Below are 139,481 nucleotides of genomic sequence, written 5' to 3'. Positions count from 1 at the left end.
AAGGTATTTTACGGCATAAAAATAGTCCCCACCCTAATCAAAATTAGGGCAAATAGGCTCAATTGTTTGTGCTGGTTTGTGCTGTTATAATTTTTGTCCTGCTTTCATATTTTAGATATTAAATAATATTGTATAGGTCACATTCACTCAAAATAGGCTCAATCGTATGTGCTTCATTTGGATCAGTAAAAGTTTTGTTTTTGCAACTGTCTTTTTTACGGATAATGACTGAGCTACAGCTCCGGGAAAATGTAACCCTTCTGTTCCTCACTCAAATCCTTCCTTTTCAACTTTTTTTGGTGCAGTCGTCCCTTAATTTTTTCCGGAGCGGTATAGCAGAGCTATAGGGCTGGTGGAAAGTGAAAAGCCATGAACTATCCAGTAGGAATGTAGACTACCAAAAACTATAGCAGCACAAACAAAATTTATGCGACACAAACGGAGCACAAACGATTGAGCCTATTTTGAGGCAGTTTGGAGCGGGTTTGGGGGCTGGTGACCTAAAATGAAATGTCTATATAAAACGCTATATAAAACGTTGCATCAGCACAAAGGAAATTGTTAAATGCACAAAGGGAGCACAAACAATTGAGCCTATTTCGATGGAATTTTGAGCATGTTGGGGGGCTGGTGACACCATACCCTATAATTAAATATCTAACATTTAAAACACAGAAGCAGCCCAAATGAAAGTTGTAATGGCAAAAAGTGTTGCTATCATTTTTTATATATGAAATAATATATTATAGGTACAATTCACTCAAAATAGTCTCATAAAGGTTACAGATAGTTACAGAGCATAATGAGAAAGTGAGCAACTGCTTGTGATCCAAAGCATACCACCTCTTCTGTCAAGCATGGTGCAGGAAGTGTTATGGCACCTCTTCTGTGAAGAATGGTGGAGGAAGTGTTATGGCACCTCTTCTGTGAAGCATGGTGGAGGAAGTGTTAAGGCACCTCTTCTGTGAAGCATGGTGGAAGAAGTGTTATGGCACCTCTTCTGTGAAGCATGGTGGAAGAAGTGTTAAGGCACCTCTTACAGACTCTACTGCATGTTGTATTTTTGTACTCTGTGTATAACTGTATGTTGTCCTGCACGTTTGCACTTTGTCTTGGCCAGGTTGCAGATGCAAATGAGAATCTGTTCTCAATCGGCTTACCTGGGTAAATAAAGGTATTCACATTGTTCAAATTCATGAATTGTCACTGTGTCCCGAGTCACAAAAGCTGCTTTGCAAGCGGATAAAACTCCAAAATACTTTAAAGAGGAAGATGCAAAAAGTAATGAAAAAAGGGTGCATCTACACCATTAAATTGTAACATGACCACCTGACTAATATTGTGTAGGTCCCCCTTTTCCCGTCAAAACAGCCCTGACCCATCAAGGCATGGACTCCACTAGACCTCTGAAGGTGTGCTGTGGTATCTGGCACCAAGACGTTAGCAGCAGATCCATTTTTTAGCAATTTGAGCTACCGTAGCTTGTCTTTTGGTTTGGACCACACAGGCCAGCCTTCGCTCCCCACGTGCATCAATGTGTCTTGGCTGCCCATGACCTCTTTTCCTTTTCTGCACCACTTTTGATAGATACTGACCACTGCAGACCGGGAAAACTGCAGTTTTGGAGATGCTCTGACCCAGTTGTCTAGCCATCACAATTTGGCTCTTCATCACAATTTTGGATCCTTATGTTTGCCCATTTTCCTTGCTTCTAACAAATCAACTTTAAAGACAGAAGGTTCACTTGCTGCCTAATATATCCCACCCACTGACAGGTGCCATGATAATGAGATTATCAGTGTTATTCACTTCACCTGTCAGTGGTCATAATGTTATGGCTGATCGGTTTATATGAATGCAATGGCTTTTAGTTACTTTGGCACATATATTTTTGGTGATATCTGTTATTTCAATGTCTATTTTGTAATGGTAAACCATGTTACCATCTTAACCGTTTGAATGTTTTTAACCAGGTATGGCTGGGACTTCCTCCAGGAGACGTATCTTTACCACCTGACACGGAGGGACATACGTCACAACTTCTCCCCCTACTTTTACATGCTGTACTTGACAGCAGAAAGCCCCTGGAGCCTGTACCTTGGCCTTGCTGCCTTCCTGCCCCAGGCTTTGCTACTGCTCCTGGTCTCTCTGGCCTTCCACAGAGACCTTGCCCTCTGCTGGTTCCTCCACACATCCATCTTTGTTTCCTTCAACAAAGTCTGCACCTCACAGGTGAATGTCAAGGTTTAAGATGCCCTGATTAGGAAGATGTCATAATTCCATCAGGAAGTGTTTGAAGAAATGTGCCGATTGATTGGACTGTTGGTTTAGCAAACTAGCATAGCTGGTCTGTTTAGAATCCTAACATTTTTGTAAAATAGAGCTCTTGTATTAACTGTGAACCTCATCAATCTGTACCACGTTTTTTATGTTTTGCTAGGTCCATGTTTATCCATAACATTAAATCCAAAAATGTAGATATTGTTACATAGATGGTAAAAAAAGATAAATATTACCCCCCACCAAATCTGTGTCCTGGAAATTGTGTTTAATAGCATGTAGGGAAGCTACATTGTTAATAGTATTTTTTTTTTCAGTACTTCTTTTGGTATCTTTGCTTCCTGTTGTCTTGCCTCGTCTGACCATGTCACCAAAAAAAGGATTAGGACTGCTGGCTCTCTGGTTCGCTGGACAGGTAGGTATTACTTTTTTATATATCCATCTTAATTTGAACAGGAAAGTTATGTAGAAATATTAACAGCCTATATGTACTACACATTTGTAGGTATGACAAAAGTCCAGTAGGAAAAAAATATAGAAATATAGCCAATATCATTTACCAAGCAAACAACATGTAATTCCAATAATGTTAATTAGAATTTAACTAAGAAAAGTTAGATTGTTGTTATCCTGATTGTAAAATCTGAAGTTTTTCATAGTGTTTTTACTCATTTACCAAGTGGCCAAATAATGGTGAAAATTGGTCATAGTGTTTGAACAGCTGTAAATAGACACATTCATGTTTTATAGAAAATATTTCCTATGTATTCAGGAAATGGTTTTGCTGTCTCCTATGTTTCAGGGTATATGGTTGGCCCCAGCATACTACCTGGAGTTTGAGGGCTACAACACATTTCTTCTTATTTGGCTGGCTGGACTGCTATTCCTGATTATTAACTCATGTATTATGGTGCAAATAATTAGCCATTACAAACCATTGCACATTTTCTATATTTAAATGTTGTATGTAAAGCTGTAATGTTGAAACTGGCAGATCTTATTTTGATATTCCAACAAAGATATTACGTGAAACACTAACATTGTACATTGGCTTTTGGATGTTTCAATTAGATTTAACTGGTTTGGTTTTTGCAAAATTAATCTATTCCTATTTTAGCACTTCCCCATCTTTTCCACTTTCTTTTTGCTGTCAATAAAGCATAATATGGTGAAAATACATGGTTGGTCAGGATGTCAGTGACAGATGTAACCTGACACATTTGGCATGAGATTGAATCTTATAGTAGTGAAATATGTCACAAAAGGACAAACATGTTATGTGAAGTTGAACAATTGTGAAGCACGGTGTATTATTTTAATGGTCTCCATCCCCGAACAAGACCACATTTGATTTCATAAGAGTTTATTAGAAAAATTCCCAATGTGCATTGCAATTGTGTCTTGCAGTAAAGCCATTTAGCAGATGCTCGTGTCCCAAACAAGGTTTGTATGATTACATGACCGAACATTTTCATTTTGCGCATAAATGAATACAGTACAATGTGCATATTTATGTCCTTTAGTCCTGTTCTCTTAGTAGGTTGACATTATTGTAAGTACCATCTCTATTCTCCAATCAAATGAGTAGCGATGGGGTGAGAAAACGTATCCTTGCTGCTCCCCAGTGCTGACAGTAAAGTACATAATGTGTTATTTTCCAGGGCCCTGAAATAATAAGGCTTAGGGAATAGAGATCTCTGGGAAAATAATACTGAGGATACCACAATCCCCTGGGGGTTCAGTGTGTTTTTACTGTTTGTAGTTTGCGCAATGAACATGTAGTCACACTACTGGTAGTTAGTCAGTTGGAAATTGTAAAGAATAGAGCTGACTTCCACTGAACAATGTCACAGGTATGCCTTTATGCAAATCTTACTATTGTCAGTTCATCATCCCCTCTCTGATAATACAAGTACTTGTTGAATTTACATCTTGTGTTTGTGGGTTTCATAATCATTAGCAATATTATTTCAGCACAACCCCATCTTTTTCACTTTCTTTCTGCTGTCAAAGAAGCATAATATGGTGAAAGTACACTGCTCCAAAAAATTAAGGGAACAATCAAATCACACATCGGGTCTCGATGAACGAAATATAAAGATCAAAATCATTACTGTACATTGTGTAATTTGCTGAAAACAATGAGGTAACAACGGTCAATGGAAACCAAAATCACCAACCGATTGAGGTCTGGATTCAAACTCACACCGAAAATCTAAGTGAACAGTTGAAATCACAGGCAGTTCCAACTCCTGGACAGACTGTGGTGCGACTCAGCGGAGTCGGATGCACCGACACACAACGTCCCAGAGGATCTCAATTGGATTCAGCTCTGGAGAACATGAGGGCCAGTCAATGGCGTCAATGCCTTTGTCATCCAGGAACTGCCCACACACTCTGGCCACATGAGTCCGGGCATTGTCCTGCACCAGGAGGAATCCAGGGCCAACTGCAGCAGCATAAGGTCTGACGGTGGGTCTGAGAATTTCATCCCAGTAGCTAACAGCAGTCAGGGTACCGTTGGCTAACACCTGGAGGCAAGGGTCTAGGAGCAGGAGGGGACGGAAGACATGTCCCCCCCTTAGGTGCAAGTTGGGAATTTGTAGTCCTCTCAGTGGATCCTTGTCTTTTTGCTTGTTTTCTTGTTTTCTTTCTTTTTGTTTCACTGACACAGTCCCCTCTCTGTTTTTCAGGTGGCTTTTGGCTGAAGTACACTGCCTCCCACTCTACCGACACACTAGACAACACAGACTGAACATGCCTTCTAGTTCCTCCATCTTAATATCAAGTGGACTCAATGTTTCTCTGTCCTTGTCATTTTTGGATTTACATTTTTAAAGAGCGTGTGCAAGAAGGATCCTGAATAATTGTGCCTGATATTTCACTATTTTTGTTTTTATTTTTGGCAATATGTAGCAGGAATTCTAAAGTCTTTCAAGTGCATTGAAACAGTCCTGAAACAAAACTAGAGTCAAATGTTATTGCAACAGTGACACTCACCCAATATAATCATGTGCTTAACTGCTGGTCCTCCATCCAGTATTTTGAAATGTTGTGCTGCAATGCAGAGTTGGGACACTAGTTGTGACTCTTTGGAGCATCAGTGGTTTGAGTGAATATGCTATACTATCATTGATAATGGTGTTCTCTAAATAAAAATGTCCTTTAGACATTTCTAGAGGACTGTATGCCAAGGCATATGTTTTATAGCCTTTGTTTATTTATCCTGATGTGCAGCAGTGAAATCTGACTATTGGCATATGTCTGTAAATTGAAAATATACATCTGCACATACAAGCTACAAATTTACAGTATGTTTAATGAGGGTTATAAAAAAAAAATGAGTATTATAAATACTAGTGGAGGTGTCTCTTTGGAATGTTTTGGGTATCAGGATTGGTAGCTAGTTCTGAATCAGTGATAGAGCTCTACATTATGTTTATGAATACAGACATTTCATGAATTGACACTTTTTCTCCACAAACATTTGCATAAATGGAGGTTCCTTACCCAGTGAAGTACTCTAAATATATTCTGCTTGATTTCATGGAAAGAGAAATGTCTTGCATTTCCGTAGTTCTTAGGTAAAGACAGTCCAAGAGTCAACACAGGGATAAAGACAGTCCAAGAGTCAACACAGGGATAAAGACAGTCCAAGAGTCAACACAGGGATAAATACAGTCCAAGAGTCAACACATGGATAAAGACAGTCCAAGAGTCAACACAGGGATAAAGACAGTCCAAGAGTCAACACAGGGATAAAGACAGTCCAAGAGTCAACACAGGGATAAAGACAGTCCAAGAGTCAACACAGGGATAAAGACAGTCCAAGAGTCAACACAGGGATAAAGACAGTCCAAGAGTCAACACAGGGATAAAGACAGTCCAAGAGTCAACACAGGGATAAAGACAGTCCAAGAGTCAACACAGGGATAAAGACAGTCCAAGAGTCAACACAGGGATAAAGACAGTCCAAGAGTCAACACAGGGATAAAGACAGTCCAAGAGTCAACACAGGGATAAAGACAGTCCAAGAGTCAACACAGGGATAAAGACAGTCCAAGAGTCAACACAGGGATAAAGACAGTCCAAGAGTCAACACAGGGATAAAGACAGTCCAAGAGTCAACACAGGGATAAAGACAGTCCAAGAGTCAACACAGGGATAAAGACAGTCCAAGACTCAACACAGGGATAAAGACAGTCCAAGAGTCAACACATGCCATGTGCACTGATGCATTCCCGTACCATCTTGGATGCTGGCTTTTAAACGGAGCACTGGTATAAACCTGGATGCTCCCTCTCCTCTTTAGTCTGGAGGACGCGGCGTCCTTGATTCACAAAGATAATTTCAATTTAGTGTATTTACAGACCACAGGACAGTTTTTCACTTTGCCTCAGCCCATCATAAATAAGCTTGGGCTCAGAAAAGTTGGCTGTGTTTCTGGATCTTGTTTATATATGGTTTCTTCTTTTCATGGTAGAGTTTTAACTTGCATTTGTCAATGCAGAAATGTACTGATTTCCCAGACAATCATTTTCAAAAGTGTTCCTGAACCCACGCAGTGATGTCCACTACAGAATCGTGTCTGTTTTTAATGTAGTACTGCCTGAGGACCCAAAGATTACGGCCATCCAATACTAGTTTTCGGGCCTTTTCCTTGCGTACCGAGATTTCTCTGAATCTTTTAATGCTATTATGTACCATGGATGATTAGATCCCCAAACTCTCTGCAATTTTATATTGAGAAACATTATTCTTTAATTGTTGCATTATTACACAGTGTTCCAACTTTTAACCTGATTCAAACATTTTAACCTGATTCATTTTAACCTGAACTTTTAACCTGATTCAGGTATCAAAATGTATTTCAAAATTAATTAATTAATTCATTCATTCATTCATCTTCTTCCGCTTCATCCGGGGCCGGATCGCGGGGGCAGCAGTCTAAGCAGAGATGCCCAGACTTCCCTCTCCCCAGACACTTCCTCCAGCTCTTCCGGGGGGACACCGAGGCGTTCCTAGGCCTGCCGGGAGACATAGTCCCTCCAGCGTTTCCTAAGTCTTCCCCGGGGTCTCCTCCCGGTGGGACGGGACCGGAACCCAGGAAGGCGTTCCGGAGGCATCCGAAACAGATGCCCAAGCCACCTCAGCTGAACCCTCTCGATGTGGAGGAGCAGCGGCTCTACTCTGAGCTCCTCCCGGGTGACCGAGCTTCTCACCCTATCTCTAAGGGATCGCCCAGCCACCCTGCGGAGAAAGCTCATTTCGGCCGCCTGTATTATGAACAGAACCGGTGACAAAGGGCAGCCCTGCCGGAGTCCAACATGCACTGGGAACAAGTCTGACTTACTGCCGGCAATGCGGATCAAGCTCCTGCCTCGGTCGTACAGGGACCTGACAGCCCTTAGCAAAGGGGACCCCATATTCCCGAAGCACTCTCCATAGGATGCCGTGAGGGACACAGTCAAATGCCTTCTCCAAATCCACAAAACACATGTGGATTGGTTGGGCAAACTCCCATGAACCCTCCAACACCCTGTAGAGGGTATAGAGCTGGTCCAGTGTTCCACGGCTCGGACGAAAACCACACTGTTCCTCCTGAATCCGAGGTTCTACTATCGGCTGTATTCTCCTCTCCAGAACCCTGGCATAGACTTTCCCGGGGAGGCTGAGAAGTGTGATCCCCCTATAGTTGGAACACACCCTCTGGTCCCCCTTCTTAAAAAGAGGGACCACCACCCCAGTCTGCCATCCGAAAGGCACTGTCCCCGACCGCCACGCGATGTTGCACAGGCGTGTCAACCAAGACAGCCCCACAACATCCAGAGACTTGAGGTACTCAGGGCGGATCTCATCCACCCCCGGTGTCTTGCCACCGAGGAGTTTCTTGACCACCTCAGTGACTTCAGCCCGGGTGATGGACGAGTCCACCTCTGAGCCCTCATCCTCTGCTTCCTCAATGGAAGACGTGACGGCGGGATTGAGGAGATCCTCAAAGTACTCCTTCCACCGCCCGAGGACATCCCCAGTTGAGGTCAACAGCTGCCCACCTCTACTTTAAACAGCGTTGGTAGGGCACTGTTTCCCTCTCCTGAGGCACCGGACGGTTTGCCAGAATCTCTTCAAGGCCAGCCGATAGTCCTTCTCCATGGCCTCACCGAACTCCTCCCAGGCCCGAGTTTTTGCCTCCACAACCACCCGGGCTGCAGTCCGCTTGGCCTGTCGGTACCCGTCAGCCGACTCAGGAGTCCCACAAGCCAACCAGGCCTGATAGGACTCCTTCTTCAGCTTGACGCCATCCCTTACTTCCGGTGTGTATTTCAAAATGTATAAATTTATTACATTTTTGTCCAAATGTATTTCACAAACAAACATGGTCTCATTACAATATGAATTTTGTGTGGAAAATACATTTCCAAATCAATTTTTCACAATGATATGTATTTACTGGATAAGACTGGTCACCCCTCTGACCCTGGTTCCTTTCTAGGTTTATTCCAAAATGTCAGCCTTTAGGGTTTTTTTCCTAGCCAATGAATGTCTACACTGTTGTTGTTTGTTTGCTTCTTGGGGTTTAAGGCTGGGTGTTTTGTAAAAGCACTTTGTGACAACTGCTCATGTAAAACAGGCTTTAAAAATAATTGATTGAAATTTGAAGATATCATCCACATTGAATTAAACTTTTAATTAAAAGCACTATGTGACAACTGCTGATGTAAAAGGGCTTTATTAATACATTTGATTGATTGATTTACCTTTTGGTCCTGTCATGTTCGAGTGACCTTTCTCATAGGCTTGTGTATGTTCTAGTAATGTAAGCAATCATTTCCCATCTAGTTCTCTAACAGGATTCATTTTTTTTACATAGAATGGTGGATCATTTGATAACAGACAGAAATGCTACCATTAAGGCTTATTTTATTATTAATTGATTAATTTTCAGTAGACATTCTTGCTATTTAATGATATTTAATGATAATAATGTACAGAACTATAGAAACGTTTATTTCACCTTGAGGTGTACATGCTTAGTATACTGCATAAAACAATGTTCACAGTCCAAAATGACATTGATGTAAGGCTTGTTATATTTGATATCACTTCACAGCAGGCCTGAATATACAACCACACTTTCAAAATGTTAATTACTGACATATTGATAACATCACTTTTAGCTGTTTAAATACATTTTAGCAATACATTTACAAAATGCGTTTCATTACAGTCAGCTAGATATTCTTATGTACTGGAGCGACCTTGGTAAAACCAGCTAGCTCATCCTTGTTTGGAGTAGTGTGTAGGGCGCACGACAGAATAGCGGAAAGTTGCGGGTAAGTAATAGCCATGTATTTATAGTAATGCGTTTTTTTCGAAATATATTTACGGAATCCAATTGCAACACTTTGACATACATTTATCAAATTTTTTGAAAAAATATACTTAAAATACATATATTTTTCGTATGGGTAGCTTATTAATATCCAACACACTGAATTGGCAAACTATAAGATCACAGTTTGACTGGCTGTGCTAGCTAACGCAAACATGGCATTTGTCATTGCAACAAAACAGTACTACACGTTAAACAACACTATACTTGCTTTCTGCTGCTATTTAAAAAAATAAAAAATAAACGTATTTATGGATGCAGAATCGTAAAGATCACAAGGTTAATATTGCAGCGCCAACAATCTTAGGTTAACAGACGCATTTTAGAAGGATGACAATGTCGGGAGCGAGGACAAGTGCACGAAATATCACACGCTCCCGCTGACAGAAAGAAATATTCGATAACAGCGCATGTGCACTTTCGACAGGCTGAATTCGCATGGTCACTGAATTCTTTGTAACACCGAGAAGGTCGTGACTCATGTCTGGGTTGTCTTCTGTAGGTGGTTTGTTAAATCAGGTTCTGTAGACCACTAGCTGCCCAGTGGAAACATCGGTCTGAAGATAGTACTACTTTAATTAAACAAACCATTCATTGGTGAGTCAATGTAAACAAACCAACCTTTTTCTAATTTGGGAAGCGTAATTAATAATGTTATCATTTCCTTATCAATGGGACTGTTAAAGTTGATAACGCCACGATTACCAACTTTTTTATTGGTTATTTATTTACTAAGCATACGAGCTTGATTTACTTTGTTGCTGTAGCCCTGTGAAGTTGCCATATTTGTCAGTGGATGAGAATGTGGAAACGATAGTTGATAGGGCCGGGCAGGGCGTGACTCATTTCTGTGATGTCTGTAGGTGGTTTGTTATAAGAGGTTCTGTAGACCACTATCTGCCAAGTAGAGACATCGGTCTGAAGATAGTACTACTTGAATTGGACAAACCATTCATTGGTGAGTTGCTGTAAACAATGTAACCTTTTTCTAACTCGGGAAACGTAATTTATAATGTTACCATTTCCTAATGAATGAGACTGTTAAAGTTGATAACGCCACGATTACCTACTTTTTAATTGGTTATTTATTTACTAAACATACAACTTTTTTGCTGTACCTGGACAACACAAAAAATTTAGCAAATCACTTTGCAGGATATTTATTACAATTTAATATGAATGGTAGCTAGATAATTTTTAGCTCAATGTTCTAGCTAAATTATATATTCTTAATCTATTTTATTCGACTTAACATAGCAATTGAGTTGCTCAATGGTTTTCATGCTAAATCAGTAGAATAAATGTTTTATGTTTGATACTAAACGTATAAACCTTTCTTCCAAAGCTCCTGCCTGCATCTCCTACCATTTAAAATGTCACCTGTGTCTGTGGCCAACACCAACTTCTCCCTGGATCTGTTCAAGAAGATCACAGAGAAAAACAAAACAGGAAATGTCTTCTACTCCCCCCTCAGCATCTCCTCTGCTCTGGCCATGGTGTCTCTGGGGGCCAGGGGTAACACCGCGACTCAGATGTCAGAGGTGAGTGTGATTCATTTTCGTGGCTCTCATGGGAACAGCTGACTGTCAAACATAATCATCTTGTCTAAATAGCGGTGACATTGTCATGTTCACTATGCACATACAACATAGTACAGGAATGAATAGATGCAGATATATTACCCTTGTCTATTTCTAAAAGATAGTTCACTGCCTCAAATAGCAAACCGTCTTTCCTTTTTATTATCACAGACGTATAAAATATATTTGATAACAGTTTGGGATGGACAGATCAGTGTTAACAAAGTTTGAATAATGTATTGTTCACTGTCTGTTATAGTACCCTGTCAGTATGAGGGAGTGTTGAGTGATGACACCAAATGTAACACACCTGCTCCCCATTCACACCTGAGATCTTGTAACACTAACGAGTCACATGACACCGGGAGGGAAAATGGCTACTTTCACTTAGGGGTGTACTCACTTTTGTTGCCAGCGGCTTAGACATGAATGGCTGTGTGTTGTGTTATTTTGAGGGGACAGCAAATTCACACTGTTATACAAGCTGTACACTCACTACTTTACATTGTAGCAAAGTGTCATTTCTTCAGTGTTGTCACATGAAAAGATATACTCCAATATTTACAAAAATGTGAGGCGTGTACTCACTTTTATGAGATAAATATGTACAAAAGAACAGGCTAAGTCAATTTGGACGAAATCCATTTTACTGTTGATCAGAAATTATATTATAATAACAACTGGAATGGATTTTTTTTTCTAATGTATAGCCTAATATATAGCCTTCCATGCAAGATCACCAATGTAAAGGGTGTAACAAAAATGCCTTCCCTTTGTGCGTTCTTCACTGAACAAACATGGCAGAGCTGGTCACATTTGTCAAGGAGTCAACGCCCATGATTTACTGCCATACATTGTTTTGAAGGAGTACTTCTATAGCTACAGGACTCTCCACACACACGTACACACACACAATTCCAATCACTCCTAATATCTTAGGGTATGCCATTCAGAAATGCTAACCAGTTGTCATACTGACATCCACTAAGTCCTCTGCTTTGTCAAAGCAGACAGATCCAAAGAGGCTAACCCAGGACGGCTCCGGAAAGTACACAACAGTATGCAAAACTTTTGATTTTGTTCCCATTTATCATGAGCTGAACTCAAAGATCTAAGACTTTCTCTATGTACACAAAAGGCCTATTTCTCTCTAATATTGTTCACAAATCTGTCTAAATCTGTGTTAGTGAGCACTTCTCCGTTGCCGAGGTAATCCATCCACCTCACAGGTGTGGCATATCAAGATGCTGATTAGACAGCATGATTATTGCACAGGTGTGCCTTAGACTGGCCACAATAAAAGGGCACTCTAAAATGTGCAGTTCTACTGTATTGGGTCCAAAAACAAGTCAGTATCTGGTGTGACCACCATTTGCCTCACGCAGTGCAACACATCTCCTTTGCATAGAGTTGATGAGGTTGTTGATTTATGCCTGTGGAATGTTGGTCCACTCCTCTTCAATGGCTGTGCAAAGTTGCTGGATATTGGAAGGACCTGGAACATGCTGTCGTATACACTGATCCAGAGCATCCCAAACATGCTCAATGGGTGACATGTCCGGTGAGTGTGCTGGCCATGCAATTACTGGGAAGTTTTCAGCTGAGGTGATGGTCGTGGATGAATGGCACAACAATGGGCCTCAGGATCTTTTCACGGTATCTCTTCGCATTCAAATTGCCATCAATAAAATGCACCTGTGTTTGTTGTCCATAACACACGCCTACCCATACCATAACCCCACCACCATGGGCCACTCGATCTACAACGTTGACATCAGCAAACTGCTCACCCACACGACGCCATACACACTGTCTGCCATCTGCCCTGTACAGTGAAAGCATTTGCCTACTCAAGTTGGTTACAACAACGAACTGCAGTCAGATCGAGACCCCGATGATGACGACGAGCATGCATATGAGCTTCCCTGTTACGGTTTCAGACAATTTGTGCAGAAATTCTTTGTTTATGCAAACCGATTGTTGCAGCAGCTGTCCCGGTGGCTGGTCTCAGATGATCTTGGAGGTGAAGATACTGGATGTGGAGGTCCTGGGCTGGTAGTGTTACGTGGTCTGTGGTTGTGAGGCCGGTTGGATGTACTGCCAAATTCTCTGAAACGCTTTTGGAGGCATTGCGTTTGTAATTTTGTTCAGTGTACAAAAGCACCAGCTTCCACATGTTTTCAAGGTACTAGTATAAGTATATAGTAAGAAAGGGGTTTTGATAATGGGTTCAAAAGGTGTTTTCTTCCAGATAACATTAGATGTTGGTGAGGAAGGAAAGTGGGGTGCATTCAATGTTTTGCAATAAAAAAATATATTTTTAAGAAACGAATAGAAAACGAATAGAAACAAACAACTAAATGGGGATGGATATATTAAAATATGACCAAGAGGAACATTTTGTTGTTGCAAAACGTTTTTCCATTTTTAATAACCAGATATTTTGCTCTGATGGGGAATGACTACTTTAAGTGGTGTTGAGTGGGTCTAAGGTTTCTTCCTTTTGTGGTTTCTTTGTATTAGAAGATATAAGCCGAATATCAATTTTTACATGTACAGTAAACTATCATATAAATGATGTACCTCTCACATTTGGGTAGTAGAAAAACTAACATGTCTTCTCTCTCTGGTTTCTCCTTTGAGGAACATAAACGTAATGTTCTTAATTTCAACCACCAACTTTCAGCAATTTCATGTTTGAATGTATATGGAGATGTACTTGTCTTTCTTAGAACATGTTTTTTATATGAGAATGTGGGGAATAGAGCCTACAAGCTAAAACAAAAATACTTGGAAAACAAAGGCTTTTTTTTTTGGCTCTTGCTTTGCATGTCTTGAATGCCAGAGGAAGATGTTACAACAACCCATCTGGTTTTGTCTGTAGACCCTGCACCTCCACAAAGCCAAGGATGATGTCCATGTTTGCTTCAGCAAACTTATGGGTGAACTGAACAAGAAAGGAGCCCCCTACAAACTGAGTCTAGCAAATCGTCTTTACGGAGAGCAGTCTTACAAGTTTGTTGAGGTAAATCGCTCGCATTTACACAGTGGGCGGAGGATGAGGACATCTGAGATTACATCGTTTTGCTCATCATGATTCTGATTCTGAATCAGTTTATTATGGTAAAAATACTGAATGCTGCATTTTCTGAATATAAACATTTTAGGATACTCTTTGGAACAGGGCCTAATGCAAAAGTCAAAAAATAAATGCATAATCACCATCCTAGAATGTTCATTGATTTTCTATTGGTTGTGTCATTATACTGTACATTTGTAGAATTAGACAATATAATATTAGGTTATTGGGAATATTATAGCTAAGATTTTGACTCTTAACAAAAGTGTTCTGGTTAATGTGACAGACTTTCCTCCATGACACCAAAAAACACTACAATGCAGAGTTGGAGGCTGTAGACTTCAAGTCCAATGCAGAGACTGCTAGACAGAACATCAACACCTGGGTGGAGAAGCAGACAGCAGGTGACTGACTAGATGCTGGAAAACTCTAATGTGCACAATAACATTAACTAAATGTATAAAAACCCAGTGTGTTCAGAATATTCTTTACTGACAAACATTCTGAAATTAAGTATAAAATTCAAAGGGACTAAATGAAGAATGATCTATTTTGTTTGCGTACATTTTAAATCCATCATGTATCAATGATTAATTTACTTTTTTATGTTGCTAAGTCTTGTTACAATGTTACCATAAATTCCCTCATTTGTGATCATTATATTTGTAGACAAAATCAAGGATCTGTTGCCAAAAGGGATTGTTGATGATTTGACAAGACTGGTCTTGGTTAACGCCATCTACTTCAAGGGCAACTGGGAGAAGAAGTTCAAGGAAACCAGCACCAAAGATGTCCAGTTCAGACTTAACAAGGTTGGTTTCTCAACAAGGTTGGTTTCTCAACAAGCTTGACTAGCAGAAACTAGTTCTGACATAGTCTGTGAAGTAGCTTTTCCTGAATGTGCTTAGTTGGCATCTAGTCAATATGCAACATCTAGTCAATATGCAACTCTTCTGCAAAAAGCGGACTTTTTCTTTAATGAAATGCTTCATTTCCTATTCTTAATAGTGCACTTTATTTTCTTTACAATTGGGGTGCAGAATGAGAGTAAGCCAGTAAAAATGATGCACCAGAAGGCCAGGTTCCCCCTGACCTTCATCCCAGAGGCCAACTGTCAGATTCTGGAGTTGCCTTATGTAGGGAATCAACTGAGCATGCTCATCATGCTTCCTAATGACATTGAGGACCGCACCACTGGACTGGAGAAGGTAGGACTCCCTGTTATCAGCAGGATGGGTTTGTTTTTACTGTATATTTTAATAAATATACCAGAGACAGAGGTTTATACCACTGGGCCAACCTAAGCCACGTGTTGCTGTTTTCATTATAGGCTTAGATCTCTCATTACATTGGACCCTTTGCAACAAGCTCCCAGGTTAACAGAGTCAAACAGCCTTTAAGCTGTATTGCTTCATGTTCAGCATTCCAGGTTATACTAAATATCGGTGACTTGTCTTGATCCACACAGCTGGAGAAGGAGCTGACCTATGACAACTTTGTGAATTGGACCAAGCCAGACAGGATGCACTTGGAGGAGGTTGAGGTGGGCCTGCCCAAATTCAAGCTAGAAGAGAGCCTGGACCTGAAGGAGACGCTGGCCAGCATGGGCATGATAGATGCCTTCGATGACTCCAGGAGCGACTTCTCAGGCATGTCACCAAACAACGACCTGGTTCTGTCCAAGGTGGTGCACAAGGCCTTTGTGGAGGTCAATGAGGAGGGCACAGAGGCAGCAGCTGCTACGGCCGTTATCGTGGCGAATTGCTGTTACCTGGTAACGCCCACGTTCATTGCCGACCACCCCTTCCTCTTCTTCATCCGCCACAACCCCACCCAGAGCATTCTGTTCTCCGGCCGCTACTTCTCCCCTTAGACATTTAGCTACATGCCATGTGGAGGGAGGAGAGGGTGTTGAAATAATGTATTGCAGCAGCAGTAACTATATCTGATGTTAGACCATTTCCTATCCTTGTCTAGCTGTAACAAATTACCCACGTTGTCGGTTATGCCCCTACCCGTTGTTTTGCCATTTTGTGTTAACATTCATCACAACCAAACATAAATCCCTTTGCTGTGGACTACTTTTATGTATGAAAGGTTTTGCCACACCTTCTTTAATCAGAACCGTCTACCGATTTTACATCTTATATGTTTCTCCTGCAATCTACTGGGACAGGAAAAAAAAGTACTTACTATAAAACGTAGTTCATGGGGAGGGCCAGTACTTATCTGTAATTGATAAATATATGCATTCAACATGTAACCACAATTTTGTATTAGTGGTGTATTTTGGTTTGAGAAATGAGGGTATGTAATGCATTTTGCCTTATGCTTTTCTCCTCTTTACCTACAACACACTGAAGTGCAATTAGGAATAATACTGTCTTGCAATGTTGGCGGTTTAGTTAACTATATACAGTGAATAAAGAATATTTGTTTGCATATACATACATATATATATGTGTATGTATGTATGTATGTATATGCAAACAAATGTGTCTCATATGTACATAGTATCATCTGAATTGCAGTGTGGTTTATTTATAACAATTATCAAATAGTTGGTCTGTGTGCTTCACAACAACGCCACCCAGCGTGTTAGTGGAACAATGCACCCCTGACTAGAGCGGAAGTTGGAGTCTTGTTATGTATATTGATTGGTTGGGAAGATTTCGCTTCATTTTCAATTATTTTGAAAACACTTCCTTGTTTACAAATTCTGGAGCTGGACCTGCTTTTATTGCTCGGCATATTGCGTAAAGGGTAATATAATGAATGAAATGGACGGATTATCTAGTGAATGAATCTATCGTTAATTTGCTTGTTAGTAGCTACACGCTAACAAGATGACGGGGACAAATATTTGTTTTTCTTATGTGGTTTATCTTAATCCTTCTCCTTACTTTGCTAACATTAAGCAAGCTAACTATACTTGAATTATACTAAAGTGTGACAGCTAGCTTGCCTGTATCATGGAAAGGGTTGTGTCCCTTCTTATGAAGAAACATGTACTTTTCACAGTTTCGTTTTTTGTACGACTGGTTTTGGTCGGTTTTGGTGTCTATCAGGACAGAACTACGGTAGTAAAATACACTGATATTGACTATCACGTGTTTACAGACGCAGCGAGGTTCATCACGCAGGTATGTTACGTTGATTTACTTTATCAGATAATTTTGATAAGAGATTTGAACGTTAGGCCTTACTGGTGTTAGTTTTATCCCTACTTTTGAATGGACTCACGTCTTGTAATGGCCACTAGTTAGGAATCAATGGGATAACGTTGCGTTACTCATGCTCACATCTTAATTTAAACAGAATTTGTCTGGAACCATTAGAATTTGCGTCCTATTCCGGGTGTTGATACTTCCTGCAAAGCTACACTTTACCAAACAGTGCTTATAACATAACCTGTGTATTTCTCTATTCATGTAATTTCAGGGCCAGTCTCCATATAACAGATCAACCTACCGCTACACACCTCTGCTAGCATGGATCCTGACCCCTAACATCTATCTGAACCACGTCTTCGGAAAGCTTTTGTTCATTACGTGTGACGTGCTCTCTGGCCATGTGATCTACCATATTCTTCGCCAGCGGGGGCTGAGCTGCGAGGCGGCCTGCCGTGTCTGCTCCCTCTGGCTCCTCAACCCTTTACCAGCCGGGGTGTCCAGTCGAGGCAACGCCGAGTCGGTCCTGGCCGTCCTTGTGCTGGCCACTCTGCTCTGTCTGGAGCTTAATCGTCTTGTTACAGCGGCCGTGTTGTACGGCTTGGCCGTCCATATGAAGATCTACCCGGTGACCTACGTCCTGCCTATTGCCCTGTCCCTACAGAGACTGGCAGGTGGGGAGGACAGCAGAGTCAGACTGGTGTGGTGGAGAAGAGCCTTTGGGTTTCTCGTCAGTCTTCTGAATAAGGAGTTGCTTTTGTTTGCTGGTGTGTCCGGAATGGTGTTCTGTGGACTGAACCTGCTGTTCTATTACATGTAAGATAAGACGTTTTATATTCTTTAACACTGAGTGTTCTCGGTCAATGCTTGTTTGTCATGTAGTCTGACCAATGCATTAGTTCCCATCCACGATCCGAGGTTTGACATGTCTGTTCTCAAAACATGCCAGTCATGAGGGTTAATCAGATTTAAACATTTTAAATCTGAGAAACCATTATTTACCTTTGTCCCATCCTGGAATTAACATTATTCACATTGTTCAAATTTATGAATTGTCACTGTGTCCCGAGTCACAAAAGCTGCTTTGCAAGCTCCAAATACTTTAAAGAGGACGATGCAGAAAGTAATGAAAAAAGGGTACATCTACACCATTCAGCTGTAACATGACCATCTGCCTAATATTGTATAGGTCCCCCTTTTCCTTCCAAAACGGTGCCATGTGTTCTTCAGGTAAGCTATGAACACGCAACCGGGCATCCACATGAAGAAAACATGATTAATCAGACCAGGCCACCTTCTTCCATTGCTCTGTGGTCCAGTTCTGATGCTCACGTGCCCATTGAGAGCGCTTTCACCAGTTACCGGGGTCAGCATGGGCACCCTCTCTGGTCTGTGGCTATGCAGCCCCATATGCAACAAACTGTGATGCACTGTGTGTTCTGACACCTTTCTATCAGTACCCGTATTCACTTTTTTAGCAATTTGAGCTACAGTAGCTTGTCTTTTGGTTTGGACCACACAGGCCAGCCTTCGCTCCCCACGTGCATCAATGTGTCTTGGCTGCCCATGACCTCTTTTCCTTTTCTGCACCACTTTTGATAGATACTGACCACTGCAGACCGGGAACACTGCAGTTTTGGAGATGCTCTGACCCAGTTGTCTAGCCATCACAATTTGGCTCTTCATCACAATTTTGGATCCTTATGTTTCCCCATTTTTCCTGCTTCTAACAAATCAACTTTAAAGACAGAAGGTTCACTGGCTGCCTAATATATCCCACCCACCGACAGGTGCCATGATAATGAGATTATCAGTGTTATTCACTTCACCTGTCAGTGGTCATAATGTTATGGCTGATCGGTTTATATGAATGCAATGGCTTTTAGTTACTTTGGCACATATATTTTTGGTGATATCTGTTATTTCAATGTCTATTTTGTAATGGTAAACCATGTTACCATCTTAACCGTTTGAATGTTTTTAACCAGGTATGGGTGGGACTTCCTCCAGGAGACGTATCTTTACCACCTGACACGGAGAGACATACGTCACAACTTCTCCCCCTACTTCTACATGCTGTACTTGACAGCAGAAAGCCCCTGGAGCCTGTACCTTGGCCTTGCTGCCTTCCTGCCCCAGGCTTTGCTACTGCTCCTGGTCTCTCTGGCCTTCCACAGAGACCTTGCCCTCTGCTGGTTCCTTCACACATCCATCTTTGTTTCCTTCAACAAAGTCTGCACCTCACAGGTGAATGTCAAGGTTTAAGATGCCCTGATTAGGAAGATGTCATAATTCCATCAGGAAGTGTTTGAAGAAATGTGCAAATTGATTGGACTGTTGGTTTAGCAAACTAGCATAGCTGGTCTGTTTAGAATCCTTACATTTTTGTAAAATAGAGCTCTTGTATTAACTGTGAACCTCATCGATCTGTACCACATTCTTATGTTTTGCTATGTCTTTATTGCTAGCCATGTTTATCCATAAGATTAAATCCAAAAATGTAGATAATGTTACATAGATGGTAAAAAAAAAAGGTAAATATTACCCCACACCAAATCTGTGTCATGAAAATGGTGTTTAACAGCATGTAGGGAAGCTACAATGTTAATAGTATGTTTTTTTGCAGTACTTCCTTTGGTATCTTTGTCTGCTTCCTGTTGTCTTGCCTCGTCTGACCATGTCACCAAAAAAAGGATTAGGACTGCTGGCTCTCTGGTTCGCTGGACAGGTAGGTATTGCTTTTTTATATATCCATCTTTATTTGAATAGGAAAGTTATGTTACAGCCTATATGTACTATACATTTGTAGGTATAACAAAAGTCCAGTAGGAAAAATATATAGAAATATAGCCAATATCATTTACCAAGCAAACGACATGTAATTCCACTAATGTTAATTAGAATTTAACTAAGAAAAGTTAGATTGTTGTTATCCTGAGTGTAAAATCTGAAGTTTTTCATAGTGTTTTTACTCATTTACCAAGTGGTCAAATAATGGTGAAAATTCGTCATAGTGTTGGAACAGCTGTAAATAGACACATTTATGTTTTATAGAAAATACTTCCTACATATTTAGGAAATGGTTTTGCTGTCTCCTATGTTTCAGGGTATATGGTTGGCCCCAGCATACTTCCTGGAGTTTGAGGGCTACAACACATTTCTTCTTATCTGGCTGGCTGGACTGCTATTCCTGATTATTAACTCATTTATTATGGTGCAAATAATTAACCATTACAAACCATTGCACACAGTGAAAAGCCTGAAAGCAGAGTGACATCCCAACATGTTATTGAACACAATTCCTTGGATGTAAGGGATCAAATGAAAACATCAGAATAATGGTAGCTAACTTGATGACTTGTTATTGTGAAACTCCAATATTGTGCAATTTACAAAGAAAGTAAAACCACGTCAAACAGGGATGGATTTTATTTGGAAGAGATGAACACATGTCAGGGAAGATGTTGCAATAGGCTAACGTAACAATAGCATCACGTGGCTTAGGTTGGTCCAGTGATGTAAGCCCCTTCATCTGGTACACATGTTGATGGTTCCATATTTGTTATTATTATTTTAGCACTTCCACATCTTTTCCACTTTCGCTGTCAATAAACCATGATATGGTGAAAATACATGGTTGGTCAGGATGTCAGTGACCGATGTAACCTGATACATTTAGCTTTGAGATTGAATCTTATAGTAGTGAAATATGTCACAAAAGGACAAAAATGTTATGTGAAGTTGAACACTTGTGAAGCACAGTGTATTATTTTAATGGTCTCCATCCCCGAACAAGACCTCATTTGATTTGGTAAGAGTTTATTTGAAAAATACCCAATGTGCATTGCAATTGTGTCTTGCGGTAAAGCCATTTAGCAGATGCTTGTGTCCCAAACAAGGTTTCTATGATTACATGACCGAACATTTACATTTTGCCCCTAAATGATTACAGTAAAATGTGCATATTTATGTCCCTCAGTATCCTTGCTGCTCCCCAGTGCTGACAGTAAAGTACAAAATGTGCTATTTTCCAGGGCACTGAATTAATACGGTGGAGGGAATACGCTGCTATATTATTGTGCTGGGGGACATGAGGAATGCACTTCTAACTTTTCTCAGGAGATGAGGTCCTGGTCCACACCTGCGGATTACCTGGTTTGGGGGGCCCGTTGCTGTCCCTGTCCTTGTCCACCTGGTCATACTCCTGACCTAATCTAAAATCAAATAGCCTCTGGATATAATCCAGAGAAATGTATTAATTATTCCTATTGGACTCTTAATATCCCACCCAGCACATCCAGAAGAGGACTGGTCACTCCTCTGAGCCTGTGTCCTTTCTAGGTTTCTTCCTAAAATTTGACCTTCTTAGGGAGTTTTTCCTAGCCACTGAAATTCAACACTACTGTTATTTGCTCCTTGGGGTTTAAGGCCGGGTGTCTCTGTAAAGCACTTTGTGACAACTGCTGCTGTAAAGAGGGCTTTATGAATACATTTGATTGATTGAGGGAATAGAGATCTCTGGGAAAATAATACTGAGGACACCACAATCCCCTGGGGGTTCAGTGTGTTTTTACTGTTTGTAGTTTGCGCAATGAACATGTAGTCACACTACTGGCAGTTAGTTGGAAATTGTAAAGAAAAGAGCTGACTTCCATTGAACAATGTCACAGGTATGCCTTTATGCAAATCTTACTGTTATCATTTCACCATCCCCTCTCTGATAATACAAGTACTTGTTGAATTTACATCTTGTGTTTGTGGGGTTCATAATTATTAGCAATATTATTTCAGCACCACCCCATCTTTTTCACTTTCTCTCTGCTGTCGAAGAAGCATAATATGGTGAAAATACACTGCTCCAAAAAATTAAGGGAACAAACAAATCACACATCGGGTCTCAATTAACCAAATATGAAGATCAAAATCTTCATTGTACATTGTGTAATTTGTTGAACAAAATGAGGTAACAATGGTCAATGGAAAGCAAAATCACCAACCGATTGAGGTCTGAATTTAAAACTCACACCGAAAATCCAAGTAAACAGTTGAAATCACAGGCAGTTCCAACTTGTGTGAATTTCTTAAGGGAAACTCATAATGTGACAGTCGTGTATATGGCCCCTACGTGCCTGTATGCACTCATGTCACTGTTGTGGGCATGCTCCTGATGAGATGGCAGATGGTGTCCTGGGGGATCTCCTCCCAGACCTGGATCAGGGCATCAGTGAGCTCCTGGACAGACTGTGGTGCTACTCGGCGGAGTCAGATGCACCGACACACAACGTCCCAGAGGGTCTCAATTGGATTCAGCTCTGGAGAACATGAGGGCCAGTCAATGGTGTCAATGCCTTTGTCATCCAGGAACTGCCCACACACTCTGCCCACATGAGTCTGGGCATTGTCCTGCACCAGGAGGAATCCAGGGCCAACTGCAGCAGCACAAGGTCTGACAGTTGGTCTGAGGATTTCATCCCAGTAGCTAACAGCAGTCAGGGTACCACTGGCTAGCACCTGGAGGCAAGGGTCTAGGAGCAGGGGGGGACAGGGGAGACATGCTCCCCCTCAATGTTAGAAGCAGATAAATTGGTCCCCCCCACAGTAATAAGAACATTTTGCAAACATTTTAAATATGTCCCCCAATATAAAACTCACTCCTTCGCCCTTGTGTGGAGGTCTGTGCGACCCTCCAAAAATATGCCTCCCCAGATCATCACTGACCCACGGCCAAACTGGTCATGCTGGATGATGTTGCTGGCAGCATCACTTTCACCACGGCATCTCCAGTCTTTCACGTCTGTCACATGGGCTCAGTGTGAACCTGCTCTCAATGGCCAATGGCAGACCTGCCGATTCTGGTGTTCTCTGGAATAAGCCAATTGAGCTGCATGGTGCTGGGCTGTTAGCACAGAGGATGTTGGGCCCTCATGCCACTCTCATGGAGTCTGTTTCTGATAGGTTGGTCAGAAACATCTACACCAGTAGCCCGCTGGAGGTCATTTTGTAGGGCTCTGGCAGTGCTCCTCCTATTCCTCCTCACACAAAGGAGCAGATACTGGTCGTGTTGCTGGGTTGATGCCCTTCTATGGCCCTGTCCAGCTCTCTTTGTGTAAAGACTTGTCTCCTGGTATCTCCTCCATGCTTGACTGTACCATACGGAGCTGGACTGCCTGTGCAACCTGAATGGGCTGCAGGTACCGCCTCATGCTACAAGTAGTGACAAGGACACTAGCAAAATGCAAAACTAGATGGCGCTGAGGCAGGTGTTCGGCGTGCCGCCCATCTTCCAGCTCACCTCCCTCTATAGCAGCCAGGAGCTTCTGTTAAGGGCTCTTTCATCTCAGGAGAACTGTGGACATGTTTCTCTCAAACCGTCTCTTAGAGGGGCTAAGACAAAAACAAAAGAGTTAAAAATGAAAAAATTTAAGAAAACGACAAACACAGCCAATGACATGTCACCCAGAGGAAAGCGCTTAGGTGCAGGTTGGGAATTTGTAGTCCTTTCAGTGGATCCTTGTCTTTTTGCTTGTTTTCAGTCCTTTCCCATTTCTTTTGTTTCTTTTTGTTTCACTGACACAGTCCCCTCTCTGTTTTTCAGGTGGGGACTGTTTTTCAGGTGTTCTGAAGTACGGTGCCTCCCACACTACCGACACACTAGACAACACAGATTGAACATGCCTTCTAGTTCCTCCATCTTGTTTTGAGCACTCTGAGAGACCTCTAAGTATCGAGTGGACTCAATGTTTCTCTGTCCTTGTCATTTCTTTTATTTACATTTTTAAAAAGTGTGTGCAAGGAGGGTCCTGAATACTTGTGCCTGATATTTCACAAATTCGCTACAGTGTTTTAGAATGTACAACCTATTTTTGATTTCTTAATGTTAAGGAATCTTGAAATATCAGAAAATGTTTCTTAAAGCATTTGCCACTTGATATAATGTGAAACGCATAGTAACATGTTCTTAATCATCATGTCTGTCACGTCAAAGTTAAATGCTGCTGTGTTTTTATTTTGTTTTTATTTTTGGCAATATGCACTATATCTACCAGGAATTCTGAAGTCTTTCAAGTGCACTGAAACAGTCCTGAAACAAAACTAGAGTCAAATGTTATTGCAGCAGTGACACTCTCCCAATATAATCATGTGCTTAACTGCTGGTCCTCCATCCTGTATTTTGAAATTTGAGTTGGGACACTAGTTGTCACTCTTTGGAGCATCAGTGGTTTGAGTGAATATGCTATACTATCATTAGCAATATTATGATAACGCTGTTCTCCAAATAACAAATTCCTTTAGACATTTCTAGGGGACTGGATGCCAAGGCATATGTTTTATAGCCTTTGTTTATTTCTCCTGATGCGCAGCAGTGAAATCTGATTATTATTTTCACGCACAACCATTTCTAGGGTTTACAAAGAATGGTGTGAAAAGGGAAAAACATCCAGTATGCGGCAGTCCTGTGGGCGAAAATGCCTTTTTGATGTTAGAGGTCTGAGGAGAATGGGCCGACTGATTCAAGCTGATAGAAGAGCAACTTTGACTGAAATAACCAGTCGTTACAACCGAGGTATGCAGCAAAGCATTTGTGAAGCCACAACACGCACAACCTTGAGGCGGATGGGCTACAACAGCAGAAGACCCCACCGGGTACCACTCATCTCCACTACAAATAGGAAAAAGTGGCTACAATTTGCACGAGCTCACCAAAATTGGACTGTTCAAGACTGGAAAAATGTTGCCTGGTCTGATGAGTCTCGATTTCTGTTGAGACATTCAGATGTTAGAGTCAGAATTTGGCATAAACAGAATGAGAACATGGATCCATCATGCCTTGTTACCACTGTGCTGGCTGGTGGTGGTGGTGTAATGGTGTGGGGGATGTTTTCTTGGCACACTTTAGGCCCCTTAGTGCCAATTGGGCATCGTTTAAATGCCACGGCCTACCTGAGCATTGTTTCTGACTATGTCCATCCCTTTATGACCACCATGTACCCATCCTCTGATGACTGCTTCCAGCAGGATAATCCACCATGTCACCATTGGTTTCTTGAACATGACAATGAGTTCACTGTACTGAAATGGCCCCCACAGTCACCAGATCTCAACCCAATAGAGCATCTTTGGGATGTGGTGGAACGGGAGCTTCGTGCCCTGGATGTGCATCCCACAAATCTCCATCATCTGCAAGATGCTATCCTATCAATATGGGCAAAAAAATATAAAGAATGCTTTCAGCACCTTGTTGAATCAATGCCACGTAGAATTAAGGCAGTTCTGAAGGCGAAAGGGGGTCAAACACAGTATTAGTATGGTGTTCCTAATAATCCTTTAGGTGAGTGTATAGCCTCTAACTACCGTGTGTTATGTATTACATCTATGTAACATTATGTATTTAATATATGCAGTATTTATTTTTGATATGTCCATGAATGTAAGCCAATAAAAATAATGTATATATTATTATTATTATTGGAGTTCAGTTATTTTGTAGGTGTTTTAGTTGACACAATACAGAAGTTTGTTATGTGTAAGATTGTTCTCAGCCTCACTTGCAAGTAGCTTTGGATAAAACAAAGCATAAATGTCATTTTTTTTTTATTTTAGTTAATATTAACATGATATGAAAGCACATCATTTTCACAACATTTAGGCTATAATAAAGCTTCACATAATGATTTAAAATAATTACTAAATTTCCTAAAAAAGTACTATGTGTAGACATTTTCCTGGAAGAATATGGTAGGCCACTGTTATATTTCGAGAAAAAAATAAAAGAGCGGTGATATTACAGAACAAAGTTTTTCAATGCCCCAAACCTGGACCCTTGTAACAACAGGTTAATACACACACATTTATGCGCTTATGCACGCGTGTTGGTCATCATACGTGCTTGTGGTTGGTGGAGCGGGGGTGCTTTGATGAGATTTGTTGCTTTGCAACGCAGTCCCATACGGAAAATAAATGTATTTTAAATACGTTTTTGAATACATTTGGGGAATATATTTCCGAACACATTTGGAAAATATATTCCTGAACACATTGGTAAATATATGTCAACATATTTGAAATGGCCGCGTAAATATATTTGTAAAAAAGTTTTGAAATGCATGTCTAAATACATCGGACAATCGGCAAGGTGATGTTTTGAACCAGTGACCTTGAGTTACACAGTCAGGAGCACCAACCACTACACAAAACAGGATTAGGTTCACGGTGGAGGCAAGTAGTTGTATTACCAAGTTCACCTTAGTATGTTGGACTATATTTGTGAGTAAGATGAAATGTATTTTGGTAATGTACACATCTATAAAAGGTGTTTCAACACCTAAATGTGATATAATCAATACGTCGGTAATTACATTTCATCATTTTACTTTCACAGGACCTGGAAAATGCATTTTAATATGTGCTTCAAAGTACATTTTGTAATGTATTTTCTATAATGTAATGAGAGCATTGTTGACGGTGAAATACATTTGGACAAAACTGAAATGTATTTATACATTTTCAAATACATTTCGGAAAAATAGCTGAAATGTATTTTAGATATAGTTACATGTATTATACATTTTTAAATACATTTCAGAATAAAAGGTGAAATACATTTTGATACCTGAAATGTATTTTGAATAAAGATAAATGTATGTATACATTTTTAAATACATTTCAGAATAAAAGGTGAAATACATTTTGATGCCTGAAATGTATTTTGAATTAAGTTCAATGTATTCGACATACAAACCGGGACAGTCCCGGACAAACCGGGACGTCTGGTCACTGCGGTGAAGTTATAACTTTATATACTATACTTTGCAATTACATATTCGGAATCTGCTGGCGATAGCGAACAAGCAACACTACTTGTTTTTCTATTTCGGTTTCATGTTAATCTTTCAGTCGAAAAGAGAGTGAAAAACTGCTTTCCTACGATGCATGGGTTTAGGCACCATAATCGGGTCATGTTAATGTTAAAAACGTCAGTTGTTTATGTAAATGTCAATAAATCATCAAAATCTAAATTACCAACCAATATAGCTTCAGGGAAAACTACTCTACCTCACCGCAGACGTTTGGTCACACTAATATAGCTAGAACATTGAGCTAAAATAATCTAGCAATAGTTAGTCACCCTACTTTACCTAGTTATCTTCCACAGTTTAAATCTTCAGAGGGCAATATCTGACGCCCCAACGGATCGGTCGATTCTAAAAATGCTTTATCGAATCTGAGAATCATAAACCATTTTCAGATTTGTATCACTTCAATGAAAACGTAAGTATTCTCTTAACTAAATAGTATACAGAAAATTTACAACATTCATAATATAAATTGATTCTGCATGCGATCATTGTTTTCAACGACAAGACTGATCCCTCGCACCCATTAAAGCTCTGCCTTTGACAATGTTGCAGTTTTAGCCCTGTGAAGTTGCCATATTGGTCAGTGGATGAGAATGTGGAAACGATAATTGACAGGGCCGGGCAGGGCGTGACTCATTTCTGGATTGTCTTCTGTAGGTGGTTTGTTATAAGAGGTTCTGTAGACGTACCATAGCTGCCAAGTAGAGACATCGGTCTGAAGATAGTACTACTTGAATTGGACAAACCATTCATTGGTGAGTTGCTGTAAACAACGTAACCTTTTTCAAACTCGGGAAACGTAATTTACAATGTTACCATTTCCTAATGAATTAGACTGTTAAAGTTGATAACGCCACGTTTACCTACTTTTTAATTGGTTATTTATTTACTAAGCATACGAGTTTGATAACAAATTTTGCTGTACCTGGACAACACAAAAAATGTAGCTATGCACTTTGCAGGATATTTATTACAATTTAATATGTATGGTAGCTAGATCATTTGTAGCTCAATGTTCTAGCTAAATGATATATTCTTAATCCATTTTATTCGACTTAACATAGCAATTGAGTTGCTCAGTGGTTTTCATACTAAATCAGTAGAATCCATTCTTTATTTTTGATACTAAACGTATAAACCTTTCTTCCAAAGCTCCTGCCTGCATCTCCTACCATTTAAAATGTCATCTGTGTCTGTGGCCAACACCAACTTCTCCCTGGATCTGTTCAAGAAGATCACAGAGAAAAAAAAAACGGGCAATGTCTTCTACTCCCCCCTCAGCATCTCCTCTGCTCTGGCCATGGTGTCTCTGGGGGCCAGGGGTAACACCGCGACTCAGATGTCAAAGGTGAGTGTGATTCATTTTTAGTGCTCTCACTTTGCTACAATGTAAAGTAGTGAGTGTACAGCTTGTATATCAGTGTAAATTTGCTGTCCTCTCAAAATAACACAACACACAGTGGTTTAATTTCTAAACCACTGGCAACAAAAGAGAGTACACCCCTAAGTGAAAATGTTCAAATTGGGCCCAAAGTGTGAATATTTTGTGTGGCCACCATCATTTTTCAGCATTGCTTCAACCCTCTTGGGCATGGAGTTCACCAGAGCTTCACAGTTTGCCACTGGAGTCCTCTTCCACTTCCACAGATGCTCAATAGGGTTTAGGTCTGGAGACATGCTTGTCATCTTTACCCTCAGCTTCTTTAACGAGTCAGTGGTCGTCTTGAATGTGTGTTTGGGGTCGTTATCATATTGGAATACTGCCCTGCGGCCCAGTCTCCGAAGGGAGGGGATCATGCTCTGCTTCAGTATGTCACAGTACATGTTGGCATTCATGGTTCCCTCAAGGAACTGTAGCTCCCCAGTGCCGGCAGCACTCATGCAGCCCCAGACCTCACCTGGTTGCCGCCACACACACTTGACACCATCTGAATCAAATACATGTATCTTGGTCTCATCAGACCACAGAACATGGTTCCAGTAATCCATGTCCTTAGTCTGCTTGTCTTCAGCAAACTGTTTGCGGATTTTCTTGTGCATCATCTTTAGAAGAGACTTCCTTCTGGGACGACAGCCATGCAGACCAATTTGATGCAGTGTGTGGCAAATGGTCTGAGCACTGACAGGCTGACCCCCCACCCTTTCAACATCTGCAGCAATGCTGGCAGCACTCATATGTCTATTTCCCAAAGACAACCTCTGGATATGACAAGGAGCACGTGCACTCAACTTCTTTGGTTGACCATGGCGAGGCCTGTTCTGAGTGGAACCTGTCCATATAGAGGGGCCTTTTATTGTGGCCAGTCTAAGGCACACCTGTGCAATAATCATGCTGTCTAATCAGCATCTTGATATGCCACACCTGTGAGGTGGATGGATTATCTCGGCAAAGGAGAAGTGCTCACTAACACAGATTTAAACAGATTTTATAACAATATTAGAGAGAACCCCTCCAAGAACTGCCACCTTAACGTGGTGGAGGGGTTTGAGTACCCGAGTGACCCTAGGAGCTATGTTGTCTGGGGCTATATGCCCCTGGTAGGGTCTCCCAAGGCAAACAGGTCTTAGGCGACGGGTCAGACTAAGAGCGGTTCAAAACCCCCTAAATGAAGAAAAACATTTTGAGTACCGTGACGTCGCCCGGTATGGCGCAGCCGGGGCCCCACCCTGGAGCCAGGCCCGGGGTTGGGGCTCGTATGCGAGCGCCTGGTGGCCGGGCCTTCCCCCATGGGGCCCGGCCGGGCTCAGCCCGAACGGGCGACGTGGGGCCGCCCTCCCGTGGGCTCACCACCCACAGGAGGGACCATAAGGGGCCGGTGCGAAGAGGATCGGGCGGCAGTCGAAGGCAGGGGCCTAGACAACCCGATCTCTGGACACGGAAACTGGCTCTAGGGACGTGGAATGTCACCTCGCTGGCGGGGAAGGAGCCTGAGTTGGTGCGTGAGGTTGAGAGGTTCCGATTAGAGGTAATCGGGATCACCTCTACACACGGCTTGGGCTCTGGAACCACACTCCTTGAGAGAGGATGGACTCTTCACCACTCTGGAGTTGCCCATGGTGAGAGGCGGCGGGCTGGTGTGGGTTTGCTCATAGCTCCCCAGCTCTGCCGCCATGTGTTGGAGTTTACCCCGGTGAACGAGAGGGTCGTTTCCCTGCGCCTACGGGTCGGGGATAGGTCTCTCACTGTTGTTTGTGCCTACGGGCCGAACGGCAGTGCAGAGTACCCGACCTTCTTGGAGTCTCTGGGAGGGGTTCTGGAAAGTGCTCCGACTGGGGACTCTATTGTTCTACTGGGGGACTTCAACGCCCACGTGGGCAACGACAGTGACACCTGGAGGGGCGTGATTGGGAGGAACGGCCCCCCGGATCTGAACCCGAGTGGTGTTCAATTATTGGACTTCTGTGCTAGTCACAGTTTGTCCATAACGAACACCATGTTCAAGCATAAGGGTGTCCATCAGTGCACGTGGCACCAGGACACCCTAGGCCGCAGGTCGATGATCGACTTTGTTGTCGTCTCATCTGACCTGCGGCCGTATGTCTTGGACACTCGGGTGAAGAGAGGGGCGGAGCTGTCAACTGATCACCACCTGGTGGTGAGTTGGATCCGATGGCGGGGGAGGAAGCTGGACAGACTCGGCAGGCCCAAGCGTACTGTAAGGGTCTGCTGGGAACGTCTGGCCGAGTCTCCTGTCAGAGAGATCTTTAACTCCCACCTCCGGCAGAGTTTCGACTGGATCCCGAGGGAGGTTGGAGATATTGAGTCCGAGTGGACCATGTTCTCCACCGCCATTGCCGAAGCGGCCGCCCGGAGCTGTGGCCGTAAGGTCTCCGGTGCCTGTCGAGGCGGCAATCCCCGAACCCGGTGGTGGACACCGGAAGTAAGGGATGCCGTCAAGCTGAAGAAGGAGTCCTATCAGGCCTGGTTGGCTTGTGGGACTCCTGAGGCAGCTGACGGGTACCGACAGGCCAAGCGAGCTGCAGCCCGGGTGGTTGTGGAGGCAAAAACTCGGGCCTGGGAGGAGTTCGGTGAGGCCATGGAGAAGGACTATCGGCTGGCCTCGAAGAGATTCTGGCAAACCATCCGGCGCCTCAGGAGAGGGAAACAGTGCCCTACCAACGCTGTTTACAGTAGAGGTGGACAGCTGTTGACCTCAACTGAGGATGTCGTCGGGCGGTGGAAGGAGTACTTCGAGGATCTCCTCAATCCCGCTGACACGTCTTCCATTGAGGAAGCAGAGGATGAGGGCTCAGAGGTGGACTCGTCCATCACCCGGGCTGAAGTCACTGAGGTGGTCAAGAAACTCCTCGGTGGCAAGGCACCGGGGGTGGATGAGATCCGCCCTGAGTACCTCAAGTCTCTGGATGTTGTGGGGCTGTCTTGGTTGACACGCCTGTGCAACATCGCGTGGCGGTCGGGGACAGTGCCTCTTGGATGGCAGACCGGGGTGGTGGTCCCTCTTTTTAAGAAGGGGGACCGGAGGGTGTGTTCCAACTATAGGGGGATCACACTTCTCAGCCTCCCCGGGAAAGTCTATGCCAGGGTTCTGGAGAGGAGAATACGACCGATAGTAGAACCTCGGATTCAGGAGGAACAGTGTGGTTTTCGTCCGGGCCGTGGAACACTGGACCAGCTCTATACCCTCTACGGGGTGTTGGAGGGTTCATGGGAGTTTGCCCAACCAATCCACATGTGTTTTGTGGATTTGGAGAAAGCATTCGACTGTGTCCCTCGCGGCATCTTGTGGAGGGTGCTTGGGGAATATGGGGTCCTGGGTCCTTTGCTAAGGGCTGTCAGGTCCCTGTACAACCGAAGCAGGAGCTTGGTCCGCATTGCCGGCAGTAAGTCAGACTTGTTCCCAGTGCATGTTGGACTCCGGCAGGGCTGCCCTTTGTCACCGGTTCTGTTCGTAATTTTTATGGACAGAATTTCTAGGCGCAGCCAGGGGCCGGAGGGTGTCAGGTTTGGGGACCACACAATTTCGTCTCTGCTCTTTGCAGATGATGTTGTCGTGTTGGCCCCTTCTAACCAGGACCTTCAGCATGCACTGGGACGGTTTGCAGCCGAGTGTGAAGCGGTGGGGATGAAAATCAGTACCTCCAAATCTGAGGCCATGGTCCTCAGTCGGAAAAGGGTGGCTTGCCCACTTCAGGTTGGTGGAGAGTGCCTGCCTCAAGTGGAGGAGTTTAAGTATCTAGGGGTCTTGTTCACGAGTGAGGGAAGGATGGAACGGGAGATTGACAGACGGATCGGTGCAGCTTCTGCAGTAATGCAGTCGATGTATCGGTCTGTCGTGGTGAAGAAAGAGCTGAGCCGCAAGGCGAAGCTCTCGATTTACCAGTCAATCTACGTTCCTACTCTCACCTATGGTCATGAGCTTTGGGTCATGACCGAAAGGACAAGATCCCGGATACAGGCGGCCGAAATGAGCTTTCTCCGCAGGGTGGCCGGGCGATCCCTTAGAGATAGGGTGAGAAGCTCGGTCACCCGGGAGGAGCTCAGAGTAGAGCCGCTGCTCCTCCACATCGAGAGGGGTCAGCTGAGGTGGCTTGGGCATCTTTTTCGGATGCCTCCGGAACGCCTTCCTGGGAAGGTGTTCCGGTCCCGTCCCACCGGGAAGAGACCCCGGGGAAGACCTAGGACACGCTGGAGGGACTATGTCTCCCGGCTGGCCTGGGAACGCCTCGGTGTCCCCCCGGAAGAGCTAGAGGAAGTGTCTGGGGAGAGGGAAGTCTGGGCATCCCTGCTTAGACTGCTGCCCCCGCGACCCGGCCCCGGATAAGCGGGAGAAGATGGATGGATATTAGAGAGAAATAGGCCATTTGTGTACACAGAGAAAGTCTTAGATCTTTGAATTCAGCTCATGATAAATGGGTGTTGCGTTTATAATTTTGTTCAGGGTACAAAGCACCAGCTTCCATATGTTTTCAAGGTACTAGTATTAGTATAAAGGGGTTTTGATAATGGGTTCCAAGGGTGTTTTTATTCCAGATAACATTGGGTTGTTGGTGAGGAAGGAAAATGGGGTGGGTTCAATATGTTTTGCAATAATAAAAAAAATGGTCTAAGAAACAAATAACAACTAAATGGGGATGGATATATTAAAATATGACCAATAGAAACATTTTGTTGTTGCAAAACGTTTTTCCATTTTTAGTAACCAGATATTTTGCTCTGATGGGGAATGGCTACTTTAAGTGGTGTTGTGTGGGTCTAGGGTTTCTTCCTTTTGTGGTTTCTTTGTGTTAGAAAATATAAGCCGAATATCAATTTTTACATGTACCTCTCACATTTGGGTAGTAGAAAAACGAACGTGTCTTCTCTCTTTGGTTTATTCTTTGAGGGACATAAACGTAATGTGCTTAATTTCAACCACCAAATGTCAACATTTCTGCAATGTCAGGTTTGAATGTATATGGAGATGTACTTGTCTTTCTTAGAACATGTTTTTTATATGAGAATGTGGGGAATAGAGCCTACAAGCTAAAACAAAAATACTTGGAAAACAAAGGCTTTTTTTTTTGGCTCTTGCTTTGCATGTCTTGAATGCCAGAGGAAGATGTTACAACAACCCATCTGGTTTTGTCTGTAGACCCTGCACCTCCACAAAGCCAAGGATGATGTCCATGTTTGCTTCAGCAAACTTATGGGTGAACTGAACAAGAAAGGAGCCCCCTACAAACTGAGTCTAGCAAATCGTCTATACGGAGAGCAGTCTTACAAGTTTGTTGAGGTAAATCGCTCGCATTTACACAGTGGGCGGAGGATGAGGACATCTGAGATTACATCGTTTTGCTCATCATGATTCTGATTCTGAATCAGTTTATTATGGTAAAAATACTGAATGCTGCATTTTCTGAATATAAACATTTTAGGATACTCTTTGGAACAGGGCCTAATGCAAAAGTCAAAAAATAAATGCATAATCACCATCCTAGAATGTTCATTGATTTTCTATTGGTTGTGTCATTATACTGTACATTTGTAGAATTAGACAATATAATATTAGGTTATTGGGAATATTATAGCTAAGATTTTGACTCTTAACAAAAGTGTTGCTGGTTAATGTGACAGACTTTCCTCCATGACACCAAAAAACACTACAATGCAGAGTTGGAGGCTGTAGACTTCATGTCCAATGCAGAAACTGCTAGACAGAACATCAACACCTGGGTGGAGAAGCAGACAGCAGGTGACTGACTAGATGCTGGAAAGCTCTAATGTGCACAATAGCATTAACTAAATGTATAAAAACTCAATGTGTTCAGAATATTCTTTACAGACAAGCTTAATACTTAACATTCTGAAATTAAATATAAAAATCAAAGGGACTAAATGAAGAATGATCTATTTTGTTTGTGTACATTTTAAATCCATCACGTGTCAATGATGTATTTACTTTGGTTTTTTATGTTGCTAAGTCTTTCTACAATGTTACCATAAATTCCCTCATTTGTGATCATTATATTTGCAGACAAAATCAAGGATCTGTTGCCAAAGGGGATTGTTGATAATTTGACAAGACTGGTCTTGGTTAACGCCATCTACTTCAAGGGCAACTGGGAGAAGAAGTTCAAGGAAACCAGCACCAAAGATGTCCAGTTCAGACTCAACAAGGTTGGTTTCTTAACAAGGTTGGTTTCTCAACAAGCTTGACTAGCAGAAACTAGTTCTGACATAGTCTGTGAAGTAGCTTTTCCTGAATGTGCCTAGTTGGAAATATAAACATCTAGTCATTAAGCAACTCTTCTGGAAAAGGTTGACTTTTTCTATTCTTAATAGTGCACTTTTTTTTCTTTACAATTGGGGTGCAGAATAAGAGTAAGCTAGTAAAAATGATGCACCAGAAGGCCAAGTTCCCGCTGACCTTCATCCCAGAGGCCAACTGTCAGATTCTGGAGTTGCCTTATGCAGGGAAACAACTGAGCATGCTCATCATGCTTCCTAATGACATTGAGGACGGCACCACTGGACTGGAGAAGGTAGGACTCCCTGTTACCCTGTTATCAGCAGGATGGGTTTGTTTTTACTGTATATTTTAATTAATATACCAGAGACAGAGGCTTATACCACTGGGCCAACCTAAGCCACATTATGTTGTTTTCATTATAGGCTTAGATTTCTCATTACATTGGACCCTTTGCAAAAAGCTCCCAGGTTAATAGAGTCAAACAGCCTTTAAGCTGTAAGGCTTCATTTTCAGCATTGCAAGTTAGACTAAATATCGGTGAATTTTCTTGATCCACACAGCTGGAGAAGGAGCTGACCTATGACAACTTTGTTGATTGGACCAAGCCAGACATGATGGACTTGGTGGAGGTTCAGGTGGGCCTGCCCAAATTCAAGCTGGAGGAGAGCCTGGACTTGAAGGAGACGCTGGTCAGCATGGGCATGATAGATGCCTTCGACGACTTCAGAAGCGACTTCTCAGGCATGTCACCAAACAACGACCTGGTTCTGTCCAAGGTGGTGCACAAGGCCTTTGTGGAGGTCAATGAGGAGGGTACAGAGGCAGCAGCTGCTACGGCCGCCATCATGATGAAACGCTCTGACCCGGAAACGTCCACTTTCATTGCCGACCACCCCTTCCTCTTCTTCATCCGCCACAAACCCACCCAGAGCATTCTGTTCTATGGCCGCTACTCTTCCCCTTAGACATTTAGCTACATGCCATGTGGAGGGAGGAGAGGGTGTTGAAATAATGTATTGCAGCAGCAGTAACTATATCTGATGTTAGACCATTTCCTACCCTTGTCTAGCTGTAACAAATTGCCCACGTTGTCGGTTATGCCCCTACCCGTTGTTTTGCCATTTTGTGTTAACATTCATCACACCCAAACATAAATCCATTTGCTGTAGACTACTTTTAAGCATCAGTATGAAATGTTTTGCCATTTCTCCTGCAATCTACTGGGAGAGGAAAAAAAACTGTACTTACTAAAAAAAGTAGGTTATGGGGAGGGCCAATATTTATGTGTAATAGATAAATATATGCATTCAACATGTAACCAAAGAATGTTGTATTAGTGGTGTATTTTGGTTTGGTTTAATTAATTTTGCCTTATGTTTTTCTACTCTTCACCTACAACACACTGAAGTGCAATTAGGAATGATACTGTCTGGCAATGTTGGTGGTTTAGTCAACTTAGGAACTATATACAGTAAATAAAGAATATATATGCAAACAATTGTGTGTCTCATATGTACATGGTATCATCTGAATTGCAGTGAGATTTATTGACAAAAATTATAAAATATTTGGTGTGTGATTCACAACAACGCCACCCAGCGTGTTAGAGAAACAATGCACCCATGACTAGAGTGGAAGTGTAGTCCTGTGTCCAGTCTTATGATGAGACATGTACTTTTCACAGTTTCGTTTTTTGTACGACTGGGTTTGTTCGGTTTTGGTGTCTATCAGGCCAGAACTACGGTAGTAAAATACACTGATATTGACTATCACGTGTTCACAGACGCAGCGAGGTTCATCACGCAGGAATGTTACGTTGATTTACTTTATCAGATAATAAAAGAGATTTGAACGTTAGGCCTTCCTGGTGTTAGTTTTATCCCTACTTTTGAATGGACTCACTTAAAGTCTTGTAATGGCCACTAGTTAGGAATCAATGGGATACCGTTGCTTTACTCATGTTCACATCTTAATTTAAACAGAATTTGCCTGGAACCATTAGAATTTGCCTCCTATTCCTGGTGTTGATACTTCCTGCAAAGCTACACTTTACCAAACGGTGCTTATAACATAACCTGTGTATTTCTCTATTCATGTAATTTCAGGGACAGTCTCCATATAACAGATCAACCTACCGCTACACACCTCTGCTAGCATGGATCCTGACCCCTAACATCTATCTGAACCATGTCTTCGGAAATCTTTTGTTCATTACGTGTGACGTGCTCTCGGGTCATGTGATCTACCATATTCTTCGCCAGCGGGGGCTGAGCTGTGAGGCTGCCTGCGGTGTCTGCTCCCTCTGGCTCCTCAAATCTTTACCTATGGGGGGTGGATTCTGCCAAATACACAGAGATATGGGGGGTGGATTCTGCCAAATACACAGAGATATGGGGGGTGGATTCTGCCAAATTCACTGAGATGCTAGCTACTGATATGGATAACCAAGCTAGTGAACGCCTACCTAACGACTGTTTCTCTATGCAATTTTACATAGGTTTTCAGATGTCATGTAGCCGGCAGTGTACCCGTGAAGACTTGCTCACAACAATGTCATGGCGGTGTAGAGACGGCGTTATAGAGGTTGTCAACATTTTTTACGCCACTGTGTGTGATTCACATGTGAAACGTCTGAACGTTGCCGTGAGTGATTAACAATGTGCTACGTTGCCGTGAGTGATTACCAATGTGCAACTTCTGATCGTCGCCGTGAGTGTAGCAAAATAAAGATTTAACATTTCAATCATGGGTTTAACAACATATTTGTAAAAGAATTATAAACAATTATAAAGAATTGTCACACAAATAGTTTATAACAACATGATATTACAATATAAGGAATTATAATCATATTAACAAATATTTGTATTTTTGCTTGGTTAACTAACTGTCTGAAAACCGTCCCAAACAGCTTCAAAATAGGCTCAACCATTTATGCTTTGTGCCGCTGAAAGTTTTGTTTGTGCTGCTACATTTTGCTACTGGCTTTACTGTCTTTCCACTATAGCTCTGTCACTATCGGTAAGAAAACAAACTTTTTTCTTACCGATAGGAGCACAAATGGTTGAGCCTATTTTGAATGAATTTTACCTATGAAATATAATTTAATATCTAAGAAATGATAGCAGCACAAACAAACATTTTTAAGGCACAAACCATCATGAACGATTAAGCCTATTTTGCTGTAGATTTGCGCTGGATGGGGGACCATCTTTACACAGGTAAATATCTTTAATCACTTCTGCCTTAGTTGTGCTGCTGTCATTTTTTAGATATTATTCCTGAAAAATATTTTATAGATAATTCCAAGGTCACTCAGCACCCCAAATCCCCCCATAAAAGTCTTGTTTGTTTTTGGTTCGTTTGTGGTCCAGATATCGTTCGTTCATTAATTTGTTAATTTACATTGGACTACGAAATAATGAGTAAACAACTCCTTTTTTCATTTATTTGTTTATTCAGAAAAACCAACGTTTTTTTTTTTTATTCCTCGTTCATGCACTAAAGTCAGAAAAACCACCTGATATTTAGATTTTCTCCTGTGGGTGGTGCTAAATCTGGAATGCCTGTCATTGGTTAAATACACAGGGTAGGCATTACTTGTTTTTCAAATTAAGAGTTTACCTAAAGATCTTCGTGAAGTTGACCCCCCACTCAACGGCAAAATAGTCTCAATCGATGGTGCTCCGTTTGTGCTGGTTTGTGCCATTAACATTTTCATTTGTACTGCTATCATTTTACAGATATTAAAGAATATTTAATAGGTCATTCTGAGGTCACTCAGCCCCCCAACATCCTCTGAAATCAACGAAAATATTCTAGTTAGTTTCTGCTGCTTCGGTATAATATATATTAGACATTTAACTATTGGTGATTACGTCACTCAGCCCCCCAACATGCTCCAAATTGAGTCAAAATAGGCTCATTTGTTCGTATGTGCTGATTTGTAATGTTAAAAGTTTCATTTGTGGGTTTTATATACAGTGGGGAGAACAAGTAAACTCAGCAAAAAAAGAAACGTCCCTTTTTCAGGACTGTGTATTTCAACAATAATGTTGTAAAAATCCAAATAACTTTACAGATCTTCATTGTAAAGGGTTTAAACAATGTTTTCCATGCATGTTCAATGAACCATAATCAATTAATTAACATGCATCTGTGGAATGGTTGTTAAGACCTTAACAGCTTACAGAGAGTAGGCATTTAAGGTCACAGTTCTGAAAATGCAGGACACTAAAGAGACTTGTCTACCGACTGTGAAAAACACCCAAAGAAAGATGCCCAGGGTCCCTGCTCATCTGCGTGAACGTGCATTAGGCATGCTGTAGGGAGGCATGAGGACTGTTGATGTGGCCAGGGCAATAAATTGCCATGTCCGCACTGTGAGACGCCTAAGACAGCGCTACAGGGAGACAGGAAGGACAGCTGATCATCCTCGCAGTGGAAGACCACGTGTGACAACACCTGCACAGGATCGGTACATCCGAATATCACACCTGCGTGACAGGTACAGGATGGCCACAACAACTGCCCGAGTCACACCAGGAACACACAATCCCTCCATCAGTGCTCAGACTGTCCGCAATAGGACAAAACTGGTCCAGTCCATGAGGAGGAGATGCACTGCAGTACTTCAAGCAGCTGGTGGCCACACCAGATACTGACTGGTACTTTTGATTTTGAGCCTCCCTTCATTCAGGGACACATTTCTGTTAAACAAAAAATGTTTCACAGACATGTGACTATGTTTTATGGTGTTGACTCTTTTAGTGTTCATACAAATATTTACACACATTAAGTTTACTGAAAGTAAAAACAGTTGAAAGTCAGAGGACGTTTCTTTTTTTGCTGAGTTTATTTGATACAATGCCGATTTGAGGTTTTCCCACTTACAAAGCATGTAGAAGTCGGTAATTTTTATCATAGGTACTCTTCAACTGTGAGTGACGGAATCTAAAACAAAAATCCAGAAAATCACATTGTATGATTTTTAAGTAATGAATTAGCGTTTTATTGCATTACATAAGTATTTGATACATCAGAAAAGCAGAACTTAATATTTGGTACAAAAACCTTTGTTTGCAATTACAGAGATCATACGTTTCCTGTAGTTCTTGACCAGGTTTACACACACTGCAGCAGGGATTTTGGCCCACTCCTCCATACAGACCTTCTCCAGATCCTTCAGGTTTCTGGGCTGTCGCTGGGCAATACAGACTTTCAGCTCCCTCCAAAGATTTTCTATTGGGTTCAGGTCTGGAGACTGGCTAGGCCACTCCAGGATCTTGAGATGCTCCACTCCTTAGTTGCCCTGTCTGTGTGTTTGGGGTCGTTGTCATGCTGGAAGACCCAGCCACGAACCATCTTCAATGCTCTTGCTGAGGGTAGGAGGTTGTTGGCCAAGATCTCGCGATACATGGCCCCATCCATCCTCCCTTCAATACGGTGCAGTCGTCCTGTCCCCTTTGCAGAAAAGCATCCCCAAAGAATGATGTTTCCACCTCCATGCTTCACAGTTGGGATAGTGTTCTTGGGGTTGTACTCATCCTTCTTCTTCCTCCAAACACGGCGAGTGGAATTTACACCAAAAAGCTCTATTTTTGTCTCATCAGACCACATGACCTTCTCCCATTCCTCCTCTGGATCATTCAGATGGTCATTGGCAAACTTCAGACTGGCCTAGACAGGATTATTTTATACAGGTAACGAGTTCAAACAGGTGCAATTAATACAGGTAATGAGTGGAGAACAGAAGGGCTTCTTAAAGACAAACTAACATGTCTGTGAGAGCCGGAATTCCTACTGGTTGGTAGGTGATCAAATAGGCTACTTATGTCATGCAATAAAATGCAAATTAATTATTTAAAAATCATACAATGTGATTTCCTGAATTTTTGTTTTAGATTCAGTCTTTCACAATTGAAGTGTACCTATGATTACAGACCTCTACATGCTTTGTAAGTAGGGAAAACCTGCAAAATCGGTAGTGTATCAAATACTTGTTCTCCCCACTGTATTAGACATTTAATTTTAGGTGTCACCAGCCCCACAACCTGCCCCTCAAAATAGGCTCAATCATGTATGCTCCGTTTGTGCCGCTGAAAGGTTTGTTTGTGTCACAGGTGTGTCAAGGTGCGTGAATAAGGGAGCCAAACGCAGGGAGGTAGTTACTCTTTCTTTCTTTCTTTCTTTCTTTCTTTATAGAAAAATATGGCACGCGTAACATAAACAAGAGCGCAAAAAGCGTGCAACAGCTTCGCAATACAAACACCAAACATAGAACAATACCACACAAAGACAGCCGGAAACACAGGAACTTATATATGCGATCTAATGAGGGAATGGACACCAGGTGTGTGCAATAACAAGACAGGACAGTGCCGTGGGAGGAGGAGCGGCGTGGCTAGAAGGCCGGCAATGACGCGTGCCGAACACCACGTTGGGAGGGGTGGCACGCGTCCTCGTTACAGTTTGTGCTGCTACAGTTTTAGGCATAGACATCATATATAAAGGCTAGATACCTTGTCCGCGCTAAAGGCTAATGGAGGTCGACGTCCGCACATGGCGGCCATCTTGCCACAGTCCGCTCGCTCACTTGTAACATTGTGTTTTATGGTGCATGTACTTTTAAAAAACCATAACTTTTTCTACCGATTTTCAAACGGTTTGGGTGGTATAAACGTCAGAGATAAAGTTATGACACTGCATACATATGAACCATTAAAACCATGGACTTCCATATGAAAATATCCTTGAACAGAACCAGATAGGTGTAATGAATATACAAACAAGGTATGTATGTTAAATCAATAAATAGGCTACAGAATGGCAACAAAACATATACACTTTTGTACTATTATAATAAAATTACTATTATAAAATAATTTTAATTACTACATGTTTTTTCTTTATGCCAGATAACAAGCATCTCTGAACTGACCACATTTCAGCCCTCTAAGTCACTTGATATGACTTTAGAAACAACTGAGCCCTAGCAGCAGGTCTTGTGAAGCTGTGTGCAAAAGCAGATCAATATAGAATGAAATTGAGTACTTTAGACCATTATTTGCCAAGGTATGGTCATGCGTATTGTAAAATGCCCTATGGAAACTCCCCATAGGACTTTGTCAGACAAAATGCTGACAATAAAATGCTTACTGTGGGGCAACCTCTTTGTGTAGAAGCATAATGAAATCAAATCAAATGAAAGGTAACACTGATGTTACTTGTAGACTATTTGGATTGTATCTCAGGGGTACTGATATAGAATGACTACAAAAAATATGGAATAATTACACAAGTCTCTATTTTTATACTATTATAAGAGTGACATTTATTTGCACACAAAAAATAGGTACATGATTCCCCTTTACAAATAAAAATAAATCATTTATATATACACAAATAAATAAATACTGTACAGAGCACTACACTACTGTTGAAGTAAAAGAGGACAGTACCTTGAAAACACATACCTTGGGCTAATGCCCTTTGAAAAGGACAGTTTTATTAAGTTTCTGTCACATGTTGTTGCTCTGTAAGCTGAGGATTGTAATTCTGGCGATGTGGTGCAGCCTTAACTTAAAAAACAGGGACAGAATTATTTTTAACAGCCTATGGTGGTGGATGTCTATCCCAACACAAACATCCTCTGAACCGATCCTTTTTCAGACAATGTAAACAACCTCAAGCAGTTTGATAGGCTGTGATCGTCTGGTACTGCCTGATGACTGCCGAATGACCCACTCTGCTGCCCTGATGACACTCATGGTTCCCTCTGATGGAATCACCAGACCTCCATTGTTTTTTAAATTCAGCATGTGGTAGCTCTGGTCCTTGATGGCAGATGCAGCATGTCACCAGGCTTGCACGGCAGACATCATACGACAGCTTCTTCAGAGCCTGTTGCACAACAAATCCTGAAATTTTAGTTAGTAATATCATAACTAATAACAATAATCATTAATAAGCATGGGGAAATTAAGGGAACACTTCCCTTTTTGGACAATCATGAGATTGTTTTTCCCCAGATTGTGACTATTGGCACTTTTGGTTATAGGGAAAATCGACTTTCAGTTAGCCTTCACCTGAAATGTACATGAGAGCGTTGTCCACAAGACCATCGAAGTGGACGGGAAGGTAGCTGTGATCATGTACTAGGGCAGGAATGTCAGCAAATGGGGATGGAAGATCTTCTCCTCCTGCTGCAGAGGACACATCTACAGCTGACAGGCTTGTAGAGGTGTCGATGACAACTGGTAGGGACTCTGTGTCATCCTGTGCCGTCACATTGCCTCTGCATGGTTTAACAACCCCACACTGGGCCATCAGCTTTACATCCTAAAGATGTACTTGAACTGGCTGGCATTAGGGTTGTTATTCGTTTAAGGAAAAAAAAAAGATATAAAAGAATTGTACACAGATATTCAATACATGCTTTAAAATGTTTTATGCTCTAAACATTTTTACAAAAAAAGACTAATTAGAACACCCCTAAATGATCTTTCCACATAAAATAGGTTGAATGACATTATCATACAATTCAGACTGTATCAGTGATGATAAGTTCTGCAAACAAATAGACAAACACAGGCATTTTTCTAAATACTCAAAATGGTTTGTGACACTTCCAGGTATTGTGTATGTCTTAGGGTTAGGGTGTATGTCTGCAGAAAACACATGTTACCAAAAGTAAAAAAACATATGGACCGACAAACTGAAAACAATACAAGTCACTTAGTGTTGCGGCTGGTAAATATAAATTATGAACCCTACCAGATACTCTGATGGAGTTGAAGAGAAGCTCCAAGTGCTCCTGGCTGAACCTGTAGGTCAGGACATATTGCTGTCCTTCAAGCAACAAAGGAACCAACCGGATTGACAAGCATGTGCAACTTTGCTGGTTACCAGCTAAACTGTAACGTTAGTTGCCATAGGTCTCACTCAAAGCTTATTGTTATTAGCCAGCAAATAACTACAACCACATCCACAAATATTGTAATTTAGACAAAAGATTAGTTGTCATAAAACCGTTATTGGTGTCAGTAAAACCTCTATAATCGAACAGCTCGTTTGTGATAACTGCCTTGATAACTTGCGCAAGTAGCCGTGATCCAACTAAGCCGTGATCCAAAAATTTCAACATTTTTAAGCATTTAGAATTATAGCCACGTTAATAACGTTTGTAAGAAACCAAACTGTTTGTAAATCCGTCAAGGTTTCAGCAAGATAAGAGTATTTTTGTTAGTGCTGATCACTCACCTTATATTAGGTACCACAGAGCCCGACAGGAAGCCTGCCTGTGATAAGATGGCCACCGGTGATGCCGGAAGTGAGTGCGCCATGAGACGTCTAGCCTTTAAATAGGATGTCTATGGTTTTAGGTACATAGCTACATTATCACTGGATAGCACATTGGCTTTACTCTTTCCACTATAGCTCAGTCACTATCGGTAAAGCAGTCGCAAAAACAAAACTTTATCGGCACAAAAGGAGCAAAAATGATTGAGCCTATTTTGAGTGAATTTGACATATGAAATATTATTTATTAACAAAACATTATAGCAGCACAAACATGTTTTACAGCACAAACCATCATGAACGATTAAGCCTATTTTGCTGTAGTTTTGCGCTGGATGGGGGACCATCTTTACACAGGTAAAAAACGTTTAATCACTTCTGCTCCAGTTGTGCTGCTGTCATTGCCATACAAGTCTTGTTTGTTTGTGCCGTTACACATTTCGTTAGACATAAAAAACATATACTTCATACTTCAAATTCACCCGAAATAGTTTGGTTTGTTTGTGCTTCGTTTGTGTGTTAAAAGTTTAGTTTGTGCCAGCAGCCCAACCTGCTCCAGATTGACTCAAAACAGGCTCAGTCGTTTGTGCTGGTGCAGTTTCTGTGCCATTGCAACCTGGCCAAGATCTGTTCTCAATCAGCTTACCTGGTTAAATAAAGGTTAAATAAAAATAAACTTTTCTGTGAAGCATGGTGGAAGAAGTGTTATGGCACCTCTTCTGTGAAGCATGGTGGAGGAAGTGTTATGGCACCTCTTCTGTGAAGCATGGTGGAGGAAGTGTTATGGCACCTCTTCTATGAAGCGTGGTGGAGGAAGTGTTATGGCACGGGCATGTATGGTTGCCAATGATGTGACTGTTGAAAAAAAAGCACCTGTGAATCACCTGACCTGCATGGACTTTTTTGCTGGAGACAAACCTGAAAGAAAAAGGCACCAAGAATAAGCAGGAACTGTAGGAGGTTTCTTCCACATAAAGGTGCTGGTCATGAAATTAGAATATCATCAAAAAGTAGATTTATTTCAGTAATTCCATTAAAAAAGTGAAACTTGTATAATTTATTCATTCATTTCACACAGACTGATATATTTCAAGTGGCATGGCATCTTCTTCCGCTTATCCGGGGCCGGGTCACGGGGGCAGCAGTCTAAGCAGGGATGCCCAGACTTCCCTCTCCCCAGACACTTCGTCCAGCTCTTCCGTGGGGACACCGAGGCGTTCCCAGGCCAGCCGGGAGACACAATCCCTCCAGCGTGTCCTAGGTCTTCCCCGGGGTCTCCTCCCAGTGGGACGGGACCGGAACACCTTCCCAGGAAGGCGTTCCGGAGGCATCCGAAACAGATGCCCAAGCCACCTCAGCTGACCCCTCTCGATGTGGAGGAGCAGCGGCTCTACTCTGAGCTCCTCCCGGGTGACCGAGCTTCTCACCCTATCTCTAAGGGATCGCCCGGCCACCCTGCGGAGAAAGCTCATTTCGGCCGCCTGTATCCGGGATCTTGTCCTTTCGGTCATGACCCAAAGCTCATGACCATAGGTGAGAGTAGGAACGTAGATTGACCGGTAAATCGAGAGCTTCGCCTTGCGGCTCAGCTCTTTCTTCACCACGACAGACCGATACATCGACCGCATTACTGCAGAAGCTGCACCGATCCGTCTGTCAATCTCCCGTTCCATCCTTCCCTCACTCGTGAACAAGACCCCTAGATACTGATTATAACTGACAACTAATGAAAACCCCAAATTCAGTATCTCTGAAAATTTGAATATTGTGAAAAGATTCAATATTGAAGACACCTAAGCTAATTAACTCAAAACACCTGCAAAGGCCTTTAAATGGTCTCTCAGTCTAGTTCAGTAGGCAACACAATCATGGGGAAGACTGCTCTCTTGACAGCTGTCCAAAAGATGACCATTGACACCTTGCACAAGGAGTGCAAGACACAAAAGGTCATAGCTAAAGAGGCTGACTGTTCACAGAGCTCTGTGTCCAAGCACATTAATAGAGAGGCGAAGGGAAGGAAAAGATGTGGTACAAAGAAGTGTACAAGCAATAGGCTAACTGCACCCTGGAGAGGATTGTGAAACAAAACCCATTCAAAAATGTGGGGGAGATTCACAAAGAGTGGACTGCAGCTGGAGTCAGTGCTTCAAGAACCACCACCCACAGACATATGCAAGACATGGGTTTCAGCTGTCGCATTCCTTGTGTCAAGCCACTCTTGAACAAGACACAGCGTCAGAAGTGTCTCGCCTGGGCTGAAGACAAAAAGGACTGGACTGCTGCTGAGTGGTTCAAAGTTATGTTCTCTGCTAAAAGTACATTTTGCATTTCCTTTGGAAATCAAGGTCCCAGAGTCTGGAGGAAGAGAGGAGAGGCACAGAATCCACGTTGCTTGAAGTCCAGTGTAAAGTTTCCACAGTCAGTGACGGTTTGGGTTGCCATGTCATCTGCTGGTGTTGGTCCACTGTGTTTTCTGAGGTCCACGGTCAACGAAGCCGTCTACCAGGAAGTTTCATTTTCCAACAGGACTTGGCACCTGCACACAGTGCCAAAGCTACCAGTACCTGGTTTAAGGACCATGGTATCCCTGTTCTTAATTGGCCAGCAATCTCGCCGGACCTTACCCTATAGAAAATCTATGGGGTATTGTGAAGAGGAAGATGCGATACGCAAGAACCAACAATGCAGAAGAGCTGAAGGCCACTATCAGAGCAACCTGGGCTCTCATAACACCTGAGCAGTGCCACAGACTGATCAACTCCATGCCATGCCGCATTGCTGCAGTAATTCAGGTAAAAGGAGCCCCAACTAAGTACTGAATGCTGTATATGCTCATACTTTTCATGTTCATACTTTTTAGTTGGCCAACATTTCTAAAAATCCTTTTTTTGTATTGGTCTTAAGTAATATTCAAATTTTCTGAGAAACTGAATTTGGGGTTTTTATTAGTTCACAGTTATAATCATAAAAATATTAATAAATAAACACTTTGAAATATTTCAGTCTGTGTGGAATGAATGTATAAATTATACAAGTTTCACTTTTTAAATGGAATTACTGAAATAAATCACATTTTTGAGGATATTCTAATTTTATGACCAGCACCTGTATGTGGAGGGGGATTATCTAGTGATATACTGTCAAATATTTACGACATAAAAGATAAGAGATTCACTCACGGTAAAGCCAAAGAGAATCACTGACCACGACGTTAAGCCTAAGAGATTCACTCACGGTGACGGTAAATGAAAGCAAGCTGACGGTAGGTGAGAGCAAGCAGACTCCACCCCTCATATTTACCAGCCGGGGTGTCCAGCCGAGGCAACGGCGAGTCGGTCCTGGCCGTCCTTGTGCTGGCCACTCTGCTCTGTCTGGAGCTTAATCGTCTTGTTACAGCGGCCGTGTTATACAGCTTGGCCGTCCATATGAAGATCTACCCGGTAACCTATGTCCGGCCTGTAACCACCTTCTTCCATTGCTCCGTGGTCCAGTTCTGATGCTCACGTGCCCAATGTGAGCGCTTTCAGCAGTTACAGGGGTCAGCATGGGCACCCTCTCTGGTTTGCGGCTACGGAGCCCCATACGCAACAAATTGCGATTCACTGTGTGTTCTGACACCTTTCTATTAGTACCAGAATTCACTTTTTTAGCAATTTGAACTACAGTAGCTCGTCTGTTGGATTGGACCACACAGGCCAGCCTTCGCTCCCCACGTGCATCAAATGTGTTTTGGCTGCCCATGACCGCTTTTCCTTTTCTGCACCACTTTTGATAGATACTGACCACTGCAGACCGGGAACACTGCAGTTTTGGAGATGCTCTGACCCAGTTGTCTAGCCATCACAATTTGTCTCTTCATCACCATTTTGGATCCTTATGTTTGCCCATTTTTCCTGCTTCTAACAAATCAACTTTAATGACAGAAGGTTCACTTGCTGCCTAATATATCCCACCCTCTGACAGGTGCCATGATAATGAGATTATCAGTGTTATTCACTTCACCTGTCAGTGGTCATAATGTTATGGCTGATCAGTTTATATGAATGCAATTGCTTTTAGTTACTTTGGCACATGTATTTTTGTTATTTTGTTATCTGTTATTTCAATGTCTATTTTGTAATGGTAAACCATGTTACCATCTTAACCGTTTGAATGTTTTTAACCAGGTATGGCTGGGACTTCCTCCAGGAGACGTATCTTTACCACCTGACACAGAGGGACATACGTCACAACTTCTCCCCCTACTTCTACATGCTGTACTTGACAGCAGAAAGCCCCTGGAGCCTGTACCTTGGCCTTGCTGCCTTCCTGCCCCATGCTTTGCTACTGCTCCTGGTCTCTCTGGCCTTCCACAGAGACCTTGCCCTCTGCTGGTTCCTCCACACATCCATCTTTGTTTCCTTCAATAAAGTCTGCAGCTCACAGGTGAATGTCAAGGTTTAAGATGCCCTGATTAGGAAGATGTCATAATTCCATCAGGAAGTGTTTGAAGAAATGTACCGATTGATTGGACTGTTGGTTTAGCAAACTAGCATAGCTGGTCTGTTTAGAATTTTTGTGAAATAGAGCTCTTGTATTAACTGTGAACCTCATCGATCTGTACCACGTTCTTATGTTTTGCTATGTCTTTATTGCTAGCCATGTTTATCCATAAGATTAAATCCAAAAATGTTGATATTGTTACATAGATGGTAAAAAAAGATAAATATTACCCCCACCAAATCTGTGTCATGAAAATGGTGTTTAATAGCATGTAGGGAAGCTACAATGTTAATAGTATGTTTTTTGCAGTACTTCCTCTGGTTTCTTTGTCTGCTTCCTGCCGTCTAGCCTCATCTCACCATGTCACCAAAAAAAGGATTAGGACTGCTGGCTCTCTGGTTCGCTGGAAAGGTAGGTATTACTTTTTTATATATCTACCTTTATTTGAGAAAAAATGTTATGTAGATTTTTTTTTTTTACTTCAACAGCCTACATGAACTACACATTTGTAGGTATGACAAAAGTCCAGTAGGAAAAAAATATAGAAATATAGCCAATGTCATTTATTAAGCAAACAACATGTAATTCAAAACATTTTAATTAGAATTTAACTAAGAAAAGTTAGATTGTTGTCATCCTGAGTGTAAAATCTGAAGTTTTTCATAGTGTTTTTTACTAATTTACCATGTGGCCAAATAATGTTGAAAATTGGTCATAGTGTTTGAGCAGCTGTAAATAGACATATTCATGTTTGTATACTAAGTGTTATACAAAATACTTCCTACGTATTTAGGAAATGGTTTTGCTGTCTCCTATGTTTCAGGGTATATGGTTGGCCCCAGCATACTACCTGGAGTTTGAGGGCTACAACACATTTCTTCTTATCTGGCTGGCTGGACTGCTATTCCTGATAATTAACTCATTTATTATGGTGCAAATAATTAGCCATTACAAACCATCGCACATTGTGAAAAGACTGAAAGCAGAGTGACATCCCAACATGTTATTGAACGCAATTCCTTGGATGTAAGTGATCAAATGAAAACATTAGAATAATGGTAGCCAACTTGATGACTTGTTATTGCAATGCATTTTCTAAATGTTGTATATAAAGCTGTAATGTTGAAACTGACAGATTCTATTGTGATATTCCAACAAAGATATTACGTGAAACACTAACATTGTACATTGGCTTTTGGATGTTTCAATTAGATTTAACTGGTTGGGTTTTTGTAATATTAATCTGTTCTTATTGCGAAACTCCAATATTGTGAAATTTACAAAGAAAGTTAAACTGTGTCAAACAGGGATGGATTGTATTTGGAAGAGATGAAAACACGTCAGAGAAGATGTTGCAATAGGCTAACGTAACCATAGTGTCACGGCTTCGGGGTTTAGAGGAGCAAGGAGGAACCGGAGAAGGCGTGGTGGAAGGATTGTTTAATTGTATCCCAGCGAAAGTATATAGCATAAGCTTTAACAAAGCATCGTACAGCTCTATAGTAGCTAGAGACAATTACACACAAAGACAGGGGGAGCAGAGGGAACATATATACCGGGGGAAACAGCGATGATGAGGAACAGGTGCATTAAACGAGACACAGGTGAAATGTATGATGAGACGGTGGTGTCAGAAAGCCGGTGACGTCGACCGCTGGGGCCCGCCCGCTGCAGGGGGAGGTGAACCAGCAGAGGTCGCAGTTGTCACACATAGCATCACTTGGCTTAGGTTTGTCCAGTGATGTAAGCGCCTTCCTCTGGTACACATGCTGCTGGAGCTTGGTTTCCATATTTATTATTATTATTTTAGCACTTCCCCATCTTTTCCACTTTCTCTTTGCTGTCAATAAAGCATACTATGGTGAAAATACATGGTTGGTCAGGATGTCAGTGATCCATTTGGCATTGAGATTGAATCTTACAGAAGTGAAATATGTAACAAAAGGACAAATATGTTATGTGAAGTTTAACACTTGAGAAAAACTGTGTATTATTTTAATGGTCTCCATCCCTGAACAAGACCATTGTTGTGCATTGCAATTGTGTCTTGCAGTAAAGCCATTTAGCAGATGCTCGTTTCCCAAACAAGGTTTCTATGATTACATGACCAAACATTTACATTTTGCACCTAAATGACTACAGTAAAATGTGCATATTTTTGTCCCTCAGCCCTGTTCTCTTAGTAGGTTGACATTATTGTTAGTACCATCTCTATTCTCCAATCAAATGAGTAGCAATGTGGTGAGAAAACGTATCCTTGCTGCTCCCCAGTGCTGACAGTAAAGTACAAAATGTGCTATTTTCCAGGGCCCTGAAATAATAAGGTGGAGAGAATAGAGATCTCTGGGAAAATAAAACTGTGGAAACCCCAATCCCCTGGGGGTTCAGTGTGTTTTTACTGTTTGTAGTTTGCGCAATGAACATGTAGTCACACTACTGGCAATTAGTCAGTTTGAAATTGTAAAGAAAAGAGCTGACTTCCACTGAACAACATCACAGGTATGCCTTCATGCAAATCTTACTATTGTCAGTTCATCTTCCCCTCTCTGATAATTCAAGTACTTGTTGAATTTACATCTTGTTTGTGGGTTTCATAATTATTAGCAATATTATTTCAGCTCCACTCCAATCTTTTTCACTTTCTCTGCCATTAAATAAGCAAAATATGGTGAAAGCACATTGCTAAAAAAAATTAAGGGAAAATTCAAATCACACATCGGGTCTCGATGAACAAAATATGAAGATCAAAATGTTCATTGTACATTGCATAATTTGTTGAAAAAAATTAGGTAACAATGGTCAATGGGAACCAAAATCACCAACCGATTGAGGTCTGGATTTAAACTCACACCGAAAATCTAAGTGAACAGTTGAAATCGCAGGCAGTTCCACATTGTGTGAATTTCATCACAGCAACTCTTAATGTGACTCAGTAGTGTGTATGGTCCCCACGTGCCTGTAGGCACTCACGTCGACATTGTGGGCATGCTCCTGATGAGATGGCGGATGGTGTCCTGGGGGATCTCAATTGGATTCAGCTCTGGAGAAGCAGATAAATTGGTCCCCACCCACAATAATAAGAACATTTTGCAAACATTTTTAATGTCCCCCTCAATACAAAACTCACTCCTTCGCCCTTGTATGGAAGTCTGTGTGACCCTCCAAGAATATGCCTCCCCAGATCATCACTGACCCACAGCCAAACTGGTCATGCTGGATGATGTTGCTGGCAGCATCACTTTCACCACGGCATCTCCAGTCTTTCACATCTGTCACATGGGCTCAGTGTGAACATGCTCTCATCTGTTAAGAGAACGGGACACCAATAGCAGAACTGCCAATTCTGGTGTTCTCTGGAAAATGCCAACTAAGCTGCATGGTGCTGGACTGTGAGCACAGAGGATGTCAGGCCCTCATGCCACCCTCATGGAATCTGTTTCTGACAGGTTGGTCAAAAACATCTACACCAGTAGCGCGCTGGAGGTCATTTTGTAGGGCTCTGGCAGTGCTCCTCCTATTCCTCCTCGCACAAAGGAGCAGATGCTGGTCCCGCTGCTGGGCTGATGCCCTTCTACGGCCCTGTCCAGCTCTCCTCGTGTGAAGACTTGTCACCTGGTATCTCCTCCATGCTAGACTGTACTGGGAGACACAGCAAACATTCTTGCGCCAGCACGTATGGATGTGCCATCCTGGAGGAGGCGGACTGCCTGTGAAACCTGAATGGGCTGCAGGTACCGCCTCATACTACAAGTAGTGACAAGGACACTAGCAAAATGCAAAACTAGATGGCGCTGAGGCAGGTGTTCGGCGTGCCGCCCATCTTCCAGCTCACTTCCCTCTGTAGCAGCCAGGAGCTGCTGTTAAGGGCTCTTTCATCTCAGGAGAACTGTGGACATGTTTCTCTCAAACCCTCTCTTAGCAGGGCTAAGACAAAAACAATACAGTTAAAAATTAAAACAAATAAAGAAAAAGAAAAACACAGCCAATGAGATGTCACCCAGAGGAAAGCGCTTAGGTGCAGGTTGGGAATTTGTAGTCCTCTCAGTGGATCCTTGTCTTTTTGCTTGTTTTCAGTCCTTTCCCATTTCTTTTCTTTCTTTTTGTTTCACTGACACAGTCCCCTCTCTGTTTTTCAGGTGGCTTTCGTCTGAAGTACGCTGCCTCCCACACTACCGACACACTAGACAACACAGATTGAACATGCCTCCTAGTTCCTCCATCTTGTTTTGAGCACTCTGAGAGACCTCTAAGTATCGAGTGGACTCAATGTTTCTCTGTCCTTGTCATTTCTTTTATTTACATTTTTGTGTGCAAGGAGGGTCCTGAATACTTGTGCCTGATATTTCACAAATTCGCTACAGTGTTTTAGAATGTACAACCTATTTTTGATTTCTTAATGTTAAGGAATCTTGAAATATCAGAAAATGTTTCTTAAAGCATTTTCCACTTGATATAATGTGAAACGCATAGTAACATGTTCTTAATCATCATGTCTGTCACGTCAAAGTTAAATGCTGCTGTGTTTTTATTTTGTTTTTATTTTTGGCAATATGCACTATATCTACCAGGAATTCTGAAGTCTTTCAAGTGCACTGAAACAGCCCTGAAACAAAACTAGAGTCAAATGTTATTGCAGCAGTGACACTCTCCCAATATAATAATGTGCTTAACTGCTGGTCCTCCATCCAGTATTTTGAAATTTGAGTTGGGACACTAGTTGTCACTCTTTGGAGCATCAGTGGTTTCAGAAAATATGCTATACTATCATTAGCAATATTATGATAACACTGTTCTCTAAATAACAATTTCCTTTAGACATTTCTAGGGGACTGGATGCCAAGGCATATGTTTTATAGCCTTTGTTTATTTCTCCTGATGCACATCAGTGAAATCTGATTATTATTTTCACGCACAACCATTGCTAGGGTTTACAAAGTATGGTGTGAAAAGGGAAAAACATCCAGTATGCGGCAGTCCTGTGGTTGACAATGCCTTGTTGATGCTAGAGGTCAGAGGAGAATGGGCCGACTGATTCAAGCTGATAGAAGAGAAACTTTGACTGAAATAACCACTCGTTATAACCGAGGTATGCAGCAAAGCATTTGTGAAGCCACAACACGCACAACCTTGAGGCGGATGGGCTACAACAGCAGAAGACCCCACCGGGTACCACTCATCTCCACTACAAATAGGAAAAAGAGGCTACAATTTGCACAAGCTCACCAAAATTGGACTGTTCAAGACTGGAAAAATGTTGCCTGGTCTGATGAGTCTCGATATCTGTTGAGACATTCAGATGGTAGAGTCAGAATTTGGCGTAAACAGAATGAGAACATGGATCCATCATGCCTTGTTACCACTGTGCAGGCTGGTGGTGGTGTAATGGTGTGGGGGATGTTTTCTTGGCACACTTTAGGCCCATTAGTGCCAGTTGGGCATCGTTTAAATGCCACGGCCTACCTGAGCATTGTTTCTGACCATGTCCATCCCTTTATGACCACCATGTACCCATCCTCTGATGGCTACTTCCAGCAGGATAATGCACCATGTCACAAAGCTTGAATAATTTCAAATTGGTTTCTTAAACATGACAATGAGTTCACTGTACTGAAATGCCCCCCACAGTCACCAGATCTCAACCCAATAGAGCATCTTTGGGATGTGGTGGAACGGGAGCTTCATGCCCTGGATGTGCATCCCACAAATCTCCATCAACTGCAAGATGCTATCCTATCAATATGGGCATAAAATATCTAAAGAATGCTTTCAGCACCTTGTTGAATCAATGCCACGAAGAATTAAGGCAGTTCTGAAGGCGAAAGGGGGTCAAACACAGTATTAGTATGGTGTTCCTAATAATCCTTTAGGTGAGTGTATAGCCTCTAATTACTGCGTGTGTTATGTATTACATCTATGTAACATTATGTATTTAATATATACAGTATTTATTTTTGATATTTCCATGAATGCGAGCCAATAATAATAATGTATATATTATTATTATTGGAGTTCAGTTATTTTGTAGGTGTTTTAGTTGACACAATACAGAAGTTTGTTATTGTGTAAGATTGTTCTCAGCCTCACTTGCAAGTCGCTTTGGATAAAACAAAGCATAAATGTCATTTTTTGATATTTTAGTTAATATTGACATGATATGAAAGCACATCATTTTCACAACATTTAGGCTATAATAAAGCTTCAGATAATGATTTAAAATAATTACTACATTTCCTAAAAAAGTACAATGTGTAGACATTTTCCTGGAAGAATATGGTAGGCCACTGTTATATTTCGAGAACAAAATAAAAGAGCGGTATTACAGAACAAAGTTTTTCAATCCCCCAAACCTGGACCCTTGTAACAACAGGTTAATGCACACACACATTTATGCGCTTATGCACGCGTGTTGTTCATCATACGTGCTTCACAGTGGAGGCAAGTAGTGGTATTAAGTACACCTTAGTATGTTGGACTATACTTGTGAGTAAGATTAAATGTATTTAGGTAATGTACACATCTATAAAAGGTGTTTCAACACCTAAAAGTGATATAATCAATACGTCGGTAATTACATTTCATAATTTTACTTTCACAGGACCTGGAAGATGCATTTTAATATGTGCTTCAAAATACATTTTGTAATGTATTTTCTATAATGTAATGAGAGCATTGTTGACGGTGAAATACATTTGGACAAAACTGAAATGTATTTATACATTTTCAAATACATTTCGAAATAATAGCTGAAATGTATTTTAAATATAGTTACATGTATTATACATTTTTAAATACATTTCAGAATAAAAGGTGAAATACATTTTGATGCCTGAAATTTTGAATTAAGTTCAATGTATTCGACATACAAACCGGGACAGTCCCGGACAAACCGAGACGTCTGGTCACTGCGGTGAAGTTAGCTTTATATACAATACTTTGCAATTACATATTCGGAATCTGCTGGCGATAGCGAACAAGCAATACTTGTTTTTCCATTTCGGTTTCATGTTAATCTTTCATGTTAAACTGCTTTCCTACGATGCAAGGGTTTAGGCACCGTCTTAAAAGTGCACCATTATCTGGTCATGATAATGTTAAAAACGTCAGTTATTTATGTAAATGTAAATAAATAATCAAAATCAAAATTACCAACCAATATAGCTTCAGGGAAAACTACTCTACCTCACCGCAGTCGTCTGGTCACCCTAATATAGCTAGAACATTGAGCTAAAATAATCTAGCTACCTAGTCACCCTATCCCACACAGCAAAAGGACTCCATGGTGGAACCGCTGCGGAGGTATTGCGGCTTTCGGAACGGACTCGCGAAGCGGAACTGTATCGGTGTCTGTTAGAGCTCAGTGACGGATCCGCAACGAAGGCGGATCGCGGACCCGCCGCGGCTCCGCGCTGCATCTGTTCGGCATCCGCGATTAAAACCTTGCCTCCGCGGCGGGTCCATTTGGGACCCGCTAATTGATACATACATCCGCCACTGACCCGTAACGGCCTCATAAAATTCCTGGCTCATCTGGCCCGGGTCCGTTTTGGACCTGTTTTTCTCATTTTCAAAATCCCTAGGACTGTTCTTGCTGTAGGATAAAAATAGGATAAACTAAACCATAGGATTTCTATCACTAGGCCTAGTCTAGGTTACTCCAGCAATATAGACCTAATCTTAAATCTGCATTGCCTTGTATTTTTAACCGAACAATATTGTCAATAGGCCTAACAGAAAAGGTTCAAGTCAAGACATCAATTCACTGTACAAAAGTAATCACTACTTAATGGAAATATAAAATTGTCATTTACATTTATGGAAAGTTACAAGTTTTTTCTATTCTGTTTTTGTTAAGTAGCCTACGTTGGCTAAGCTGCTTTACAATCATTTTGTGGTCAAAACCTAATTTAGTGCTTTATAGGCCTAGGTCGGTGCAGACATAAAATATTTTATCCATTAGGCCAAAACTTCAATGAAATGCACAGCTAAAATATCAGAAAATTAATAACTGGTGAACGACAAGAAGTTCAATAAAAATATTGTTTATTGCTTATTTCTCCTATTACTCCGTTTGTGTGGCTTGAGGCGGTACACGTCTCCTCGTTGCCCGATCCGCTGCCAGGTTGAACCACCTGATTGCGTGCTTGGTGACCTCTGCGTCCGTGGCTGACCGTGTCAGTGTTTTTCCTCACAGCACCTGTAATCAAACAGACAGATATGATTATGGTATGTGGCATCCAAAGCCAAGTATGCTTACACAATACAATATGAGATAGGTATTAAGGAGATTAAATTAAAAAAGAAACATGACTATAAATTATTATAAAGTTATAAACAGGGTTGCGGTGGTTAAAATAAGAGGTGGGTAAACTATGAATTTGTGATCAGGGTAAGGTTTGCCACACCTTTCGCTATCGGATGTTTAAAAAAGACATCCAAAATGTTCAAACAATATCAGTGGTATTAAATGGTTTTTGATCAGAGCACAATTGTATGTGGATAAATCAGTATTTTAAGTTTGGTAGGGTCCTACATAGATTCTATTTGGAGGTAAACTCTTAACAGATGGATAAACTCTATTTCTGACATTTGAGCGGTGGGTAAACTCCATTTACTTGCGTTTAGTCTCTACTACAGCCCTGGTTAACATTACATTACGTCAGTTAGCAGATGCTTTTATCCAAAGCAACTTAACATTCAAGCTATATGTTGCAGCAGAGACCTTAGTGTTAGATTAACCATTCCAAAAGCAACACTAAATTAAAATACAACTCACATGGTCATTTACAAACCACAACTGCATTCCATCAGTGTTTATTATTATTATGGAGAGCCAAGACAAATGTACGCGAGCGAAGCTATCACAACCACCAGGCAGCCAATACATTTGCGTGCATTTACTTCGATAACATGACAATCCACTGTGATTCCAACCCCCAAATTTCGACCGTAGTTGCGCTCTTACGCACAAATACAGGTATGCCACTGTCTTGCCCAAGACTGTGCCGGAAATTAGCATCTCCACGAGGGAGATTGTCACTCACTGACAGAATCTAACCACTGGGAAAAGGCGGATCAGGACAGGCCTGTTCAGGGCTGTGTGTAAAATGAGCGGTGATGTTAAATCTCCATATGTACTGTGTATTTGCTGAATGGTTTCAAAGTAATGTTCGGTAGCAACAATTAGCAGAAAAGCCCGTACTTCTTGACGTTCAAACAGGCGCCAATACCCATTAGTTGTCTGAACCGACTTAAACAGTGATTAAAATGCCGAAGCTTGATTTTCATTATAAAGAGGATGGCAGATAGACACTACACATGAGACCAAACTTGACAAAATGCAAACTTAATACAAGCTAGCTAGAAACTAAACATGCTAAAATTGTACCTGCTAGCTATCATAGCAGACAAGTGCTTCACTGACTGTAATATTGACCCCACTTCATTGACTGAAATACCAGTGCCAATTTATCAGCTATAGGTTTGCATCGCAAACGTGAACTCAAACATATAGCTATATATAGGCATTATCAATACTTGCGAAATGATGCAATCGCGCCTAGCAGCATGCTAGCTAGCAGCTACATGCTGCTAACATAGCATAAGCTACATATGGATATGTCGCAATAAATCAATACACTTACTCAGATAGCTCAGCGCAACCGTGTCCCAGGAAAGAAAATCTCCACTGATAAGACTCTTGTCTCGGCGTAGCAAGAGCACACCAAGAGGTTGTAGTTCAACCTTTACAGTAAAGGCGCGTCCACTTCTGCGGATCCGACACGGATCCAGTGTCGGACAGTAGAATTCACCGCGCTTCCTGGAGGCGGAGCGGATCCGACACGGGTCCAGTGTGGGACATTAGAATTCACCGCGCTGCCCGGAGGCGGAGCGGATCCTCTGGGCGGTGCCAAAACGAATGTGACAGTCACGCGGGTTTCGCGACTTGGATGCGGATCCGCGTAGGCGTCTACTGCTGTGTGATATTTTACCTAGTTATCTTCCACAGATTAGATCTTCAGAGGGCAATATCTGACGCCCCAACGGATCGGTCGATCCTAAAATGCTTTATCGAATCTGAGAATCATAAACCATTTTCAGATTTGTATCACTTCAATGAAAACGTAAGTATTCTCTTAACTAAATAGTATATAGAAAATTTACAACATTCATAATATAAATTGATTCTGCATGCGATCATTGTTTTCAACGACAAGACTGATCCCTCGCACCCATTAAAGCTCTGCCTTTGACAATGTTGCAGTTTTAGCCCTGTGAAGTTGCCATATTGGTCAGTGGATGAGAATGCGGAAACGACAGGTGACAGGGCCGGGCAGGGCAGGGCAGGGCGTGACTCATTTCTGGGTTGTCTTCTGTAGGTGGTTTGTTAAAACAGGTTATCTAGACCACTACCTGCGAAGTGGAGACATCGGTCTGAAGATAGTACTACTTGAATTGGACAAACCATTCATGGTGAGTTGCTGTAAACAACGTAACCTTTTTCAAACTCGGGAAACGTAATTTATGTTACCATTTCCTAATGAATTAGACTGTTAAAGTTGATAATGCCACGTTTACCTACTTTTTAATTGGTTATTAATTTACTAAGCATACGAGTTTGATTAACTTTTTTGCTGTACCTGGACAACACCAAAAATGTAGCTATGCACTTTGCAGGATATTTATTACAATTTAATATGTACGGGAGCTAGATCATTTGTAGCTCAATGTTCTTGCTAAATGATATATTCTTAATCTATTTTATTCGACTTAACATAGCAATTGAGTTGCTCAGTGGTTTTCATACTAAATCAGTAGAATCCATTCTTTATTTTTGATACTAAACGTATAAACCTTTCTTCCAAAGCTCCTGCCTGCATCTCCTACCATTTAAAATGTCATCTGTGTCTGTGGCCAACACCAACTTCTCCCTGGATCTGTTCAAGAAGATCACAGAGAAAAAAAAAAACGGGCAATGTCTTCTACTCCCCCCTCAGCATCTCCTCTGCTCTGGCCATGGTGTCTCTGGGGGCCAGGGGTAACACCACGACTCAGATGTCAAAGGTGAGTGTGATTCATTTTCGGTGCTCTCATGGGAACAGCTGATAGTCAAACATAATCATCTTGTCTAAATAGCGGTGACATTGTCATGTTCACTATACACATACAACATAGTACCGGAATGAATAGATGCAGATATATTACCCTTATCTAATTCTTAAAGATGGTTCACTTCCTCAAATAGCAAACCACCTTTCCTTTTTATTCTCACAGACATATAAAATATATTTGATAGCATAGTTTGGGATGGACAGATCAGTGTTAACAAAGTTTTAATAATGTATTGTTCAGTGTCTGTCATAGTACCCTGTCTGTAATGTAAGTAGCATTTAAACTCCTTTAATCCACTGAATTAAAATTGAAATGAAATTGTCATCACGCTATATTAACTAGTGACATCTCTTATCAGGCTCCAGGCTTCCCCTTCCTGTGTTAGGCAATAGCATATAGTCAGGCAGGAAAATACAAATTGTGTTGTTAATATATACAGTATCTCACAGAAGTGAGTACACCCCTCACATTTTCTAAATATTTGATTATATTTGTTCAGGTGACAACACTGAAGAAATGACACTTTGCTACAATGTAAAGTAGTGAGTGTACAGCTTGTATAACAGTGTAAATGTGCTGTCCTCTCAAAATAACACAACACACAGTGGTTTAATGTCTAAAGTGAAAATGTCCAAATTGGGCCCAAAGTGTGAATATTTTGTGTGGCCACCATCATTTTCCAGCATTGCCTCAACCCTCTTGGGCATGGAGTTAACCAGAGCTTCACAGTTTGCCACTGGAGTCCTCTTCCACTCGTCCATGACAACATCTCAGAGCTGGTGGATGTTAGAGACCTTGCGCTCCTCCACCTTCCATTTGAGGATGCCCCACAAATGCTCAATAGGGTTTAGATCTGGAAACATGCTTGGCCAGTCCATCACCTTTACCCTCAGCTTCTTTTGCAAGGCAGTGGTTGTCTTGGAGGTGTGTTTGGGGTCGTTATCATGTTGGAATACTGCCCTGCGGCCCAGTCTCTGAAGGGAGGGGATCATGCTCTGCTTCAGTATGTCACAGTACATGTTGGCATTCATGGTTCCCTCAAGGAAATGTAGCTCCCCAGTGCCGGCAGCACTCATGCAGCCCCAGACCATGACACTGACACCACCATGCTTGACTGTAGGCAAGACACAATTGTCTTTCTACTCCTGACCTGGTTTCCGCCACACATGCTTGACACCATCTGAATCAAATACATGTATCTTGGTCTCATCAGACCACAGAACAGGGTTCAAGTAATCCATGTCCTTTGTCTGCTTGTCTTCAGCTAACTGTTTGCGGGTTTTCTTGTGCATCATCTTTAGAAGAGGCTTCCTTCTGGGACGACACCCATGCAGACCAATTTAATGCAGTGTGTGGCAAATGGTCTGAGCACTGACAGGCTGACCCCCCACCCCTTCAACCTCTGCAGCAATGCTGGCAGCACTCATACGTCTATTTCCTAAAGACAACCTCTGGATATGACGCTAAGCACGTGCACTCAACTTCTTTGGTCGACTATGGCGAGGCCTGTTCTGAGTGGAACCTGTCCACATTTTAGAGTGGCCTTTTATTGTGGCCAGCCTAAGCCACACCTGTGCAATAATCATGCTGTCTAATCAGCATCTTGATATGCCACACCTGTGAGGTGGATGGATTATCTCGGCAAAGGAGAAGTGCTCACTAACACAGATTTAGACAGATTTTTGAACAATATTAGAGAGAAATAGGCCTTTTGTGTACATAGAGATAGTCTTAGATCTTTGAGTTCAGCTCATGAAATATGTGGGCAAAAACAAAAGTGTTGCGTTTATAATTTTGTTCAGTGTACAAAAGCACCAGCTTCCAATGTACTTGTCTTTCTTAGAACATGTTTTTTATACGAGAATGTGGGGAATAGAGCCTACAAGCTAAAACAAAAATACTTGGAAAACAAAGGCTTTTTGTTTTGGGTCTTGTTTTGCATGTCTTGAATGCCACAGGAAAATGTTACAACAACCCATCTGGTTTTGTCTGTAGACCCTGCACCTCCACAAAGCCAAGGATGATGTCCATGTTTGCTTCAGCAAACTTATGGGTGAACTGAACAAGAAAGGAGCCCCCTACAAACTGAGTCTAGCAAATCGTCTATACGGAGATCAGTCTTACAAGTTTGTTGAGGTAAATCGCTCTCATTTACTCAGTTGGCGGAGTATGAGGGCATCTGAGTTTACATCGTATTACTCATCATGATTCTGATTCTGAATTAGTTATTATGGTAAAAGTACTTAATGCTGCATTTTCTGAATATAAACATTTTAGGATACTCTTTGGAACAGGGCTTAATGCAAAAGTCTAAAAATACAGGCATAATCACCATTCTAGAATGTTCTCTGATTTTCTATTGTTTATGTCATTACACTGTACATTTGTAGAATAGACAATATAATATTAGGTTATTGGGGATATTATAGCTAAGATTTTGACTCTTAACAAAAGTGTCCCTGGTTAATGTGACAGACTTTCCTCCACAACACCAAAAAGTACTACAATGCAGAGTTGGAGGCTGTAGACTTCAAGTCCAATGCAGAGACTGTTAGACAGAACATCAACACCTGGGTGGAGAAGCAGACCGCAGGTGACTGACTAGATGCTGGAAAGCTCTAATGTGCACAATGGCATTAACTAAATGTATAAAAACCCAGTGTGTTCAGAATATTCTTTACTGACAAGCTTAATACTTAACATTCTGAAATTAAATATAAAAATCAAAGGGACTTAATGAAGAATTATCTATTTTGTTCGTGTACATTTTAAATCCATCACGCGTCAAAGATGTATTTACTTTGGTTTTTTATGTTGCTTGTTACAATGTTACCATAAATTCCCTCATTTGTGATCATTATATTTGTAGACAAAATCAAGGATCTGTTGCCAAAGGGGATTGTTGATGATTTGACAAGACTGGTCTTGGTTAACGCCATCTACTTCAAGGGCAACTGGGAGAAGAAGTTCAAGGATACCAGCACCAAAGATGTCCAATTCAGACTTAACAAGGTTGGTTTCTCAATAAGCTTGACTAGCAGAAACTAGTTCTGACATGTTCTGTGAAGTAGCTTTTCCTGAATGTGCTTAGTTGGCACTATAAACATCTAGTCATTAAGCAACTCTTCTGGAAAAGCCTGACATTTTCTATTCTTAATAGTGCACGCTTTTTTCTTTACAATTGGGGTGCAGAATAAGCGTAAGCCAGTAAAAATGATGCACCAGAAGGCCAAGTTCCCCCTGACCTTCATCCCAGAGGCCAACTGTCAGATTCTGGAGTTGCCTTATGCAGGGAAACAACTGAGCATGCTCATCATGCTTCCTAATGACATTGAGGATGGCACCACTGGACTGGAGAAGGTAGGACTCCCTATTACCCTGTTATTAGCAGGATGGGTTTGTTTTTACTGTATATTTTAATAAATATACCAGACACAGAGGTTTATACCACTGGGCCAACCTAAGCCACATTATTTTGTTTTCATTATAGGCTTAGATTTCTCATTACATTGGACTCTTTGCAACAAGCTCCCAGGTTAACAGAGTCAAACAGCCTTTAAGCTGTATTGCTTCATGTTCAGCATTCCAAGTTATACTAAATATCGGTGTCTTGATCCACACAGCTGGAGAAGGAGCTGACCTATGACAACTTTGTGAATTGGACCAAGCCAGACAGGATGTACTTGGAGGAGGTTCAGGTGGGCCTGCCCAAATTCAAGCTGGAGGAGAACCTGGACTTGAAGGACACGCTGGTCAGCATGGGCATGATAGATGCCTTCGACCACTCCAGGAGCGACTTCTCAGGCATGTCACCAAACAACGACCTGGTTCTGTCCAAGGTGGTGCACAAGGCCTTTGTGGAGGTCAATGAGGAGGGCACAGAGGCAGCAGCTGCTACGGCCGCCATCATGATGTTAGGCTGTGCCCTGCCCCTGGTAACACCCACGTTCATTGCTGACCACCCCTTCCTCTTCTTCATCCGCCACAACCCCACCCAGAGCATTCTGTTCTATGGCCGCTACTCTTCCCCTTAGACATTTAGCTACATGCCATGTGGAGGGAGGAGAGGGTGTTGAAATAATGTATTGCAGCAGCAGTAACTATATCTGATGTTAGACCATTTCCATTCCCTTGTCTAGCTGTAACAAATTGCCCACGTTGTCGGTTATGTCCCTACCCGTTGTTTTGCCATTTTGTGTTAACATTCATCACACCCAAACATAAATCCATTTGCTGTAGACTACTTTTAAGCATCAGTATGAAATGTTTTGCCATTTCTCCTGCAATCTACTGGGACAGGAAAAAAACTGTACTTACTATAAAAAGTAGGTTATGGGGAGGGCCAATACTTGTAATTGTAATTGATAAATATATGCATTCAACATGTAACCAAAGAATGTTGTATTAGTGGTGTATTTTGGTTTGAAGAATAAGGGTATCTAATTATTTTTGCCTTGTGTTTTTCTACTATTCACCTATAACACACTGAAGTGCAATTAGGAATGGTACTGTCTTGCAATGTTGGCGGTTTAGTCAACTTAAGAACTATATACAGTAAATAAAGAATATATATGCAAACAAATGTGTGTCTCATATGTACATGGTATCATCTGAATTGCAGTGTGATTTATTGACAAAAATGATAAAATATTTGGTGTGTGATTCACAACAACGCCACCCAGCGTGTTAGAGAAACAATGTACCCATGACTAGAGTGGAAGTGTAGTCCTGTGTCCAGTCTTATGAAGAAACATGTACTTTTCACAGTCTAGTTTTTTGTATGACTGGGTTTGTTCGGTTTTGGTGTCTATCAGGCCAGAACTACAGTAGTAAAATACACTGATATTGACTATCACGTGTTCACAGACGCAGCGAGGTTCATCACGCAGGTATGTTACGTTGATTTACTTTATCAGATCATTTTGATAAGAGATTTGAACGTTAGGCCTTCCTGGTGTGAGTTTTATCCCTACTTTTGAATGGACTCACTTAAAGTCTTGTAATGGCCACTAGTTAGGAATCAATGGGATAACATTGCTTTACTCCCGCTCACATCTTAATTTAAACAGAATTTGTCTGGAACCATTAGAATTTACCTTCTATTCCGGGTGTTGATACTTCCTGCAAAGCTACACTTTACCAAACAGTGTTGATAACATAACCTGTGTATTTCTCTATTCATGTAATTTCAGGGCCAGTCTCCATATAACAGATCAACCTACCGCTACACACCTCTGCTAGCATGGATCCTGACCCCTAACATCTATCTGAACCACATCTTCGGAAATCTTTTGTTCATTACGTGTGACGTGCTCTCGGGTCATGTGATCTACCATATTCTTCGCCAGCGGGGGCTGAGCTGTGAGGCTGCCTGCGGTGTCTGCTCCCAATGGCTCCTCAACCCTTTACCTATGGGTGGTGGATTCTGCCAAATACACAGAGATATGGGGGGTGGAGTCTGCCAAATTCACAGAGATGCTAGCTACTGATATGGATAACCAAGCTAGTGATCGCCTATCTAACGACTGTTTCTCTATGCAATTTTACATAGGTTTTCAGATGTCATGTAGGCGGCGGTGTACACGTGAAAACTTGCTCACAAGAATGTCATGGTGGTGTAGAGACGGCGTTATAGAGGTTGTCAACATTTCTTACGCCACGGTGAGTGATTCACATGAGCAACTTCTGAACGTCGCCGTGAGTGTAGCAAAATAAAGATTTAACATTTCAATCATGGGTTTAACAACATATTTGTAAAAGAATTATAAATAATAAAAGAATTGTCACACAAATAGTTTATAACAACATGATATTACAATATAAGGAATTCTAATCATATTAACAAATATTTGTATTTTTGCTTGGTTAACTGTCTGAAAACTGTCCCAAACAGCCTCAAAATAGGCTCAACCATTTATGCTTTGTGCCGCTGAAAGGTTTGTTTGTGCTGCTACAGTTTCCTAATGGCTTTACTCTCTTTCCACTATAGCTCTGTCACTATCGGTAATAAAGCAGTTGCAAAAACAAACCTTTATTGGCACAAAAGGAGCACAAATGGATGAGCCTATTTTGAGTGAATTTTACCTATAAAATATAATTTAATGTCTAAGAAATGATAACAGCACAAAAAAAATGTTTACAGCACAAACCATCATGAACGATTAAGCCTATTTTGCTGTAGATTTGCGCTGGATGGGGGACCATCTTTACACAGGTAAATATCTTTAATCACTTCTGCCTTAGTTGTGCTGCTGTCATTTTTTTAGATATTAATCCTGAAAAATATTTTATAGATAATTCCAAGGTCACTCAGCATTCCAAATCCACCCATAAAAGTCTTGTCTGTGGTTCGTTTGTGGTCCAGATATCGTTCGTTCATTCATTTATTCATTTACTTTGCACAACGAAATAATGAGTAGACAACTCCTTTTTTCGTTTATTTGTTTATTCAGAAAAACGTAAGTTTTTTTTTTTATTCCTCGTTCCTGCACTAAAGTCAGAAAAAACACCTGATATTTAGATTTTCCCCTGTGGGTGGTGCTAAATCTGGAATGCCTGTCATTGGCTAAATACACAGGGTAGGCATTACTTGTTTTTCAAATTTAGAGTTTACCTAAAGATCTTCGTGAAGTTGACCCCCCACTCAACGGCAAAATAGTCTCAATCGATGGTGCTCCGTTTGTGCTGGTTTGTGCCGTTAACATTTTCATTTGTGCTGCTATCATTTTACAGATATTAAAGAATATTTTATAGGTCATTCTGAGGTCACTCAGCCCCCCAACATCCTCTGAAATCAACGAAAATATTCTAGTTAGTTTCTGCTGATTGGTATAATATATATTAGACATTTAACTATTGGTGATTACGTCACTCAGCCCCCCAACATGCTCCAAATTGAGTCAAAATAGACTCATTTGTTCGTTTGTGCTGATTTGTGCTGTTATAAGTTTCATTTGTGCTTTTTATATACAGTGGGGAGAACAAGTATTTGATACACTGCCGATTTTGGAGGTTTTCCCACTTAAAAAGCATGTAGAAGTCTGTAATTGTTATCATAAATACTCTTCAACTGTGAGTGACGGAATCTAAAACAAAAATCCGGAAAATCACACTGTATGATTTTTAAGTAATGGATTAGCATTTTATTGCATTACATAAGTATTTGATACTTATGAAAAGCAGAACTTAATATTTGGTAGAAAAACCTTTGTTTGCAATTACCTCCATACAGACCTTCTCCAGATCCTTCAGGTTTCTGGGCTGTCGCTGGGCAATACAGACTTTCAGCTCCCTCCAAAGATTTTCTATTGGGTTAGGTCTGGAGACTAGCTAGGCCACTCCAGGACCTTGAGATGCTTCTTACAGAGCCACTCCTTAGTTGCCCTGGCTGTGTGTTTCGGGTCAGTGTCATGCTGGAAGACCCAGCCACGACCCATCTTCAATGCTCTTTCTGAGGGAAGGAGGTTGTTGGCCAAGATCTCGCGATACATGGCCCCATCCATCCTCCCCTCAGTAAGGTGCAGTGGTCCTGTCCCCTTTGCAGAAAAGCATCCCCAAAGTATGATGTTTCCACCTCCATGCTTCACAGTTGGGATAGTGTTCTTGGGGTTGTACTCATCCTTCTTCTTCCTCCAAACACGGCGAGTGGAATTTACACCAAAAAGCTCTATTTTTGTCTCATCAGACCACATGACCTTCTTCCATTCCTCCTCTGGATCATCCAGATGGTCATTGGCAAACTTCAGACTGGCCTAGACAGGTGTCTTTTATACAGGTAACGAGTTTGAACAGGTGCAATTAATACAGGTAATGAGTGGAGAACAGAAGGGCTTCTTAAAGACAAACTAACACGTCTGTGTGAGCCGGAATTCCTACTGGTTGGTAGGTGATCAAATAGGCTACTTATGTCATGCAATAAAATGCAAATTAATTATTTAAAAATCATACAATGTGATTTCCTGAATTTTTGTTTTGTCCGTCTTTCACAATTGAAGGTTACCTTTGATTACAGACCTCTACATGCTTTGTAAGTAGGAAAACCTGCAGAATCGGCAGTGTATCAAATATATGTTCTCCCCTCTGTATTAGACATTTAATTTTAGGTGTCAACCTGCCCCTCAAAATAGGCTCAATCATGTATGCTCCGTTTGTGCCGCTGAAAGGTTTGTTTGTGCTGCTACAGTTTTGGGTACATAGCTACATTATCACTGGATAGCGCACTTGCTTTACTCTTTCCACTATAGCTCTGTCACTATCGGTAAAGCAGTCGCAAAAACAAAAATTTATCGGCACAAAAGGAGCACAAATGATTGAGCCTATTTTGAGTGAATTTGACAAATAAAATATTATATAATATCAAAAAATTATAGCAGCAGAAACATGTTTTACGGCACAAACCAGCACAAACGATTGCGCTGGGTGGGGGACAGGTACAATACGTTTAATCGCTTCTGCTCCAGTTGTGCTGCTGTCATTGCCATACAAGTCTTGTTTGTTTGTGCTGGTTTGTGCCGTTACACATTTCGTTGACTCAAAATAGTCTCAGTCGTTTGTGCTGGTGCAGTTTCGGATATAACCACATTTTCTACTGGATAGCGCCTTGGCTTCACTCTCTTTCCACTATAGCTCTGTCATTACGTCAACTGATTTCGTAAGAACGTTGCAAAAACTATATTTTAACCGGCACAAATGGAACACAAACGATTGAGCATATTTTGAATGAATTTGTAGCATGTTGGAGGGCTGAGTGACCTCGGAATGATCTATAAAATGTTCTTTAGGACTAATATCTAAAAAATGACAGCAGCACAAAGGGAGCACAAACGATTAAAGGTATTTTACCGGCGTAAAAATGGTCCCCAACCTAATCAAAACTAGGGCAAATTGTTTGTGCTGGTTTGAGACGTTATAATTTTTGTGCTGCTTTCATCTTTTTGATATTTAATAATATGTTATAGGTCAAATTCACTCAAAATAGGCTTAATCTTATGTGCTTCGTTTGGGTCAGTAAAAGTTTTGTTTTTGCAACTGTATTTTTTTAATTAACCCTTCTGTTCCCTACTCAAATCCTTCCTTTTCAACTTTTTTTGGAAAGGAAAGAAAAAGGTGCAGTCGTCCCTTAATTTTTTCCGGAGCGGTATAGCAGAGCTATAGGGCTGGTGAAAAGAGAAAAGCCATGAACTATCCAGTAGGAGTCTAGACTACCAAAAACTATAGCAGCACAAACAACATTTTAGCGACACAAACGATTGAGCCTATTTTGAGTTGGTTTGGAGCGGGTTTGGGGGCTGGTGACATAAAATGAAATGTCTAATATATAAAATACCTAAGCAGCACAAACTAACATTTTAACAGCACAAACTGGCACAAACAAAGCACAAACAATTGAGACTATTTTGATTGATTTTGGAGGATGTTGCAAACTTCACGCAAGATTCTTACCTAGATAAATAAACCCTCCGGGATTTAAAAGAAAGATGCGAAGGGAGGAGTAATGAGAAGGTGAGCAACTGCTTATCATCCAAAGCATACCACATCTTCTGTGAAGCATGGTGCAGCAAGTGTTAAGGCACCTCTTCTGTGAAGCATGGTGCAGGAAGTGTTAAGGCATCTCTTCTGTGAAGCATGGTGGAGGAAGTGTTATGGCACCTCTTCTGTGAAGCATGGTGGAGGAAGTGTTATGGCACCTCTTCTGTGAAGCATGGTGCTAGAAGTGTTAAGGCACCTCTTCTGTGAAGCATGGTGGAGGAAGTGTTATGGCACCTCTTCTGTGAAGCATGGTGGAGGAAGTGTTATGGTACCTCTTCTGTGAAGCATGGTGGAGGAAGCGTTATGGCAACTCTTCTGTGAAGCATGGTGCAGGAAGTGTTATGGCACCTCTTCTGTGAAGCATGGTGGAGGAAGTGTTATGGCACCTCTTCTGTGAAGCATGGTGGAGGAAGTGTTATGGCACCTCTTACAGACTCTACTTCATTTTGTATTTTTGTAATCTGTGTACTCAGTGTGTAACTGTATGTTGTCCTGCACGTTTGCACTTTGTCTTGGCCAGGTTGCCGCTGCAAATGTGAATCTGTTCTCAATCGGCTTACCTGGTTGAATAAAGGTTAAATAAAAATCAACTTTTCTGTGAAGCATGGTGGAGGAAGTGTTATGGCACCTCTTCTGTGAAGCTTGGTGGAGGAAGTGTTTTGGCACGGGCATGTATGTCTGCCAATGATGTGACTGTTGAAAAAAAGCACCTATGAATCACCTGACCTGCATGGACTTTTTTGCTGGAGACAAACCTGAAAGCAATAGGCACCAAGAATAAGCAGGAACTGTAGGAGGTTGTTTCCACATATGTGGAGGGGGATTATCTAGTGATATACTGGAAAATATTTACAATATACGTCACGGTGACGTTAAGCCTAAGAGATTCACTCACGGTGATGTTAAATGAGAGCAAGCTGACAGTTGGTGGGAGCAAGCAGACTCCACCCCTCATATTTACCAGCCGGGGTGTCCAGCAGTGCCAACGCCGAGTTGATCCTGGCCGTCCTTGTGCTGGCCACTCTGCTCTGTCTGGAGCTTAATCGCCTCGTTACAGCGGCCATGTTGTACAGCTTGGCCGTCCATATGATCTACCCGGTGACCTATGTCCTGCCCATTGCCCTGTCCCTACAGTGATGGGCAGGTGGGGAGGACAGCAGAGTCAGACTGGTGTGGTGGAGAAGAGCCTTTAGGCTTCTGAATAAGGAGTTGCTTTTGTTTGCAGGTGTGTCCGGAATGGTGTTCTGTGGACTGAACCTGTTGTTCTATTACATGTAAGATAAGACGTTTTATATTCTTTAACACAAAGTGTTCTCGGACAATGCTTGGTAGTCTGACCAAAGCATTAGTTCCCATTCAAGATCCGAGGTTGGACATATCCATTCTAAAATCATGCCAGTCATGAGGGTTAATCAGATTTATAGTGTGTGGGATGTATATCAGACCCAAATTTATTTGGAAAACAGAAAATGAATGTGCTATTCCCACATAGGCCCGTCGAAATTAAAAAAAAAAAAATTCTGGCAGTGACTATTAAAGGGATATTTTGACCTAAATTCATATTTAGGTGAAATACTGCCTACCCTGAATTATTCATGATGGCCCATGGAGTAATTTTTTTCACAAGAAACCATTATTTACCTTTTTCCCAGCCTGGAATTAGCATTATTCACATTGTTCAAATTCTTGAATTGTCACTGTGTCCCGAGCCTCAAAAGCTGCTTTGCAAGCGGATAAAACTCCAAAATACTTTAAAGAGGAAGATGCGAAAAGTAATGAAAAAAGGGTGCATCTACACCATTCAGCCATAACATGACCACCTGCCTAATATTGTGTAGGTCCCCCTTTTCCCGCCAAAACAGCCCTGACCCATCAAGGCCTGGACTCCACTAGACCTCTGAAGGTGTGCTGTGGTATCTGGCACCAAGACGTTAGCAGCAGATCCTTTAAGTCCTGTAAGTTTCGTGGATCGGACTTGTTTGTCCAGCAAATCCCACAGATGCTTGTTTGGATTGAGATCTGGGGAATTTGGGAGTAAACACCTTGAACTCTTTGCTGTGTTCCTCAAACCATTCCTGAACCATTTTTGCTTTGTGGCAGGGCACATTATCCTGCTGATAATGGTATGCCATCAGGGTATACCGTTTCCATGAAAGGGTGCACATGGTCTGCCACAATGCTTAGGTAGGTGGCACGTGTCAAAGTAACATCCACATGAATGGCAGGGCCCAAGGTTTTCCAGCAGAACATTGCCCAAAGCATCACGCTGCCTCTGCCGGCTTGACTCCTTCCCATAGTGCATCCTGGTGCCATGTGTTTTCCAGGTAAGCGACGAACACACACCCGGGAATCCACATGAAGGAAACGTGATTCATCAGACCAGGCCACCTTCTTCCATTGCTCTGTGGTCCAGTTACCTGTGTACAGTAGACAACATCTGTCCTGTTGATAATTGTGTAAAAGGGAGTCCTACCTTCTCCAGACCAGTGGTGTCGTCCTCAATGTCTTTAGGAAGTATGACGAGCATACTTGATTCCCCTCATAGGGCAACTCCAGAACAAGGGACCTGGCCTCATAGATCATCATTATGGGGAACTCTGCCTTCTGGTACATCATTTTTACTGGCTTACTGACTTTTTGCATCAAAAAATGTAGAAGCAATTTTGAACAAGTGGGCGTGGTAAACCTTTTTATCATGGCTGTGCTGGGGTCATGGGTATGAGGTGTTCGCTGCTAAATAAAAACAACTCAACGATATTGTTACTTCACCCAAATATGAATCTAGGTCGAACTTTCCCTTAAGGTTAGAATGTGATATTGCTACACGTAGTTCCCATATTAACAATGCAGTCCATCCTCAGCCAAAAGCACCAATATTGTAATCAGGGAGGGGATGACAGACTAGAGAAAAGGTTTCATGAGAAAGACTAATCAATGGTGGTTTAGTAAAGGTAAAATACAATTTCTTTGTAGGAGTTGTCTAAAGACTCACAATGATCAGTAGTGTAACTACATCTTCATTGCACAAACCACAGAAAGTTCAGAAAAAAGCCACTTCCCAGATCATGTCAGAACTGTCAAGTGTCAAGTTTGTTGAGAAACATTACTTTGTTAAGTCTGAAGTTGGCATCTGTGGTGCTGGTCTCACTGAACTTCTCCCAATTGCCCTTGAAATAGATGGCGTTTACCAAGACTAGTCTGGTTATTTGGTCAACAATCCCCTTTGGCAACACGTCCTTGATTTTCTCTGAAATACAGTGACCACAGAAAGGAGGGAGGTAATGGTAATATTTTAACAAGGTGTAGTAACATAAATCAGGTAGAAACATCATGGACCCCTAATAGATTTACATTCCACACCAACACAATGGATTTCCTCAATTCCTTCTTAATACATTCCCTATCATTTTTACATACAATTATTTGAGAATATTTAGTAGTAAGTATGAAGAATTATCATGAATACATAGACTGTTAATACATACAATTAATGTCACTGAGCACACAAAAGAGTTTCCAGCATCTAGTCAGTCACCTGTGGTCTCCTCAATGTTCTGTCTAGCAGTCTCTGCATTGGACTTGAAGTCTATTGTCTTTAATTCAGAATTGTAGTGCTTCTTAATGGCTATATGGAAAGTCTATCATATTAACCAGAGACAATGAAGTCAATATCTTAGTTTTGTCAACACTTAAGGAGATAAAGTGCCTAGTCTACCATGATTTACATAATCAGATGGCCTTATTGTTTGCACTACATATTAAATATTTTTTATTGAAAATGTATTTTGTAAGTGAAAATTAAATATAGAAAGCTGTCAATACCTTGGTAGCATAAGTATGCAAACATTGCAACACAATAATGATCCAAATCAAAAAGCCTAATCAACTGAGGAATTGCTTGCAAAAAACGAATATCAATGTCCCAGTCACAGCCCACACCTCAATGTTATAGAAAATCTGTGAACAGACCAAAAGAGGGCAGTGCAAAGGAGATCCCCTTGCAATTAGACTAAAGTCTTCTGCAATAACAAGTGGGATAACATCTCAAAACCCAAGCGAGACTTACTGTTGAAATCCAAGCAAAAAGTGCTTCTAAGAATTTATTTCTTAACATACTTCATTATCCGCTTAATTATCCATTTGTTTTTAACTTAAATTTTGCTGGTCAGAAGATGTTTTTAAAGGTGAAAAAAGTCTAACCAGATTTCAGCCTTCATATAATAAAACAGTACATGGAATCATTTCAGGCAGTGAATGTAATTTGGTGTAGAGTGAATAGGTAAGGGGTTAAAGTATACATCCTTGTGGCGCTCCAGTGCTTAGTGATATCTAACTGCACATCCTGGAAAATGCTATCATAGTGATGAGCATATTTTAGCTGACAATTTCTTAAGTAGGCAGTCTTCTAAAGAGTACATTATTGTTCTTTATGTCTTTAACCTAATTTAAAAAATGTGTCAAGGTTAATTTAGAATCATGTTGAGCAAAACTTTGTAATACCAGATTTGCACTTACACCACTGACCATGATTTACCTTAACAAACTGCTAAGACTGTTCTCCATACAGGCGACTGGCTACGCTTAGTTTGTATGGGGATCCTTCCATGAGTTTGCTGAAGCCAACATTATCCATGGCTTTGTCGAGGTGCAAGGACTACAGACAAAACCAGACAAGGGTTATTCTTATGTCATAGTTTAATGCAGAAGTACTGAACTTACTGCTTGAAAAAAAGATGACACCAACACAGCCACGGCTATGAACCAATACCAAGACAGATTGGTAACAAAAAAAAGGTGTGCGTTATATACTATTCCTTCCAACTCGATGTTATGAGACTGATTTTTTTTAAAACCACTGCAGTGTTGAAGGAGCAATTGCGTTGAATGTTTGCATTGTAATGTCAGAAGATTTCCAGAGTAGAGTATAGCTGCGGTGATATTGGAATGATAGTGAGGTGGAAAACGGCATTAGCATAACTGAGAGCAGACTAGGGCACAACATCCCTCAAATGTTGTGGTTGCTAGCATTTTTATACAGTTCAGTCAGTTTCTGTTTGTGATATATCAAGCACTAGGGAATCATTCTGCCCTTTTAATCATTATGACTCATCTTTTTGAAGAAGCATTGTCAGACAATTAAATCACAATTAATAGCACAATCTTATGTAAATCACAAATAATATTATTTTAGAATTTGCTAAATTTCAGCACAAATTTACTTTTTTTTAAAAGCAGTGAAATATGTTAAATACATAGTGCGTTTCAATGCAAGCTATGGACCACCCTTAAATCTCCCCCCTCCAAAAATCTCAATAAGTGCTAGCATCTATTAGTAGCCCATGTAAATGTAAGTAGAAGGTTGCGGCCTGGTCTCTGATCCCATAGTTCTACCATGACTTATCATTATGCTCTTAAACAAGGCACCAAGTACAATAAGGTTGTTACGTTAGACTGTAGTATAAAACACATCAGTCCCTCTTATCTGATCTGGAGAGCTGCAGGGTTTTCAGGCTGAATCACACCAACATTTTTCAAGGTTTTATCCTCAGATGTTTGGTAAAATGTGGTTAGAATGGCTTTCTTGATAGATGGTCAGCCTTAACCACAAACTTACCAAAATTAAATTAAACGGAACACGTAAACTAGAGTACTTAGAATAATAGGTAAATGCATAAAATAGGCAAGGTGGCTAGAGATATCTATACTTATCTCAGGGTAGCAAAAACGTACAAAAACGATAACTTACCGTGCTATAGTACAAGTAAGGTGTTAGCTGGTGGAGAAGAGTGTCAGAGGGCAGGCCTTGCTGGGATTTTAGGTAATGGGGTTTTTGGAACAAGTTGGGGACTCAAAGAGAGAAATTCCATTATTATTATTACTATTTGCAACAGCTCCTCCTATGTACCGTCCTATAATGGGTGTGTACTAACACACTGTTAGGCAGGATTCACAGACAAGAGAAGAGAAACAATTCTCCACGATTGCCTACTCTCATTTTATATACTGAATACAAATCCATATCCATAGATTCAAATACCAATAACGTTACCGTTGTTGCAACAAAAAACAGGTCAACTTTGACAACCCTAATTTTATATTAAAACACTAGTAAGATTTTGAACACAAAACACTACGGTCTGGATGTCTGCCAAATGAATCATATGTAAGAACATGAATTCCAGTCCCTAATGTGGCTTATACGTAAGTGGTTGTATCATAATGTTCTGTAAGTTTAATAGTGTGTACCGGTCTGTCGCATAACAAACAGGATAGAACAATTTAGTTCCTTGAATAGCAGTTCCTGGGACTCAAAGTTCTGGGGATTCTTTGGTGGAAACGCGGCGGATGATTCCCAACCTCTTTCATTACTGTACCACCAACAGAACATTGCTCAGTTCGGAGTACCTCTGATGTACCCCCTCATGTTAATTTTGCTTATAAGCCTATGGTGTCATGAGTTCTCAAGTACCCCCTATGGAATGGCCAAGTACCCCCAGGGGTATTAGTACCACTGGTATAGAATATAAAACAGACCCATCACTCATTAGCAGGTTTAGTACATTGTTCCACTATTTCAATGGAAATAGGTTACCCTACATACAACATTTTCTATTGGACACATTCATATAATGTAGGTCTTTAGTTGCATTGGCTTTTGTTAGGTTCCTAGAGTAAACTGTTGTCATTGCAAATGAATAAACACCCTGTATACCTCCCCAAAAGCGCAGTGTTACCTGAAAGAAAAAACCCTTTGACATTTCTGTTAATATTATTTCTGACTGTATTCTTCAGTTAGATCATCTGGAAGCTGGGGTTTTGTATATTCTGCAGTTGTCCTAGTTCAGTCAGTCTGTTTTGACAAAGTGGAGGAGTTAGAAAAGATCAGTATAAGAACGGATTAACCATTTTTAATGGCTGGCTGTTTGGAGTGGTTGGAATTTGAATGTGTATGTGCATACATTTGTGTGTTTGTTTGTCTGGAGAGATGCGTAGGTATGGAAGTAATCCTTCAAAACTTAATGTATGACAGTAAGTCATGGGCAATTATATCTTGATATGTAAACAAATGGGGAAGGACATTCAGCGCAGAGTGGTTAAAAGTAAGGCTTTTATTATTGTCACACCCTTTTCATTGGTGATCATTCATTCTAGGCTACACATTCAGTTCACACAAAGCTTTACTTCCACTGGAAAAACAGTCCATGGTGTGTTTTTTCTCAAATTGTGTCAGGGTCACACTCACCTCTGACATCTGGGTCACGGTGTTACCCCTGGCCCCCAGAGACACCATGGCCAGAGCAGAGGAGATGCTGAGGGGGGAGTAGAAGACATTGCTCATTCTATTTTTCTCTGTGATCTTCTTGAACTGGTCCAGGGAAAACTTGTTGTTGGCCACAGAAACAGATGCCTTTTGGAAATAGGTGATGTGGACAGGCAGAGCTTAATTCAGACGGATGAGCAAAGGTTTTACACACTAGGTGGCAATGTTTTGCGAACTAAACAGACCAACGATTCTTATGGTTTTGTTAATAGACAGCACAGTAGTTCTGATATTTAAGAGAGAATATGGAACACACTTTGGTTATATAGGCACATTATTTTATATTATTTCCTGCATGTATTCAAATTGTTGCTTCACTGGCAAAACTGCCTGCATTGCATCAGAAGCCTTGGACAGTATTATTCCTAATCCGCACTTTGTTGTAGGTAAAGTAGACAATAAGGCAAAAGGAGTTACATACTTCATACCAGCAGACCAATAGAAAATTCTGTAGACAGGTATGAAACAGACAGATGAGGGCAACAAACAAAACATGTTTGGTTACTATTCCTAGTTCACTATAAGTGATCCAGTCATCTAGAAAATGATCTAAGATAATGGATCCTATTATTGTTGCAATTATTCATTACTTGAACACCCTCTCCTCCCTCCACATGTCATGTAGCTAAATGTCTAAGGGGAAGAGTAGCGGCCAGAGAACAGAATGCTCTGGGTGGGGTTGTGGCGGATGAAGAAGAGGAAGGGGTGGTCGGCAATGAATGTAGCCCAATTTAGTATTAGACAAAGACGTTCCGCCTGAATTCCAGTAGCAGCTGCTGCCTCTGTGCCCTCCTCATTGACCTCCACAAAGGCCTTGTGCACCACCTTGGACAGAACCAGGTCGTTGTTGGACGACATGCCTGAGAAGTCTCACTTGGTTTTGTCAAAGGCATCTATCATGCTCATGCTGACCAGCATCTCCCCAAGGTCCAGGTTCTCCTCCGGTTTGAACTTGGGCAGGCCCACTTCAACCTGCTCCACTTTCATCTTGTCAGGCTTGGTCTACTCCACAACATTTTTGAAGGTCAGCTGCTTCTCCAGCTAAGTTGAAGAAAACATGGCACAAATATTTAGTCTAATCTGGACAGTTGAACAGTAAAGGATTCAGTGTATTGGGGTTTGAACTCTGTTAACCCAAAAAGTCATATTGCTAGTTTTGAGAAATGTGTGACTACATGGGATATTCCCTGTTCTGACAGAATGTTACTCTTAATAGTCTCAGAAGTCATTGATGCAGTCAAAACTCAGTGTCTGCTATTCTAGGTTCATCTGTGAGTTTTCCATTTTATTTTACAAAGCATAATAAACTATTCAGCAAATCAATACAATGTGGACTTGCATATTATTACAAACTTGCAGGCATGATACCAGATGTCATGCATGAACAAATCCTTAACAGTATGGAACAACAAATGTTATTTCCCCTCCCTAAATATCTTACACAATCTCTAGGGCGATGGATGATAAGGCCTGATATTTTTTGATGAGTCTGTTCAGCTTTTCTGCGGTTGGAGGTTATGACCCCCCACCCCCATCTGTATATTTGCAAACTTATGAGTAAACTTTTGCTGAACTTTTCCAAGGGTCATTAGTATACGCTTTCACATATCCTTTTCATACAGTTTTCAATAAAAAAAAATTCTAAATAGTTTCCCATTAGGACAAATGTTATCCACTGTTTACTAGTAAAGTACCTAAACATTCATTGCATAAACAAGACACATTCACAAAAAACAGTAGACAGATCATGTGAGGAATACATTCTGTCTTTTAATTTTGTTGAGAGACAGTACCTTGTTCAGTTTGAACATGGCATCTGTGGTGCTGGTCTGAAAGAATATCCTGTCCCAGTTGCTCTTGAAGTAGATGGTGTTTACCAAGACCAGACTGGTCATTTCATCAACAATCCCCATTGGCAAAAGATTCTTGATTTTCTCTACAAAATACAGTGACCACAGATAAAAGGGAATTGACAGTGAATTTGGAAACAAGATATTACAACAAACAAATCAAGAGGACAGATCATCGAAAGCTAATAGATTTAACATCTATACAAAACACATCAATGTTATCAAGGTATATCAAGGTAGTCAGTTTTTCATTTTTATACAAAAGTAAGAATATTAAATGAAATGTATCAGTGAAAAATATCAGGAAAACATACAGTAACTGTTTATATATGTAGTTAATGCTCATGAAATAACTAGTTATTCACCTGCTGTCTGCTTCTCCACCCAGGTGTTGATGTTCTGTCGAGCAGTCTCTGCATTGGACTTGAAGTCTACAGCCTCCAACTCTGCATTGTAGTGCTTTTTGGTGTCATGGAGGTCATATTAACCAGAGACACTGCTGTCAAAATCTGATATATTTCCTTTTCAACCCCTATGTACCTAAAGTGTCTAGTTAACAATGTACAGCATAGCATGGTACCAAGCATAATTTTGCCAACACCATACTTAATTAAAATGTTGCTGTGTTTGAAAGAGTACACCCATTATTAAGTTATTATCTTATGGATTTAAGTTTATTAGGGTCAATTCAAGTTCCTGTTGAGCAAAACTGACATCTCAGATGTAAAAGAAAGTGGGCCTTATCCTAATTCACTAATTAATTATCAGAATCATGTTGAGCAAAACAACATACTCATATTGGACATATGGTGTAAATGAGAGGGCTTTTCCTCAAAAAACTGGTAAGACTGTTCTCCGTACAGGCGATTGGCTGTTATCAGCTTGTACAGAGATTCTTCCTTGTTCAGTTCACTCATGAGCTTGCTGAAGCCTTCATGGACTTATGTTATCTTTATGGAAGTGGAGGACCAACAGACAAAACCAGATGACATTTATACTAAAAGTAACCTTCCTTTGGAATTCATGACATGCTAATCAAAGATATAAAGAATATAAAGCTGTTCTACTACCTATCATGCTAACCTATTCAAAACACAATTCCTATGTTTTCAGTAAAGGTGTCAAGGAGAATATTCATCCAAACAGCATTTCGACATTCAACGTAATTAGAAGTGGCCCCATGTTTTAATATACAGTGGACTTATACTGTAGAGCTACACTACTTCTATTACACTACAGTATACAATTACTAGTAGGTACTATACCTGCTCAACAGTGTTTGTTGATAGAGATGCATGATAATGTAATTCATAAAATATACAAGAGAGCATATAATACAAGAATAACCACAGTAACAATAACAATGGTAGCTAGCATTTCAGCACTATTTAATGAGGTACAGTATAGCTATATTTCAAACCAGAGTGTATGCAGAGCGAGCAAACACCTAGCAACACACTATGCTTCTATGTGGGCCCATGTGATCATACACACTGAAAAACTGAGTAGAAAAACATTGCTAGATCTAAGGAATCCCAGTTTGGATTCAGGAGGAACAGTGTGGTTTTCGTCCAGGCCGTGGAACACTGGACCAGCTCTATACCCTCTACAGGGTGATGGAGGGTTCATGGGAGTTTGCCCAACCAATCCACATGTGTTTTGTGGATTTGGAGAAGGCATTCGACTGTGTCCCTCGCAGCATCCTGTGGAGGGTGCTTCGGGAATATGGGGTCCTGGGTCCCTTGCTAAGGGCTGTCAGGTCCCTGTACGACCGAAGCAGGAGCTTGGTCCGCATTGCCGGCAGTAAGTCAGACTTGTTCCCTGTGCATGTTGGACTCCCCCACATGGAAATAACCTATATAAACATATATGTTTAAATATAGGTTTTGATATATGTTTTTAATATATGTGACATATATAAAATTGGCCGTTTTCCTATATTATATGTACATATATACACATATATGTACATATATGGGTACATATATGTACCTATATGGGTACATATATGCACGTTTATATGTGTGCATATATGTACACATATATGCACATATGTGTACATATATACGGGCTTATATGTACCTATATAGGTACATATATGCACGTATATATGTACCCATATATGCACATATGTGTACATATATGGGTACATATATACGTGCATACATGTACCTATATAGGTACATATATGCAAGTATATATGGGTGCATATATGCATGTATATATGCACCTATATGTTTACCTATATATTAGTAAAATTATTAAAATCCATAGCTACTATGCAACATAAATAAAAGCCCAAAATGTAGAAATGTACATTTATTTATTTACTTAAGAACAATCAAATAGAACAAGAACAAAAACAAGACAAAAAACTGAATAGAAAAAAAAAAACTATTTATCTTGTTGATCTTCTCAGCTCCGTGAGCTTTGAATTGATAGATGTGCCTATCTGCCCTCGGCTGGCTGCCGGCCACTTCTTCAATGTAGCATCTAGAGAAGACAAAAATAATTAGACAGTATAATAATAATATAGTGCTTCATCAGGAACCCAAAGTGCTTACAGTACAGCTGCGACTGGAGACATATTTTGGATAAAGGGCTGACCATAATAAAAAATGTGTCATGTAAACACGTCAATTGGAAGATTCTGATTGGATTCTGCTAAATCTGAAAGAAATTCTGATTGGAAACATCACCCCCCCTTTTTGGGGGGGGGGGCATTGTTCTTTCATATGCACACGTCCGTCATGGGAACTGCATTGTTAACAGTCACACAGTCAATCATGTGCATCCAAAGCAGAGAAAATTCATGGATAGGAAAAATGTTGCCACTCCCGAGTTTTTTGTTTAGCTTAAAACACAGGTGAAGTACAACTTCTGCAGTTGTTTTAGGGAAATTAAGACCGCTCTGCGGATGTCAAAATGCTATTATTCTGAATAAGGCTTGGTGCATGTTTATGCACGTCATGATTAGATTATTTGTTTCCATGTAAACAGATTCAGATATTCTAATCCCTCAAATTTTTTATCTGATGTAAGAAACTTTGCACATGTAAACATATCTAGTTGTCAATGGGCTGCACTTTTATAGCATTTTCCTGCACCCCCAAAATACATTACAATGTCCACCATTCACACACACATTCCACCCGCGAGCTGCCATGCTAGATTTACTCGAAGAGCAATAAGATCAAGCAATAAAATCAAGCAAATCAATTACCGGTATAGACAAAATAAGGCACAAACACAGGACAGAGGGGATTAAGGTGAAGGAGGGGTGAATATGATTATTTAAGAACACTTCAGACGACAACAATATGCCATGAGGTTATTTGCAACACTATATGTTCTACAAAATAGAAGACTACACACCTTACAGCGCAATACCCCAGCAATGTGGCTTTAGAAGAGGAAAGGTAGGATCAAGAAGTCAGAAAGCGATGAATTAGTATTAAAGGTGCCAAGCAGATACAGTAACAATAATTGGTGCCCTACTTTATGCAGTCTCCATTGATGCCTAATAAATATTGATACAAGTAGGCTATGGTTAAAGTGGTGAACTTATAAAGTCTTAAAAGTTTGGTTTTCCCTTCTCAATGCATTATGCATTTACTCACCAATAATGGCTGCCTTTTTAATTTGGTCAAGTGCGACCAGCTGCTCCCCATCCCCTCTGGTTGGCTTCCCACCTTAAAGTAATATTTCAAAATTATTATGAAAGGGGTGTAAAATGAAGGTGGAGAAAGCAAGAGTTTTTTTTATATACACATCATGTTTTCTTGAGGTGCAAGGAAATACAAAAATGCCAAGTAAAAAAGCGATGGTATGCCCGCACACACATAATTTATTCCACAGAATATGACTGTTTTTTTTTTTCAAGGACAGAAGAGATTAGGAACATGTTGTTTTGTACCATTCAGGTTGCTTTTCAGCAAAGTCTCCAAATCAAAGGTGCCCAGCAGGAGATTCCGCACCATGGCAGTAGCAGAGGGGGCAAGGCGGGCTGCTTTCCACGCTTCTGCCTGGCAAAACACCCCAGAGCCCTTTATAACTTCCATCTGAAAAATAATTTCACATCACAATATACATTTATTGGCAATTTTTAGAAACTTTTTCATGTTTCATATTGATTCTTATGCTTAGCTTCCCAATAGTTAATAGGTTTTTATGTATAAATGCAGATTAATGATATGTATAAATGCAGATGAATGATAAAGAAATGAAACAAATTAATCACTGCCCAAAACGTTATTAAAGGAGAGAAGGAGGAGGACAGGGTGGGGGGAAAGGAGGAGGTTGGATGGAGAGTAGGGAAGGAGAAAAGACAGTGGGTGGAGAGGAGTGAAGGGGGGCAGGAGGAGAGGATGATTGTCACTTATAACACTAATTGGCTCCTACAAAGCACACAGTTTATACCCATCCTTACTACATAATATGTTATTCACCTGTGTTTTCGCTGAGGTCTCAGCTGTTGCTGCAGTCTTGTTAGAGAAGAAAAACATTGTTAAACTCTTCAACAATTTTATAAATATGGGGCAAGTAAATTACATATTACCACTAACTATCCCAACATAAAAATCCCTATAGCTCAGTTGGAGCCTTAAGTAAAATCTGAGGTATAAAAGGGTTACACACACCTGTGGTGTCTCTCGAAAGCGCTCAGTCACCATGGGACTTTCTTTAAAGGGCTCGCTGTCCTCTGGGCTCTGTCTCCTCTCTGGAGTCTTAGAGAAGAAAGAAACATAGTAAAACTCAACAATTTCTATTCATCCAAGCAAGCCACTATAGATTCTTATTTACAGGGGGGCTTGAAAAACATTAAACATGCCAATAAATTAAAGTTACATGCAAAAGTAATCAGCCAAACATAATAAAAATCCATATAGCTCTGTTTGAGTAACAAGTAAAATAAATAAATAAATAAAAATGCAAGGGGGTTACTCACCGGTTGCATTTCTCCAAAAGTCGAGAAGGAGGAATCTAGATCCTCCACAGGAGTCCTTCCAGTCTTCTTCATAGAAGAAAAATATAGTTATTCTCTTAAATAAATTAAAGTGTAAATACATAAAAAATTAACACTATCAATCAGCCCAACATCACAAGTCTCTCCAGTTCTGCTTGAGAAACAATTTTAAAAAGCAATGAAAATCAGAGGAACTTACCTTTTGAGCAATAATGGCGATGTCACTTTTCATTTGAGGGATTTCTAGAAAGAGGTTATATAAAGAAAAAACTATAATTACAATCACTAGATCAAAATAGCACCCAGCAACTCAGTGCCCTTACTCTTCGAAAGACATTTCCTGCAGGTGTGAACTCAAGCTAAAACCCTCCAAAGCCCATTGATAAGGCTCTGCATAGGAAACCTGGTTGTGAACGCAATTTTCTTTCTCCAATTTCTCCCAAATTCTAATTCCCCAGGGTTTTTTTCTGGAGCCGATTGCCTTCTTGAGCCGTTGAAGGCAGAAAAGCATCATTTATTCTCATGAACTGTATGTTCTCTAGGCCATGACTTTTGTTAACCCTCTACAAATTCCTCCAGAAAGAGACAAATAAATATAAATCTAATTTGAATCTTATCAACGGCTATATGAGCACACACACTACCTCACCAGCTAACAACATATTTTGCCAAACACGTGTTTCAGCCCATAACATTTCTAAGTTTACACTTCTCTGCCACCGCAATATCCATCTCCAGAAAAAACCTTGCTAATAAATATAAAAATTAGGAATACTTACGATTGATGATAATGTCTTTCAGACGTGCATTTTCATTTTTAAGAGAATGGACTTCATTTCTCAACTCCTGCAAATTTCTTTGCATTTGGTCAAGTTTCCTTCTCTCCCACATCTGTTCATCCAGGTGTTTTCTAAATTCAGCAGCTGTCTACGAGAAAGAGACAGAGAGAAGAACAACAGCTAATTGTTATATAACTTATTTTGTAAATGGTTGATTCTGATTGGCTGGGAGGATGTCACGAGAGGTGTAAGAGGAAGGTGGCAAGAAGTCTAGGGCAGAAGTCCCTCCACTTGGCTATATGTAACTGGTTGTCCGGCCTCCTGGTGGTTATTCCTTACTTAAAACATGAAACTTCCTCATCTTGTATGTCATGTAATGTATGTATGTAATACACCACACAATGGATGTCATCATTTAGGCTACCTTTTTCTTAGAGGGTGGTACTATGTCCTCTTCATCCCCAATACGCTCCTCCTCTTCGCTGGCCCGCTGGGAGGGAGAGAGAAAGAGAGAGGACAAAGTTGCCTACTGTGCCGGTGTCATACCTTGTTACAGCTACTGGTAATGCACTTTATTATAAAAGTCTTACTTATCTTTACTGTATTGCAATGTAACAACACACACTGGATGCAGACTGGTAGTGTACCTTGTTCTTTGAAGGCCTGTCATGACGCGCCTCATCCTCCTCCTCCTCCTCCTCCTTCTCCTCGTGGTTGTATTTAGAAGGACATCTCTTTTTATTGTCAACCTTGACAGAGAGAAACAGACTGACTTTTAGCCCAACTCTTATTAACTTACGTTACACCACCTTGCACATACATCTTGTCAACAAAGCACATGAAATCATCATAGATGACACAATTACAAACCTACACACATGCCTACACATTAAGAAACAAGAGAGAGAGGGGGAGATCATATAAGTAAAGCACCAATTGGTGCAGTCAGTTACCCTTTTCTTTGAAGCCTTCTCAGTCTGCCCCTGATCACGGTACTTTGAGTTTGGGATGTGAGGACGTTTTGTTTGCTGTGTGACTTCTTTCTCCATCTCGATCCCACGCAGTTTAATTTGGAGAGTTTTTTCAAATTCTGGTGCAATAAAATTAAAATGTTATCATGAACTGCAAACGTTTGTCTAATCATGCTTAACGTTACCAAATCTAACATTAGTCCCAATTGGACTTCGCTTACATTAGCAAATTATGTAGCTAACATGAGCCAGAAAGCGAAGCTATTGCTAACCAGGGACCTAGCAAGATCCATTTTAGACTTCTTTAAGAGCGAGAAAAAACATTAAATGTGGTATGTAACTACATAACGTCAGATAAAGTTAGCATGTAACATACTTGCCACGTCAATAATTCTTGCTCGGTGCACCGGCCAGGGTTGGCGGCCTTTTCGCCATTCCACCAGCTTCTCGTTTTTTTCAGTCCTTTCAAGAAAATTTTTTACTGAAAAATTCCGGACACAGTCGAGAACCAAAATACTATGGGCCCCTCTATCCTCACCCTCAGTCCATTCAAGTAGGACATAGCGGATCTCCAACGCTGATATCGCCATTTTTACGCCCAGCCGTTATCTTTCGGCGCGAAAGATAGTGTGCTGGGCCGCATGCGGATGACGTCATCAACTACGCGACGCTGTAGCGGCTGATCGGTGGCAGCAGAGTGGAGAAATGCAATTTAGACGCAATTAAAGAAAAGCAATAGATATGGATCCAGTACGTTACAAAAGGTACCTCGTTGACGACGAAGCACCCGTTCCAGAAAGAACAAAGAGAAGACGTAAACGAAAGTAAGTCTTGTAACAAAACGTACTAGAAGCTAGCTAGCTAAATTAGCCAGCTAACAAAGCTACCAGCTACAGATAATTTCCTTTACCATGTAAACGCATGTGGCATAATTCCCCTTAATGTATGTTAAGTATGTTTGTATAAAGGTAAAATGTATCTTTCCATGTCCACTGTACCTTTCCATGTCCAAAGTAAATAAATAAAGAAAACTGTTCAAGTTGGAACTCTAGCCAGGAAAATATTTCACTTTGTGTGTTTTGAATCTACAGTCTTAAAGGTTTCACCTCATGAATGGAATTTTCCTGCTTGGACTTAATCAATCAGTCATATCAATCCTATTATATTGAGTGATGCATGAAGTGTTTTAACATTACCACAACATTTTTGTTAGGGACATTTCTGAAGATATGGGTGATGATGAAGAAGCTGTGGCCTCTTCTTCTACAACTCAGTAAGTAGAAAACACGCACACCAAATTAAATACCAAATTAAAAAACCTACATATTTCTTGCTGAATGATTTTTATTTTAGGTATCTCACCCAAGAGGACAATCAAGATGACCCGGTGTCTACTGCTTCTGATGACACAGTAAGTGGCTAAAAATGGCAAAAATATTAAAGTTAGGTGTTTTTTGTTTTGTTCGTGCATGTGCATGTGCATGCACACTAGTTAATGTAAATCATCATAGATAATTCCACAACCCAATTCTTCCTGATGTTGCTTAAAGTGTCAGAAAAATATACATGTGGACAAAAGGGGGCATAAAATTAATTTGGAGAAGACTGTTAAAAAAATAAACAAAGACACTTGAGCCTTCAAATGCAAGTGGTTACCAACCACATGAAATGGTACATTTGTATGAGTCTGTGCAAATTTGGGATTGCTAATCCAATGTTTTAAATTCACAGATGAACCAACCCATACCTGGCCCTAGCTCTTCACCTGGGGAAGCAGTAGAGGAACATCTAGAAGACCCCACAAGTCCAACTTTAGACCAGAAACCAACAAAAGAACAGGTGGAACTCCTGCTGCTGGCATTAAAACTCAAACACGGATTAACAAATAGAGCCTTGGAGGACATCATGCATCTTATCAACTTTATTGCTGGTCCTGGTGGGGAATTGGTTAGTGGCTCAAAGTACCTTTTCTACAAAGCATTTGATTCAGTGAAAGACATATTAGAAGTACATTATGTGTGCAAGAGTTGCAAGGTAAGCATGCAGGAAGGTCCCTTTAATGTCAAGTGCCCAGTCTGTGACCAGGACACATCAAAAGCGCATGCACAAAAAGACCAGTGTTTTTTGTACTTGCCACTAAAATACCAAATAAAAAAACTGCTTGAGGACCACCAATTAGGGAAACACCTGAAACACCGCTTTGAGAAGAAGGATGCCTCCATCAAAGATATACATGATGGACATTTATACAAAAAACTATCACCCCTTGCATCACCAGACAGCATATCACTGACTTTCAACTGTGATGGAGTGCCAGTGCACAAATCAAACACAAAAAGTTTGTGGCCAATTTTGTGTACTATTAATGAACTGCCAATACAGCTACGTGCAAAACATGTTATGCTTTGTGGCCTGTGGTTTGGTCAAAACAAACCAAATATGAACACTTACATGAAACCATTTGTCGATGAATGCATAGAGTTGTACTCTAATGGTCTTATATGGGAAAGTGAAAGTGGGGAAATTGTCACAAGTAAAGTACTGCTTACTACCATGGTGGCAGATTCAGTTGCTCGGCCACTGATTCAGAACTTTAAACAGTTTAATGGTGAGTTTGGGTGTTCTTTTTGTATGCAGAAAGGAACAAGTGTGTTAAAACGCAGGGGGCGTGTAAGGGCTTATCCCTATGAAAAAGCAGAGTTGAGGAATCCCTCCCAGACTGATGATCTGGTGGAAGAGGCTCTTGCTGGAAACCCCACTAAGGGAGTGAAAGGGCCTAGTATTTTGTCTTGTCTACCTGATTTTAATATCATTGATGGCTGTGTTCCAGATTATATGCACAGTGTGCTGCTGGGTGTAGCAAGAAGCATCACCACGCTGTGGTTTCATTCTGAAAACAACCAATCGCCATGGTATATCGGACACTCAACAGAACAGATTGATGACATTTTAACTTCTATTAAACCCCCCTGTAATGTTTCCCGTGTCCCCCGCTCAGTGAAAGAGAAAAAGTTCTGGAAGGCACACGAGTGGAACATGTGGTTGTTTTATTACAGCATACCAACATTGAAAGGGGTCTTACCTGAAAAATATCTGAAGCACTGGTTTAAGTTGGTAAAGGGGGTTTCTCTTCTACTCGGTGAGAATATATCACCACTGCACATATCAGAATCTGAGGGGTTGCTAACAGAGTTTGTTCAGGAAATGGAGACCCTTTATGGGATCAATAATGTCACTTTCAATGTACATTTGTGCCTTCATCTGCCCAATACTGTGAGGAACTGGGGTCCCCTCTGGGCACAGTCTGCATTTGTGTTTGAGTCATACAATGGGATCATTTTAGATATGATAAAGAGCAGCCAGGGAGTTTCTCTGCAGATAATGAAAACAGTTTGGCTACAGTTTGCATTTCCATCATTTTCCCAAAAAACCATGGTGGCAGCTTCTGATGATTACTTAGCTCTCTTAGAGTCTTTTTCAGTTGAGAAAAAAATGGTGCAGGAAGTAAGTCGCTGTCATGGTGTTACATCTCTGGGTAGGCCTAAAATTTGTATGATCAGAAATGATGATTTTCTGGCCTTGAACAGCATCAGCAACCTTGAAAATAGAGTCACTGTGAAGTATTTTTGCAGAGTAGTGGTTAATCTTGAAATAGTTCATTCACAAAACTACTCGCGTACTTTTCGGAGAAACTCGTACACTGTCATTCTTTCTGATCGAGAGGAAAGTATTTTCTCTGTGAAGACATTCATTGTCTGTGATCTGGGGCAGGGGGAGACATGTTATGCAGTGGGGAAGTACTACCAAAAAGTGAAACAGGACATCTGCGGTCAATTTAAGAATCCTTGTTATTTCATCCCTGTAGGGAAATGTCTGGGGCCTTTAGTTGCTATACAAGCATCTCAGATAAAAGAAAAGTGTCTGTTTGTTAAAACTGTGAACAGAAATGTTGACATTGTCTTCAAATTCATTAACCACAGTGAAATGCTCAGATAGATGTGGGATGATGATGATTACCTGAATGTATGTTCTATGTACTTTTCTTTTGTTAGTTTTTTTGCTACATTCAGACTGTAATGACCTTTCAGCCATATTCTGGAAAATGCATTAAGACAATACAGAAAACATTGCATTTGGTGGATGTAACGGTGAATGTGTGGATGTGTATGAGCTGTAATGTGAATCTGGAAGTGACTTGAAATTGGAAAAAAGGCTTGATTGACAAAAATAAAAAAAACACAAACCATTTTGTTATACATTTCCTTCTTTTCCACTATTTTCATACAAGAAAGAATTGACCTTGTAAATGTTTCAGGAAAACGTGTAGACATCATAGCTTTCCATCTCCTCTCACTTAAGTGCCATAGTTAAATTCCATAACATGCCAATTAGATGTGATACCCATTTCACGTGTTCGCACATACATAAGTTCTTGCATAATTTTTTTTAGTTATTTCTTAGTTATTGCCTTGATAATAGAAAATATGAGCTAGGCATCATGTATGACAGTTTCCAAAGTGAGATATGAGCTACAAAATGACCAGATCTTGCCATGAGCTAGGAGACGTATCTTGTATGTACATATAGGGCTTATATGTGGATATAAAGAAGCAATACAGGAGACCTATATGGCCTGTATATGCACATATATGCACCTCAATTTTGCCTATATGTGGCATATACACGCATATATGCAGCATATATATTATCATATATGTGCATATATGCTGTATATATGCAGCATATATGTGCATATAGACTGCATATAGGTTACATATATGCGCATATATCCTCATATAGGTTCTTTCCATGTGGGCCGGCAGGGCTGCCTTTTGTCACCGGTTCTGTTCGTAATTTTTATGGACAGAATTTCTAGGCGCAGCCAGGGGCCGGTGGGTGTCAGGTTTGGGGACCACACAATTTCGTCTCTGCTCTTTGCGGATGATGTTGTCGTGTTGGCCCCTTCAAGCCAGGACCTTCAGCATGCACTTGGACGGTTTGCAGCCGAGTGTGAAGCGGTGGGGATGAAAATCAGTACCTCCAAATCCGAGGCCATGGTCCTCAGTCGGAAAAGGGTGGCTTGCCCTCTTCAGGTTGGTGGAGAGTGCCTGCCTCAAGTAGAGGAGTTTAAGTATCTAGGGGTCCTGTTCACGAGTGAGGGAAGGAAGGAACGGGTGATTGACAGACGGATCGGTGCAGCTTCTGCAGTAATGCGGTTGATGTATCGGTCTGTCGTGGTGAAGAAAGAGCTGAGCCGCAAGGCGAAGCTCTCGATTTACCGGTCAATCTACGTTCCTACTCTCACCTATGGTCATGAGCTTTTGGTAATGACCGTAAGGACAAGATCCCGGATACCGGCGGCCGAAATGAGCTTTCTCCGCAGGGTGGCTGGGCGATCCCTTAGAGATAGTGTGAGAAGCTTGACCACCCGGGTAGAGCCGCTGCGCCTCCACATCGAGAGGGGTCAGCTGAGGTGGCTTGGGCATCTTTTTCGGATGCCTCCGGAACGCCTTCCTGGGAAGACCTAGGACAAGCTGGAGGGACTATGTCTCCCGGCTGGCCTGGGAATGCCTCGGTGTCCCCCCGGAAGAGCTGGAGGAAGTGTCTGGGGAGAGGGAAGTCTGGGCATCCCTGCTTAGACTGCTGCCCCCGCGACCTGGCCCCGGACATGCGGAAGAAGATGGTATGGTATGGTAAGGAATCCCAGTTAAATTTAGTTGAGTTGCCTGCAAACTCCCCTGACCCATACCAAATCTTTAGGATAAAATCGACATGGCTGTTCTTAGCATGAATGTCCTGCTGTCTGATCTGTAGCTACTGCAATCAAAATCATGTAGGGCTGACATGGTTCAAAAATAAAAATGGTAATTTTTTTTAACCATATTACTTAGATTCAGCCAAATTCAGTGAAGTTGATTGGACAGCGCTCCACTTACCAGATGGACAATGATCCAAAGCATACTGCGAAAGTAACCCAGGAGTTTTTTAAAGCAAAGAAGTGGAATATTCTGCAATGGCCGAGTCAATCACCTGATCTCAACCTGATCTAGCATGCATTTCACTTGCTGAATGTAAAACTTAAGGCAGAAAGACCCATGAACAAACAACAAAGAGTGCTGCAGTAAAGGCTTGGAAAGCATCACAAAGGAGGAAACCCAGCATCTGGTGATGTCCATGCGTTCCAGACATAAAGCAGTCATTGCCTGCAAATTATTCTTCCAGATCTGTATATTGCATAATAAAAAAAAAACTAGACATTGTCGTGGAACATGACATCTGTCCTATGCAAATTGCCTTATATATTAAAAAAAATATGCCATGAATTGTCACTATATGGATTCTGTATACCTTAGTGGGTAATTCTCTAATGCCATGTTCCACAGCACTACATCTAGTTTTTAAATAAGGCAATTTGCATAGGCCAAATTCAGTCTTGCACATTTCATGCATTAATATTGTGGTTTAAATTTAAATTTATTTTAAACCCATATAATTCTTCTATTATTAGCCCTTTGCATTCATTAGAAAACATGTTGAAAATGTCCTATCTTTACACTTTACCATCTTTACACTGCGTCCACAATTATTAGGCAAGTCGTATTCCTCTAAAATTTAATACAATGCTCTCAGTCAATCCAAAATATAATTGAACCTCAAACCTGAAAGTTTAACAAATGAAAAATGTTATCTTTCTCAGGGGAATACATAAGTGTACAGAATGATTAGGCAACAATTAGAGTGTAGAATTATTAGGCAAATAAATTACAAAAATAATTTCTCCAACTCAATTGTTTATTAAAATTTTTTTTGAGTAAGTGCAACAAATAAGTAACACAAGTGGAAATTAAATTACATTTCTGGCCTTTCAAAAATATTGAGTGACCGATATAGCCCCTTTCTTTTCAATTACTGCTATGAGCCTTCCATCCATGCAGTCTGTCAGTTTCTTAAACTGTTCATGATCAACATTCGCTCTTGTATTAACTATTATCTGGACTGTGACCCGATCGATCTGTACCATGTTTTTAGATTTTGCTAGGTCTTAATTGCTAGCCATGTTTATTCATAACACTAAATCCAAAAATGTAAGTATTGTTACATTCACATTACATAGATGGTAAAACATTTTGAAAATGTTGATACATTTTGAAAAACACCAAATCTGTGTCCTGAAAATGGTGTTTAATAGCATGTAGGAAAGCTACAATGTAAATAGTATGTTTTTTTGCAGTACTTCCTCTGGTATGTGTCTGCTTCCTGTTGTCTTGCCTCGTCTGACCATAAAAAAAGGATTAGGAATCTGGTTCGCTGGACAGGTAGGTATTACTTTTTTATACATCCATCTTTATTTGAATAGGAAAGTTATGTTACTGCCTATATGTACTACACATTTGTAGGTATGACAAAAGTCCAGTAGTACAAAAATATACAAATTTAGCCAATAATATTTACCAAGCAAACAACATGTAATTCCAAACATTTTAATTAGAATTTAACTAAGAAAAGTTGTTGTTATCCTGAGTGTAAAATCTGAAGTTTTTCATAGTGTTTTTTACTCATTTACCAAGTGGCCAAATAATGTTGAAAATTGGTCATAGTGTTTGAACAGCTGTAAATAGACATATTCATGTTTGTTTACTAAGTGTTATACAAAATACTTCCTAGGTATTTAGGAAATGGTTTTGCTGCCTTCTATGTTTCAGGGTATATGGTTGACCCCAGCGTACTACCTGGAGTTTGAGGGCTACAACACATTTCTTCTTATCTGGCTGGCTGGACTGCTATTCCTGATTATTAACTCATTTATTATGGTGCAAATAATTAGCCATTACAAACCATCGCACACAGTGAAAAGCCTGAAAGCAGAGTGACATCCCAACATGTTATTGAACACAATTCCTTGGATGTAAGGGATCAAATGAAAACATCAGAATAATGGTAGCTAACTTGATGACTTGTTATTACAATGCATTTTCTATATTTAAATGTTGTATATAAAGCTGTAATGTTGAAACTGATAGATCCTATTGTGATATTCCAACAAAGATATTACGTGAAACACTAACATTGTACATTGGCTTTTGGATGTTTCAATTAGATTTAAGTGGTTTGGTTTTTGCAAAATTAATCTGTTCTTATTGTGAAACTCCAATATTGTGAAATTTACAAAGAAAGTTAAACTGCGTCAAACAGGGATGGATTTTATTTGGAAGAGATGAACACATGTCAGAGAAGATGTTGCAATAGAATAATGTAACCATAGAATCACGTGGCTTAGGTTGGTCCAGTGATGTAAGCCCCTTCCTCTGGTACACATGTTGATGGAGCGTGGGTTCCATATTTATTATTATTATTTTAGCACTTCCCCATCTTTTCCACTTTCTCTTTGCTGTCAATAAAGCATGATATGGTGAAAATACATGGTTGGTCAAGATGTCAGTGATCCACAAACAGATGTAACCTGACACATTTGGCATTGAGATTGAATCTTATAGTAGTGAAATATGTCAAATATGGACAAATATGTTATGTGAAGTTCAACACTTACGAAGCACAGTGTATTATTTTAATGGTCTCCATCTCTGAACAAGACCACATTTGATTTCATAAGAGTTTATTAGAAAAATACCCAATGTGCATTGCAAGTGTGTCTTGCAGTAAAGCCATTTAGCGGATGCTTGTGTTCCAAACAAGGTTTCTATGATTACATGACCGAACATTTACATTTTGCCCCTAAATGATTACAGTAAAATGTGCATATTTATGTCCCTCAGCCCTGTTCTCTTAGTAGTTTGACATTATTGTAAGTACCATCTCTATTCTCCAATCAAATGAGTAGCGATGGGGTGACAAAACTTATCCTTGCTGCTCCCCAGTGCTGACAATAAAGTACAAAATGTGTTATTTCCCAGGGCCCTGAAATAATAAGACGGAGGGAATAGAGATCTCTGGGAAAATAATACTGAGGATACCACAATCCCCTGGGGGTTCAGTGTGTTTTTACTGTTTGTAGTTTGCGCAATGAACATGTAGTCACACTACTGGTAGTTAGTCCTTTTGAAATTGTAAAGAAAAGAGCTGACTTCCACTGAACAATGTCACAGGTGTGCCTTTATGCAAATCTTACTGTTATCATTTCACCATCCCCTCTCTGATAATACAAGTACTTGTTGAATTTATATTTGTGTTTGTGGGTTTCTTAATAATTATCAATATTATTTCAGCACCACCCCATCTTTTTCACTTTCTCTCTGCTGTCAAAAAAGCATAATATGGTGAAAATACACTGCTCCAAAAAATGTATGGAACAACTCGAGTTCCAACCTGTGTGAATTTCTTGGGAAACTCATAATGTGACAGTAGTGTATATGGCCCCTACGTGCCTGTATGCACTCATGTCGATGTTGTGGGCATGCTCCTGATGATATGCAGAAAATTAACAACATTCATAAAATAAATTGATTCTGCATGCGATCATTGTTTTCAATGACAAGATTGATCCCTCGCACCCATTAAAGCTCTGCCTTTGACAATGGTGCAGTTTTAGCCCTGTGAAGTTGCAATATTTGTCAGTGGATGAGAATGTGGAAACGATAGTTGACGGGGCAGGGCAGGGCGTGACTCATTTCTGGGTTGTCTTATCTGTAGGTGGTTTGTTATAAGAGGTTCTGTAAACGTACCATAGCTGCCAAGTAGAGACATCGGTCTGAAGATAGTACTACTTGAATTGGACAAACCATTCATTGGTGAGTTGCTGTAAACAACGTAACCTTTTTCAAACTCGGGAAACGTAATTTATAATGTTAACATTTCCTAATGAGTGAGACTGTTAAAATTGATAACGCCACGATTACCTACTTTTTAATTGGTTATTTATTTACTAAGCATACGAGTTTGATTAACTTTTTTGCTGTACCTGGACAACACAAAAAATTTAGCTATGCACTTTGCAGGATATGAATTACAATTTAATATGTACGGTATCTAGATTATTTTAGCTCAATGTTCTAGCTAAATTATATATTCTCTTAATCTATTTCTTTCGACTTAACATAGCAATTGAGTTGCTCAGTGGTTTTCATACAAAATCAATAGAATCCATTCTTTATGTTTGATACTAAATGTATAAACCTTTCTACCAAAGCTCCTTCCTGCATCTCCTACCATTTAAAATGTCATCTGTGTCTGTGGCCAACACCAACTTCTCCCTGGATCTGTTCAAAAAGATCACAGAGAAAAAAAAAACGGGCAATGTCTTCTACTCCCCCCTCAGCATCTCCTCTGCTCTGGCCATGGTGTATCTGGGGGCCAGGGGTAACACCGCGACTCAGATGTCAAAGGTGAGTGTGATTCATTTTCAGTGCTCTCACTTTGCTACAATGTAAAGTAGTGAGTGTACAGCTTGTATATCAGTGTAAATTTGCTGTCCTCTCAAAATAACACAACACACAGTGGTTTAATTTCTAAACCACTGGCAACAAAAGTGAATACACCCCTAAGTGAAAATGTCCAAATTGGGCCCAAAGTGTGAATATTTTGTGTGGCCACCATCATTTTTCAGCATTGCTTCAACCCTCTTGGGCATGGAGTTCACCAGAGCTTCACAGTTTGCCACTGGAGTCCTCTTCCACTTCCACAGATGCTCAATAGGGTTTAGGTCTGGAGACATGCTTGTCCAGTCCATCATCTTTACCCTCAGCTTCTTTAGCGAAGCAGTGGTCGTCTTGAATGTGTGTTTGGGGTCGTTATCATGTTGGAATACTGCCCTGCGGCCCAGTCTCCGAAGGGAGGGGATCATGCTCTGCTTCAGTATGTCACAGTACATGTTGGCATTCATGATTCCCTCAAGGAACTGTAGCTCCCCAGTGCCGGCAGCACTCATGCAGCCCCAGACCATGACACTGCCACCACCATGCTTGACTGTAGGAAAGACACACTTGTCTTTGTACTCCTCACCTGGTTGCCGCCACACACAATTGACACCATCTGAATCAAATACATGTATCTTGGTCTCATCAGACCACAGAACATGGTTCCAGTAATCCATGTCCTTAGTCTGCTTGTCTTCAGCAAACTGTTTGCGGGTTTTCTTGTGCATCATCTTTAGAAGAGGCTTCCTTCTGGGACGACAGCCATGCAGACCAATTTGATGCAGTGTGTGGCAAATGGTCTGAGCACTGATAGACTGATGGTCTGAGCACTGGTAGGATACCCTTTCAACATCTGCAGCAATGCTGGCAGCACTCATATGTTTATTTCCCAAAGACAACCTCTGGATATGACACGGAGCATGTGCACTCAACTTCTTTGGTCGACCAATGGCGAGGCCTGTTCTGAGTGGAACCTGTCTACATAGAGGGGCCTTTTATTGTGGCCAGCCTAAGGCACACCTGTGCAATAATCATGCTGTCTAATCAGCATCTTGATATGCCACACCTGTGAGGTGGATGGATTATCTCGGCAAAGGAGAAGTGCTCAATAACACAGATTTAAACAGATTTGTGAACAATATTAGAGAGAAATAGGCCTTTTGTGTACATTGAGAAAGTCAGATCTTTGAGTTCAGCTCAGGATAAATGGGGCAGAAACAAAAGTGTTTATAATTTTGTCCACTGTACAAAAGCACCAGCTTCCACATGTTTTCCATCTTTCACATGTTTTACTATATATTAGTATAAGTATATAGTAAGAAAGGGGTTTTGATAATGGGTTCAAAAGGTGTTTTCTTCCAGATAACATTTGATGTTGGTGAGGAAGGAAAGTGGGGTGCATTCAATATGTTTTGCAATTTAAAAAACAATTTGTCTAAGAAACTAATAGAAACAAACAACTAAATGGGAATGGATGTATTAAAATATGACCAATAGAAACATTTTGTTGTTGCAAAAAGTTTTTACATTTTTAGTAACCAGATATTTTGCTCTGATAGGGAATGACTACTTTAAGTGGTGTTATGTGGGTCAAGGGTTTCTTCCTTTTGTGGTTTCTTTGTGTTAGAAGATATAAGCAGAATATCAATTTTTACATGTACAGTAAACTATCATATAAATTATGTACCTCTCACATTTGGGTAGTAGAAAAACTAACATGTCTTCTCTCTTTGGTTTCTCCTTTGAAGGACATAAACGTAATATGCTTCATTTCAACCACCAAATGTCAACATTTCTGCAATGTCGTGTTTGAATGTATATGGAGATGAACATGTTTTTTATATGAGAATGTGGGGAATAGAGCCTACAAGCTAAAACAAAAATACTTGGAAAACAAAGGCTTTTTGTTTTGGCTCTTGCTTTGCATGTCTTGAATGCCAGAGGAAGATGTTACAACAACACATCTGGTTTTGTCTGTAGACCCTGCACCTCCACAAAGCCAAGGATGATGTCCATGTTTGCTTCAGCAAACTTATGGGTGAACTGAACAAGAAAGGAGCCCCCTACAAACTGAGTCTAGCAAATCGTCTATACGGAGATCAGTCTTACAAGTTTGTGGAGGTAAATCGCTCTCATTTACACAGTGGGCGAAGTATGAGGGCATCTGAGATTACATCGTTTTGCTCATCATGATTCTGATTCTGAATCAGTTTATTATGGTAAAAGTACTTAATGCTGCATTTTCTGAATATAAACATTTTAGGATACTCTTTGGAACAGGGCCTAATGCAAAAGTCCAAAAATACAGGCATAATCACCATCCTAGAATGTTCTCTGATTTATACTGTACATTTGTAGAATAGACAATATAATATTAGGTTATTGGGGATATTATAGCTAAGATTTTGACTCTTAACAAAAGTGTCCCTGGTTAATGTGACAGACTTTCCTCCACGACACCAAAAAGTACTACAATGCAGAGTTGGAGGCTGTAGACTTCAAGTCCAATGCAGAGACTGTTAGACAGAACATCAACACCTGGGTGGAGAAGCAGACAGCAGGTGACTGACTAGATGCTGGAAAGCTCTAATGTGCACAATAGCATTAACTAAATGTATAAAAACTCAATGTGTTCAGAATATTCTTTACAGACAAGCTTAATACTTAACATTCTGAAATTAAATATAAAAATCAAAGGGACTTATTGAAGAATGACCTATTTTGTTTGTGTACATTTTAAATCCATCACATGTTAATGATGTATTTACTTTGTTTTTTTATGTTGCTAAGTCTTTCTACAATGTTACCATAAATTCCCTCATTTGTGATCATTATATTTGCAGACAAAATCAAGGATCTGTTGCCAAAGGGGATTGTTGATAATTTGACAAGACTGGTCTTGGTTAACGCCATCTACTTCAAGGGCAACTGGGAGAAGAAGTTCAAGGAAACCAGCACCAAAGATGTCCAGTTCAGACTTAACAAGGTTTGTTTTTCAACAAGCTTGACTAGCAGAAACTAGTTCTATGGTCTGTGAAGTAGCTTTTCCTGAATGTGCTTAGTTGGCACTATAAACATCTAGTCATTAAGCAACTCTTCTGGAAAAGCCTGACATTTTCGATTTTTATTAGTGCACTTTTTTTTCTTTACAATTGGGGTGCAGAAGGAGAGTAAGCCAGTAAAAATGATGCACCAGAAGGCCAAGTTCCCCCTGACCTTCATCCCAGAGGCCCACTGTCAGATTCTGGAGTTGCCTTATGCAGGGAAACAACTGAGCATGCTCATCATGCTTCCTAATGACATTGCGGACGGCACCACTGGACTGGAGAAGGTAGGACTCCCTGTTACCCTGTTATTAGCAGGATGGGTTTGTTTTTACTGTATATTTTAATAAATATGCCAGAGACAGAGGCTTATACCACTGGGCCAACCTAAGCCACATAATGTTGTTTTCATTATAGGCTTAGATTTCTCATTACATTGGACCCTTTGCAACAAGTTCCCAGGTTAACAAAGTCAAACAGCCTTTAAGCTGTATTGCTTCATGTTCAGCATTCCAAGTTATACTAAATATCGGTGTCTTGATCCACACAGCTGGAGAAGGAGCTGACCTATGACAACTTTGTGAATTGGACCAAGCCAGACAGGATGTACTTGAAGGAGGTTCAGGTGGGCCTGCCCAAATTCAAGCTGGAGGAGAGCCTGGACATGAAGGAGACACTGGTCAGCATGGGCATGATAGATGCCTTCAACCACTCCAGGTGCGACTTCTCAGGCATTTCACCAAACAACGACCTGGTTCTGTCCAAGGTGGTGCACAAGGCCTTTGTGGAGGTCAATGAGGAGGGTACAGAGGCAGCAGCTGCTACGGCCGACATCGAGGCAATACGCTGTGCCCCGGAAACATCCACGTTCATTGCCGACCACCCCTTCCTCTTCTTCATCCGCCACAACCCCACCCAGAGCGTTCTGTTCTATGGCCGCTACTCTTCCCCTTAGACATTTAGCTACATGCCATGTGGAGGGAGGAGAGGGTGTTGAAATAATGTATTGCAGCAGCAGTAACTATATCTGATGTTAGACCATTTCCTACCCTTGTCTAGCTGTAACAAATTGCCCACGTTGTCGGTTATGCCCCTACCCGTTGTTTTGCCATTTTGTGTTAACATTCATCACACCCAAACATAAATCCCTTTGCTGAGGACTACTTTTAAGCATCAGTATGAAATGTTTTGCCATTTCTCCTGCAATCTACTGGGACAGGAAAAAAACTGTACTTACTATTAAAAGTAGGTTATGGGGAGGGCCAATACTTGTAATTGTAATTGATAAATATATGCATTCAACATGTAACCAAAGAATGTTGTATTAGTGGTGTATTTTGGTTTGAAGAATAAGGGTATCTAATTCTTTTTGTCTTGTGTTTTTCTACTATTCACCTACAACACACTGAAGTGCAATTAGGAATGATACTGTCTTGCAATGTTGGTGGTTTAGTCAACTTAGGAACTATATACAGTAAATAAAGAATATATATGCAAACAAATGTGTGTCTCATATGTACATGGTATCATCTGAATTGCAGTGTGATTTATTAACAAAAATTATAAAATATTTGGTGTGTGATTCACAACAACACCACCCAGCGTGTTAGAGAAACAATGCACCCCTGACTAGAGTGGAAGTGTAGTCCTGTGTCCAGTCTTATTATGAGACATGTACTTTTCACAGTTTACTTTTTTGTACGACTGGGTTTGTTCGGTTTTGGTGTCTATCAGGCCAGAACTACGGTAGTAAAATACACTGATATTGACTATCATGTGTTCACAGACACAGCAAGGTTCATCACGCAGGAATGTTACGTTGATTTACTTTATCAGATAATTTTGATAAGAGATTTGAACGTTAGGCCTTCCTGGTGTTAGTTTTATCCCTACTTTTGAATGGACTGCTTAAAGTCTTGCAATGGCCACTAGTTAAGAATCAATGGGATAACGTTGCGTTACTCCCGCTCACATCTTAATTTAAACAGAATTTGTCTGGAACCATTAGAATTTGCCTCCTATTCCGGGTGTTGATACTTCCTGCAAAGCTACACTTTACCAAACGGTGCTTATAACATAACCTGTGTATTTCTCTATTCATGTAATTTCAGGGCCAGTCTCCATATAACAGATCAACCTACCGCTACACACCTCGGCTAGCATGGATCCTGACCCCTAACATCTATCTGAACCATGTCTTCGGAAATCTTTTGTTCATTACGTGTGACGTGCTCTCGGGTCATGTGATCTACCATATTCTTCGCCAGCGGGGGCTGAGTTGTGAGGCTGCCTGCTCTGTCTGCTCCCAATGGCTCCTCAACCCTTTACCTATGGGGGGTGGATTCTGCCAAATACACAGAGATGCTAGCTACTGATATGGAAAACCAAGCTAGTGAACGCCTACCTAACGATTGTTTCTCTATGCAATTTTACATAGGTTTTCAGATGCCATGTAGGCGGTGGTGTACACGTGAAGACTTGCTCACAACAATGTCATGATGGTGTAGAGACGGCGTTATAGAGGTTGTCAACATTTCTTACGCCACTGTGAGTGATTCACATGAGCAACTTCTGAACGTCGCCGTGTGTGTAGCAAAATAAAGATTTAACATTTCAATCATGGTTTTAACAACATATTTGTAAAATAATTATAAATAATATAAGAATTGTCACACAAATATTTTATATTTCCTCCACTTACATTCCACTCTGATCAGGACGCTTACCATCATGGTGGTTCTCCATGGTGTTTTCTATTTGCTCATAGTTTTCTTTACCTTTACCAGTGCAACATGATCCATGACATCTTTTGGTATTAAAATTAATCAACTGACTCAGCACTTATTGTTGGAGAGATAGCAATGGCTTCCATAAACTGTGCATTGGTACTCTCATAAATGTTCCTTTTCTTAACAGAAACAGAGTTTACTGGAACATTCGGGGTGATAAATGATTAGAAAAAGACACAGAAATGATCAGACAGGGCCATGTCTTTAACAATGACAGAGGAAATATAGAGACCTTTTGAAATAACCAGATCTAGAATGTGGCCATGAGTGTGTGTACGCTCTTTCACATTGTGAGATCAAAAGTGAGATAGAAATTGTCAAGTAGTGCAAAATGTTATTTGACATTATTGTCTGTACTACTATCTATGTGGATGTTAAAGTCCCCTGTAATAATAAACAAGTTATAATCAACTGATTTAACAGAGTGTACTTCAGCAAAATCGTCAATAAAATGTGCAGAATATCGTGGAGGTCTGTAAATAGTTTTAAAAAAAATGTGGGGGTACCCTTCATTGTAAAACAGAGATATTCAAAATAACTAAAATTACCTAGTGTATTTTCTTTGCACTGGAATGTATCTTTGAATAGGGCAGCCACTCCTCCTCCTTTCCTACCATTTCGACATGTATTCATATAGCCGCATTTATCAGGTGCTGTCTCATTAAGAATAATAGCACTTGAATCTTCAGTTAGCCACGTTTCAGTGAGAAACATCAAATCTAGGTTGTAGGATATTATAATGTAATTTACCAAGAATAATTTTTTGGCGAGAGATCTGATATTAAGTAAAGCCAGCTTAATAGATTTAATAGGGATTCCTGGACTAGTAGGTTAACGTGTTATAGTTTAGACAAGTTTACTTTATAAGTTGCATGGGCACGATTCCTTCTATTTCTAATCAACACAAGAATAGAAATACTGGGTCCTAGCTTGTACTCAAAACAATCGGCATTGCAATTTTCACAATAGCAGGGACCCGAAGCACATCACAGAGTATTTTCTGTGCTCTTTGGAAATAAAAGACAAGGTTGTTGATGATGTGGCATTATATTTGAAAAGCTCAAAGCAACACAATACCTGGTAATTAATCCACTATTCTGACAGTTTGAGTGAGTTCTGCATGTTTAACTCACTTGTTAATGAGTACCGCTTGTTCTTTAAAATGTTTTTACCCTTATGTGATTTAATTATTGACATATGCCTCAGACAAATAAACGTGTTCTTCATGAAAAATTTTAATTTGGAAAAACACATGTTTAAAAACACCCATTTTATGATGATTGATGGCAAGTACTCACCAATTAATTGTATAGTCCGACTTTACATTGTGCTGAAATCCCAGAAATGTCATGTCGCTGCAACCTCATTTATTTAACCCATGTGTGCTTTCCGAGTCACACACAGGTGCATCCACTTTATTTTCCTTGTTTTGGCTGTAACCCACAATTAAAATCACATTTCCCACTGTTTAATTATAACCCACCGGTCTGGTTCCCCTTTCCCCCGAGAAACCCAGATATTTGTTGAGTTAAACAATCACAAATTGAAGACTAATTACAGGACTTTGACCAGAGGTTGTAAAAGGGACACTGATGAGCAGAACAGGTACGTTCTCTGGGCCCATACACTACTTTCAGAGTAAGGAACCATCTAACATTAAGAAAAGTTAAATTATCCCTTAAGCAGTCCCTTGGGCATGTTTTATAAAAACTCTCAAACCAACCTGTTTCTAACCTGGAATACACGGTTTCATTAGGGTTAATTCAGACGGATGAACAAACGTTTCACACACAAGGTGGCAGTGTTTTGCAAACTAAACAGACCAACAATTCTTATGGTTTTCTTAATAGACAGCACAGTAGTTGAAGAGAAAATATGAAACACACTTTGGTTATATATACACATTTATTATTGTATATTATTACCTGCATGTATTCAAATTGTTGCTACACTGGCAAAACTGCCTGCATTGCATAAGAACCCTTGTACAGTATTATTTCTAATCTGCACTTTGTTGGATCATCATCATCATAATCTTCCGCTTATCCGGGGCCGGGTCGCGGGGGCAGCAGTCTAAGCAGAGATGCCCAGACTTCCCTCTCCCTAGACACTTCCTCCAGCTCTTCCGGGGGGACACCGAGGCGTTCCCAGGCCAGCCGGGAGACATAGTCCCTCCAGCGTGTCCTAGATCTTCCCCGGGGTCTCCTCCCAGTGGGACGGGACCGGAAAACCTTCCCAGGAAGGCGTTCCGGAGGCATCCGAAACAGATGCCCAAGCCACCTCAGCTGACCCCTCTCGATGTGGAGGAGCAGCGGCTCTACTCTGAGCTCCTCCCGGGTGATCAAGCTTCTCACACTATCTCTAAGGGATCGCCCAGCCACCCTGCGGAGAAAGCTCATTTCAGCTCTTTCTTCACCACGACAGACCGATACATCGACCGCATTACTGCAGAAGCTGCACCGATCCGTCTGTCAATCTCCCGTTCCATCCTTCCCTCACTTGTGAACAAGACCCCTAGATACTTAAACTCCTCCACTTGAGGCAGGCACTTTCCACCAAATTGAAGTGGGCAAGCCACCCTTTTCCGATTGAGGACCATGGCCTCGGATTTGGAGGTGCTGATTCTCATCCCCACTGCTTCACACTCGGCTGCAAACCGTCCAAGTGCATGCTGAAGGTCCTGGTTTGAAGGGGCCAACACGACAACATCATCCGCAAAGAGCAGAGACAAAATCGTGTGGTCCCCAAACCGGACACCCTCCGGCCCCTGGCTTCGCCTAGAAATTCTGTCCATAAAAATTACGAACAGAACCGGCGACAAAGGGCAGCCCTGCCGGAGTCCAACATGCACTGGGAACAAGTCTGACTTACTGCCGGAAATGCGGACCAAGCTCCTGCTTTGGTCGTACAGGGACCTGACAGCCCTTAGCAAAGGACCCAGGACCCCATATTCCCGAAGCACTCTCCACAGGATGCTCCGAGGGACACAGTCGAAAGCCTTCTCCAAATCCACAAAACACATGTGGATTGGTTGGGCAAACTCCCATGAACCCTCCAACACCCCGTAGAGGGTATAGAGCTGGTCCAGTGTTCCTCGGCCCAGACGAAAACCACACTGTTCCTCCTGAATCCGAGATTCTACTATCGGCTGTATTCTCCTCTCCAGAACGCTGGCATAGAGTTTCCCGGGGAGGCTGAGAAGTGTGATCCCCCTATAGATGGAACACACCCTCCGGTCCCCCTTCTTAAAAAGAGGGACCACCACCCCGGTCTGGCATCACAGAGGCACTGTCCCCGACCGCCACGCAATGTTGCACAGGCATGTCAACCAAGACAGCCCCCCAACATCCAGAGACTTGAGTTACTCAGGGCGGATCTCATCCACCCCCGGTGCCTTGCCACCGAGGAGTTTCTTGACTACCTCTGTGACTTCAGCCCGGGTGATGGACGAGTCCACTTCTGAGCCCTGCTTCCTCAATGGATGATGTGACGGCGGGATTGAGGAAATCCTCGAAGTACTCCTTCCACCGCCCGACGACATCCCCAGTTGAGGTCAACAGCTGCCCACCTCTACTGTAAACAGCATTGGTAGGGCACTTTTTCCCTCTCCTGAGGCGCCGGACGGTTTGCCAGAATCTCTTCGAGGCCAGCCGATAGTCCTTCTCCATGGCCTCACCGAACTCCTCCCAGGCCCGAGTTTTTGCCTCCACATCCACCCGGGCTGCAGTCCGCTTGGCCTGCCGGTATCCGTCAGCTGCCTCAGGAGTCCCACAAGCCAACCAGGCCTGATAGGACTCCTTCTTCAGCTTGACGGCATCCCTTACTTCCGGTGTCCACCACCGGGTTCGGGGATTGCCGCTTTGACAGGCACCGGAGACCTTACGGCCACAGCTCCAAGCGGCCGCTTCGACAATGGTGGTGGAGAACATGGTCCACTCGGATTCAATATCTCCAGCCTCCCTCGGGATCCAGTCGAAGCTCTGCCGGAGGTGGGAGTTAAAGATCTCTCTGACAGAAGACTCGGCCAGACGTTCCACGTCCCTAGAACTAGTTTCCGTGTCCAGGGATCGGGCTGTCTAGGCCCCCGCCTTCGACTGCTGCCTGATCCTCTCCACACCGGCCCCACGTCGCTCCTTTGGGCTGAGCCCAGCCGGGCCCCATGGGGAAAGGCCCGGCAACCAGGCGCTCGCGTATGAGCCCCAACCCCGGGCCTGCCTCCAGGGTGGGGCCCCAGCTGCGCCATACTGGTACCCAGTACCTGTTTGCCTAAGGGAGACCCTACCAGGGGCATATAGCCCCAGACAACATACACGTTAAGGTGGCTGTTCATGGAGGGGACTTTGTTGGATGTAGAGTAGAAAGAAATAAGGCAAGATGAGTTACATACTTCATACCAGCAGACCAATAGAATATTGTGCAAACCTAATTTCACCCAAAATCAACAAAATGTTTGGTAATGTTTGATATCAAAGCATATCAATCACACAAATGGGTAGTGCTTGGAAGCTTCCTATAACTGTTAACAGTTAGTGCAAATATTCCAACAATGAGAGATGTGTGGGATTAATCTGCAAGATAATTAGATTTTGGAAGACCTGTCTACCTTTGGATGTTCTCGTAATAGATCTGAATTGTTTAATGCTACCACCAGCCCTCCAAATCAAAAGTGACGTTAATTAGATACTGTATACAGACAGGTATGTAGAAAATTAAGTTATTATTACCTTATTTATTCATTATCTTATTAGAAGAGTTTTGAAGCCTTTATGCCTGATCAATTACACATATATTGAAAGACTTGTCTCTCTCTGTCTCCAACTTATAAGGCCAGTGTCTTGTGTTCCGGGGCAGTGATGAATGGAATGTCAGCTGAGCAGGGCCTTGGCTCCTTTCAGCTGTAAGAGAAACAGGCCTCTGCCTGTGCCATAAAACCGCCATAAGAAACTGTTCTCTAGGAGGAAGCTCTTGAACAGCAGGGGGTTATGATTACTTACATCCTACAGGTGAACAGAGCTCTATTCCTAATTGGGAAGAGCATAGTTAACTTAAGTCCCCATATAGTTACTGTCCAGATTGTTATATCTCAGTCTTTGACTGGGTTGTCTGGGCAACTGACATTCTATGATTTTCTGTGTCTTCTGGAACTATTTCTGCAACCTTGCATTTTAGACTACCTCATAGTAGCTACTATTCCTTGTATGTACATTCTGCAAATGCTAATTCCATCATCAGTACTGTTGGAAGAGGATATAAGCTTGAAACTTGACATGCGTAATCCGCACAATCTGTCAATGTTACTCTGCTGGTCTCTGTACTCATTCTCTGTCAATGTTATGACGGTTGTTCCATGTAATTAAACTTTAAATAATCAACTGTTATACAAACAACTGAGACATTTTTATTTTAATAAATCACAAACATTTTCCATCTTGAAACAGACAGATGAGTGCAACAAGCAAAACATGGAATTAATGTTGGGTTACTATTCATAGTTTACTATAAGTGACCCAGTCATCTAGAAAATGATCTAAGATAATGGATACTATTATTGTTGCTATAATTCATTACTTGAACACCCTCTCCTCCCTCCACATGTCATGTAGCTAAATGTCTAAGGGGAAGAGTAGCGGCCAGAGAAAAGAATGCTCTGGGTGGGGTTGTGGCGGATGAAGAACAAGAAGGGGTGGTCGGCAATGAATGTAGCCCAATTTAGTATTAGACATTGAAATTCGATCTTAGATCCAGTAGCAGCTGCTGCCTCTGTGCCCTCCTCATTGACCTCCACAAAGGCCTTGTGCACCACCTTGGACAGAACCAGGTCGTTGTTGGACAACATGCCTGAGAAGTCACTCTTGGTTTTGTCGAAGGCATCTATCATGCCCATGCTGACCAGCATCTCCCCAAGTTCCAGGTTCTCCTCCAGTTTGAACTTGGGCAGGCCCACTTCAACCTGCTCCACTTTCATTTTGTCAGGCTTGGTCCACTCCACAAAGTTTCTGAAGGTCAGCTGCTTCTCCAGCTAAGTTGAAGAAAACATGGCACAAATATTTAGTCTAATCTGGACAGTTGAACAATAAAGGATTCAGTGTATTGGGGTTTGAACTCTGTTAACCCAAACCGTGATGTATCAGGACTGACTCATTAACAGACATTTCAGTCTGATTTCAGAGCAAGCTAACCCGATAATCATTCCTTTACAAACATCACCATGAAAAGCCAGTACAGATGTTAACTGAATGCCATGCAGTTGACTGTGCACAGTAGACAACGTCCATCCTGTTTATATGTGGGGTTGAAAGGGAGTCCTACCTTCTCCAGTCCAGTGGTGTCGTCCTCAATGTCATTAGGAAGCATGATGAGCATGCTCAGTTGTTTCCCTTCATAGGGCAACTCCAGAATCTGACAGTTGACCTCTGGGATGAAGGTCAGGGGGAAATAGTCCTTCTGGTGCATCATTTTCACTGGCTTACTCTGATTCTGCACCCGAAAAAGTAAAAGATGGTCATATAACTAGTTGTCAACAGTTTCCTTTTGAGAAATGTGTGACTACATGGGATATTCCCTGTTCTGACAGAATGTTACTCTTAATAGTCTCAGAAGTCATTGATGCAGTCAAAACTCAGTGTCTGCTATTCTAGGTTCATCTGTGAGTTTTCCATTTTTTTTTTACAAAGCATAATAAACTATTCAGCAAACCAATACAATGTGGACTCACTTGTAGGCATGACACCAGATGTCACACACTAACAAATCTTTAACAGATTGGAACAAAAAAATATATTTCCCCTCCCTAAATATCTTACACAATCTCTAGGGCGGTGGATGATAAGGCCTGACATTTTTTGATGAGTCTGTTCAGCTTTTCTGCGGTTGGAGGTTATGACCCCCCACCCCCATCTGTATATTTGCAAACTTAAGAGCAAACTTTTGCTGAACTTTTCCAAGGGTCATTAGTATACACCTTCACATACCCTTTTCATACAGTTTTCAATACAACATTTTTTCTAAATAGTTTCCCATTAGAACAAATGTTATCCACTTCAGTACCCATCTATCTAAATATTATATTAATTTACCCTGGTGAAGGAAGGACCATGAAGTACCTCAAAATTAAAACAATGTAAAAATAAATATATCATTACGTGCACAGTATGTATTGCTTAACCTTCCACTCAAGGCAGTTACGTAATTAGTAGTAGTATTAGTAGTGTAATTAGTTCAGTTTAACAGTGTAGTCCATCCTCAGCACATCACCTGTTTTAAATGCATTAAAAGTATTGATATTGTATTATCAATTATGAGTGGTTCAGCGAACATCAGCTCTTATCTTTCAGAGAGTCGTCTAAGGACTCACAATGACTGTTTACTAGTAAAGTACCTAAACATTCATTGCATAAACAAGACACATTCACAAAAAACAGTAGACAGACCATGTCAGGAATACATTCTGTCTTTAAAGTTTGTTGAGAGACAGTACCTTGTTCAGTTTGAACATGGCATCTGTGGTGCTGGTCTGTAAGAATATCCTGTCCCAGTTGCTCTTGAAGTAGATGGTGTTAACCAAGACCAGACTGGTCATTTCATCAACAATCCCTTTGGCAACAGATCCTTGATTTTCTCTACAAAATACAGTGACTACAGTTAAAAGGGAATTGACAGTGAATTAGGAAACATGATATAACAACAAACAAATCAAGAGGACAGATCATGGAAAGCTAATAGATTTAACATCTATCCAGAAAACAATTTTATCAAGATATTCTCAATAGTCAGTTTTACATTTTTATACAACAGTAAGAATATTAAAAATGAAATGTATCAGTGAAAACTTTTAGGAAAACATACAGTAACTGTTTATATATGTAGTTAATGCTCATAAAATAACTAGTTATTCACCTGCGGTCTGCTTCTCCACCCAAGTGTTGATGTTCTGTCTAGCAGTCTCTGCATTGCACATGAAGTCTACAGCCTCCAACTCTGCATTGTAGTGCTTCTTGGTGTCGTGGAGGAAAGTCTGTCATAATAACCAGAGACAATGCTGTCAAAAGGTAATATCTTTCCTTTTCAAACCCTACATACCTAAAGTGTCTACTGTACAGCACAACATGGTGGCAAGCATATTTTGCTGATGACATACTTCATAATTACCATTTTATTTTATTTTCTATGTTTAAGTTCATTAGGGTCAATTCAAGTTCCTGTTGAGCAAAGTTGATGTCCCAGATGTCCACTTACTCCACCCACTCTGTAAAGAAAATGGGCCTAATCCTAATTCACTAATTGATTATCAGAATCATGTTGAGAAAAACAACATACTCATATTCAACTTATGGTGTAAATGAGAGGGCTTTACCTCAAAATACTGGTGAGACTGTTCTCCGTACAGGCGATTGGCTGTTATCAGCTTGTACATAGATTCTTCCTTGTTCAGTTCACTCATGAGCTTGCTGAAGCCTTCATGGACTTTTATGTTATCTTTATCGAAATGCAGGACCTACGGACAAAACCAGATGACATTTATACTAAAAGTAACCTTCCTTTGGAATTCATGACATGCTAACCAAAGATATAAAGAATATAAAGCTGTTCTACTATCTATCATGCTAACCTATTCAAAACACAATTCCTATGTTTTCAGTAAAGGTGTCAAGGAGAATATTCATCCAAACAGCATTTCGACATTCAACGTAATTAGAAGTGGCCCCATGTTTTAATATACAGTGGACTTATACTGTACAGCTAAACTACTTCTATTACACTACAGTATACAATTAGTAGTAGGTACTGTACCTGCTCAACAGTGTTTGTCGATATAGATGCATGATAATGTAATTCATAAAATATACAAGAGAGCATATAATACAAGAATAACCACAGTAACAATAACAGCCCAGCGTCTGGTGATGTCCATGCATTCCAGACTTCAAGAAGTCATTGCCTGCAAATGATTCTTGACAAAATATAAAAAATTAACTTTATATTTATGATTGTGTTAATTTGTCCAATTACATTTGAGCCCCTGAAATAAGGGAACTGAGTATGAAATTTCTTGCAATTTCTAAATGTTTCATATGATATTTTTGTTCCACCCTTTCAGTTTAAGCTGAAAGTCTGCACTTCAGGTGCATCTCGGTTATTTCATTACAATCCATTGTGGTGGCGAACAGAGCCAAAATTAGGAAAATTTTATCAGTGTCCAAATATTTCCAGACCTAATTGTAGTTCTGATTAGAGTAATGAGTTGACTGTTTTGATGAATCGGATAATCGGTCAATTATTATTGTGATTTATTGATTTAAAATGATCTAGCAGAGGATTAAATGCTAGCGTATAATTAAATTTGTGTTTTTTCTTATCTTGCATGTTCTCTTAAAAACAACTTGACTGTATTAATACAACAAAGAAAGCATGTGCAAACAATTTTGTTTCATAAGGTGCGAATAGCAACAGATGTTTTAAGCCATTTTACTCTTAAAAGGGACATATGGCCATATGCAATATTTTTTATGTTCTACTAACATACATACAAGCAAAATTACCAGAATACATTTGCAGTTATTGTTTCAAATATTTTTTTCTTATAGAATTGTTTGTAGAGTGCCTGAGATATTGCCCATTTAAACATATTGGTCCGTTTATCCGTTCACATTGATGTGTAGTCTCCTCATCATACATGCTTTAGAGCAAGGGTACTCAACTTTAGAAACAGGATTCTATGTTTTATGTTCACAGTTAAAAGATCAGCATACTGCTAAGTATTTTTGGATATGAAAGATACTCCTGTTTGACTATGTTGTTTCAATCAGACCCCCAAGAAAGTATCACACTCACCTCTGACATCTGAGTCGCGGTGTTACCCCTGGCCCCCAGAGACACCATGGCCAGAGCAGAGGAGATGCTGAGGGGGGAGTAGGAGACATTGCCCGTTTTGTTTTTCTCTGTGATCTTCTTGAACAGATCCAGGGAGAAGCTGGTGTTGGCCAAAGACACTGACGCCATTTTCAATGGTAGGAAATGCAGGCAGGCAGAGCTTCGGAAAGAAAGTTTAAGTTGTTGAGTGTCAATGGTTCTACCATAACGAACAGATTCTACAACTTCAGTGTATGAACCACTGAGCTAATATTGCATGATCCAGCTACTGCAGTGCTGGGTCGAAAGAAAAAGCTAAGAATATAGAATGTAGGTAGAACATTGAGCTATGACGTAGTCTAGTCCATGTACACTATGTATGTATGTATGCATGCATGTATGATCTGTAATATTTTATGTAGGGTATTGTGATGTCCAGGTACTGTAAAGCAAATATAACAACCTATGTTTTGTTAAATCACTAAACATTTTTATAGAACCAGCTTATTGAAACCTCATCGGAAAGCAGTCACCTGTTGGCATGGATAAGTCAATGAAGTTGGCCTGACTACATGAAATTATGGACACTTTAAATGACAGGTATATACTAGTATGCATTTTTGCAGCTATGGGAGTGACTAGCAAGAAGACAGCATCTCCCAAATACAACACCTACCCCTTATTGCCTAAGCGCGATCTGAGGGGGACTAGATAAGAGGTCCCGGTTTGCCAGGGACTGTCCCGGTTTCAAGCTGGGTGTCCCGGGTCCCGACAATAACCTTTAAAAATAACACTAAAATGTCCTGGTTTCCGACATTCACCACCAAATTGTCCCGATTTTCACCACAATAATAATAACAACAATACAGTAATGCTTCCACATACGAGTCGGAGCCAAACATGCGTGACCAACCGCATATGCGCATACATGTGCGCGTGCATTAACGTGCAGCTACACAAATTAGCGTCATGCTGGCAACATTAGAGATTCCGTAGCAACAATAAGACTTTGCCTTCAAAATAGAGGTCCGCGGTAAAACGCGATTTTAATAATATTAAATGTATCGATTTTGACACTTTGCTTAGTGTATATTGTAAAAATGTACTCTAGGAAATGTTCAGGAGACTCTATAGAATAATTATATGCAAAGAAATCAAGGGGCACTATGTATTTGCAATTGTTGCTGGCATTTTACTCCACCCATCCTAGATCCTATTGGCCACAATGTAACTCAATGGATATTAAATATATATTGCCCTATAGAAAAAAACCTGTTCTGTACACCGCAGTGAATGTATTGTAGGAAATGTTCAGGAGACTCCATAGAATGATTATATGCAAAGAAATCAAGGGGCACTGTGTATTTGCATTTGTTGCTGGCATTTTACTGCGCTCATCCCATTGGCCACAATGCAACTCAATGCACATGAATTACATATTGGCCTATAAAAAAAAAAACTATTCTACACGCCGCAGTGAATGTATTGTAGGAAATGTTCAGGAGACTCTATAGAATGATTATATGCAAAGAAATCAAGAGGCACTCTGTATTTGCAATTGTTGCTGGTGTTTTACTCCGCCCACCCCATTGGCCACAATGCAACTCAATGGATATGAAATACATATTGGCCTATAAAAAAAAAAAAACTATTCTACACGCCGCGGTGAATGTATTGTAGGAAATGTCAAGGAAGGTGGATAGAGTAATTATATGCAAAGAAATCTAGGGGCACTCTGTATTTGCAATTGTTGCTGGTGTTTTACTCCGCCCATTCCATTGGCCACATTCCAAATAGCTGAATAGCCTTTAGATCCATTATTCCTTTTGTTAATGGAGGTGATTATCACCACTTGGTGATTACCTAAAAATTCAGCCAACGATCTAATGTTGTTGTCAACGACATATATTAACTGGTCATTAGCCTGTTGTACCACCTTTAGAGATGTAGGTGAGTCCAAAAGACCATTTACAGTTTTATACCTTTTAGATTAGCAAAATAATTATTACAACAGAGTCAAATCATAACCAATATCCAACTATTACGTACTAGAATAAGTCAACTTATTAGAAGGATATATGTTATTGCAACTACATTCCAGCCTTAGCTTAATTTGTAAAAAGAATATGCATTTGTCCTTATACTGAAAGATACATGTTTTAATTGAGACGTATGAAGGCTTGCATAGCACAGTGAGGAAAAAAAAATATTTCATCCCCTGCTGATTTTGTACAAAAGACACCTGTCCACGGAAGCAATCAATCAATCAGATTCCAAACTCTCCACCATGGCCAAGACCAAAGAGCTGTCCAAGGATGTCAGGGACAAGATTGTAGACCTACACAAGGCTGGAATGGGCTACAAGACCATCACCAAGCAGCTTGGTGGGGAAGGTGACAACAGTTGGTGCGATTATTTGCAAATGGAAGAAACACAAAAGAACTGTCAATCTCCATCAGTCTAGGCCTCCATGCAAGATCACACCTCGTGGAGTTGCAATGATCAGGAGAACAGTGAGGAATCAGCCCAGAACTACACGGGAGGATCTTGTCAATGATCTCAAGGCAGCTGGGACCATTCACCAAGAAAACAATTGGTAACACACTACGCCGTGTAGAATTGAAATCCTGCAGCGACCCCAAGGTCCCCCTGCTCAAGAAAGCATATGTACAGGTCTGTCTGAAGTGTGCTATTGAACATCTGAATGATTCAGAGGAGAACTGGGTGAAAGTGTTGTGGTCAGATGAGACCAAAATCGAGCTCTTTGGCATCAACTCAACTTGCCGTGTTTGGAGGAGGAGGAATGTTGCCTATGACCACAAAACACCATCCCCATCAACAAACATGGAGGTGGAAACCTTATGTTTTGGGGGGGGGGTTTCTGCTAAGGGGACAGGACAACTTCACTGCATCAAAGGGACAATGGATGGGGCCATGTACCGTCAAATCATGGGTGAGAACCTCTCTCAGCCAGGGCATTGAAAATGGGTCTTGGCTAGGTATTCCAGCCTGACATTTCCCCAAAACACATGGCCAAGGCAACAAAGGAGTGGCTCAAGAAGAAGCACATTAAGGTCCTCGAGTGACCTAGCCAGTCTCCAGACCTTAATCCCATAGAAAATCTGTGAAAGGAGCTGAAGGTTTGAGTTGCCAAATGTCAGCCTCGAAACCTTAATGACTTGGAGAAGATCTGCAAAGAGGAGTTTGAACCCCAGCACAACGAGGTCTAGTTGTATCGATTACCTGTATTTCCTTAAACAAAGTGTCCTTGATCAGGGTAGCCATAATTGGCGTCCCAAAATCATTGCTCAAATGAATCTTTTTAGCCACTGCTCATAGGGCCTGGAAGGCCCTGGACATCTCCAATCCATAAGTCATATCCAGATCCCATGCTTGGGTTTCATACTCCAGGGCCAGCAGTTCTTGGTAATTGCCTGGGAGATGGATGGGCTGGCTTCAAGGTTGTTACCAGGAATGATCAGACATACTATGACTGGGACGAGGCCTCTGGGTAACACCTCCCCACAAACATCTGCCATCAGATGTGAAAATCTTGCTCCAGGAGTGGACATGAAGCCAGAAGCCATGGTAGATCGACCAGTGGAATCAATCTGATTTGGCATGGGGACAATGTTATCCACTAAGGCACGGAGATGAGAATTACCAATGACCAGGACAAATTTTAAGGAAGGAAAGTTAGAGATTTATCCCAATAATTACGTTTTTTTTAAATATATATATATGTACACATCCTAAAACCTTCATAGTAAATTCTGAATGTGGGCTGTTAGGTTTTATCTAAATACAACTAATATGGGGCATTACAACTCCAAACTTACATCAAACAACATGCAATATAAAAGATGATGTACTAAATGATAAAAGGATAGGGTACACAGTACATACAGTTAATCAAACCAGTTACACAACTTTCTACCCAAGTTGATCTCCTTCCGTCTTGGCTGTCTTAGAGTTTATGATGCTTAGGATGGCCATTGTATTACGAATGTGGCCAATTCTTTGCAGTCATGACATTCCTGTCATGACTGAAAAGTCAATATTATTTCCGGCTGAGACAAATATATTACAGGACTGCAAAATGTTGGTCCTGGAAGGGCAAAACACTTTTCTGTTTTGTTTCTTAGAGGAAGTTAGCACTCAGACCAACTCAACTGTACTCAGATGGTATCCCCGGTCAAAATAAGTCAGTAATGTGAGAATGAAGACCTGGGTTTTGGCCCTACGCGACCAACATTCAGGGCAGACATATGCTATAAATTTGTTAACATAGAGATGTCCATGGTGATTTAAAGACCTCTCTGGGAATTTTGCTATGAATACTTTTTATTGTAATACGTTTTATTGTAAATAATCTAAATAAGCCAATAAGGAGAAGCTGTGTGTATTGATTTTCTGTCTCTACATTTGGCTATAAAAATCATTCAATCAATCAGAATTTTGCTCAGGCAAATGAAATTAACAACATATGCATACCAACATGAATCAAACAGCAAAACCAACAAATTGAGAAGAAATTGCCATCCTGATGAAGAAACAAAGCCTCTTAAAAAAATGTAACAGTGATTCAGTACAAATGTAAGCTGATCCAAGCAGAGACCAAACAGGGACTGTCTGCAAATGGGGTTGGTCCTACTAAAATGGTTACATATTACAGGCCTATCAAATGAGAGATTTGTGAACGAGATGCTACCTGGCAACTGAAAGGACGATTGGGATAACTATAGCACAAGTTCATTTTATAGTTGCTGGACAACACAGACTTTCAACTCCCTCCAAAGATTTTCTATGGGGTTGAGATCTGGTGACTGGCTAGGCCACTCCAGGACCTTGAAATGCTTCTTACGAAACCACTCCTTCATTGCCCGGGCGGTGTGTTTGGGATCATTGTCATGCTGAAAGACCCAGCCATGTTTCATCTTCAATGCCCTTGCTGATGGAAGGAGGTTTTCACTCAAAATCTCACGATACATGGCCCCATTCATTCTTTCCTTTACACGGATCAGTCGTCCTGGTCCCTTTGCAGAAAAACAGCCCCAAAGCATGAGGTTTCCACCCCCATGCTTCACAGTAGGTATGGTGTTCTTTGGATGCAACTAAGCATTCTTTCTCCTCCAAACACGAGTAGAGTTTTTACCAAAAAGTTATATTTTGGTTTCATCTGACCATATGACATTCTCCCAAACCTCTTCTGGATCATCCACATGCTCTCTAGCAAACCTCAGACGGGCCTGGACATGTACTGGCTTAAGCAGGGGGACACATCTGGCACTGCAAGATTTGAGTCCCTGGCGGCGTAGTGTGTTGCTGATGGTTGCCTTTGTTATTTGGTCCCAGCTCTCTGAAGGTCATTCACTAGGTCCCCCCATGTGGTTCTGGGATTTTTGCTCACCGTTCTTGTGATAATTTTGACCCCACAGGGTGAAATCTTGCGTGGAGCCCCGGATCGAGGGAGATTATCAGTGGTCTTGTATGTCTTCCATTTTCTTATAATTGCTCCCACAGTTGATTTCCTCACACCAAGCTGCTTACCTATTGCAGATTCAGTCTTCCCAGTCTGGTGCAGGTCTACAATTTTGTTTCTGGTGTCCTTTGAACGCTCTTTGGTCTTGGCCATAGTGGAGTTTGGAGTGTGACTGTTTGAGGTTGTGGACAGGTGTCTTTTATACTGATAAGTTCAAACAGGTGCCATTAATACAGGTAACGAGTGGAGGACAGAGAAGCCTCTTAAAGAAGAAGTTACAGGTCTGTGAGAGCCAGAAATCTTGCTTGTTTGTAGGAGACCAAAAACATTTTACAGAGGAATTTACCAATAATTTCATTAAAAATCCTACAATGTGATTTTCTGGATTTCTTTTTCTCATTCTGTCTCTCATAGTTGAAGTATACCTATGATGAAAATTACAGGCCTTTCTCATCTTTTTAAGTGGGAAGACTTGCACAATTGGTGGCTGACTAAATACTTTTTTGCCCCACTGTAATTACATGTTGGTGATTTCAGTAGTAAAAACATTTGGTACTGTTCTGATGGAGCTAAAAACTGTAACAAAAATTTCTTACAGAGAAAGTATGCAAACATAACCTTTCTTTTCAGTATCACATTCACACATTAAACATTAATGTTATATTATTAATGATAAAATCCAACATCTACATCTCTAAAGGTGATACAGTAGGCTAATTGTCAGTTAATATAAGTAATTGACAACTACATTAGATCTTTGGCTGAATTGTTAAGTAATCACCAAGTGGTGATAATCACCTCCATTAACAAAAGGAATAATGGAACTAAAGGCTATTCAGCAATTTGGAATGTGGCCAAAGGGGTGGACGGAGTAAAACACCAAAAACCATTGCAAATACAGAGTGCCCCTTGATTTCTTTGCATATAATTACTCCATCCACCTTCCTTGACATTTCCTACAATACATTCACCGCAGCGTGTAGAATAGTTTTTTTTTTATAGGCCAATATGTATTTCATATCCATTGAGTTGCATTGTGGCCAATGGGGTGGGCGGAGTAAAACACCAGCAACAATTGCAAATACAGAGTGCCCCTTGATTTCTTTGCATATAATTACTCTATCCACCTTCCTTGACATTTCCTACAATACATTCACCGCGGCGTGGAGAATAGTTTTTTTTTTATAGGCCAATATGTATTTCATATCCATTGAGTTGCATTGTGGCCAATGGGGTGGGCGGTGTAAAACACCAGCAACAATTGCAAATACAGAGTGCCCCTTGATTTCTTTGCATATAATCATTCTATAGAGTCTCCTGAACATTTCCTACAATACATTCACCGTGGCGTGTAGAATTATTTTTTTTAATAGGCCAATATGTATTTCATATCCATTGAGTTACATTGTGGCCAATAGAATCTAGGATGGGTGGAGTAAAATGCCAGCAACAATTGCAAATACATAGTGCCCCTTGATTTCTTTGCATATAATTATTCTATAGAGTCTCCTGAACATTTCCTAGAGTACATTTTTACAATATACACTAAGCAAAGTGTCAAAATAGATACATTTAATATTATTAAAATCGCGTTTTACCGCGGACTTCTATTTTGAAGGCAAAATCCGAAAACCGGAAGTCTTATTGTTGCTACGGAATCTCTAATGTTGCCAGCATGACGCTAATACAAGACGCAGATCCCGGTTCGGGGTTTTGAAAATGTGGTCACCCTAGCCTAGATATACGGCTACTACCATATTGATAAAAACCCAGTGGCGTTGTTAGCCCTATAGGCGTCCGGGGCTATAGCCTCGAATCTCAAATGGAACAAAAATAATAATAAAAAAATAGCCCCTGATCTATTCATTTATAATTCCGATCGCGCATTTTGACAATGTGGACGTGTAGCCCGCTAGCATGTACATTCAAAACCCTGTCATTTCTGTCCCGGGAGGGAGAGAGGGAGGGTGGGCTAAGCCCCGAATGTATTGTAATCCTATAGCGACGCCTCAGATAAAACCTATCCAAGGGTTGTTTCTGAACAGGGCCAAGTTATTAGACAAGCTGTAAACGATCTAGCTCTTATAAAGTCATTGGTATTGGACTGGCAAACAAAGGTAGAGAGGGAGAAACAGAGATGGATACAAAACAATCACTGAGCGAACAGCGTCCCCTCCACTAGGCCAAATAGTTAAAATCCTCCTGGATGATTTAAATCATGACAACTTTCATATGATCCTTTACACCCTTGTCAGACTGCGCCATTCCCTCACATGCCCATTATCTTTCCATCAAAAGTTTAAAGGGAAACGCAAACAAACCCTCTGGTGCTGATGAAAAAATGAAAGCTGAAGAGTGACAGCCTTGTGCCTGAATGGCACTACTGGGGAAAAATGTCAAAATGTTGTGAGTAATTAACAGTTTTTCGACGCAATTCTCAAATACTTCAGAAAGCTTCTATTGCCTATCCAGTTTAAGGTCTAGTTTTTTTTCCAATGCATTACAGTCGAGGAAGAAAAACATCAACCATCATGGATACATTGTCAGTGTGAATCCATACTATTTAACAAGGTGTATCTTATTTGTTAAACCAAATGTAAATCCTGAACAATGAAGTTTAAAGAGGGTGAATACTTACGAAATAACTTTATTTTAGTTCTAACGAATACACACCTCGCCTTCCCAAAACTCAAAGACGATCGCTCCGCCCCTGTGTGTGCGGTATGGTAAAAGATACTTTCCTGTTCATCCTAGCGAAATACAGCGCTAATGTGTGGGTAGGAGGAAACTTAATCGGCAGATGGGTCGGTTTCTGCACAATGGGCTATTTTTTGTGGAGTATGCAGGTTTAGCTGTTCACTGTAAAAATCTGGCAACCTTGCAAACAGGATATGCTTCTAGCAGCAGGATAAGATTCGTTTTTATTAAATAAAAGACAATTGAAATGCATTGCAATGTGTTTAATTCGGTAAAATTGTGAAGCAAGTTATGTTTTTCTTAAAGCAAAAGCATGTTTAGAAACAAATATATTTTATATACATTAAAAGAATTAAGAAGAATATTATAATCTAGTGAGTAATTCTAGAATGCCATGTTCTACGGCATTTTTTTTTTGCATAGGCCAGTCTTGCGCTGGAGCCAATGGAGTGGGTGCATGGCTAAGAAAGTACTGCTGGCTATACCCTGTATTTTCCCACATTATTTGACACTCTATATGGATTATTTATACCGTAGTGAGTAATGCCATGTTCCACAGCACAACATCTAGTTTTCTTTCTTTTTTTTATAGGGCAATTTGCATAGACCAAACTCAGGTGCAGAGTCTTGCTCATTTCAGGCTTTAATATTGTGGTTTACATTTTTATTTATTTTAAACCTATAATTCTTCTATTATTTGCCCTTTGCATTCATTAGGGGAAAAAAATCCTATATTTACACTTCACCATCTTTAACACAATTATACACTATGCAATAGTGACATTGGACCATTTATTCTGAAGGTTTCCCCCGGGACAGAAAGTACAGGGTTTTTAATATATCTGAGGACAATTTCGATGTACATGCAAGCGGCCTATAGGTCTGCTCTGTCATAATGCGTGATCGGAATTATAGATAAATAGATCAGGGGCTATTTTTTATTTTTTTTGGTCAATTTGAGATCCGGGGCTATTTATGAAACCTCCCAGGCCTAATGACGCCACGGCACCCAAGCATGTCTGAATAATTCAATACAACTGATTAACGCCTACATCCAATCCGCATATATATATAGTTTCTGATGACTTCTGGTAGAAGAAGAAGAACACACTTTTTTCAATAAAGCTCGAGAGATAGACAAGACGATTTCGTTTAGGGTATGTTCAGTCCCTAAATATATGCAATACACCTGTGTTCTTTACACATTATTAAACATGGGCCACTTTGGTTGATAAGACATCACTTTGAGGGCCGCCACAAGACAAAATATTGCAACCTTTAGTGCAACAGTGGACACAATAGGGGCTGCACAGACAGCGAGGAAGTCGAGAGAGGAGGATATATGATGTGGCGTCAAGGCAAGGTTGGAGAAAAACCAATGTGACAAGGCTGTAATATATACAGCTCTAATGTATTTTTAATGTGTCAAATTAACAAAAACATTGTATAACCAAGAAAATAGACTACAATAATATTTACTGTGATTCATTATGAAGCTTGATGAGTGATTTCATATTTTTTGTGATTCCTAGAGCTTCTAATATACAGTGGGGAGAACAAGTATTTGATAACCTGCAAACTCAGCAATGTTTCTTACATACAAAGCATGTAGAGGTCTGTAATTTCTATCATAGGTACACTTCAACTGTGAGAGACTAAATAAATGAATGAATAAAAACAGAATGCAATGATGTGGAAGTTTCAAATTTCAATACTTTATTCAGAATACAACATAGATGACATATCAAGTTTAAACTGAGAAACTTGATTTTCCTTTAAACTTTAAGGGAAAAATAAGTTGATTTTAAATTTCATGGTATCAACACATCTCAAAAAAGTTGGGACAAGGCCATGTTTACCACTGTGTGGCATCCCCTCTTCTTTTTATATTTTTGCCATCAGAGATGCAAGCTTCTGAACTGAGCGCTGATAACAACTTTGATTTGTCTTTGTCCTCTTTAGTCCGGATGACATTGGGTCCCATTTTTCCAAAATTAACTTCAAATTCTGATTCGTCTGACCACAGAACACTTTTCCACTTTGCCAAAGTCCATTTTAAATTATCCTTGGCCCAGAGAAAACGCCTGCGCTTCTGGATCCTGTTTAGATATGGCTTCTTTTTTGACCTATAGAGATTTAGCCAGCAACGACGAATGGCACGGTGGATTGTGTTCACCGACAATGTTTTCTGGAAGTATTCCTGAGCCCATGTTGTGATTTCCATTACAGTATCATTCCTGTATGTGATGCAGTGACGTCTGAGGGCCCGAAGATCACGGGCATCCAGTATGGTTTTCCGGCCTTGACCCTTACGCACAGAGATCGTTCCAGATTCTCAGAATCGTTGGATGATATTATGCACTGTAGATGATGATAACTTCAAAGTCTTTGCAATTTTTCTCTGAGAAACTCCTTTCTGATATTGCTCCACTATTTTTCGCCGCAGCATTGGGGGAATTGGTGATCCTCTGCCCATCTTGACTTCTGAGAGACACTGCCACTCTGAGAGGCTCTTTTTATACCCAATCATGTTGCCAATTGACATAATAAGATGCAAATTGGTCCTGATGAGCTGTTCCTTATCTGTACATTTAACCTGTCCCAACTTTTTTAGAATGTGTAGCTCTCATGAAATGCAAAATGAGCCAATATTTGGCATGACATTACAAAATGTCTCACTTTCAACATTCAATATGTTATCTATATTCTATTGTGAATTAAATATAAGTTTGAGACTTATTCCATTCCTTTTCTACTCACAATTTGTACAGTGTCCCAACTTTTTTGGAATCGGGTTTGTAGTTACCTGTATAAAAGACACCTGTCCACACACTCAATCAAACAGACTCCAACCTCTCCACAATGGCCAAGACCAGAGAGCTTGGCCAGGGATAAAAGTGTAGACCTGCAAAAGGCTGGGATGGGCTACAGGACAATAGGCAAACAGCTTGGTGAGAAGGCCACAACTGTTGGCGCAATTATTCAAAAATGGAAGAAGTTCACGATGACAATCAATCCCCTTCGGTCTGGGGCTCCATGCAAGATCTCACCTCGTGGGGCAATGATCATGAGGAAGGTGAGGGATCAGCCCAGAACTACACAGCAGGACCTGGTTAATGACCTGAAGAGAGCTGGGACCACAGTCTCAAAGAAAACCATTAGTAACACACTACGCTGTCATGGATTAAAATCCTGCAGCGCACGCAAGGTCCCCTTGCTCGAGCCAGCGCATGTCCAGGCCCGTCTAAAGTTTGCCAATGACCATCTGGATGATCCAGAGAAGGAACGGGGGAAGGTCATGTGGTCTGATGAGACAAAAATAGAGCTTTTTGGTCTAAACTCCACTCACTGTATTTAGAGGAAGAAGAAGGATGAGTAAAAGAACACCATCCCAACCGTGAAGCATGGAGGTGGAAACATCATTCTTTGGGGATGCTTTTCTGCAAAGGGGACAGGACCACTGCACCGTATTGAGGGGAGGATGGATGGGGCCATGTATCGCGAGATCTTGGCCAACAACCTCCTTCCCTCAGTAAGAGCATTGAAGATGGGTTGTGGCTGGGTCTTCCAGCATGACAACGACCCGAAACACACAGCCAGGGCAACTAAGGCGCGGCTCTGTAAGAAGTATCTCAAGGTCCTGAAGTGGCCTAGCCAGTCTCCAAACCTGAACCCAATAGAAAATCTTTGCATTTCAAAGTCCATATTGCCCAGTGACAGCCCTGAAACCTGAAGGATTTGGAGAAGGTCTGTATGAAGGAGTGGGCCAAAATCCCTGCTGCAGTGTGTGCAAACCTGGTCAAGAACTACAGGAAACGTATGATCTCTGTAATTGCATAAAAAGGTTTCTGTACCAAACATTAAGTTCTGCTTTTCTGATGTATCAAATACTTATGTCATGCAATTAAATGCTAATTAAGTACTTAATCATACAATGTGATTTTCTAGATTTTTGTTTTAGATTCCGTCACTCACAGTTGAAGAGTACCTATGATAAAAATGACCGACTTCTACATGCTTTGTAAAAACCTGTAAAATCGGCAGTGTATCAAATTTTTGCTCTCCCCACTGTATATGCTAGAACAATTGTGGAGCCAATGTGTTTGGAAGCTTAGTAAAAAAAAGCAGAAACTACAGTCTGGATGCACTTAAATCCAATATAATGTCTACCAGTCCTAGATAGGCAGAGAAAGAATAAAAAACACAAGAGTAAAAACCTATATATGTTAAAAAAATAGATCAAATATGTAACATGTTAATACGTAATGAATAAATATATTACTTGTATATTTTGGTAGCTATTAGGGAGGAAATCGTAGCATGCATTAGCTGCTCAGTGGATAACAGGGCAGATTTAACATTACAATATTGATATTTTTCAAGTGTGTAGCCAGATTTTATATGAAGTATCACAGAGGGGCATCTGGTACAGCACAGGGAAGGGTGGGTTGGGGTACCACATTTGCCTAATTTTGAGCCAGGAAATACCCTGCACACAGTAAATGCTGCACATGAAAGAGCATCCAGTATCTAGTTGATTAACTGCAGTCTGCTTTTCCACAAGTCTTGATTTTCTGTCTAGCTTTCTCCTCATTGGATTGGAATGATGTATAGTATGACTATAGCCACAATAGTGTTCTGAAGTGTTCTGAATTGTGTTCATTAGCATTTTTTGCTGACAAAGAGTATACTATTATTTTATTAATAAAGTGAATTATATTTAACCATATATATGATTATATATTTATTATTATTATTATTCAATATTTAAGGGTCAATTCAGAATCATGCTGACAAAATACCTTTATGTAGCTCACCATAAAACACTAATTACATTCAGAAATGACGGTTATAGTAACAGTAGTGCTCTGTCAAAAAGACAGGAGAAAGGTGTGAGAATAGTACTCAGCCAATTATAGTAATTGTAGAAGCATGTGTCCCATGTTGGACATTCTCCATCAATTCTGTTCAAAGAATGATTGTGCGCTTTGTTGAGAAGAACACAGGAGAGCATTAAATCCAATTCTACCACCAACCGTCCAAATAAAAAGTGAAGCTGATTAGTCAAATACAGTCAGACAATGTTTGTGAATTTGGAATCAATATTTAGTTTTCATTTTTATGGGGTGGTGACGAGGGGCAGAGCTTAGCTTTCACTCCCTAGGTTGTGAGGCATAACCGCCATCTCCCCCATGAAGTGAAACAATAAAAAAAAAACATTGACCTATTAGGAATTAATCTTTGTTTGTGGGAAACATATTGACAAGAACACCAAGCAACGCCCTCAGGACATCACTCACCTGATGGTAATGTTAATCAGGTAGACCAGGGGTGTCCAAACAGTTCCACGGAGGGCCGAATGTCTGCAGGTTTTTGGTTTTTCCAATAAATTGGTTCTCAGTTCAGACCTAAACAACCAGGTGAAGGTAGAAACTAACCAATTAGTAACCTAATTAGTCAATCAAGTACAAGGAGAGAGTGAAAACCTGCAGACACATGGCCCTCCGTGGAACTGTTTGGACACCCCTGAGCTAGATGGTTGTCCCACTCGTCTAGACAATGGGTTAACATTAGGGGTGTGACGGTACACCTATCCATATAGTACAGTTTGGTACAGGACATTCAGTTTCGGTACACGTTGTGATCCGAATGAAGAGTCTAGTTTTAACCACACACGTTAATTTTCTGTGTGCGAAACTAACTCAGAGTTTCTCCCCGGATACGGATCTTGGAGCCGTAACTAAGCAACTGAAGTAACCTAGAACATGTATCACAGCCTCGTAAATAAAAATGGCGAACATAAACGTCAAGCCAGAGGTTGAGGACCCTCCTGTATCCTTCAGGAATCCCGTTTGGGAAAGTTTAGGCTATCCATTTAAGGGTAGGATTTATTCAGTAAAAAAAACTTTTGTCCCCTATAAACATGTTGTGTAAGCTGATGAGGCCCTCAAAGAGTAGTTTAGCAACACAGACAATTCAATGCCAGTGAAATGTCAATTTATATAGTTTCGAACCTGCCACTACTTTCCAGACAATTCTGTTACAGCAATCCTGTTCCAGCCAATTGGCTTCTGCGAGGCGGCTTTCCTCCCTGGTTTATTTTGTGAACACGCATTTTACCTGGATAATATATACAGCATAAGTACAGGAGTGATGTTTTCTTACTGTAAGAAACTATAATGGCAGCTAGAGACCAGGATGACAAACTGCCAATTCCTCCCATGTCTACCACAGCATACATTAGGAAAACTGCAAAGAAGCAAAATAGACTAGCTCTCTATAACTAGCAACCAGGAACCCTAAGCAAACGTTATCAAGGCTAACAATAACATTGAACTTTGGAACAGGTAATTCTATTTTTCATATTATTTTTCATTCTCTATCAAGCATTGGTGGGGAAACGCTTTCTGACCTGTGAGTATTTGCAAATACTCACACTAGGTATGAAAAAATCATACCTAGTGCAGCTTTAACTAGAGTGGCAATAGGCAAAGTTTATAACTTCTATAAACAATTTATAAAAATGTAAAGAACTTTTATGTTTTCCACCGTTCCAAAATCGTACTTTTGCGTACCGTTACACCCTTAGCTAACAAGTGGCATATTAATATAGTTGCTGTAATTAATTACTTCAGTACCCTTCAGTACCTTCCACATTAATGTTCAAAAAATGTCTAAGGGGAAGAGTAGCGGCCGGAGAACAGAATGCTCTGGGTGGGGTTGTGGCGGATGAAGAAGAGGAAGGGGTGGTCGGCAATGAACGGGGGTATTTTCAGGGCACAGTTCTGCGCCATGATAGCGGCCGTAGCAGCTGCTGCCTCTGTGCCCTCCTCATTGACCTCCACAAAGGCCTTGTGCACCACCTTGGACAGAACTAGGTCGTTGTTTGGTGACATGCCCGAGAAGTCACTCCTAGAGTTGTCGAAGGCATCTATCATGCCCATGCTGCCCAGAGTCTCCTTCAGGTCCAGGCTCTCTTCCAGCTTGAACTTGGGAAGTCCCACCTCAACCTCCACTGTGTTCATGTAGTCAGGCCTGGTCCATTGCACAAAGTTCTCATAAGTCAGTTGTTTCTCCAGCTGTGCCGAGAAAGACACATCGCTACTCTTTAGTCTTACTTGGAAGGTTGACCATGAAGCAATCCATATTATTGGTTTGTAAAAATCATAGCTATATTCAAAGATCAATACATCAGGCTATAGACACAATCAAACAAATTTTAGTCAGTCTGATTTCAGAGTGAGCAAACCCTTTAACCAAAAATGAAATCACTTGGCTCAGTGATGCTGGATCACCCAAAGCTTCTGCCTCTTGTACACATGTATTTCTTCAATCCAGCTGACTGATATTACAGAAAACCCTCTCCAACTTCCCCCCTTTCTCCCCTCTCAATAGAATATATACTGACCAAAAACCTTTTGTACAATGTTGTTCACTCTGACAATGTTTCTACTGAATGCCATGCAGTTACCTGTGTACAATAGACAACATTCATCCTGTTTATAAGTGAGTGTAAAAGAGAGTCCTACCTCCTCCAGACCAGTGGTGTCGTCCTCAATGTCTTTAGGAAGCATGATAAGCATGCTCAGCTGGTTCCCTTCGTAGGGCATCTCCAGAACAAGGGACCTGGCCTCATAGATCATCATTATGGGGAACTCTGCCTTCTGGTACATCATTTTTACTGGCTTACTGTCATTCTGCACCCAAGAAAGTAGAAGGTGGTCATTTACTGAAGCACCTGTAAACAAGTGGGCGTTCACGTTTTGTTATCACTGCTGGGCCGCAGTCATATGCAGTCCAGGCGATGGCTGCTGTAAAAAAGAAGTGATTACCACAACCTTGAGTGAACAGTGTTTTTTCTACAATTGGTTACATGGGTTAAGTATGTTTTTACCTTGCTAACTCTGTAATTTTAGTAAAATATACTTAAATAAGATACCATATTAACAATGCAGTCAATCCTCAGTGAAAACCAAGTTGCAAATGTAACAGGAACTTACATTGTATTATAATATAGGGGATGACAGACTGACTAGAGTAAAGGTTTTATGAAAAAGATGAATTCATTAAGTGGTTCAGTAAAAGTCTGCTATTTCCTTTGTAGTTGTCTAAAGACTCTCAGTAATTTAAACATTCATTGTGAACACAACAGAAATACAACTTCAGAAAAAGCCACTTCCCAGATCATGTCCGAACTGTCAAGTGTCAAGTTTGTTGAGAAACATTACTTTATTAAGTCTGAAGTTGGCATCTCTGGTCCTGGTCTCACTGAACTTCTTCTCCCAATTGCCCTTGAAGTAAATGGCGTTTACCAAGGCTAGTCTGGTTATTTGGTCAACAATCCCCTTTGGCAACACGTCCTTGATTTTCTCTGTGAAATACAGTGACCACAGAAATGAGGTTTAGTAACAAAAATCAAGTAGATTCATCATCAAAATGGATGTCAACAATTCCTTCTTCATGTAATCCCTTTAATTTATATATAAAATGTGAGAATATTTACCAGTAAACTTTTTGGTGAAGAATTACCATGAATACATATATAATATTAACGCAACTGTGCACATGACAGATCTACTAGCATCAAGTCGGTCACCTGCGGTCTGCTTCTCCACCCAGGTGTTGATGTTCTGTCTAACAGTCTCTGCATTGGACTTGAAGTCTACAGCCTCCAACTCTGCATTGTAGTGTTTTTTGGTGTTGTGGAGGAAAGTCTGTCACATTAACCAGAGACAATAGTGTTAACAGTAAATATCTTAGCTTTATCAACCCTTAAGGACTCATAATAAAAGTGTATAGTCAACAATGATTTTCAGAATTAGAATTGTCTTTATGTATATAAAAGAAAATATACAGACCCTCATTGAAAATGTCACTTTTGTTTGTGTAATGGCTGATATCAAAACCAATCATGCCAGACCTTTTATACCTTTAATAACATCTTATCACCAAAACATTTTATGTAAAAAAAAAAAAACAAGTTGATAATGAAATAATAAAATGATAATGAAAATAATAAAACAATTTTACAACTGAATGCCTTGATGGCCTAAGTTTGAAGATTTATTTGTTGTGTACTGCAGAGATATCCATGCTGATCAGGTGATGGACATGGCATTGTGTTGTACATGGCACTACAGACATGAATCAAACACTGTGAAGACATTCAGTGAGAAGTGTAGGCAAGGTGCCACCACTGTGACACTGCAAAGATCAGGATGTCCCTCCAAAGTTGACAGGTCAAGAAAAAGGCTCATCAGGGAGGCTACCAAGATACCAATGGCGACCTCAGTAAAACTATTTACTACATTTTCACTAACAGTAAAACTGTAAATTCAGATTAAAATTGAGTAAAACTATGTAATTTCAGATTCCATTTACTCCACCCACCATGTAAAGGAAACAGATTTACCTTTACAAACTGGTAAGACTGTTCTCCATACAGGCGATTGGCTATCCTTAGTTCGTACAGGGTTCCTTCCTTGTTCAGTTCACTCATGAGTTTACTAAAGCCAACATGGACATCATCCTTGGTTTTGTGGAGGTGCAGGGACTACAGAAAGAAAACGGATAACTTTTATATGTCACAATTGAAGTCCAGTTAAAAACAGAAGTACTCTCCTCACACATGATAACAGACGCAAAAACAAATATTACACCAATACCATATCAGATACAGAGTTGAAATTAAAGTAGGAGTTTGAATCCCAATACTACACTTAATATACATCAAAGAATACTCAAAATGACTAGTTAATATTTTTAGCTGCAAACTGCGGCACGTATTCAGTGAAGGTCATTGCATCAGTATTACACTATAGTGACTCCCTAAAACATTGCAGACATCTTCTAGAAAAAAATATGTAAATATACCAATCTGTATATAGAGACCTTTATAATAGCAAGGACATGATTTCCACTAGTGATTGTATGGCCTGCTTATAGTTTGTAATTTATGACTCTCTGACAGAGGGGGAAAAAACTTGTTTTGGCTTGCTGAGAGACAGTTTGAGCTGGAAACATTTGAATTGTTTTTATATGTATGTATTATTCATTTCAAATTACTAAAAGTGGACTTCCAGGGTGCCACCAGGTGGTGCTGTACAGAGGTCTCAAAAGTGTGTGTGTGTGTGTGTGTGTGTGTGTGTGTCTGGAGAACCCTTCAAAACTTCTATGACAGAAGAATCATTGGCACTGATAGGCAAACAAATGGATCAAGGCATATTTGTTCAGTGAGGAGTGCTCAAAAGTTAAGCATTAATTGCTGTCAAACTCTTTACATTGGTGATTTTTCATTGTATGCTACACATTCAGTTCACACAAAGAAGCTTTTGATTCTAGAAAAACATTCCATGGTTATTAAAAAGGCATTCTCTGGCTAACAGCTAAAATAATATTGTACCAATTAGCCTAAGAACATTCTGTGTTTTATTTTATTTTGTCAGGGCCTATCTCATCCATGACAATGTAACTATTTATCTGGCATGAATACTTGCTATAAAGTAAGGTATAAGGGTGGAGCCTGGAGCCTGATAAGAGATATTACTAAAGAATTTAGACACACCTTTATAACTCCCCATGTTGACACAGAAAGGCTGTCCTCAAAACCTTAACTGAGCCAGAACACATCATCTGCTGATGACAGTGAATACTTCTGTGGACAGGCTACCCACGTCAACCACACATTGAGATTTAAAAAAAATTGCAGATGCTCTTATGTAGAGTGACTTACACCAGTTCCTGTTCATCCCAGAAATCTCTTCTCAAAAAAAGACTCTCAAGGAAAAGAACTGCATAGTTACTACATTATCTGTTCTGTGTCCATACTGAACATTGGGGAGGGGAAAACCTCTTCCCTTCCTTATAGCTATAGCTTAATCATTTCAATACCATGTGCTGTATGAACACTGAGCACAACAATGTATAGCTGGATGTGAAGGGTAAGATGATTGTATGTTGTTTCCAAAGAACCCCTGAAAATGAGTCACACTCACCTCTGACATCTGGGTCACGGTGTTACCCCTGGCCCCCAGAGACACCATGGCCAGAGCAGAGGAGATGCTGAGGGGGGAGTAGAAGACATTGCCCGTTTTGTTTTTCTCTGTGATCTTCTTGAACAGGTCCAGGGAGAACTCGTTGTTGGCCACAGACACTGATTCCATTGGAAATGGTAGGCGTTGTGGACAGGCAGAGCTTTAGAGGAAAGTTCAAGCTTGTTTATAAGTTGCTCATAAGAAGATGTCAAATGTGCATACAGCTTTCAGGTATTCCTCTGCAAACTGTCATAAACAAGTCTACTTGACCAAATAACATTGGCATTACCTAAATTATTTTTAGCCATTACTGACTTAAAAAGCCAAAAGCAATTATTATCTGACAATGAATTTCCATAATGTCACCAGTGTGAGTTCTGCATGTTTGATCACTCAGTTGTTGATAATGATTGATGATTACCACATTTGCATTTTTATTTTGAGCCCCCACCCCCAAAAAAATATTCTGATCCTAGACCAGGAGAAATACAGTACAACTGTAAAATGTTTCTAAACACTAATTTTAGTTTGCCTTACCTTCTAAGGACAAAGCTAGGGAAATGTTTCAGGGTAGAAGAGAACAGAATACAATAAAGAATAAATAATACAGAGTAGCTCTAATGACTGAGAAGGTAAGTCTCTTGTCTAGCTAGGTAAATATCAATATCCTTCAGAATGTATTGTGGTGCAGGTTCAATAGCCAAGCAAACAAATATTTTGTTTAATTAATCATTCACAATTTTTAAATAAGTAACTTATCATGACTTCACCTGAAAGCTGTCACAGTGTATCTCACCAATCAATGGTTATTGTCCAATTCAGGTCTTCCTTTCTCCAAATAGGTGTCTTCAGTAGGTAGTGTTTGAATTACAACACTGCACTGCCCTCGAAACGTTCTCAATCGATCTTGGCTATCAGAAAACTGTTTATAATTCCTTAGCTACGGTTTGGGTGTTGGAATGCTGATATACTTTGTAATCAGGAACAAGTCACTGCAAGGTGAGACCTGTTGGCAGAAAACCAAACCTGTTGGCAGCTACCTCATTGAATGAACCCATGTGTGCCTGCCGACTCGTGCTTTCACCTTTTGTCATTAGCTATAACCAGTAATCAAAACCATCTAAATTCCCACTGCTGTTCAAATAAAATAGGATGGGCTGTGTTTCTTTATTTCCATAAACCCAAGTCCTTCCTCAGTTAATTCATCTAATTAAAGATTTATTCTAGGATTTTAGGACAGGGGTTGTAAAAGTGGTGCTTTTGAGCAAAACCGGTCCTTGAAAATGCACTACGCCACGTTTGCGCAAGCCTCATACAGTCATACTAATCTTGCGAGCTCACAGTGGCCCTCATTTATCATTCTTGCGTAGAAACGGGCGTTTATGTTGGCGTAAAATTTGGCTATTTTGGTCATTAAAAACCTTTATTAGTGAACGCATTTATTGCTAATTGTAAAGCTTCTTGGAGAGTCTGTTTACGGTAACCCTAATTTTATGAATCTTTCTTGAATGTTTTTGTGGATAGCTGCATTTGATTTCTCAAATATCTACTTAATGTGTACAAGGCACACAGACGGCAATAGTAATCCATAACAGACATGCTACATAAACATACCTGCCAGTATTGCTGTTTACTCAGAATGGCCCTCATTTATCAAAAGTGCGTACACCAAATTTCCAGCGTACACCCAAAACCACGGTGACTTTGAGCTTTATCAATATGGACGTTGGCGTACCGCACTCTCAAATCCTACGCCAGCTCAGGAGGTGGTGTACGCACGTTTTGAGTTAGTGCGGAAATGCGCAGGGAAAAAAATCCTAACGCACTGACTATCCAGACCAAGATGGAAGATTCAAAAAATATTTTGTTTCATGCAGAAGTCCCAGACTGCATCTTTAAGAACCTTAAGTAAAACAACACAAAGTGAGTTCTGGTTTTTATCACTAATATCACTTCATGTTTCTGGGAACCTTTTTTTTTGTTATTTGTCTGATACCAACTTATCAGTTTTAATCACAGGAAAACTACAAAACAGATTTTTAAACTACAATAAAGATTTGTAATCTTCCCTCTCAAGGTGAATAGATTCTCAAAAAAATGTAAAACTCAAACTATGAAAGACTGTGTAAAAAAACTTTTAATCAGTACTACTTGATCTCTAAAAATAAAAACATTAGTCCCTCAATTTTTTAAATCTATTGCCTAAACTTCTTTTATGAATTCCCTCCATGTTTTATATGAATTCCCAGCATTTTTTATTGATTTTGTCAGATTTCATGTGTTGGAGAGGTATTTGAAGTGAGATTGATTATTTATTTTCTAGTCTTTTAGAGGAACATTGATATGTTAAGAAATTCAGTGTATGTTTGCATACACTTCAAACAAACATAAATACCTCACCAGATATGCAACACTGGTTTTCTTCACTGGACACAAACCCATTTAAACACATTAGTCAGTTGGCTACTGAGCAATATCATCTTGGAATGCTATTCAACAAAAGGTTACTTAAGCAAGTTCCACAACAAAAAATTAAGAAAAAGAACATTTTCAATTTTCATTTTCAATTTAATTTCAGTAGCATCAGATCTATAACTGGTCTGTACTTTAATTTGTTTGAGGTTATGTGTGTATCCAGGCGCTGTAGCTGTTGATGGTGCAATTGCAAATAGGAATTCTAAACAAACAAAATCTGCCGATTGAAGTAAATGTTCTTATTGTGAGTGTGACCGCAAGCCCTGCCCACACCCATCGAAGGCCCACTACATGTCATCAAGCCTGACAATTAGGTATTCATCAAAGACTGCAAGAGAAAGCAGTGGAACAGGCCACGCTAGCTGGGTCCATACCAGGTACAACTAGTCGCATGTTGTGGTAGCTTGGGAGAGGAACCTGGGTCCACGCACTGCAGGAAGGCACCATCGTTTTACGATACGGCGGAAGAATAGGTAAACTGAAGGGCTAACCTAAGGGCTGCATGAGTCGGGCGCTAGTAACTTTTGGCCCCAACACATCCTGCGACACATCCTCCATGGAAACCCTTCAGGAGGATCACAGGAATGAGGTGCACCATCGGATGTCTAATGGCTTTAAGTATTATCCTTGTTGTACCATTAGTGTGGACCTTTGACCCACACTTTGATGGTTATGGTAAAATTGTAAATGTAATCTGAGTTAACTGTATTCTACTTCAATCAGGTATTGAAACGTTCCAAGCCCAAACTGAAGTGGAATTCAGATCATTTCCATGATAAAGATGCACAGTCGAATCTGCAGCGTATGTACGGGAATTAGAAAAAACGGGATGTGGGCGTTCTCAGGGCACAGCGCATCATCATAAACGGACCCGTAGAAGCTGCTGCCTCTGTGCCCTCTTCACACAAAGGCCTTGTGCACCACCTTGGACAGAACCAGGTCGTTGTTGGACGACATGCCTGAGAAGTCACTCTTGGTTTTGTCGAAGGCGTCTATCATGCCCATGCTGACCAGCATCTCCCCAAATTCCAGGTTCTCCTCCAGCTTGAACTTGGGCAGGCCCACCTGAACCTCCTCCATTTTCATCTCGTCAGACTTGGTCCACTCCACAAAGTTCTCGTAGGTCAGCTGCCACTCCAACTGTGTTGAGGAAGACATGGCATTATTAAGTAGTCTAACTTATGTTGAATAATAAGGCATATATATCGAATCAGGATTTAAACTCTGTTAAACTGGTAACTAAGCTCCAAATGTCCAGCAGATGTCAATGTAGAGTAAAGGTTTAGAGCATTTTAAAAAGACAGGACAAATGTTTTTCTTATTGTTTCGCAATGCCTTGTTCTGCCCATCACAAGTAACGGCTACTCACCAATGAGTGGTATAGGTCCAGTTCAGGATGTCCTTTCTTCAGACAGGTTTTTTGAAAGTTGGCAGCGAGTTTGTTTATGCCTAATTCTGTGTGCGTCGTTGCAAACAAACCACCCAAATTAGATGTGTTCTCATCATTCTTTTGTTTATAAGCGTTAATCTTAAATCCCAGACATGCAGCATCTTAAGGAGACTCAAGTGGTACTCTTTTTATGTACATAGTTACCTACCCTGGTCTGTGGACCTCAGCATAGCCTGGCATCCACTGGAAACAGCCTGCACCCTCCAGTACCGTCTTTACCATACCTGCCTAATAAGAAAACAGATTACTGTTGTCACTTTAAAATTGGGCAACAATGTACAGAACATGCTGTTATTTAAAAATGGTTCATGGTATTAAAGAACACTGACTGCAATTTAGCCCCATAACAATTGTAGCTTGAACAAACCTGTTTGCTTTGTCTTGCCAGTCTGATCTCTTTGACAGATGACAGTAGAAGTTGGTCAAACTAATAGAAATTCCCATTGTTTCCCAGTAACAGATGAGGCCATGTGCCATGTTTATAATCAAGCTCAATGGAACATCTTCATGGGTAGTATATTTTATTCTGGATTAGCCTTCATCTGTGTACGGTATTATGGGCCAGTGATGACTACTAATTAAATTGACATTTTAGAGGGGAGTGTGAGATGTCACCCTGATAAAAGCTTTTATACTAATCCAAGGCCAGTTTATGATGTTCATTTTATTTTGACCATTACAAAAAGAGCTAATGTGTAGAACTGCAATGAATGAAGCCTTTAAATGCAGATTGTATTCACAAATATTCTGTAAATTGAATAGGAGGCATTTTAGAGAACAGTCAGAAGGTGGCAGCCTTTAGCTAATTACAGTAGTATTTTATGTTACCTTTACTTACACCGGGAGTCAAACATAGAGAAAGATAGAAGCCCAATATGACAAAACTGACGTTTAGTACTGGCATCGCCATTTATGGCAACCTCCATTTTAAAGTAATCAACCGAATGGGATTTCGAACATAATCTTTCCAGATATCCCTGACTTCGTTGGCTGGTTTTTCCTAATGTACCATTTGTATTGCTATTTAACCAAATCACCAATAGCAATAAAGATGAAAGTTGACTGCATCCAGTTGATAACATTCAAATGGTGAATGCATTTGTAATTAGAAATGTACATGGATGTGTCTTCTAACCTTCTCTATGGATTGTCCCCAAATACCCCACACAATCAAGATTTTTTGTTGCTGTTAATGTACAAAAGTGTATACAAGCAAGGGTGTGTTGAACTTTGGTCATTGGTTTCTGACCGCTGACTTGAGTGGCCCCTGACTGCGCTATGTGTGTGTGTGTGCGTGCATGCTTGTGCGTGACTAAGTCAGCTGTGAGTTTTGCATGCCCGAGTCATGAATCATACTATTGCACTCAGTGCCCTCTCCAGCGCTCCCTACAACTCCACATCCATCAGAGGAGCCAACCCTATCCCACACCCATCTAACGTTACAGTCCAATACATCTGCAATGCTGTTGCATTTTGCCGCCTTGCCCAGTTGAACCTCCTCAAAAATGCACCACACACCCTCCAATGAAAGGGGAAACGCCTCTCCTCTTCTTTCGATCTACGCTGTTTACCTGGAAATCAGACTTCTCTTTAAGCGCAGGCACGTTTGCACCACGTTTGCCTAGGTTGCTTGTGTGACTGGCCTCAGATTTGATGATATCATCCCAAGGTCCCTGCTTGTCAAGACCTACATCAGTGATGGGCAGTTGGGTAGAGCTGGTGGCCGTGACCAATTGGAGCCAATGGTGTTGTAGGGAGTAATGACGGCTTAGGTGGGCTTGGCCAATCAGAGCCAGTTGTGTCTTGGGGGTAATCACAGGAGTGGTAGTGGTGGGCGTGATTGGTCGAAGCCAATGGTGTTGTAGGGTGTAATGACAGGAGAGGTTGGCTTGGCCAATCAGAGCCAATGGATTTCCAGGGGTAAGAATGAGTGGCTGCTAACGGGTCATGGATTATGTCTCATTGGTCTGTGCTGATCAGCCTCTCCCGCCTCCCCCTCTATAACAGTTGTCAGTGCCGATCAACGGTTTCAGTTTGCTCCGTTGTCGCCCTGAGCCGCACGCCCCCATTGTCCTGCATGACAGCCCCCGTCAGTACAGATGGCGTGCTGCTGACTCTCCTGCGTGCTGTGGCCAAGATTAAACATTGAAACGCAACTTCCCTACACCGAGTGTTTTCAATCATATATCTGCGAAAGGGAAATATGTGTGCCCGAGTGCCTTTTATGTCATTGAATGCTTCGCTGAGTGACATGGATGCTATTGTCGCAGAGAGTGATGTAACCCAGCTGCCGCAGCCTGAGGGACTGCTGATGTAACCCAACTGCTTTTTTGTCAGGGACAGCTAGCTAATGGCGATCCTGCACACTTCCTGTACGCGAGACCATAGAACGCTAATTCATGACATGAGCGGGGTCAGGGTTGTCAGTTCTGGCTAGGGTGGTCGGGTTTGGCAAAACATAGGGGACACGGCAACGCGGATGGAGTAGGGGGAAGTTGTGGATTGACGCTGGTCTGGGGTCAGTTTTTCCAAGATCACCAGTTGTTGCTATGGTTTGGATTTGAGGGAGAGAATGTTATCCAGAGCATGCTACCGGGTTCAGCGTGTTGTTGGGGAACTTTTGGGTATTGTGAAAACTCCTGTGAGCATGGAAACTGAGTAACTACGGTAATGTTCTCTGGATCAGAATGTTTGCTAAATGACTCTAATCTGAACGTAACCCATTCATTGATCGTCCTGCCTTCAGTCTCTGAAGGGGCCTCTGTGTGTTATGTTTTCACCTCCAGTCGACGTCTGGAACTTTGAACACAACCTGTCGTAGTGTTGTTTCTGTTGTGGTTTTACAGACAAATTGCCAACACATAAAAACCCTGGATGCACTTATAGCCCGTTTTCACTGTGACTTAAATATGGCCCCCCTTTTCAGCCTCCCCGCTGTCTTAAAGTGGTTCTGTCCACCTCAACCGTGGCACAGCGGGCTGCAGCGAATTATATATGGTGTGTGTGTGTGTGTGTGGGGGGGGGGGGGGGGGGGGGGGGATTTACCTGAGAAGGGCACAGGACTCACTGTGAAGGTCTGGACGGGCTTGCAGAGCAGATCAAAGACCTCCTCCTGTGGTGTTGGCAAAGGAGCCCGAAGTCACACCGTGATGGGGAGGATGGGGCTATTGGCACAGCGCTGAGATGGAAGTCACAGCGGTGTCTGCCCATGCTATGCTGAAAGCACTCTATCTGGCCCTCCAGTGGGCACCGGGGCTCCCCCTTCACTGCACGCACTCGTATCTGTCCAGTATCATGGACCATTTAGCAACACATTCTCTTTTCCAGACTCATAACACTCCACACAGCGGTTGTGGGAATAGACTACGGTTTCGACACACGCACACACTCACTGATCCCTCGCTAACACATTGCCACTGATACAGATGGCACGCGGTTGGAGGGGGGGGTGGTCCCGTCCTGGAACCGGTATATAGCCTGCTGAGCTGAAGCTGTGTTAAATGACTTGGTCGCTCTGCCCCTGCTTGTGTGTATAAACCCTTTTTCCTAAGAGCTACCGTGTCTTCTAGCGTGTCATCTAAACCCTACTGTACATTGTGAATATATCCTTGTTCCCCTTGGAAGCTTGTTAAGGGATGGCTGCCATGTTATACACAGTAAGGACTGCAGGAGAGGTTGGGATTAACAGTCAACAGTGAATGTTGCGGATCAAGGCACCACCATGTACAAAGCCAAAATGTCTGTGTTTGCAGTTGTTTACTGTTTTTCAAGTCCAAAAGTGTAGTGCAAAAAAAAAAGTGGTATTTACTCCCAGTACGGCAATAGGTAGAGCATATTGTGATGCATCCGCCTGGTGCTGAGCTCTGACCCATTCTGACATACTTTTCATTTACTTGTGATCTTACAAGGCCATGCTTGTTTTCCATCAGAATGTTAAAGCTAATACTTGTAAATGGAGAACAGTTGTTTTGCACTTTTGGATACTGTAACAAGGGTGACATTTACCCTGTTTTAGAAGTATTTTAATTGACATTGCTTTTTGCGGATAAGAAAACATATTTTCTTTTGCAGCACCGACCTGGGTTATAGTTACAATGTGGAGAAGTAAAGTTGAATGCGCTGGAGATGATATTTCATAATTATATTCTTACTTTTGTCTACTAGAAGGTTTTGTATTAAAAGCTGCATGTTTTAGTTTTATGTTTATTTTCAAAATAAGCCTATTCAAGGTCGTTGTTACATTCCAAGCGATGATAATTCTTCTTTACTTGCCAGGCTTTCTCTGATATCATTTAATTTAATACAATGCGTCATGACACTGACTGTATTGGAATCATTTAAAAAGGTGTTTCCCCCTCATTTCCAGCCCTTCCCAGACTGTGGTAAATGATCAGTGTTTTATTCCCTTAGTCGTGCGAAGGAACTGTCATGGAGAATTTACCATACATTCATCACAAATTGGGCAGTGGTCATGCATATGTTTTTCCTTTCATTTTATTAATTTAGCAAAATTGTTATCCAGAATGACTTACAGGAACAATTAGGGTTAAGTTCCTTTTCCTTTTTTCAAACTTTCTTTTTACATCCCCTTTACAATTTTGTCCAATTGTGGTTATGGTCATGCCTCATTGCAGTGACTCCCAGTACATTTGGGATATGTATCCTCTGAAGCATATCTCTGCTTCCTGTCAGAACTGCTCGCTCATCCCAGAACTACTTGCCAGAACCTATGCACTTCAGGGAGAGCACATTCACTGGCCAACAATCACTGTGGAGCTTGCAGGTACTCGACTGTCCACTAGGAGTTGGAAGGACTCGACAAGGCAAGCACAACATATCTGACATGAACCCCACCAACCTCGGACAGTGCTGAACTAATCTGAACCACAACATGTGAGGCACCCAACCAGGATTTGTGAGGCAGTAGCTTTCCGCT

At 40.9% G+C, this 139,481-nt stretch overlaps 8 protein-coding genes and 5 pseudogenes across 15 annotated transcripts; 7 read left to right on the top strand and 6 right to left on the bottom strand.

Moving 5' to 3' along the window:
* Positions 1-10,099: 10,099 nt before the first annotated feature.
* On the top strand, positions 10,100-16,769 carry LOC105019468 (leukocyte elastase inhibitor-like). The gene is made up of 8 exons (XM_010885685.5): positions 10,100-10,270; positions 10,537-10,631; positions 11,019-11,214; positions 14,138-14,278; positions 14,619-14,736; positions 15,002-15,144; positions 15,373-15,540; positions 15,801-16,769. Exons 3-8 carry the CDS (start codon positions 11,047-11,049, stop codon positions 16,203-16,205), a joined length of 1,143 nt encoding a protein of 380 aa, XP_010883987.4. The 5' UTR covers positions 10,100-10,270; positions 10,537-10,631; positions 11,019-11,046; the 3' UTR covers positions 16,206-16,769.
* A 93-nt stretch (positions 16,770-16,862) lies between these two features.
* pigm (phosphatidylinositol glycan anchor biosynthesis, class M) lies at positions 16,863-21,636 on the top strand. Its single transcript, XM_010885684.5, has 5 exons — positions 16,863-17,475; positions 17,774-18,318; positions 19,491-19,749; positions 20,129-20,230; positions 20,609-21,636. Exons 1-5 carry the CDS (start codon positions 17,305-17,307, stop codon positions 20,774-20,776), a joined length of 1,245 nt encoding a protein of 414 aa, XP_010883986.4. The 5' UTR covers positions 16,863-17,304; the 3' UTR covers positions 20,777-21,636.
* A 6,875-nt stretch (positions 21,637-28,511) lies between these two features.
* Positions 28,512-36,456, top strand: LOC117592720 (leukocyte elastase inhibitor-like). The gene is made up of 6 exons (XM_013139600.3): positions 28,512-28,707; positions 33,953-34,093; positions 34,435-34,552; positions 34,835-34,977; positions 35,175-35,342; positions 35,611-36,456. The coding sequence occupies exons 1-6, from the start codon at positions 28,540-28,542 to the stop codon at positions 36,013-36,015; spliced, it is 1,143 nt and encodes a 380-aa protein (XP_012995054.2). The 5' UTR covers positions 28,512-28,539; the 3' UTR covers positions 36,016-36,456.
* A 256-nt stretch (positions 36,457-36,712) lies between these two features.
* Positions 36,713-49,823, top strand: LOC105019462 (annotated as a pseudogene).
* Positions 49,824-58,861: 9,038 nt separating this feature from the next.
* LOC105019447 lies at positions 58,862-64,519 on the top strand (annotated as a pseudogene).
* A 5,907-nt stretch (positions 64,520-70,426) lies between these two features.
* Positions 70,427-77,126, bottom strand: LOC105019464 (annotated as a pseudogene).
* Positions 77,127-77,391: 265 nt separating this feature from the next.
* Positions 77,392-79,937, bottom strand: LOC105019465 (annotated as a pseudogene).
* A 932-nt stretch (positions 79,938-80,869) lies between these two features.
* On the bottom strand, positions 80,870-85,966 carry LOC114835743 (inner centromere protein-like). 4 transcript variants are annotated; one of them, XM_034289354.1, is made up of 13 exons: positions 85,733-85,966; positions 85,339-85,475; positions 85,033-85,134; positions 84,810-84,875; positions 84,386-84,533; positions 83,806-83,849; positions 83,589-83,651; positions 83,281-83,367; positions 83,089-83,124; positions 82,557-82,701; positions 82,261-82,332; positions 82,016-82,043; positions 80,870-81,133 (listed from the first exon to the last, which is right to left on the bottom strand). In XM_034289354.1, exons 1-13 carry the CDS (start codon positions 85,944-85,946, stop codon positions 80,968-80,970), a joined length of 1,308 nt encoding a protein of 435 aa, XP_034145245.1. In that variant the 5' UTR covers positions 85,947-85,966; the 3' UTR covers positions 80,870-80,967. The 4 variants fall into 4 exon arrangements, with proteins under 4 accessions (XP_034145245.1, XP_034145244.1, XP_034145247.1 ...); XM_034289353.1 differs by having other exon boundaries at positions 80,872-81,133; positions 83,589-83,654; XM_034289356.1 differs by having other exon boundaries at positions 80,878-81,133; positions 83,589-83,654; positions 85,339-85,840.
* A 111-nt stretch (positions 85,967-86,077) lies between these two features.
* LOC117593638 lies at positions 86,078-89,644 on the top strand. Its single transcript, XM_034289352.1, has 4 exons — positions 86,078-86,180; positions 86,570-86,629; positions 86,710-86,767; positions 87,088-89,644. Exons 1-4 carry the CDS (start codon positions 86,098-86,100, stop codon positions 89,350-89,352), a joined length of 2,466 nt encoding a protein of 821 aa, XP_034145243.1. The 5' UTR covers positions 86,078-86,097; the 3' UTR covers positions 89,353-89,644.
* A 5,434-nt stretch (positions 89,645-95,078) lies between these two features.
* On the top strand, positions 95,079-99,955 carry LOC105019449 (leukocyte elastase inhibitor-like). The gene is made up of 7 exons (XM_034289357.1): positions 95,079-95,102; positions 95,501-95,696; positions 97,707-97,847; positions 98,170-98,287; positions 98,570-98,712; positions 98,890-99,057; positions 99,321-99,955. Exons 2-7 carry the CDS (start codon positions 95,529-95,531, stop codon positions 99,723-99,725), a joined length of 1,143 nt encoding a protein of 380 aa, XP_034145248.1. The 5' UTR covers positions 95,079-95,102; positions 95,501-95,528; the 3' UTR covers positions 99,726-99,955.
* A 6,993-nt stretch (positions 99,956-106,948) lies between these two features.
* ileu (leukocyte elastase inhibitor) lies at positions 106,949-119,601 on the bottom strand. The gene is given in 8 exon segments (NM_001303788.1): positions 106,949-107,578; positions 107,869-108,036; positions 109,037-109,150; positions 109,153-109,178; positions 109,456-109,573; positions 109,913-110,053; positions 111,391-111,589; positions 119,529-119,601. Coding segments are annotated over 7 exon segments (1,143 nt in total). The 5' UTR covers positions 111,559-111,589; positions 119,529-119,601; the 3' UTR covers positions 106,949-107,170.
* A 6,142-nt stretch (positions 119,602-125,743) lies between these two features.
* On the bottom strand, positions 125,744-132,317 carry LOC105019450 (leukocyte elastase inhibitor-like). 5 transcript variants are annotated; one of them, XM_029116351.2, is made up of 9 exons: positions 132,235-132,317; positions 131,391-131,626; positions 131,158-131,172; positions 130,582-130,780; positions 129,000-129,140; positions 128,184-128,301; positions 127,816-127,958; positions 127,117-127,284; positions 125,744-126,666 (listed from the first exon to the last, which is right to left on the bottom strand). In XM_029116351.2, exons 4-9 carry the CDS (start codon positions 130,747-130,749, stop codon positions 126,262-126,264), a joined length of 1,143 nt encoding a protein of 380 aa, XP_028972184.2. In that variant the 5' UTR covers positions 130,750-130,780; positions 131,158-131,172; positions 131,391-131,626; positions 132,235-132,317; the 3' UTR covers positions 125,744-126,261. The 5 variants fall into 5 exon arrangements, with proteins under 5 accessions (XP_028972184.2, XP_028972185.2, XP_010883959.2 ...); XM_029116352.2 differs by having other exon boundaries at positions 131,417-131,626; XM_010885657.4 differs by lacking the exon at positions 131,158-131,172.
* Positions 132,318-133,910: 1,593 nt separating this feature from the next.
* LOC117593652 lies at positions 133,911-134,733 on the bottom strand (annotated as a pseudogene).
* Between the last annotated feature and the right edge of the window lie 4,748 nt (positions 134,734-139,481).

Source organism: Esox lucius, chromosome 21 (genome assembly GCF_011004845.1).
Source record: "Esox lucius isolate fEsoLuc1 chromosome 21, fEsoLuc1.pri, whole genome shotgun sequence".
Taxonomy (NCBI): domain Eukaryota; kingdom Metazoa; phylum Chordata; class Actinopteri; order Esociformes; family Esocidae; genus Esox; species Esox lucius.
This window is presented reverse-complemented; position numbering and strand designations above follow the sequence as displayed.

What these genes read in the sequence shown, in the direction of transcription:
- pigm (XM_010885684.5), top strand. Translation starts at nt 17,305, where the DNA reads ATGGAAAGGGTTGTGTCCCTTCTTATGAAGAAACATGTACTTTTCACA. An exon ending in CAGCGAGGTTCATCACGCAG is followed by an intron (nt 17,476 to 17,773) that starts GTATGTTACGTT and finishes ATGTAATTTCAG; the next exon opens with GGCCAGTCTCCATATAACAG. An exon ending in ACAAAGTCTGCACCTCACAG is followed by an intron (nt 19,750 to 20,128) that starts GTGAATGTCAAG and finishes GTTTTTTTGCAG; the next exon opens with TACTTCCTTTGGTATCTTTG.
- LOC117592720 (XM_013139600.3), top strand. Translation starts at nt 28,540, where the DNA reads ATGTCATCTGTGTCTGTGGCCAACACCAACTTCTCCCTGGATCTGTTC. An exon ending in CCGCGACTCAGATGTCAAAG is followed by an intron (nt 28,708 to 33,952) that starts GTGAGTGTGATT and finishes TTTTGTCTGTAG; the next exon opens with ACCCTGCACCTCCACAAAGC. An exon ending in GCACCACTGGACTGGAGAAG is followed by an intron (nt 35,343 to 35,610) that starts GTAGGACTCCCT and finishes TGATCCACACAG; the next exon opens with CTGGAGAAGGAGCTGACCTA.
- LOC114835743 (XM_034289353.1), bottom strand. Translation starts at nt 85,946, where the DNA reads ATGGCGATATCAGCGTTGGAGATCCGCTATGTCCTACTTGAATGGACT. An exon ending in GCTTTCGAGAGACACCACAG is followed by an intron (nt 83,125 to 83,280) that starts GTGTGTGTAACC and finishes TTCTCTAACAAG; the next exon opens with ACTGCAGCAACAGCTGAGAC. An exon ending in TAAAAAGGCAGCCATTATTG is followed by an intron (nt 82,044 to 82,260) that starts GTGAGTAAATGC and finishes CCTCTTCTAAAG; the next exon opens with CCACATTGCTGGGGTATTGC.
- LOC105019449 (XM_034289357.1), top strand. Translation starts at nt 95,529, where the DNA reads ATGTCATCTGTGTCTGTGGCCAACACCAACTTCTCCCTGGATCTGTTC. An exon ending in AGTCTTACAAGTTTGTGGAG is followed by an intron (nt 97,848 to 98,169) that starts GTAAATCGCTCT and finishes TTAATGTGACAG; the next exon opens with ACTTTCCTCCACGACACCAA. An exon ending in TCCAGTTCAGACTTAACAAG is followed by an intron (nt 98,713 to 98,889) that starts GTTTGTTTTTCA and finishes ATTGGGGTGCAG; the next exon opens with AAGGAGAGTAAGCCAGTAAA.
- LOC105019468 (XM_010885685.5), top strand. Translation starts at nt 11,047, where the DNA reads ATGTCACCTGTGTCTGTGGCCAACACCAACTTCTCCCTGGATCTGTTC. An exon ending in AGTCTTACAAGTTTGTTGAG is followed by an intron (nt 14,279 to 14,618) that starts GTAAATCGCTCG and finishes TTAATGTGACAG; the next exon opens with ACTTTCCTCCATGACACCAA. An exon ending in TCCAGTTCAGACTTAACAAG is followed by an intron (nt 15,145 to 15,372) that starts GTTGGTTTCTCA and finishes ATTGGGGTGCAG; the next exon opens with AATGAGAGTAAGCCAGTAAA.
- LOC117593638 (XM_034289352.1), top strand. Translation starts at nt 86,098, where the DNA reads ATGGATCCAGTACGTTACAAAAGGTACCTCGTTGACGACGAAGCACCC. An exon ending in AAGAGAAGACGTAAACGAAA is followed by an intron (nt 86,181 to 86,569) that starts GTAAGTCTTGTA and finishes CATTTTTGTTAG; the next exon opens with GGACATTTCTGAAGATATGG. An exon ending in CTACTGCTTCTGATGACACA is followed by an intron (nt 86,768 to 87,087) that starts GTAAGTGGCTAA and finishes TTAAATTCACAG; the next exon opens with ATGAACCAACCCATACCTGG.
- LOC105019450 (XM_029116351.2), bottom strand. Translation starts at nt 130,749, where the DNA reads ATGGAATCAGTGTCTGTGGCCAACAACGAGTTCTCCCTGGACCTGTTC. An exon ending in AGTCTTACCAGTTTGTAAAG is followed by an intron (nt 128,302 to 128,999) that starts GTAAATCTGTTT and finishes TTAATGTGACAG; the next exon opens with ACTTTCCTCCACAACACCAA. An exon ending in GGTGGAGAAGCAGACCGCAG is followed by an intron (nt 127,959 to 128,183) that starts GTGACCGACTTG and finishes TGTATTTCACAG; the next exon opens with AGAAAATCAAGGACGTGTTG.